Source organism: Tiliqua scincoides, chromosome 7, assembly GCF_035046505.1.
Source record: "Tiliqua scincoides isolate rTilSci1 chromosome 7, rTilSci1.hap2, whole genome shotgun sequence".
In the NCBI taxonomy this organism is placed as follows: domain Eukaryota; kingdom Metazoa; phylum Chordata; class Lepidosauria; order Squamata; family Scincidae; genus Tiliqua; species Tiliqua scincoides.
This window is the reverse complement of record NC_089827.1, coordinates 44050946-44195124: the sequence shown is the minus strand read 5'-3', so window position 1 is coordinate 44195124 and position 144179 is coordinate 44050946. Positions and strand designations below refer to the sequence as shown.

At 43.6% G+C, this 144179-nt stretch overlaps 2 protein-coding genes and 1 pseudogene across 2 annotated transcripts; all 3 read left to right on the top strand.

Annotated features, from left to right (window-relative positions):
- The first annotated feature begins 3356 nt into the window (after nucleotides 1-3356).
- Nucleotides 3357-39470, top strand: CAPRIN2 (caprin family member 2). Its single transcript, XM_066633156.1, has 19 exons — nucleotides 3357-3533; nucleotides 4693-4755; nucleotides 5510-5596; nucleotides 6083-6321; nucleotides 9543-9625; nucleotides 11067-11231; nucleotides 12503-12546; nucleotides 15074-15775; nucleotides 22239-22367; nucleotides 22882-22957; nucleotides 23564-23619; nucleotides 27368-27463; nucleotides 30113-30226; nucleotides 30943-31095; nucleotides 32812-32992; nucleotides 33459-33644; nucleotides 35337-35434; nucleotides 36128-36191; nucleotides 38605-39470. Exons 1-19 carry the CDS (start codon nucleotides 3357-3359, stop codon nucleotides 39171-39173), a joined length of 3282 nt encoding a protein of 1093 aa, XP_066489253.1. The 3' UTR covers nucleotides 39174-39470.
- Nucleotides 39471-53987: 14517 nt separating this feature from the next.
- On the top strand, nucleotides 53988-117065 carry IPO8 (importin 8). Its single transcript, XM_066633467.1, has 25 exons — nucleotides 53988-54140; nucleotides 60843-60924; nucleotides 61696-61852; nucleotides 63907-64065; nucleotides 64874-65030; nucleotides 68601-68690; nucleotides 72522-72616; nucleotides 74101-74185; nucleotides 75555-75689; nucleotides 76669-76768; nucleotides 83824-83900; nucleotides 85543-85659; nucleotides 86636-86725; nucleotides 87866-88031; nucleotides 89269-89429; nucleotides 90570-90695; nucleotides 90925-90991; nucleotides 92287-92412; nucleotides 93168-93265; nucleotides 94176-94271; nucleotides 98968-99188; nucleotides 106621-106826; nucleotides 107962-108180; nucleotides 109307-109423; nucleotides 110764-117065. The coding sequence occupies exons 1-25, from the start codon at nucleotides 54057-54059 to the stop codon at nucleotides 110856-110858; spliced, it is 3126 nt and encodes a 1041-aa protein (XP_066489564.1). The 5' UTR covers nucleotides 53988-54056; the 3' UTR covers nucleotides 110859-117065.
- A 25756-nt stretch (nucleotides 117066-142821) lies between these two features.
- On the top strand, nucleotides 142822-142935 carry LOC136657768 (5S ribosomal RNA; annotated as a pseudogene).
- The last annotated feature ends 1244 nt before the right edge of the window (nucleotides 142936-144179 follow it).

Here is a 144179-nt window from a genome sequence, read left to right as displayed (position 1 = left end):
TCCAGGACCTCCCAGCTACACTTGCCCACGTCGTTGGTGCCGACATGCACCACAGCCGCTACCTCTCCCCCAGCACTGTCTACTAGCCTGTCTAGACGAGAAGTGATGTCCGCAACCTTCGCACCAGGCAGGCAAGTCACCATGCGGTCATCACATCCGTCACAAACCCCCCTCTCTATGTTTCTAATAATCGAATCCCCCACTACAAGAAGCCCCTGACCCCCCTCCTGCCGAGGAGTATCCCGAGTGTGTTCGGATACGGGCCCATCCGCTGGAGAAGGGGTCCCCCCTAGGAGATTGTTTCCAGGTCTAAGTCCACCTCCCAAACCACTACACCACCCTGGCCCATCTAGTCCAGCTTTCTGTATCTCACAGTGGCCCACTAGATGCCTCAGGGAGCACTTAAGACAACAAGAGACCTGGATTCTGTTGCCACTGTCTCACACCTGGCCTTCTGAGGTAGCCTACCTCTAAAACCAGGAGGTTGCACATCCCCATCACGGGTTGTAACCCCTGATGGACTTTTCTTCCAGAAATCTGTCCAATCCCCTTTTAAAGGCATCTAGGCCAGATGCCATCACCACATCCTGTGGCAAGGAGTTCCACAGACTAATGACACGCTGGGTAAAAAGAGATTTCCTTTTGTCTGTCCTAACCTGACAATCCATCTGAGCGAATATCCCATGGTTCTGGTGTTGTGTAAGAGGGATGCACTTTTAAATTCCCTTTTTAAGGCATCCAGGTCAAATTCCATCACTACATCCTGTGGCAAGGAGTTCCACAGACTAATGACACACTGGTAAAGAGAGATTTCCCTTTGTCTGTCCTAACCTGACAATCCATCTGAGTGGATATCCCCTGGTTCTGGTGTTGTGTAAGAGGGATGCACTTTTAAATCCCCTTTTTAAGGCATCCAGGTCAAACTCCATCACCACATCCTGTGGCAAGGAGTTTCACAAACTAATCACATGCTGCGTAAAGAAATATTTTCTTTTGTCTGTCCTAACTCTCCCTACGCTCCATTTTGAGGATGTCCCCTCATTCTGCTGTTGTGTGAGAGGGAAAACAACACCCCCCTATCCACTCTATCTATCACCATATCCTGTGGCAAGGAGTTCCACAGACGCTCCATTTTAGTGGCTATCCCCTGGTTCTGGTGTTGTGTGGGAGGGAAAGAACATCACTCTGTCCGCTCCCTGCATGATTTTGTATGCCTCAATCATGTGCACAAAATTATGGCGACCAGATGCGGCAACCAGAGCACTGCGCAACGCTCCAGGTGTGGCCTTACCATGGATTTGTATAACAGCATTATGATATATTATTATAATATATAATATTCAGGGGCTTCCATGGATAATATTTTGCATAGTCATAATTATATATAGTCATTGCTGTTGCAGCACTGCTTGCTTTGGGTGGCCTTTGGGCACAAGCCTAACCAGGTCTACTCAGAAGTAAGTCCTATTTTGTTCAATGGGGTTTACTCTCAGGAAAGTGTGGCTAGGATTGCAGCCTTTGCAAGGTGCAACTTTCACTTGCTTTTAGGGGGGAGTGGAAAAAAAAAGACAAGAGGCTGCATTTATTCCATGAAATCTACATCGGCCTCGTGATTGGCTGAGTGCGACAGCCAATCACCGCGCGTTCTGCCGCATCAGCACAGAGGTCTCTCCAGCTGCAGCATCCCTCACAATCCCCTCCTTGCCCCGCCCTCACCAGTTAACGGTCCTGGCGAGTCACGTGGGCGGGACAGAACGCCTGAGGGGGAAAAAAGAGGACCATGAGGTGGCCGGGGCGGGATTGGGCGGCTGAGGCCGGCTGGGGATTGGATAGCCCTTGCCCAGAGGCTCCTCCTCCTTCCCCCAGCTGAGGGGCGGGGAGGCTATATAAAGCCGGGAGCTGGGCCGGCGTCTGGGCTCTTGAGCTTGCCAGGCTGCTGAGGTGAGGTGGAGGCGCAGCCGCTGTGAGGGGCTGATGCTGGGGAGGGTTCCAGAAGAGCTGGGGGTAGCTGTGCTTGTCTATGTGGTCTGGGGGGGGGTCTCTTTCTTGGACTGCCCACCCAGGGCTGTTGGGAGGGATGCTGGTGGGAGGGGAGGATGACCCAGCAGCAGTGCTGCCCTCCAGTCCAGGTGGCCAAGAGCTGCCTCTCTCCCCTGCCTGTGGGCTACAGCCCTACCACCTGCTTCCCCCATTGCTTCCCCCCTTCATTGCCACTTCTCTTCCCTTGCCTTGCCTGAGGCAGCAACAGCTCTCCTCTGTATAGGGGAAGGAGCCCAAAGCACATAAGGGGGTCCTTCTCACCCTCACTCCTCATTTTCTAGCTTTGGAAACAAAATACCTTTGCTCCTCTTCTCTTCCTCCCTCCACCCTGGGAGGGGGAGGGTGTATATATGGCTTTAATTTGCATTGCAAATTAAATCACTGCAAGAATTTAATTTAATCATTGCAAGAACTAAACTTTCCTGGTCCCCTCCCTTCCATGCCACAATGAAATATACTGAATTTTGCTCCTTTGGGAAGCTGCACTTGGCTTCCTTCTGCCTCTTGTGTCAAGGGCTGCTGAGGTGGCCCTATTTACTCACTTATACCCTACTTTATCTCCCCCATGGCATTCAGAATGACTTTCTGTTTCTGTCGGATATCTGTGTGAAGCAGGAAACGTGTTTGTGAGTTAAAAAATTCAGTGCTTTTTGGAAAGGGTAGTACTCGCTGCTGATGTCAGCCTATGTGTGGCTCCTCTTGGATGCTTAGCTTTGTGTGTGTGTGTGGCATGTATGTAGCAAGTTAGGGGGTTGTTTAATGATGCTTCACAGGTTAGAAGGAGAAAGGAAGAGGCTTAACCAGGTGAAATATTGTGGGTTTCTGTTCAAGTGTGCTGTTTTTCTTCTTCAAGACTCTACTTTGATCAGGTTGCTGCCTTTTATACAGTCTGTAACTGTATAAAACCTAAATGGTAAATATTGCTCTTTGCTGTCATGGTGCATAGACTGTGTGTGTATGTATTTAAAATGTGTGTGAAACTGTTTGAGCATGCCAAAGTTAAATAGCAAATTGTAGCTGCCTGCTATTATGCACACAGCTGTAACCTAACTTTTAAGCTCTGGGGGTTTCTAGAAGCCTCTCCTGCATAGTTAGGTACATCATTCACAGAAAGGATCATTGATCATTGTCTGGGTTTCAGTGTTGCAGTGTCCTGACACAAGACTTGCATTTCAACATACTTTGAAAGTGAATGTTGAAATTGCAGCTAAGGGATGAGCTCAACATCAGATTTTTTTGCAGCCCTAGCTGTTTCAATGGTGCAGCTTCGCCGTCCTTCGCCTTCATGCCACTCTGAGGAAGGGGAGGGAAAGGGCATGAAACCAGCCAAGCAGCAGGTGACCCAGAGCCCCCAAGGGGATAACCAGCCTCCTGTGAGCCCTCTACAGGCAGCTTTGAGTTCTGCTGCTACTGCTTCCCAAGCATATGAAACTTACATTGATAATGGGCTTATCTGCCTAAAACACAAGATCAGGAACATTGAGAAAAAGAAGGTACGTATACTTGGAGTATGAGAGATGCATCTTAGGTAGCAGACTCACAACTGCATTTATTTGTGTTTATTTCTTTTTATTGGATTATAAGCTTTGTTGTGCCAGAAACTTTGCATAGGGAATTCTGTAAAGTCCTGTGCATACTGCTGCTGTATAAAAATTTTTTTAGGATGCTTGTGTACCTTTTAAACCAATACTGATTTGCATTTACAGAGAAATAATATTCTCCAGTGATGGGTTATGGTGCTGTATACTGTTTATGTGCATCAGGAGAAGGAAGGCCAGCAAGGCAAGAATTGCCACCACTCTCTGCTGTTCTTTTTAAACTAAGCTGTGCCCCTCCCCTGTTGAAACACCAGCCTATGGGAGGGGGAAGAGAAAGGAAGGCAGGAATCACCATCACTGCCACCACCTCATGCTTTTCAAAGTTGAACTGTTAAACTGGTTGTGGGCAGCCTTGAGGTCCTCTGAGGAGGGGAAAAGACAGCAAATAATTGCCCTGATAAATAAATTAGGACGTTTCTTTATCATGTGCTCTAGGCTTGACATTGTGGTGTTGGTGTTTAATGTAAAGCACAGGTCAGGCTTAACCTGTTCTGCTGAATTTCTGTGCAGTCATTCAATGCATTATTGATCTCTTTGTAAAGAAATGTGCATGCCTAAAAGTAACTGCATACTTGATAGCCAGTTTTCTGAGTTCTGCAGTAGGTAGCTTTGCAGTATGGGTGCAGCAGATTCCAGAACTTGAATGGGGCTTTGAGATATCATGATCTCCTAACATGGTTTGCCTGGTAGTTGTAAAACTTTCTTATCTAAATTGTGCAATAGCTTTTGGTTTGAATTTATTCATTACTGGTCCAGAAATTGCTCACTAGATTGAAGAAAGTGCTAGGTCATACTAGCTCTGTATTGCCCTTCATTTTTTAGGGTTTGATGCTGGGCTGCATTACTGTTCTGCAGTCATAAAAATTCTTAATACCCTTTTGTTTAATATATGGTGGTTGCAATGATTATATAATTATACAGCATATGAACAGAAATAAAACTTGACCTAGCTCTGCAATGTACTATTTCTCTGTAGTATGTAGAATGCAGGTGGAACAGCTTTTAACAGAGGATTGCTCTTGTCTGATCCTGTTCTGGTTTACTATGTTCCCAGCTCAAACTAGAAGACTACAAAGATCGCCTGAAAAGGGGTGAGTCCCTCAATCAGGATCAGTTGGTAAGTTTTCTCTTTACTGGATTCTATGACTTGTGCTGCAATTCTATATAAAATTATCTAGGAGCAAGTCTCATTGAACTTGGTAGGGCTTACTTTAGGATAGACATGCTTAGGGTTGCACTGTAATCCTGTATTTCCATTTTCTGAGGAGCTCAGTTATGCTTCTGAAGTTCTTAGGGGTTGGGTAAATACACCTGCTTGGCTCCAGAAATGAAGTCTGAAAACACGTGTGCTAACTCAGGACAGCTGTGGAAATGTTTCTGTATCATGCAATTTGTTTGTTGTGCCTTCTTCACACAGCATTTGTGTTGATCTGATCAATGTGAGGCTTTTTCATATGTGTCTCTCTTAAATCTGTTTATCTAGACATTTTGGCACCTCCTGTTGCAGTCTGAGAACTATCATGGTACAGGTCCATCCAGGTAGAGGGGGTGGACGTGTGTGACCTTATTTCTAAAATTGGGCTTAAACCACTTTAATCACAGTGGCTGTTGCTTGAGTTACTTTGATTTTAATATCTCATAATGAGATATTGAAGGCTGTCTATCAAATAGATGCTTGCCTAATCACCTTTAAAATACAGGAATACCTGCTTGTAGATAATAGTCTAGGTGTTGTACTAGGTTGAATTGTAGTGCCCAGATTAAAATGTATTGTCTTTATCAAAATGATTCAGTATAAAGGATATTTCTTTTACCTAGTGGAGTGTTGAATTGGCTAACCTAGAGCTACTATGCTGTGTGGTTATTTACAGGAAGCAGTTGAAAAATATGATGAAGTGATACATAATTTGGAGTTTGCCAAAGAACTTCAGAAGACATTTTCTGGTCTTAGTCAAGATGTAAGTAGACTTTATAGGAACAGGTCATTGTTGAATAGCTTTAAAAGTTTCTCTGTGCATGTTGGAAGGAACGCTACATGGTTATTCTTTTTGCTGTTGCCCAGATAGCAACTGATAATGTCTCCCCTTGACCAACGTGTTCTTGAGGCTGATTTTAGAGACTATTTTTCATATGAAAGATTACTAGCGTGCACAGGAGGCAAAAAATGCTGATGGGAGTTCTCAGCCAACACCTTCATGTTCCCCCAACCTGCCCTAAAGTAGTGTACCTGCTAGATTGTTAAAATGGAAAATTGTCTAAGTTGAAAGATGTAGTTACAAAGTCTTGCAAAAAATACCTTTAATCTTGGATAAAATAGTTTAGGTAATATAAATGTGACTATAGTTGCAAAGCTTCCTAATGGACCTCTTTTCTTGCCACAGATATTTAGTCAAATCTGTGTCCTGAACTTGTGTAGTAAAGCCAGCTTGTTCTTGCTTTAACAGTTGCTGAAAGCACAGAGGAAAGCTCAGAGAAGGGAGATGATGCTGAAGCTTGAAGCAGAAAAGAAAAAGCTCCGCACAGTGCTGCAGGTTCAGTATGTGCTGCAGAATTTCATTCAAGAGCATGTGCAGAAAGACTTCAGGGGTGGCTTGAATGGTGCCATATACTTGCCTTCTAAGGAACTAGACTACCTCATTAAGTTTGCAAAACTAACTTGTTCAGGACGACATGAGAACCTTAGGTAAGTATAATATTCTTGGCTTCAGATTATGTTCTGGCCCATTGACATGTAGTGTATTCATAATAGGATTTATAATAGGAGTTTGTATTACTGGCTCCAGTTTTTGGGGTGCTCTTCCACAAGACTCAGTGTGGGGTCACTATAGCTTTAGGCAAGTGGCCACTGCTGTGCCTTCTCTTTGTCTTCATTCTCTTGCCTTCTCTGGGGCAGAGGTAGAAGGTAGGCTACACTAGTGAGAAGGTGCAAGTAGGAGCCAAGGATTCTTAGCAATGCCTGACAAGTTAAGTGGCCGTTTTACCTGCAGTGGTCTGATCATGCTAACTCTGGTACATCTTAGGGAGGCAGAGTTGGGTTTGCAACTTGGGGTTTAGTAATATGGGCACTATTCCATGGGGTTGTAAGACCAATAGCTGACCACATGACAACTGGACTAAATTTTGTGGGGGAATTCCTGTTCATAGGGCATCTTGTTTATACTTGACTGCAAGAATAAACAGTTAGCATGATAGTGGGCATATTTTGCAAACTAAAGACCATTGTGGCTTTAACTCTCAGTATTTCTGCACATACTATGCATCATATTCAAACTATGTAATATGGGCTACCAATGATACTAATTTTTGTCACTTGTAAATGAGAGTTTAATTAAACAAGTCTGTCCAGTATTTTCTCTAGAGCTGGGGGGGGGTCTCCAAACTGTGGCTCCCAATCTGGCCCCAGGGATTCCTTGATCTCAGATGGGCCTCCAGCCCAGCAGAGACCTCCACTGACATTTGCTGACCTGATGCAACTACTGTCTGCGTGAGGGCTGAGTGTCAGACCTCTCACAAGACCTGCAGAGGGTCTCGCAATACCTATAAAGCCTTGTGCAAAGTAAGGTAGGCCTTTCTCCTGCAGCTGCTGTGACAGCAAGCAGAAGGAGAAAGTTCGTCCCTCATTGCCACTGCTCACTGCTGCTTTGGGCTCCCTGCAGCTGCCACCAGTGCATCCATTGGCAAAGCGGAAGAGCAGCACGAGGGAACCCTCCAATGCTGCAGCAGCTCTGCACTCTCCATGGCTGCTGCCCATGTGGCAAGCAGGCTGCTGCCAGTGCAGCCATCAACTGAGCAGGAGCTGGAGAGCAGCGCAAGGGAGCTGCTGCCAGCACATAAACTGTGTTCTGAGGTATTTGTTCTTTTGTGTGTGTTCTTCTCACCCCGCCAAGTTGGATTTCCCTGTTTGGAGACATCAGATCCATGAGTGTCCCATGTGCATCGTTGCTATATTTCTCCCTGGGCAGAACATGTGTGCTTTGGAGTGTTTTTGCCCCCATTCCCTTCTGAGTTGATCTTCCCAGTTTGGTGAAATCAAACCCTGGAATGTGCATGTGCATCGTTGCCTCTGCATAACATCTCTCCATGCGTGTTGTATTTCTCCCTGGGCTAGATGTGTTCTGTCTCTGATATATTCATCTATGTAAATTTATTCAAATTTTAAATGTAAATTTTTCCTTGGCCCCCAGCAGTGTCAGATATGATGGGGTCCTTCTGCCAAAAAGTTTGGAGACCCCGATTTAGAGAATGTAATAGAATTCATTTTGGATTGATGCATCATGTGAATAGAAAACTTTCCTGATCTCCCTTCCAACTGAAACTTTTGAAAGCATTCCCCTTAAAATGCTGTAGTTCTAGGTTTAATAGAATTACTGGTTCTCTTACAGAAAGTAAATCTTTATGCCCAACTTCAAATAAATGCATTTGGTTACATAAACCTTATTTGTTATCTGAAAAATATCTAATAGCTTTGTCATTATAAAAACATCACATAAAAGGCAAGTTTTTTAGGCAGAGTAGTTATAGCTATAAATGAGATGGAACTAATAGATCTGGAAATGAGACTAGCACAAGGCTTCTAAAACTGTGGGTTGCAACCCACTTGGATGGGTTGCAAAGCTGCAACTGTCAAGAAGATAGCAGATGAGCAAAATGCATTGAACCCTATGGAAAGTGAAACTGAGCAATACTGGGCAATTGAGTAGAGGAACATGCCTTGTTCCATTGTGAAGGGCAGACTGAGAGGAATCCATTGCCACCAGAATGGTCCGGATCCAATGAATGCAGTGCCCCAAGAACACCTGAGAAGGAAGTCCCTCACTCCATGCTGATGAATGTATTGAGCCCTATGGAAAGTGAAACTAAGCCACACATTCATGTTTACTCATGAGTAAGCAAACATGCCTTGGCCCATATGGAAAGTCAGGTGAAGGGGAGTGCAAGGCTACCAGAATGGTCCCAATCCTATGCATGTGGAGCTAAACAAGTGCTTCAGAAGGCAGCCCCCCAGCATAGTTCAGTAAAAAGGCTTGAGCTGGTAAGACTTCTCTTTTGTAGTCTGTAAAGCTAGGTGGGTCCTGATAATGTGTAATTTAAAAAAGTGGGTACCAGTGCTGAGAGGTTTGTAACCACTGCTTGATTGGGAAGGGTTGTTTTTTACAGATTCTTCACATCCTCACCCCCACAGTGGAGTCTCGTTTCCTCTCATCATGCTGGGTTTTTAATGCTATTTGAAGGGAAGTTTTGAATCTCAATCCAGCCCAAACAAAAAGCATGTTGGATTTCAAATTGATTTTGTCCCAAATCCCACTGAACTGGCTTAAATATAAGAACATAAATTTAACTGGGCAGTGAGTAGGGCTGAAAATCTTATGATGTTCTTTTGGGGGTGAGGCGGTTGATGTTTTTGCTGCCAGGCTATGGAGAATTCACTTGGTGGAACAGGGCTTCCCCATCTCATCTCCCCTTATTTAGTTATTTACTTTAATTTATTTAATTCATTCTAAGTTATTTATAGCCTGCCTATCTAGGGAAAATGGCACAATTTCAGTACTTGCTGCCTTCTCAGGAAAGCACCTCCTGCTTGATGATGTCACTTTTGGCCATGGCATCACTTCCAGGTTAATGATATAGTTTCTGGTGGGTCCTGGACAGATTGTCATTCTAAAAAGTGGATCCCAGTGCTAAAAGTTTGAGAACCACCGGATTAGCATATGTGTGGCATACAAGTAGATTCAAGCTGTTGCAGTTGCACTACTAAGATGACTTTTGGACAACACAGCTGAACAAGAATGTTTATAATAAAGGTCTTGATTCCTGTAATATGAAATAAGCCATGTTTTAAGTGAAGCTAACTGCTTTCTTGATCTAGCCATAAACTTGTTTCAAAAGACAATTTTCTTCTTTAAGTGTTGAAGACCACATGGAGCAATCATCACTCTACTTCTGGGATCTGCTAGAAGGCAGTGAAAAAGCAGTGGTTGGAACTACCTGTGAGTACAGTTTTTTCATAATTGCCTTCATAGGTTTACAGATTTGCCAGACTGGCATCTAGCTTAGTGCCACTTGTAAGGTAAAATACTGCAAGAATACTCTTTGATCCTTTTAGGGGGTCCATAGTGTGACTTGTAGTGTGCTGCTAGTGTGGCAAATGCTGACTAATCTCCATGGCTCAGCAACCACTACCCTACCACTCTAGGCCACTAGCCTAGAGCCAAGCTACAGTTTATGTTAAATAGGTTCTTTGGCCCTGCATGTTTGTCCTTAAGCTAAATAGAAGCTATCTGTGTTGAGAATCACCATTGGGAGCATAGTATGAAAGGTGAAGGCTATTTAATGTTTCCCACACACCATGCTTCCCTTAAAAATGGCACTCTTGAGCCTGCATTCATGCTTGAAGAGAAGCCTGCACTGGTGCTAATGAGAGCTTTGGCTGTCTAACCCAGCAGTTGTCAACCTTTTTCATCTCATGGCACACTGAAAAGGTGCTAAAATTGTCAAGGCACACCACTGGTTTTTTGACAATTGACAAGGCACACTGCACTGCTGGCAGGCTTTGCGCCCCCATGGCCCTACTAATGACCCTCCCCCAAATTCCTATGGTACACCAATGTACCATAGCACAGTGGTTGAAAATGATTGGTCTAAGTCATCTGCATTTGATACGTTTGTCTTGTGGTGTGTTCTTAATTATTGCATTACATCAGCATGGTTCTTTCAGGCTAAAGTTAGTCCTTGTAGGTATACTGCTGAAACATCTGTCAGTATGTTCTTGAAAACGGATACTTGTGTTGTGGATCTTTAACCTGTCAAACTCTTAGCTAGCCATTATGCACTTCATACTAGTCTCAACTTGCATGGTGTTCATTTCTTGAAGTGAAATGTAAGTGTACACATTTCTGATATGTGCAGAGGGCTTCAAAGAGAAGTAGGGCTTTCTTTCATTTGTTCTCTGATAGGAAAATGGTGAAAGGTACTCCTGATTCTTCCATCTCACAGATCTGTGCAAGAGGGAATAAAAAATTCAGGAGAGATGTGTGCTCCTTTGCTTCCCCCAAACTGCAACATAGCCTAGTTGGTTCCCAAATGTTTTAGAGGCTGCTGCCTGATTTATAAATGCCAAGGGGTGTGGCTATAACAGTGATTGGGCAGTAATGCTCCGAGTGGCATCTTATTTAACCCTTGATGCACACAGACTAATCCACCCTGTCAGTTTTGTGACAAAACAAAACTGTCACGACCTGTTGTATCCTGGAACCACTGGCATAGTGTATTTGGGAGCAGCTGGAGTTGCCCTTGCAAGAGCACTTGGCCAGTGTAATTGTGGACTCTTATGTCCTGCTCATTGAAATTAAATGACTTTGACCACAGAGCCCAAGTCTTAAACTCATTGTGCATTTGACTACACTTGACATTCAACTCTTCTACCTTTAGATAAGCATCTCAAGGATTTGTTATCTAAACTGTTGGATTCTGGTTATTTTGAAAACATTCCTACACCTTGCAATATACCAGAAAAAGAAGAACTGAAAGAAGAAATTCCTAGAAGACTTGAAAAAGCAAGACAACTGTTGCAACCAGAATCTGACAAAGAACCAGGTAATAGCTACAGATAAATTCTGTTATCAGTTAACTGTGCGCACTTATTCATATTGTCTTGATAAAGTTTCATATGCCACTCAATTTATAAATTGCATTTCTTTTGGGAGCCCTAACCAATTTGCTTTCTTACTATTACAACCTTTTAGTTAAAGGTTTCTAACTTATTTTAGGTTTGTTACTACAAGTGTGTGTCTGTAGTATCAGACATTTAGAGCGGCAGACTCCCAAAGAAATGACTATTGTATTATCTGAAATTTGAACAAGTTTAGTTCTTGTCAAATGTCTACAAATGCTTAAAGCAGCAGTTTTTCATCTCCAGAGTACTTTACTTATTGTTCCTAAATCAGGTTCAGATCTCAGCAGATCTACTAGGAGCCCTCGCACCAGAGTTGGCATTTAAAACTCTGAAAACCCAGTATGAGGATAGAGTGTCAAGAGCTGTTCGCAGCCGCAACCATGACCTGTTCTCCCCTCAGGTTTTTGCTTTTCCCAATCCCAGATAAACGGCCAGCATACTTACATTTCCTATTTAACTGACAGGAATGGAGAGCCTTCTCCCTGGGGGTGTTGCAATGTAATGCCATCTAATTGTACATCAGGGAGATACAATGGCCTGAGTGTGCAAGCAAGGGTGTGTAGCTGCAACTCCCTGGACATTGAATCTTTCACATATGGTTTTAACTTGCAAATGGTTTGATCTGCGTTTGCAGTTTCTCAGGCCAGTTTTGTCTTCCATATGTAGGTTGGGGGACTTTGTGCTTCATCAGTTGCTATTAGGAAAGGATGAGGCATGAACAATTTTTTGGCATGTTGCAAAATTTATTTACGCAATTTTGATGAGATGTGGTGTAAGTTAGTATGGGTGGAGAATTGTTTGGGTTTACGGGCTATTTTAGGTGTGATTTAAATGTATTGTCTTATGTTTTATTTTATGCCAATAAAGCTTCCTGAATCTGAGTCCTTTACACTCCTAAATGGAGCCCCCAGAGTGCTGTTGCATGAGCAAAATGGCACAGCATTGCAGCTAATTCCGAATTGCCAGAACAAGAGGGTAATGAGGAAGGAGAGCCATATGCAGGGGAGGCCATTTATGGTGTGTTTGTGGAGCCCCTGAAGGGGTCTTGGGAAGCCCCAGGGCTCTTAGGAACACACTTTGAGAAATGCTGGCTTAAGGCAATCAGATTCATCAATATTAAGCAGAATGAGCATGTGTTGTCTGAAACTTCTCAGCTTCAATTAAATATTTAAAGTTTTATTCATCTTTCTAGAACCTCAAATGGAGCTCATTCAGTCTGAGATACAGCCACAAGAGGTAAGTTACCTTCTATAATTGGTGTAACAAAAGTGTTTTTAAAAGTGGTGCAGAACAGCTTGTTAGATCACTGAAAATAAAAGTTGCAGTAACACACGTTTTCAGGGAACTATGAAAGTCTCACAGCTTCAGCAAAGGCAATTGTCAAATGTGAATTTGAAAGTGCCCAGTATCAGAAGGGATACACTGAGGTAAGAGTTACTTCCTCAAAACCTAAAGAAGGATATTATTGGAAAGGGCTGTGTAGCATAATGTGACTTTCTGTGCCTTCATTGTAGTGGTTTATCATCACCACAACAGGCAGGTTTAAATCTGTTGCAGAAAATTTTAATCCAAGCTAGCTAAGAAGGTAGAGTGATGGTATCCATGAAAGCAAAGCAATGAAGGAAGGAACTGTAGCAGTTTGTGAATCTAAGAACACTTTGGGAGTTGGCTAACAACGATGTAATGAAATAAATACATGAAATTATATATTGTGATATACCATTGGATAGATACAAGTTGAAAGATTGAAGTCCTAGGCACATTGCCTATTGCAGATTGTTTCTCTGAACTGCAGTGTTCCCCTATTGTAAAATGGGGTTATAGATTTAAAAACAAGTAGAAAATTCCCTGTTGGCCTTGTGCTGATTGCTTCTCTCATCTTGAGTGTTCCTTACCTTTAAAATGTGAGTGCTAATGCTTTTCACCTGGTTTGGGCATCCTTGCTGGCCAGTTCTGTGCTAGAATGCCCAGTCTGTAGTAATTTGTAATAGTTCTGCCTCTACAGCCACCATCTTTTCTCCCCTCCTTCTCCTGGAAGTACAGGGAAAGCAACTTAAGAGGGGCTTATTGTGAATAAGAAATTGTTGGGGAGAATCACAGGGAGAAAGTGGGGTTCTTCCCTCTTCTGGTAATTTGTGGCTTCTTGATGCTGTTTAGTTTTAAATCATAGTCATGTTAAAAATGTGCCACCTAGTTTAGCCCTCAGGGGTTCTCCTTTGGCTTAGAATGGATGTGTGTGTGCGCATCGGGCAACTTTGTCACTTGGGAGTGGTGACTGAAAAGGTGGAAGCACCTCTACAGCCACACCTAGTTTCCTCAAACACTACAAATGCTGGTGTTCTGATTTAAGGGTAGGATTATAATACAAGTGTCTCAATGCTTTGTTTCTCTATAGTGCTGTTGTGCAGGGATGGCACATGGGGAGAATTTATGCTTTAGCCTTACAAGTTCTCCTAGCTTGTTTAATTGAGGTTTCTTCTTCCTTTGCCCCACCCCTGGTATGCATGAAACCAGAAATGGGTCTAGCTGAGAAATTCCCATGGAGGACTGGTGGGGGAAGGGGAACTCTGCAGAGAAGTGGCAGTTGGAAGTGCCACTTGGTCTCCACCTGCCAATTACAAATATAGAAAAGCTGGTTTGGTAATATTTGGTTCAGCTCAATCCATGAAAGTTGGATTAAATTGTAGATCTGCTGCTATTCTCCATGACTCGCTGTGGCCAAAGAATAGGCTAAGCTTGATTGCCATCTTTCTGTTCAGATCACTTATATATGCAACAATGTTCAGTGTGGTGTTGGAGACAGAATACAGGTCCAGCCTATTTATACACAGATTTTTATATAAGGGTTTGACTCAACATGAATGGCCCCTGCAAATGAGAAGGAATGTGCTGATCCCTGGAGAAGGGGAAAAAATGCATCCCTTTAAAATCAGTTTAAAAAACTGAACAGTCCTTTAACAATAGCCTCCTTAATGAGAGAGAGGGGGGGAGAGGTAGCTGGCTGACAGTCCATCAATCCTTTTCTCTCTCCAGTGGACCCCTCCCTTCCCCCTGAGCATGGGAAAGAAAGGTGATTGCTTTGCATTGGTGGAGGGAGGGGCTGAGTGAAGCACCTTTCTTTCTAAGTGCTTGGAGGAAGACTGACTGATGGATTGTCCTCTTAATGACTCTTACCTTACAACGAAAAGGTCAGCAAGTCTGTTTTTAAATCACAGGAGCAAAGAAACTGTTTTTTAAATTGATTTCCTACAATGAGTTTTTTGCCATCCATGTGGGAACAGAACCCACACGAATGAGGCTCAACCTGTATATGAAGTTTTTATAAAGTAAAATTTGTATATGTAGCACTGCTATTCAAATACATTGCACAAGAACAGATGAGCCTCTAATTACCACATCACTAAATGCTTCTGGATTTGTCTGAGTGCTGGAGCTAATATTTCCATTGATTGCAGTAAACATATCAGGGGTTAGCGCTATCATACCTGGGTTTGGTTTGTATAATGATTGGCTTGGCTGTGCCTGGGATACAGCAAGCTGATTTTATGGTTGCATTTTGATTTTGCAGGTACGTGACTTTGTAAATTAGTTGCATTTAATATTAGCAGCTCGCTGTGAATCTCTTCGCTGAATGTTAGGATAAACATTTTAGGTATAAGGTAGAACATAGAATTCTTTGTAATTGTGTCAGAAAGTTCCCCAATTGGCCTAAAATGTATTAAGAATATTACTGCTGAGCATTAAATTTCTTTGGTCTGTATAGTTTCTTAACAGGCGTTATTTGCCTGAAGCTGAGGGTTCTCTCAAGAAGCCTGAAGAATCCAAACCTTGGGAAATGGAGCATACTAAAAAGAATGAACCTCCAAAGTCCTGGGAAATGCTTGTTGATGTGGAAGAGCAGGAACAAAAGAGACAGAAACAAGCATCTATAAAACCTTCAGAACCCCCAAGGCAGCAGGGGAAGAAACAGGAACTTGCAAGGCCTTGGGAAGCATCACTTAAGGAGGAAGATAATCGCAAGCAAGAGGTTCTGAAGCCTTGGGTAACACGGGTTAGAGAACAGCAGGACTCTCCAAAACCCTGGGTAACCAAAGTTAAGGAAGAACAGGAGCAAAAACAGGTTCCAAAACCTTGGATAACCAAAGCTAAGGAGGAGTTGGAACAAAAGCAGGAATTACCAAAAACATGGGTTGCTCAGACAAGAGTGGAAACAGCACAGAAGCAAGAACCTGTGAAGCCTTGGAATGCATGTGTTAAAGAGGATTCAGAGCAGAAGAAACAAGAACCCGCAAAGCCATGTGCAGCACATATGGGGGATGAGATTGAACAAAAAACTCCTTCCCCAAAGTCTTGGGCAACATCTGAGGAGCCCCAGCAAACTCTTCAGCAGCCTTTACAGAATCCTCCAAAGATCTGGGGAACTGCAAATCTTGTGCCAAAGAAGCATGATACAGAGCCCAAAGAAGTGAGTTTTATAAGCAGTAGTATTGCCCTGTAAAGGCTTATCATGGAGTATGGTATGTAACTGCAGTCCAAGGCAGTAGAGGAATTATAGGCTGAAACTTGAACTTAATTAGTGCAAGCTTTCCTTGGGTAGTAACAGCTACCTATATGCAACAATCACAGCAAGAAAGTAGTGCAAAATATGGTGAGCATGATCCAAAAATTCTTTTGCCAACTAAAAGGCACTGTCGTATGGCATCCAGTTCTGTCCCTATTATCAGTGCCTAGTGATACAGAAAGCAAAACGAACTGGTCAGCTTCTATTGTGCTAACAGATAATGGGCACTTCAGAAGGTACAGGCAAAAACCAACATGTTCAAACACTGCTGAAAAATATTGAGTAGTTCAGGCCAATTTCACTTTGGCTTGCACATAGTTTTGCAATATTAGTGTTGCCATAAGCAGAAGAAATCAAGGGGATCTGTCAATACTGCAGGGCCTAACAGATTTTTCGTATAAGAGAAGATGCATGGTGCTTCAGAGATGGTACTTGAAATATTGGGTCTGTTGGTTGGCTTGTGTAAGTATCCATATCATGAATATCAAAGCCATATGATGAATAGAGTGTATTTGAGTTCCTCCCATTAAAAGGCTAAAAACTAAGCACAATGCAAACATGTCTGCCAATAAAGTAGTGGCAGCAATGAATAAACTAAACCTTAGTCCTGAAGAATGCAAAATACCATAGCTTAAGCGCTGTTCAGTACACTAGTTTTATACTCTGGGGGTGTAGGAGGAATGTTTGAGATCTAGCACTGTTGGCTACAAATCTGGAATCCTGCAATGTGTTTTTTAAATTGCAAATGAACCACCAAATTTGAAGCAATTCTTACAGAAACTTGTCAATACAAGTTGCAAACATTTAAGGCCAAAATGATTGATACTTGTGTTTGCTGGCCTGAGTTTTTTTTCTAATGGTCTGTGAGATCAGCATCAGAACTAGAGTGGGAAAGTCTTAAGGCCCCATATTTCTTGCTATCATTCAGTCCCATTTTAGGTATCTACAATGTTTTTAGAGGAGGAAAAGTTCAGGCCTGCACATGCATTTAAAGTATCAGCTGCTTTGACCTTATCTTTTTTTCTGAGGGTAAGTGAGATTGTTTGGGCCTTCTTACTGCTCTGTGCATTGGAACTAGGCAAGGTCTAGTGATGTGAAATGACCAAACTTTGATCTTCCCATCTGGCATGCCTGTGTGTAATCCACTTTGTAACTTTAAATGCTCTTTCATCTAGAGACGAGAGCGCAGGCAGAAGCTTGAATCTGATGTGAAACAAGTGGGTAAAGTAAAATACCACTAGGTGATGGCAGTGGAATTAACATAAGCACTTACAAGTGATCTGGCAGTTCTATAACTTTCTCTTCTGATGTATTTGCAAGGGAAGTTTTTTCCACTGGTGTGTGGTTCTTTGAAATAGCTCTAGCAATTTCACATTCAAGTAGTCTGAGCACTATACAGAAGCTCAATCACTTGTCTCCTGCTATCTGTTGGTGGTGGAATATCTTAAAGCTTGGCTTCTAAAACATGCTTTTGAATTGTGTTCTAATGAATAGAATTCTTATTTTGCATAGAATGGCAAAATGAATGGAGTAAGTGGACAAAGCAGTGAAGCAGTCAGGAAAAAAGAGAATCTTCAGTCAGTTGGAGAGTCTTGTAAACCACCTAGGAACCTCCAAAACAGCATGCAGGTGTGCTAGTTTTATCCTACTAAAATGATTACTGGGATGTTGGTACACTTAAGCTAAGAATCTTGTCAACTAGAATACTTTCTATAGAAAAGATACTAGTTTGCTCTGAGAATAAGCAGTGCTGCAGAAAGAATGACTTGGATCCTAACTGCCATGAGCAAACTACCACTTGTGGAATGGAGCTTTCCTCGTCCTTCATGCTAGAAAACGGGTTTTTCCAACCATTGGGAACATTGTAGGTTATGGCATAGAGTGCCATCCATCTAATGCAGTTCTCAAACTCTCGGAGAGTTGGAAAGCCACTAAGACTTTGCTATAGGCAGCGGGGCGGGGTGATGGTGGAGACACGATGCTCAGCATGGTGCCTCTGATCTGGGAGGCACTGATCTGATCACCTCTGCCTGCAGCAGCCTCCTGGGGGTTGGGGGAGCCCAGCGCCAGCCTCAGCAGGGCTCCCCAAGCAGCGCAGAGCCCTCGAGAAGACTATCATGACCATTTCTGGTTTTGCAATTGTAAAACAGGAAGTGGTTGCGACCGTCTTCTGGGGGGGCCCTGCGCTGCGTGGGGAGCCCTGCTGAGGCTGGTGCCAGGCACCCCAACTCTCAGGAGGCTGCTGCAGGCAGGGGTGAGTGGCAGCAGGCCCCTGCTCCCAGATCAGAGGCATGATGCTGAGCATAGTGTCTCTGCCTTTCCTCTTCTCCTCCCTTAAAGGGAGAACTACCCAGGGCTCTCAGGCTGGGATGTCTCAATGCCCCAGTCTGAAAACCACTGACCTAATGTGCTGAGCAATGTCATTTGTGAATGCATTTGTCACTGATACTGGCTGACTTGTCACTGATCCTGGCTGGCCAGGACCCTAGAATGCCACCCCCACCATCTTGTCCAGGGTCCTTCTGAAGCCTTAAAGTGTCACTTTCTAGTTTTGTCCCTCTGAAGGTCTTCAGACAGGGGCAAGAAAGGCACTGCTGCACCCTCAGGTGTGGGTGCCCCAGGGCATTTGATCTCCTTAACCCCCAGGTATGCCAGTTCTTTGTTGCATCTCCTCTATAGAAAGAAGAATGAGTAAGTGACATCACTGTTTCCAGTGTTACTTGCTGACTGACTCCTTCAGATTGACTATTTGGAGTTGGGAGCAATAATGGGATAGTTACTAGAATTCTACTGTTCAGTTTAAAAACCATACCTGTAGCAAACTGACCATATCAAACACAACATGCTTAAAGACCAGGATATTCATGCATATGGTACGGCTTAGTCATGCTGCTAGCACAAAAGTGGCCAAAGCTTTTGCACTGGGTTATGCAAATGGTATACTATTATAATTGCTATCCTAACCTTGATTCCTACTATGTTGGCAATGGGTGAGGAGCAGTTGGAGGGCCAGATTGGAAGGTTCTTGTGGGCTGGATTTGTCTCCTTGGCCTGTCTTTGTCACCACTTTACTTGCATATGGCTTGTAGTTGTAGTGTACATTTTAGGGTTGGCTCTGATAGTGCGTTACATTGATTTTGTTCTACAGCAAGACAACTATAATAGCCCACTTTTAATGCAACACCTGACCTAAGCTGTAAAGAATTGGGAGCAATGGGCTACCCTTGTCTACAAGAACACAAATGTCTGTCATAGATTATATTATCATACATTGATTTTGTTCATTATTAGGAAGCACTTCAGCAGGCGGTTTACATACATCAAATGAATATATTTTGAACTATTTGTCTGTACCTCTTTTCCTAAACCTCCAGTGAAATAGAAATCTAGTTTCTTTTATCATAGGAACATTTCTGTTGCTATCACAATCAATTGCTTCCCAGCTTCCCTCAGTAGCAATAGAGAACAAGTCATTTTTAAACTCATGGCAGCATTTTGAAGAGTTTGCGCAAGCTCCTCAACTTCTAGTCTAGCATGTCAGGCTTGTGTGGCTTCTCACACTGGTTTATTCCACATTCTGTTACAACCACAATGCTTGAAACATTGCTTCAGTTGATTTTTAAATATTTGACTTAATTGCCTGTGAAAATTAAGTCATGGTAGTCTGGTTTGTAAGAAGAAAATGTGTTGCAGCGTCTACTAATCTACAAGAGTGTAGTGGTTGGTTTAAAAATCTGCTGACCAGATCCTCCTTGCCAGTTCCATTGCTTCATTTTATATTAAGTTGCGTATAACTTTATTAAGCAGTGTGATAGTTCTTATCAAAGGCTGCCCATGTGTCTGTCTACACTCTGAAACTGAACTCCCTTCAAGCCCTTTTTTGCAAAGCCTTGCATAAGAATGTAAGAACAGACCCACTGGATCAGGCCATAGACCCATCTAGTCCAGCTTCCTGTATCTCACAGTGGCCCCACCAAATGCCCCAGGGAGCACACCTGATAACAAGAGACCTGCATCCTGGTGCCCTCCCTTGCATCTGACATAGCCCATTTCTAAAATCAGGAGGTTGCACATACTCATCATGGTTTGTAACCCATAATGGATTTTTCCTCCAGAAACTTGTCCAATCCCCTTTTAAAGGCATCTAGGCCAGATGCTGTCACCACATTCTGTGGCAAGGAGTTCCACAGACCAACCACATCCTGAGTAAAGAAATATTTTCTTTTGTCTGTCCTAACTCTCCCAACACTCAATTTTAGTGGATTTCCCCTGGTTCTGGTGTTATGTGAGAGTGTAAAGAGCATCTCTCTATCCACTTTATCCTTCCCATGCATAATTTTGTATGTCTCAATCATGTCCCCCCTCAGGCGTCTCTTTTCTAGGCTGAAGAGGCCCAAATGCCGTAGCCTTTCCTCATAAGGAAGGTGCCCCAGACCAGCAATCATCTTAGTCGCTCTCTTTTGCACCTTTTCCATTTCTACTATATCCTTTTTGATATGTGGCCACCAGAACTGGACACAATACTCCAGGTGTGGCCTTACCATCAATTTGTACAATGGCATTATAATATTAGCCATTCGTTCTCAATACCTTTTCTAATGATCCCAAGCATAGAATTGGCTTTCTTTACTGCCGCCACACATTGGGTCCGACCTGTCACTTTCCGCCACACTTTCACCGACCTGTCCGCCATCACCCCAACATCTCTCTCCTGATCTGTCACAGACAGCTCAGAACCCATTAGCCTATATGTGAAGTTTTGATTTTTTTGCCCCAATGTGCATGACTTTACATTTACTTACATTGAAATGCATTTGCCATTTTGCTGCCCATTCTGCCAGTCTGGAGAGATCCTTCTGGAGCTCCTCGCAATCATTTCTGGTCTTCACCACTTGGAAAAGTTTGGTGTCTGCAAACTTAGCCACCTCACTGCTCACCTGTCCCAGGTCATTTATGAAGAGGTTGAAAAGCACCGGTCCCAGGACAGATCCTTGGGGCACACCGTTTTTCACTTCTCTCCATTGTGAAAATCCCCCATTGACACTCGCTCTGTTTCCTGGTCTTCAACCAGGTCTCAAAACAGGAGAGAACCTGCCCTCTAATTCCCTGACTGTGGAGTTTTTTCAGTAGCCTTTAGTGAGGGACCGTGTCGAACGCCTTCCTAAAGTCCAGATATATAATGTCCACGGATTCTCCCGCATCTACATGCCTGTTGACCTTTCGAAGAATTCTAAAAGGTTTGTGAGGCAAGACTTACCCTTACAGAAGCCATGTTGATTCTCCCTCAGCAAGGCTTGTTCACCTGTTTTGAGATTCTGTCTTTGAGGAGGCATTCCACCATCTTACCTGGTATAGATGTTAGGCTGACTGGCAAGACTGGTGTATAGAGATTGACAGTACCAGTTTTAATTTGATTTCAGTGTCATGAATGTTAGTGGTTAGGTCTAATTCCTGGTTTGCCCACAAACACTTAGGTAGCTAGGATGTGTGGTCAGGACAGGTTCTATAGAAGATTAACACTGATGTGTGAACTATCAAAAGGTGATAGTTCAACTGGCATTAGGTCAGGAGGGGGAGTGGATGATGAAGCTTATTAAACAAATAGGAATATTCAAAGCAGTGGGGAAGTATTTGGTTTTCCTCAATGCTCGAAAGACTTAAAGTTGCCATACCTGAGCACAATTTGAGGGAGGCTCCAGTATAATGCTGCTGAATAGAAATTTGTGGATTTGACACATCTTGATTGAAATTCCATTGAGAGCCACATCTATCTTGCTCTGGAAACTAATTGTCCTTTTCTAGGTGCATGAATATGCGATATCTTGTCTTGCTATTTCACTACTGGTTAATGCTGGGTGGGACAGACTCTAGACCTCTTTACAAGATTTCATTTCATGCTTGCTGTGTAGTGATGTGATGGACCTTTTGGACTTGCTTATTATGTTTCCTCCCCATGTTGTACAGATTATGAGCTTTACCATGTCATCACTCTGTTCATGCTGCAATAAAGCAACACTGATTTCCTTATGAAATTTGTTTCTAGAATTTGGATGCATTCTGCTTTCTATATGTATCCTACCTGATAAAGGAGCTAATGTCTGAACTGCTTGCTTGCTTACATCAGCAACAAAATTAATCAAATGTACTTGGTGATTTTCCTGTCAACTTTTCTCAGTCTTAATAAAGTTTAATTTTATTTGACTTGGTAACAGGTAAAATGGTTGGTTTTGTAAAATATGCTCTACTGCTGAGTTTCAACACCACACAAAGGGATGTTTAATCTTCTGGACAAGATCTTAAACAGATAGTACCTTTTGGGAGGCCTGGGTACTCTGAGCAGTTTGATCAATCTTGTCTCCCTTGTCAGGTGCCTAAATCTATACAGCCAGCTGCAGAGTTTTGCTCCATGTCTAGTCTTCCTAAGGATCCAGTACTAAGGAGGGAAAAACTGCAGGATCTGATCACTCAAATACAAGGGACCTATGATTTCATGCAAGTACGTTTTCACATGAAGTATTCTGGAGTACAGTACTGAGAGCAAATGTGGCCAATATAAGGGGGAATCCAGTGCTGAAAATGTAAAGGCATATACTGATTGTGAAGATACACTGCTGTTGACCTCCCTGTCACAGGAAGGTACTAGATCTTTCTGCTATTACCTATGGGCCACTTGCTCACTCTTCCTGTTTAAGGAACGTCTAAAACCAGAAGATGGTCAACCCAGTGAATCTAAGTCTTCTGGTAGAGAAGGTAACAAGATGTTCAAGTGTTTGGGAGGAAATTAACTTGCAATAGAAAAGGAAGAGTTGGGTTATTCCGGTGCTGTCTTATGTCTCCCATCCTGCCTTGAGTGGCCGAGACCTTGTCTTTTGTAGCATGTAACTCCACTCTGAGTGTTTTTCCACAGCTTGCAAACAATATAGCTTGCTAAGCCATTTTGTCAATGTACTTATTTTCTTGAAGTCATAGCTTCTTGCCTTTTCACGAAGTTCTGTAACTTTTTTTTTAAGGAATCTCTCCTGGATTTTGATGAACCTCCACAGAGTGCCACTAGTTCATCACAAGCAGCTTCAGTTGATTCTACAGGTAATCTTGTGGGTGGCTGAAGAAATGAGTGGTAAAGGACCACCACATTGGAGTGTATTTGAAAATCCTGTGAACCTGTGGATCATTTTTGTGGACAAAATGGTTAGATGTGTTGGAGAAATCTAATGTTGCCTAAACAGAAATCTAGTTTTACCTAATGAAAAATTAGACTAGCAAGTTTTAAACTGACTAAACAGTTTTTATGGAATAGCTAGTGAAAGCTGTATCAACTTAATATTGAGCTGAATTCATGATTTGCTTAAAGCCTCTACCTCTGTCAAGCAGTGAATTGGAAGGCAGAGCAAATTAACAAGATATATGCAATTATCTTGAATTGCAATTGGAAATCTACATTGTTATAGCTGAAAAATGGACGATAAAATTTTTTCTTAATAAAATTAGAGGTTTACTAGCCTGCATGTAAAGATCTAGAAGCTTAGCCCTGGTACATCTAGCTTCCAAAAGGAGCACTCTTTGTTTCCTAAATGCTGGCATTTTTTGACAATGTGCTGTTCGAACACAAGATTCCATATGAAATGGTCCAGCTGTGAAACTACTCTTATCTGAAATATGAAAGGTATATGACAAAATATTCCTATTTTGTAGCATCTAATGAACAAAAACTTCCAAGTCAAAATGACTTCTCTGAGCTACCAGTTCAGGTAAGACTAAAACAGTTTTGAGAGTTTTCATTTCTCAAGATGAAATGCCTATTGCACTAAGTTAATGGCAAGCTAGAATAAGGCGGATAGTGGTCAGGATTGGAAGATTTGCACAGGTTGATTCCATGTATGTATTGTGTCTCTTGTTTGCAGTGTGTGGATGGGGCTGGTGTTCAAGAAATCATTTTTGAAATCTAGGACATCTTAAAAGCAATTTAAGGTGCCATAGGGGCAGGAAGTTTGTTGTTCAGATAAGTCAAAACTCATAGGCAACATAAGAACATAAGAACAGCCCCACTGGATCAGGCCATAGGCCCATCTAGTCCAGCTTCCTGTATCTCACAGCGGCCCACCAAATGCCCCAGGGAGCACCCCAGATAACAAGAGACCTCATCCTGGTGCCCTCCCTTGCATCTGGCATTCTGACATAACCCATTTCTAAAATCAGGAGGTTGCGCATACACATCATGGCTTGTACCCCATAATGGATTTTTCCTCCAGAAACTTGTCCAATCCCCTTTTAAAGGCGTCTAGGCTAGACGCCAGCACCACATCCTGTGGCAAGGAGTTCCACAGACTGACCACATGCTGAGTAAAGAAATATTTTCTTTTATCTGTCCTAACCTGCCCAACACTCAATTTTAGTGGATGTCCCCTGGTTCTGGTATTATGTGAGAGTGTAAAGAGCATCTCCCTATCCACTCTGTCCATTCCCTGCATAATTTTGTATGTCTCAATCATGTCCCCCCTCAAGCGTCTCTTTTCTAGGCTGAAGAGGCCCAAACGCCGTAGCCTTTCCTCATAAGGAAGGTGCCCCAGCCCTGTAATCATCTTAGTCGCTCTCTTTTGCACCTTTTCCATTTCCACTATGTCTTTTTTGAGATGCGGCGACCAGAACTGGACACAATACTCCAGGTGTGGCCTTACCATAGATTTGTACAACAGCATTATAATACTAGCCGTTTTGTTCTCAATACCTTTCCTAATGATCCCAAGCATAGAATTGGCCTTCTTCACTGCTGCCGCACATTGGGTCGACACTTTCATTGACCTGTCCACCACCACCCCAAGATCTCTCTCCTGATCTGTCACAGACAGCTCAGAACCCATCAGCCTATATCTAAAGTTTTGATTTTTTGCCCCAATGTGCATGACTTTACACTTACTGACATTGAAGCACATCTGCCATTTTGCTGCCCATTCTGCCAGTTTGGAGAGATCCTTCTGGAGCTCCTCACAATCACTTCTGGTCTTTACCACTTGGAAAAGTTTGGTGTCATCTGCAAACTTAGCCACTTCACTGCTCAACCCTGTCTCCAGGTCATTTATGAAGAGGTTGAAAAGCACCGGTCCCAGGACAGATCCTTGGGGCACACCACTTTTCACCTCTCTCCATTGCCTCTCTCCAAGCCTAAGACTTGCATGCATAAAGTGATGTCATCCTTGAATTCTGGTTTATTATGCAAGACATGAATGTGTTAAAGTTCAGCTCCCAGGTTTGTCTACATATATAAAGTTGTAAGCATTTCACTCCTCTGTTACCAATATGCAGGCTACTGCCTGATAGAAGCTATCATGTACAGTTAACAAGTGTTGGCTTCTGGGCTGATGATTGGTCAGGGTACAACTAACCAAACTGACTTTGTATATCTGTAACTTTTCCAATGCTAGAGCCTGGTTCAAACATATTGGCCAAACCACAATTTGGATATCAAAATAGGCTACAGTGTTATGTGCTCTTAATCACTTGGATTTTTTTCCTTATTGTCTTATGTTAGGAAGCAATGATGGCCACATGTCTACATTATGGTTCTTAAACTAAGAAGGGAGGGTAGATTTTGATGACTAGGAAGGAGGACTTGTTTGTCAAACATGGCTGATGGTGTAAAAGTAGCTATCACTTGAGGAATTTGCTGTAAACGGGTGGAAAATATTCATCCTTGCTTGGCCTTCTGTGCTTAAGATCTCCATGGCTTCTTTTAGTCCTCTTATTTGCCTAATAGTTCGAGAATTCCACAGGAGCAAGTTCCTTTTCTTCCTATCAAGGTCCCACAGGACTCTTTAGTCCCTTGCTACATACTGTCCTTATGACCTCATCAAATCCAATGAGTTTCTGTATAATCTATACATTGACAGTACTTGGCTGCAGCTTTCAACCTCAGTGTTCGCCCACCATCCTATTCTGTCTCCAGCTATTCATCTACTGTTGGAATGCTTCATCTGAAGCTCTGTTCAGGACCAAACATCTTTCCTCCCAGACCTATCTGCTTTGTTCTTGCTCATCCACTGACAATGTTAACATCCACCTATGTCCTGTATTCAGGACAGAATACAGAATTGTATGCATCTAAATTGTGGATATTGAAATTGCGTTGTCTTAAGGTGCTACAAGACTTAGTGTTTCCTGCAGCAGGCTAAGGGCCCAATCTTATCCAACTTTCCAGTGCTGATGCAGCCCTGAGGTAATGGAATAAACCATCTTCCATGACTGCTGCCTCAGTGCAGGATGCAGTGCATACCCCATTGGAACAGCTGTATTGCCACTGGAAAGCTGGATAGGATTGCACCCTAACAGAGTTATTCCTCTGGAAGTTGCCTCTTCCTGCTGGTCTTCTATGGTCTGGTCTTGGATCCCTCATCTCCATCCAGTGCTTGCCAAAATACCTCTTGTTGCTCTAATAGCTTCATATATACTACTTCAATTCCTAGTTCTGGCCTTCAAAGCCTTTCACAGCCTTGCTCTTCCTTAGCTTTTTTAATGCTTTCTTAAAATCGCTCCCATAGGGAGAGTCAATAACACAATGCTCTAGTCCAGAGTTTCTCCACCAGTGGTACAGGTATCACCAGTGGTACTTGTGGTGGTGTCTGGTGGCATTCCTGGGACCCCTGGACACCTGCTGCCCAGCAGCAAGACCAGGAACGTGATGTAACAAACAGAGGTAGGAGGCTCCAAAGCATCCTCCCTGCGCCTACCCTGAGTCTCTTACTGGTGTTTGTCATGTCACACCTGGCTTCCCAACCAAGTAGTAATGGTCATTGCCAGTTCTGGTGGTACTTTGAGTAGGTGGACTGTGTAAAGTGGTACAGCGGAGGACAAATGTTGAGAAACGCTGCCCAAGTCCTAATTCTTTTTTGTAATTAGACTTAAGCACATGCAGCAGAGCAATCTTATTCTTTGGTTTCTCATGTCTAGCTGGATTGCAAGCAGGGTCATAAGAACAGCCCCGCTGGATCAGGCCATAAGCCCGTCTGTTCTGTTTCCTGTATCTCACAGTGGCCCACCAAATGCCCCAGGGAGCACACCTGATAACAAGAGACCTGCAGACTGGTGCCCGCCCTTGCATCTGACATAGCCTGTTTCTAAAATCAGGAGGTTGCACATACACATCATGGCTTGTAACCTGTAATGGATTTTTCCTCCAGAAATTCATCCAATCCCCTTTTAAAGGCATCTAGGCCAGATGCCATCACCACATTCTGTGGCAAGGAATTCCACAGACCAGCCAGGTCCTGTTTTCTCATTCCATGTAAGGCATTGTGTACGTCAGTGGTTCCTAAATGTCTTGGGCCACTGCCCCACTGAGTCATCCCCAGTGCCCCCACCCTATAAAAAGCATTCAGTATAGCACTGCATTGTCTGAGATGCCACCATGATATTGAGCATTTCCTATAAGCTTTTCCAATAGGAGTTTGTACCTATCTGAACTCTGCATTATTACTAACAGGCATATTGCATTCTGTATATCAGGCTGCCACTTCTCCCTTGACCTTGCTTGGCTCAGATACTTCCTTGGCTTCAGACAATTCACCACCTGAATCAGAAACTGAACTTGGAACACCCCAGGTAAAATGAAGCTGGGCTAATTATTGGTAATGACTCTTAGTTTGATCACATTTGACCCTGATACGAAAAGTGCATATATTACACTCTCGCTTATCATAACTCCCTGAGAAGGGAAGGTGTTTGTCTCAGGAAAGCATCTTCTGGTGGAACACATCAGAAAGGGCTAGTGTCAGGGAGTGGTGCAAATGGAAGTTTCTCTGTCAGTGAAGCAAGAGACTAGAAGCACACTTCAGTCTTTGTGATGGGGGAGGGAACATGTGCTCCTTTCAGAGGAGGGAGGTGTAACTCTCACCCCCCATTTCTTTCTGGCATATAGGGAGATGGATATCTATTTGCTTTGTGACAGAAAAGGATTCTGGGTGGGGGAAGAGGTTGAACAGGAAGTGAAAAGATTAAGCACTAAGCCTGCTTTGCTTGTCCACCACAAACTGCACCATCTGTCTTGCAACTGTATGGCAACCCAGGTTGATGGGACCAATGGGCAGCCCAATCCTATGCTTCCTGGTGCCCAGAGGAACAGTGGTGCCAAAATGGCAACCAATGTAGCTGTGGGTTCTGGGAAGCTGCTGGCTTTTGTCCCCTTCCCCTGAGGAAAGCCCCAGGCACCATAAATGGGGCTCTTCACGTCTGTGCTGGCTATTTTGCATGAGATGATAGGATCCCCCACTCCCCTCCTGCGCTGTTTCTTCCCCATGCCTCCCCTCCTGCGGCAAAAGCCTGTACCACTGCTTGGAGCTCTTACCTTCTTCCAGGTGGCGTCCATTGACGCTGAACCCAGTGCCAGCATTCCTTCCTCCAAGGGTTTTGTATATATGTTTTACAGCACATTTATGATGCCTGGTGTTGGAGCTCAGTGCTGGTGCTATGGCCCATTAGGACTGGGCCCTAAGTTGGATACCTGTGCTTTCTTCCTTAGTTAATGGCTAGTGTAACTTTATGGAAATGTAACTACTTGTTTTAATTGGCCTGAACTGTGTATTCCCATATATGTAGTAATTATGTACTGGGTATGTTGCAGTTCTCTACTGATAAAAATACTGTGTCATACAGAGGCTTAAACTATAAATTTGAATAGCTCTTGGCAAGAACTAATTGATTCTTCAGACAAGAACTGTACATGATGAGCAACAGCAGACTGATCTCTGACTAGGAGTTGGATTTCTACCCTTAAAGTTGGCCAGTTCTTGAATATAATGAAATCTGCATAAATTGGATTCAAAGCCATGAACATTGTAATTAAGAACATTTGTATTTGAACACCCTTATCAGGAAGAGCCTACCATTTGAACATCATGATCCCATAGAAAAGAGGGCTCTTCACACTCCAGTCTTGAAGGAGTCTGATCTATCCCCTTCCAGAGTCAGGCACTTCCCTTGATTTATATGAAAATTGATGGTTTATAGTATGGGTGTGTGAAGCTGGCACCTGTAGGTTTAGTTGGGAAGCTAACACTATAGCTGATGGTAATCAATTTTAATTAGAAAGGCTAATAGTTAATGCATAGTCTCTTGAGGCTTCTTGTCCAAAGTAGAGTGGTTAAAGGTATCAAACAAACTTCTGAATTGTTTAGGATTCTTTGGTTCTCAGTGGGGGTATGTGTGTCATGCCAGCATTGAAGGCATTTGCCCTTTTGAGAGGAAAGTGCCCCATCATATTCCAGTGCTCTGCCATCATGGAGTCTTTTGGGAACTCCTTTTGGTTTTGGACAATAAATACCATTTTATCCTTTCACCCCAGCAGATTACTCAGGACCTGCCAAGCCTATTCCATTCTCCCCAAGTAAAAGTGATTGAACTACTTGTTTCCCTGGCTGCAACTTATAATATTGTAGCAAGTGAGGTCTGCTCCATGTATGACTTGCATAATCAAAGTCTAAAGTAGAATGGCAAGCAGGACAGTCGTATATCAGGGAGGCTCCCCCATTTTAGGTCTGGCCTAGCTGGAAAGTCCTTTAGGTCTGGATTGTTCCTCTGTTTTGAAAGTAAGCAAGTGTACTGCTGATATAGATTCCAGGCTTCAGAGCAGTCCAAAGATGCAGTAGACATCTTGTCTCACTCCATCGAAAGGAGGGGATCTGCTGCCTGCTTCACTTCAAAGGTAGCAACAATTCTGGTGCCACCTCGCTGCAGTGAAATTCTTACTTGACTCCTATCAAGTATAAAAGTCCCTTCAAATTTAGGATAATGAAGTATACAGTCTTGGAAGTGGCTAGTGTAGCTACTGCTGTAGTTCTTATTTCTGGATACTTTTGTGGTTGTTACTTATAAACTTATAGGAATAAACTTATAGGGTCTTCTGCCCTGACTTTAGTCCTCTAGATGAGAAGAGAAGAAATGCACTCATGCTTATAATGTATGCAGAATCATGTCTTTTTCCTTTGAAGCAATAATACTTGAAAGGGTGGGAAAAGTGGTTTTCCCTTCTGGCCCATATGGTGCACTAGGATTTTGGGATAGTCTGCCTTGGATTTCTAGTAAAGGTATCAATTTAGAGATTTCAGGCATGCAGCAAAGATGGTATGCTACGAAATGAGCATTGTCACTAGGGCATATCCTAATTAGTTTCATGTGAAATCATGTGTTTAGATTAACTGTGTGTTTGAGTTGTATAACTGCTGATTGGCACATAACTACTTGCTGTGTCTTCAGGCATCCATTCTGCTTGCTCAAGAACCTGATAACCTTGGTTCATCACAGTCTTTGTATCAGACAAGTCAACACATTTCTGAGCCATTAGTGCCCAAAAAGATTGAAATTACCCAGGTGAGTTTAATGCTATAACTATAGTGTTCTTGGGTCTTATGGTAAACATTAAAGTAGGAGTTATTAGCTCTGATAAACATCTGTTTCTGTGCTATTTATGCCAAATTGTTATATAATATAAACTAGGAGAACCACCCCGGTAATCTTATTTTTCACTCTTACACAGCTCTTCCTTCAAGGGGCTCAGGGTGGTGTACATGTTTCCTTCCCTCCTTTTGTCTTCACAACAACCTTGTGAGGTAGGTTAGGCTGCAAGATAGTGATTGGCCCAAGGTCATCCAATATCAGTAGTAGCCAGAGTTGTTCACTGGGGAGGAAATCAAAAGTAAAAATTTCTTAAAGCAGGCATATTAAATCACTGTCTAATTTTAATGCCAAAGAGTTGTAAGATTTGTTGTTCATAAAACCACTTTGGAACCTTTTGCTAGAAAGCAAAGCATGAATTTTGGAAATTGCAGAAGGCTGTGATGCTAGCTTTTGCACATAGATCTAAATGGGTGATGTGTGTCTAGTTAAATATGTTTTGACTTTGACTTAGTCAGCAGAGACTGAATCTTGCTGTGCATTCAGTGTTTCTGTCAAACAGTAAGCAGAAACTATTCTGTTCTTTGCTGTGTCCCACTGACCCTCAAACTGCTGATGTTTGACAGTACAGCATTTAACAACTCAAAGCGTTCTACTATGAAATGTCTGTAACATGGTTTTTTTTCTCCAAGGCGCCTATTCCTCTTTCAAGTGACTCACAGATACCACTGACACCATCCAGCACTACCATGTCACCAATACCCCAAGGGAGAGGTTTCCAGTCTCCACCAGCAAGTAGTAGTTCTGTTAGTATGAAAGCAGCTCCCTTTCAAGCTATGCAGACAGTAAGTGCACATGCTTGCCAAGCAAACATAATTGAATGGGACGTCAATAAAGAGCAGGATCTCAAGTATAATTGTCCTGACAAATGGCATCACTGTCTCTGCATGACTTGCCAATGACTTAATGGAGAGAAAGTGTGTCCTAGAAAATAGTCTTATCAGACAGATCATATAAATGTGTATCCACGAATACTTGCTAGAAGCCATTTATGAAAGAACCCTTAGTTTTTTGCATGGTTTAGACCAATGTTTCTCAAACTTCTTAGCACTAGGACCTACTTTTTAAAATGACACTATCAGGACTTAGGTTTATGAGTAAAAAAATTTCACTTTACTACCTGTTCAAACCTGTTTTTATCCTTACTGTGGTGCGGTGGGCACCTTCTAGAGCAGGGGTGTCCAAAGTTTTTGGCAGGAGGGCCACATCATCTCTCTGACACTATTGGGGGCCAGGGGGAAAAAAGAATAAATTTACATAAGTTTACTTAAATGAATATATTAAAGATGAACTTTATGAATGAATGAGGGTCTTGCAATAGCTCAAGGCCTATAAAAGGCCTTGCACAAAGCAAGGCTGGCATTTCCTTTGCTGCCGCTACTGCATCACAGATGTGAAACAGCAAGCAATGAAGGGAGCCCTCATCCCACAGCTCACGTGAGAGGTCAAACAGTTGCCCTTACGCTGAGAGCAGTTGTGTCAGGCCAGTGGGGGCTCCAACAAATCTCCCGAGAGCCAGAGGCTTATTGGAGACTGGGGGCTCCCTGAGGACCGCACTGAGAGACCTTGAGGGCTGCAAGTGGCCCCAGGGCCGGGGTTTGGGCACCCCTGTTCTAGAGTGTTGAGCTCTACGTTCATTGGAACAGGACCATGCTGATGGTCTTGCATTCCCCTTTATCTGGCCTTCAATAAGAGCCAAGGCACACACTTTCCTTAGTGCTCAATACATTTTGCTTGTCAGCAAAGGGTGTGGGAATTGCTCCTTGAGAGCTTTTTGAGGCCTGTTTTCATCATATCATATGACCATTCTGGTGGTGGTGCATTCCCCTTGACCCTTCAGAGTGAACCAAGGGATGTTTGCCCACTCATGAATAAATGCGCACATGCTGCTCCATTTCATTTTTCATCGGACTAAATACATTTTCCTTGTCAGCTATCAGCCTTTCAGTTTTGTAACCCACCAAAAATCAGGTCACAACTCACTGGGGGTCCTGACCCACAGTTTGGGAACCATTGGTTTAGCCTCCATGTGAAGGCTGAGACTAGGCCAAGAGCCTGGATCCCACTTGGTCTGGCCTGAGCTGAAGGGACAGAGTTCCCAACTCCTGGATGGGAGGACAAACATACAACCTAATGCGACTAGCTTCTTTTTGGTCCCTTCTCTACTTCCCTGGGGCGCCCCCAGCAGTGTTCACTCTGCTTACCAGAAAGGTTCTCCCTGTCTTGTCCAGTCTCAAGCATGCAGCAGAAGAGTCTCTCTCAGGTCTTCTGCTCCTTCTGGCCCTGCCTCCCCAGCCCTCCAGTTGGCTGGCCCCCATTTTGAATCTGAAGGTCCTCAGACATTGGAGGGAAATAAGAGGTTAAATCCTCAACAGAAACCACAGTTCTTAAAACTGTTAACTCATTCATCACAATGGCATTGGGTAGTAAAGGTTTTGTTCTGCTTGTTGCCATAGAAGCTGCGCAGCAAGCAGGCATACTTTGGTTATTTTCTACTCTAGGTGTTCAAAGTGAATGCACCTTTGCCACCCCGTAGAGAGGATGTAAGAGACCACTCTCCTCATCGTACAGGATATAATCAGAACTTTTCTACAGCAAGTACACAGACTCCACCACAAAGTAAACTACAGCCTACTCAAAATGCTGAACAAACCACTTTTTCTCAAGACTCCTTGCCAAATGGTAAGAACTATATAAGGCATGGTTGCTGGGGAGTCATTTGAGTATCCTAAACTTCGTTATGTACTCAAACCAAAATTTTAAAGGCATAGCCAGAGACCTGAAAAGATTGCAGGCATACCAGGATCCAGTTGTTTATTTTAAGAGCAAATGGAGAAACTGCCTAAACTGATCTGATGTTCAATGATTCTGTTAAAGGACATTTGAATGCTCATGCAGGTCTTCTAAATGTAACTTTATTTGGTTGGACAGGGTACAGAGAGCTTGTCTTCTGTCAACTGGTATAGTGGCTCATACTGAGCTACAAGATGAGACTTTTGCAACTTGAAACTCACTAGTTGCCTTAGGGAAGCCATTCACACCTAGCTTTGGCTCACCAGCTGCAGTATGGGGATTGCATATAATGGGAACTCATCCTATTTTGTTGAGGATCATAGTGACTTAAAAAATATGTACTTCTCATCTTAAGCAGCTAATTACCAGGCTGAGGGAGCTGTTCCTGTAAGCAATGGTAGCCTCACCTTTTATGCAGCTCAGACAACCACTTTCCCTAGACCACCTCAACCTTTTGTTGCAAGCCGTGGATCAGTCAGGGGCCCTCTCAGAGGTGCGAGATCAGTGACCAACTCGTATCGCTCTCCTGGTGGTTATAAAGGTATGTACAATTTCTTTGGGAATGGTTGTGAGTGTATGAATTTCTTCTCTGGAGTAGAATAAAACTGCCTATTGGAGCTTTACAAAAGATAAATTTCAGACTCCAAAATCTTGAGTGAAACCTGTAGAACATTAGTATCATGGCTTAAACTCCAGTTTTACAATGAGGCAACTTGCACTAGATATAATCAGCCAATAGAAAATGGAGCATCAACCAAAAGATCAAAGTGGTGCAGGCTGTTTGGGATGTAGCAACAACTGGGATGGGGGTGCAAACACATAATTCATAGTTAGTGACTATTCAGCTTGGAGAATTTAAAGTAGATTAAACTAGGTTCTAGATGTGACAAACCGAAATGCAGTATCAAATCTTTAAAAACAAATCATTCCATTTTTTAGAGAGCACAGTTAAGATCAGTAAAGAGCTTGCATACATTTTTGATGTATGCACTTAAATAGGAAGCTGGACTGCCAGATGTTGGACAGATATTCCTAAATAACTCATTGTAGTTTGTGTGTTCTGGCAGTATACGTACTTAAATATTGATCTTATGACATTTTGGGACATGTTTAAGATTGGAAGAAGACATTAAAGTTTTGCCTTGAACTTGAGTTGGTGTGCCAGCTGCAGTTAGAGCAATTTTTGTGGTTTTTCTCTGAAGAAGCAGCACAACTTCATATCTTACCTGTTGCCTGTTTTGTAACTTGGCTCATCTTGAGGCTGTGCTACTTTGAAGTGGCTCCCACAATCCAGGAGAGTGTTCTGAAAGTAACAGCAGAGAGAAAGAGAGGTTTCCTGTGTTGGGTTAGAATTCATTCAGGAAATTGTTACAGCTTCTTTGCACTGTAGTTGCTAATCTGATTTCATTAGTGTGCCTTACTAGTTAATCATGTCCAGTTTGGTTAGAGGGCTACTGCTACCTTTTTGTATGAAGTATCAGTGTAGGAATGACCAGCTTGTGGCCATGGACTGGATCTGGCCCCTGGTTGCTCAATTAAAAATTAAAAGTTCTGAAGGCTGGCACTTTTTCTCTTGTCCTGTCTAATCTCTGGTTCTTGGGTTTGACTGGAATATGCATCTGCATACAGTCTAACAGTGAATTCCTTGCTATTAGGCACACCAGTGCTATTAGGGAAGCTTACCATTTTGTGAAGGAAGTTTCTCTCCAAGTCTAGCAAGCATGGTAGCCCCTGAGAATGAAGGCTGATGTCTGGATTGGGTGTGAGTGCTATCTTTGTACTTAAGAATACAGTTGAACATGAAGGTGTTCAGAATAAGTTACCTTGTGCTTTAATGATCCTAAACACCTCTGCCTTAATGACTGTGCATTAGTCTCATCTAGTCACATTTGACATTGAGAGGCAGGTGTTCAGACTGTTGAGGATTATCTGTACCTAGAATTTTGACAGAGTTGAGTCCAACAGCTCTTTTATCACACTGGACAAGATTGCTTTTGCTGGACAAGTCTCTGCTCAAACTTCTGTTTATGTCCATGAGTTCACTTCACACCTGAACATTCATCTTGATGGGACAGCATATATTTGTACTACAATGAGAGGTCCTACAATTAGCAACTTTCTAGCATGTCTATCTGGCCTGTAAAGTAACTATGTTAAGCCTGTGTCTTCATTTTAAAGTAAGTTTTCATTAGGTAGAATAAAATGACTTGGCTTTCATATTTTATTTCAGTAGGTTTTGAAGCTTATAAAGGATCATCCATTTCAAATGGCAGTTACAGCCAGTTGCCACTCCCTGGAAGAGATTATCCTTCTGTGCAATATTCTCAAAGGGTAATAACTTTGCAAATTTGTTGTAGCCTGATAGTGTGTCTAACCTTGTGGCTTCTTTGTTCCCTGCTTATAAGTTTGGGTATAAGCACAGATTTGCACTTAACAAGACTAACTGGAGATTTGGTTGTGGTTCACAAATTTGGCTTGTCAAATTGAGAAACTACTGTTGTAATACTTAGCTTTGGTCTACTTTTATTTGAAACTTTGAGAAAGAACGAGAGCAATATGCTTGGACAATTTGTATCTTCCTATCTCTCCTTCCCTTTTTCATCTTAACACTAGTTTGAATGCAAACTCCCAACTTCTCAGTTACCTTGTCTTCTAGATGGGGTAGTCTTTTCTGTTATATTTGGAGGGAAAATTCTTGAAGCTGTTGAAATTGTGGTGCCCATTTTGGTCTTCCCATGACACTTTGCTCCAAGAATTTGGACTTCCCCTGCTTGAATTGCTTCCCCAGTGAATGTGGCTGTTAGTGGAGAAAGAAAAGATGTGCAGGCTGAACCAGCATTGTATTGTACACTGCTTTGTGTGCCACTGGTTCCTCACAGAATGCCATCATACATGATGGGGAGAGCAGATTGAGGCATCTCAAACTTTTTTCCTCTAAAGAGTTTATTTCAAGGTTTTTGCTGCAAGAACTTTAGTTGGCTGCAATTATTGTCTGAACTTATTGACCAATTTTTGTCTTCCTAGGATGTGAATTACCAACAGAACTATAAGCGGGGAGGTATTAATAGTGGTCGAACAAACTCAAGAGGTAAGTAATAATGGCTTAGAATACAAATTTGTGATATTTTGTGTAATGCACTAGTGGAAATTGCTAGAATGTGTGATGTGTAGTTATCCTCATAAAAAATGTGAAGGCATTGTTGCCACTTGTGTTTTGATGAGATCATTCCAAGACCCATTTTGGAGAAGAGGCCAACAGTACTATAAATGAGTTCCAGAGAACTGGGATAGTATTTGAGGGACTACTTGGGGTGTATTCCCCTCTCAGGCCTTATTCCCGGACCTTGTTAGGCAGTGTTACCACAGTGGCCTTCTGTACAAGTGCCTTGCTGCTGAACACCTTGCTGAGCTGCTTGGCAACACCTTAGACATAACAGAATGGAAACTTTCACCTCAACTGCAGCTTATTTTTGTTGAGGGTTGGTAAGTGATATAACAATGAAGATGCCGAGTTATTAGATCATTGATTTTGAACATGGCATAACTGGCTATCCTCATACTAAGTCCATGTTCCACTGTGAAGTTCCTTATTGGATAGAGCAGGACATGCCCTGTCTTTGTTGGGACCTGTATCTCTCCTTAGGATGGTTTTTCCTTTTATGTACACCAGTGGTAGTACTGAGGCTGATTGCTTTACTATTCAGGATGGGGGGGTGAAGGAGTAGAATATGCTCAAAGATTTCCATAGCTGAAATTCTGACTTGCCCTGGTGAAAGACTGAAGCCTCTGCAACATCCTCCTCTGATGGGGGCAGTCTCATTACTAGATATCCTTAGTTCAAAAACTTCCTGGTAACTTGGTCCTTCTCTCCCACTTATACGATGCTGGACTTTGTCCAGAGATCAAGGACTAACTTCAGTATATTCAGATAGGTTTCAATTGAGGAAACTTTTTCATGGTAGCTTTCACTGTTGCCCCAATGAATAGGGATAATAGAAAGGCCACATATTGGTCATACTATTTAAACTGTATGGCAACAAAATGCAGGCTTGATTAATCCTTAAAGCTTTTATGTTTTAGGTTACAGGCAAGAAACCAGACAGGAGGAGAAATGCTCATCAGGTAGAACTCGAGGTAGAATTCATACTAGAGAATACATCAGAAGAAGGGAATTGAGGAAAATGGAGAGAAATGGGAGAGAAGCAGTTTTGTAGCTGACAAGATGCACCAGTACAGTTAGTGTTTGACAGTACAGTTGGTATTAGTACTTTGGTTTTCCATTCTAAATAAACAGGCATATTTTTAAGATGTGTCCTTTCTTGGTGATAAGAACATGTGTCCTGAAAGTGTGCAACTCTGCTATAAGAGGGTATTGGAAGTGACATGCTTTAGCTGCTTTGATTGCTGAGCTGAGCAAGCAGCCACAATATAAGCAATGTGAATGCATTTCTGAGGCTTTTGGGGGATTGTTCAGCAGTATCTAGCAGAGATGGTCATTCAGACTCCAGTTGCTTGAAAGCTGCCCTTCACAGACTGAAGTACTTCTAGAAACCTTATAAATCTTATATGAATAGTATGTAGATGCTAGTAAATCAGATGAATCACATGGTTCTAATTTACTACTAGTAATTACATAGTAATTGTAATCATGTATCATGTATCATGATGTATCATGATGTACCTCATGTATCATGATGTCATTACAATTGCCCTGTAAGGTGAGTTAGTAGTATCCCCATATTTCATTTGGGGCTGAGGAGTGTCTTTAAGTTAGATTGCCTAGTGAGAATTCATGGCAGAGGTGAGATTCAAAGTAGGGATGCCTTGATTTGCAGTCTCTTAAGAGCTGAAATGTACTACTATACATGGCATGTGAACTACTACTGTCAATGAATCTGCACCCCTGCCACCAGAGCAAGACAAACTATTCAACACTAGCCCACTAGATGTGCCATGAGTGTATGAATACAATAAATGTACAGCTATCTTCTGAAGATCTGAGGGGACTGCCCTATTCTAGTTGAGAGCAGAAACCAGACTTGCACAAGGCTGTCCGGTACCTGCCAGCAAGTCATCCTCCTGTCATATCCAACTTCATTATTTGAACAATGGGCAAAACTTAAGGAATAACGTGCGGGGGCATTGGTGTGAATAAACATAACAGCTGTGGAGTGGAGGACAGACAACCTGTTGCAAGTTGAAGGGAGGGCTTTATCTGTGGGACTGTACATGTGATGGTTGAGCAGAACGGAGCTCATCCATAACTGAAGCACTCACTGGTTTGAAGCAACATCTGCCTACACTGAAGAAATATGAATTTGCAAAAACTAGGGGCAAGTCAAATTGGAAAGACAAGATAAAGGATCTGGCTAATCATAGTTGGCTGCCCTGATAACTTATTTTAGAACTACTTGAAACATGTTTGAAAAAGTAAAGCTGAAGAGTTGTAATACTGATCTAAGGGTATCTAAACATTAACCATTGCTCATGATCTCCAACAGCAGGATGGAGCGATTCATCTCAGGTGAGCAGCCCAGAACGTGACAGTGAGACCTTTAACAGTGGGGACTCGGGGCAGGGTGACTCCCGCAGCATCACGCCTGTTGATATGCCAGTGACGAGCCAAGCAGCCACCATACTACCTGTACATGTCTATCCCCTCCCACAGCAGATGAGAGTTGCTTTTTCTGCTGCTAGAACTTCTAACTTGGCTCCTGGAACTCTAGATCAACCCATTGTGTTTGACCTCCTGTTAAACAACCTTGGCGAAACTTTTGATTTTCAGCTTGGTAGGTTCAATTGTCCAGTGAATGGTACCTATGTGTTTATCTTCCATATGCTGAAGTTGGCTGTAAATGTTCCACTGTATGTGAACCTCATGAAAAATGAAGAGGTTCTAGTCTCTGCATATGCCAATGATGGAGCTCCAGATCATGAAACTGCTAGTAACCATGCAGTCCTTCAGCTTTTTCAAGGAGACCAGATTTGGCTGCGCCTGCATAGAGGAGCAATTTATGGAAGCAGCTGGAAGTACTCTACCTTTTCAGGATACCTTCTGTACCAGGACTGACTTTTGTTTACAATAAAAGCTGCTCAGAGCAGCTTGAAAAGAGGTGAAAGCTGAGAGGTTAGATTTGCACTTGATACCGACTACTTAGATACACAACTTTTGAATGGGATATGGTAATCAGTCTTGCAATGTAAGATGGAATTGGGTCAGCACTAATATGGCACTTTATCAGTCATGATGTAGCCTTGATAGTAAAGCTGTGAATGTATGTTTGCACTTAATCCTTGGAACTGTTATCAGCTTACTATACTTCTCAAAATTTGCCTTGAGTCTGGGCTATACATAATGCCTTGTGCCTAAATAAAAAAGTTAATATGCCTTAGTTGTCTATTTCTAGGGGCATCTGCTGTGGGTATTCATCATTTCGTGGTCACTTGCTCTTACCAAAATCCAGACTTCACCAACCAAAGTCAAGACTTGGAATGATCACTTTCCCAATACTTATTCTTGTCACAAAATTTGAGGATTGTACTTAAGACTAGATAATATGAATGGATTTAAAGTCCAAGTGTTTCTTTTGTAAATTTGCATATGGATACTTTGAAAACATATTTGACGTATCTGAAATATTCTTTACTTGCAACTGTAAGTTTAGATGTGAGATGACAAATCCGTTAGGCTTTTGCGTTAACTCACTGACATACTGTTAGTACGAGGTCTCCAGCATTAACCACTGGACTTAAACATTCCTAACTTGATTAAAAGGGCCTGAGCTGCTCAGACTAACCACCACACCCCGTACATGTTCTGCTTGTCAACCTAGGCAGGCAGACAGAGTTGTTGCCATTAGTGGTCTTGGTTTTAGGGGGCATGCCTAGAGAAAGAGCAGAATCCAATTTGCAGGCTCTTTTTTAGTCTGCTTGGTTCTACAAAGCTAAGAGGAGCATGTTAGCTATTCTGGAACTATCTCCAAGCACTATCTTATTTAAAAATAGAATCACACAGCATCTCTTGTGTCATTGCAGGGCCCTTTATGGTACTCCCTGTTCTTCTGGTGAGGGGGAGATGGGGTAGAAAATATAATTAGTTAGTTCTGGCAATTCTTGACAGCAGTTGCCATGCCTTGAGTCACCATGTGCTTAAGGACATGATCAGAGCTGTAGTTGAGACAAAACTGAAGTACTGTATTTTGAAGGCTTTTTGGCTTGTTACTATATATTGCAGTTTTAGAAGCACTAGAAGTGCTTCTGGGGCCTGTCCAGACCAGGTGCCTTCTACAACTAGCTACCATGCTGTGTACAAGTAACAATTGAAAAATGAAACACTGGTGCCAACTTTTCAGTTGTGAATGGAATCTCACCTTAGTCAAATCAGAATTTGAGTTAGCTGGGATCTTTCAAGTTGGAGGGAAGAATCTTTACCAAGTGTGATTTTAAGACTTAGAATTTTATAAATATGCAAATGAAATGAGACTGATAAAAGAAATCTTAGGCAATTGAATGATGGCTTCAGTTAAAGGGCATTGGTATTGAAACCAAGCAATTACAGAAGTATGTTCTTGTACAATTGGGTATTTACACAGACAGCAAACATACTATGGAGGCTGTTTTATTACCACTTAGATGGAGTCAGCTTTTGTTTGGGTCTTCAGGCTCCTGGATGCAAGCTGATTTGTAGGTGGATGTTCTGTGTGGGTGATGGATGGATCAGATCCTACCCTAGAGAGACAACAGAATTCCTGGTATGGATAGATTATGAGGGCTTTGCCACTCAAGTTTGTGGAATAATGTACTCATTTACTTACTGCCTGGGGGAGTGCAAGTTTCCATGTCCCATTTTTCTCTGCCCTCTAATTTGTCATCACCCCCTTTCTATTGGCCTACTCTGTGTGTGATATGGGGGTGTCAACAACTTGAGTGCTGCTGAAGCCAGTCAAGAGCAGTGTTTGGAACAGAAGGAGAAACATTTGCAATCATAGTTACAGGACATTCTTCTGCTCTAGCAGAAGAGCAATAGTTTGCTTCTGCTACTCTTGACCTGGTGTTTCTACCCATACTGTGGATGATTGTTCTTCAGGTTCCTAATTTATTGTACATAACATATTAGTAAGAATACGTACTCTCAACATGTAGAAGTTACATAGTAAAAACATAATGGCTCCATGTTATTCTTAATATATAAATTATCCATCAATCCCATCCTTCTGGTAAAGCTTCCTCTATGAATCAGCAAAAGTTTCCTGCACATTTAACTAAACTTCATCCTTTGTGGTATCTGTATTGAATAGCTTCCTTCCTGTTCAATGAATCATTACTACTGAAACTGGACAGTTAATTAGTTGGTTTCTGAGCTGAGACTTGTCTCTTCTCCCTCAAAGAATACATAGCTATCTTCTTAAATGGGCCGCAGAACCATTTTCCCCTTCTAATGACATTGGCTTTAAAAACTTGCAATGCTGTACAATGATACATACAAGATGATGCAATGATAAATACAAGAATGTTAATACACCAAAAGCTATACCAGCCTCTTCCCGCCCCCTCCACGTTCAGCCTGTTTGCCATTCTCTGCTGCACTTGGACAATCTGGAAAGAGCCATGTAGATGAGAGGCTCCACAAGCTTTTTGTATGCCTTCAAGCAGTCTGTTTCAACAGTTACCTCTGCAGAAGACCTCTCACATGCAACCAGAGGTGACTTCCTGTTCCGTTGAGGAGGCTGTGTGCTGCCCTCATAAGTTGTTGCAATGCCACACTGCCCCCCCCATTCAATTGTCTGGATTTCCATATCCCTGGAAATCATAGAATGGATACCAAGGGCCCACTATTGCTTTTAAACAGTTCTCAAAGCTTTACATATCTATTATGACCTCTCAGGTCTAATGTTCATATGTTATCCATGTGCTGATAACATGCATATTGTACTATTTTGTGCTCAACTTTGTTAAAATCAAGAGGAGGTCCTATGGCAAGGGGCTGAAATTATTGCTACTTAACTGCAGTCTGAGCAATGTGCTGCAGTGGTTTTCACTAGTAAAAGGGTGGCCCAGCTGTGAGGGTTGCCTGATCACCTTACTGCAGGTAAGTAAGGGATGCAAGAGGCACCGAACCAGTGTGGGATTCCCTACCCACACCAAGTCTCCTGCTCCACAGCCCATCTGCCAGCTCTACCTTCGAACTCAGAGTCAAAGCCTCTGCCACTAACTGCTGGAGAGAATGTGAAGAGCAGAGAAACTCAGCTCCCAGTATTCTCACTGCCAGCTGTTTTACATAAGGTGACAGCAGAGGAGAATGAAGGTGGTGAAATGTGCGCTGCTGGGGGGGAGGTATGTACTGGGGAGGGCAGATAAACACTGGTGGATGGTAGCAGGAGTGGCAAAAAGTGGGCAGTGTTTCTGCTTGAACTATATAGAGCAGTGGTTCTCAAACTTCGAACACTGGCACCCACTTTAGAATGGGAATCTGTTAGGACCTGCCAGAAGTGAGGTCATGACATCAAGCATGAAAACTTTTAACAATCCTAGGCTGCAATCCTACCCACACTTACCTAGGAGCAAGTTCCATTTACTATCATTATTCAAAGCATATACAGAGCAGCCTGTTAAAAGTACAGATCTGCAACATTTCCCCAGGTGCAGTTACATGCCATGGTAGTATCAAATCTAAAATACTGAAATGAGTGGGGATCCATCTGAAATGGGCTCGCGACCCACCTAGTGGGTTCTATCCCACAGTTTGAGAAACTGACTTATAGGGGATGATGTCGAACATTAATTAGATGGGCTAATTAAAGACTTCATGTATTTTGGGTGATCATTTTGCTTCTAGCATATTGTACAAAACATTAAAGAGTCTTTCTAAAAGGAATTGTGTACATAAATTGTTATCCCATCCTTAAATTTCTCAACAAAGCAGCTACAGTGACATTGGCTATTTAATACATTTTAAACCCACCTTTCCCCTACTACCATGGGCATCTAAAGTGGCTTACATAAAGACCATTGACATAAAAACAGTACAGCAATAAAATGGCAAAACACACCAGAGGGAGCAGCACAAAGTCACAAAAACATCAGGAATACATAAACATAATATAGGAGCATAAAAACATCACAGAAAAAAATAAAGCAGCAGTAAATGCTGATGCAACAGCCCTCACACTAAAAGCTGTCAAAACATTAAAACAAAACAATACAGACATCCTCACACAACACAGCATTACACAAATGCCAACCAAAATAACAATGTGTTCAGCCCCTGCTTGAACATTTCAGTGGAGGGGGCTATTTGCAACTCACAAGGAAGTTCCATAACTGATGTGCCACACAGAAAAGGCCCTACTCACTGCTGCTGTCCCCTCACTTCTGTTGGGGTACAAGGGGCCTGCTCTGCTCATCTCAGGTAGCCAGCTGGAATTGATGGAAGAAGGCTGTTCCATGGCTACCCTGGTCCTAAGCCACAGGTTTCAAGGTTACAAGCACCTTGAATTAGGCCCAAAAGTGAAATAGCAGGTTGTATAGTTGCTGGAACAGTGGTCTGACATAATCTAACTGCTGAGCACTGGTAACCACATGGGCTGCTGAGTTCTGCACTGATTGCAGTTTCTGGACTATCTTGAGGGGCAGCCCCACATACAATCTTGAGTTGGCATCCTTCAGTCTCGGAAGACTATGGTGTCACGCTCTGAATGGTGGTTCTGGAACAGAGTGTCCTCTCCAGTGCGCGAAGCCTGGGTAAAGTAGTTATGGAGGATAGGCTGTTACCCATGCAGCAAATCCCCCCTCTCCACATCGCTGAAATGGTCCAATGGAAAGGCAGAGGCCAATATGGTTGGTTCCAGCGGCGTCGCAGGAGTTGCCAGAACATGACTGTGTTCAGCCATGAACTGCCTCAGGGACTCCGGCTCCGGATTTTGCCTCGAGGTTGACTCCTGAAGCCTTTTCCATAACTGGATGTAGCCACAAGGCAGTGGAGGTTTGGGATCAGAGTTTTCCTTCTCTCAGATGAGCTGCCTTTCCAGGCTGACGAGTCTCATCTACCCGGTGGCTGTTTAGTCACCTCTTACGACAAGTACAGCCAAACTGAGGGTCTATTCTTATCCCCAGCCCCCAGGGGAAATACAATGCCACATACATACATACATGCCACATACATACAATGCCACATACATGCCACATACAATGCATTGCAGTATTATAGCTGAGATATCACCAAGGTATGGACTGGTGAGGTCAGGTCTGACTGACTCAGATACAGCCACAGATGATGCACTAGCTAAAACTGGGCAAAAGCCCCCAGCCACAGCTGTCAGCTAGTGATCCAGGAGGACTTCCAAGCTGTGTACCTAATTCTGTAGAGGGTGTGTTACCCCTTTAGAACTGCTGGATCATCTCTAGCACCTACTTAAAGGATTTCCAGCCAAGAAGACCTCTGTTTAGTCTCAGTTTAATTTCAGCTTGTTAGCTCACCTCTGGTTCCCAACTACCTCCAAGCAGCATTTGAAGACTTCAAAAGCCCTCCTGGTGAAAAGGTGAGATAGAGCTGGTTGTTATTATCAGAATACTGATGGCATTCCATTCCAAATCACTAGCTCACCTCTTCCAGGGGTTTCATGAAAATGTTAATCAGCATGGAGGATAATTTAGACCCCTGTGGTACCCCATACACCAGTGATTGTCAACTTTTTCATCTCACAGCACACTGACAAGGCACTAAAATGGTCAAGGCACACCACCAGGTTTTTGACAATTGACAAGGTACATCTTGCTGCCAGTGGGGGCTCATATCTCTCATTGGCCCTATTTATAAATGACTTTCCCCCAAATTCCTGTGGCACACCTGTGGACCACTCACGGCACACCAGGAATTGAAGAATGAAGTTGCAGATCTCTTGACTAAGGTATGCAACTTGTCCCTCAAAACAGCCATGGTACCAGAAGATTGGAGGATAGCAAATGTCACGCCTATTTTTAAAAAGGGAAAGAGGGGGGACCCGGGAAACTATAGGCCGGTCAGCCTAACATCTATACCGGGTAAGAAGGTGGAATGCCTCATCAAAGATAGAATCTCAAAACACATAGACGAACAGGCCTTGCTGAGGGAGAGTCAGCATGGCTTCTGTAAGGGTAAGTCTTGCCTCACGAACCTTATAGAATTCTTTGAAAAGGTCAACAGGCATGTGGATGCGGGAGAACCCGTGGACATTATATATCTGGACTTTCAGAAGGCGTTTGACACGGTCCCTCACCAAAGGCTACTGAAAAAACTCCACAGTCAGGGAATTAGAGGACAGGTCCTCTCGTGGATTGAGAACTGGTTGGAGGCCAGGAAGCAGAGAGTGGGTGTCAATGGGCAATTTTCACAATGGAGAGAGGTGAAAAGCGGTGTGCCCCAAGGATCTGTCCTGGGACCGGTGCTTTTCAACCTCTTCATAAATGACCTGGAGACAGGGTTGAGCAGTGAAGTGGCTAAGTTTGCAGATGACACCAAACTTTTCCGAGTGGTAAAGACCAGAAGTGATTGTGAGGAGCTCCAGAAGGATCTCTCCAGACTGGCAGAATGGGCAGCAAAATGGCAGATGCGCTTCAATGTCAGTAAGTGTAAAGTCATGCACATTGGGGCAAAAAATCAAAACTTTAGATATAGGCTGATGGGTTCTGAGCTGTCTGTGACAGATCAGGAGAGAGATCTTGGGGTGGTGGTGGACAGGTCGATGAAAGTGTCGACCCAATGTGCGACAGCAGTGAAGAAGGCCAATGCTATGCTTGGGATCATTAGGAAGGGTATTGAGAACAAAACGGTTAGTATTATAATGCCGTTGTACAAATCGATGGTAAGGCCACACCTGGAGTATTGTGTCCAGTTCTGGTCGCCGCATCTCAAAAAAGACATAGTAGAAATGGAAAAGGTGGAAAAGAGAGCGACTAAGATGATTACGGGGCTGGGGCACCTTCCTTATGAGGAAAGGCTACGGCGTTTGGGCCTCTTCAGCCTAGAAAAGAGACGCTTGAGGGGGGACATGATTGAGACATACAAAATTATGCAGGGGATGGACAGAGTGGATAGGGAGATGCTCTTTACACTCTCACATAATACCAGAACCAGGGGACATCCACTAAAATTGAGTGTTGGGCGGGTTAGGACAGACAAAAGAAAATATTTCTTTACTCAGCGCGTGGTCGGTCTGTGGAACTCCTTGCCACAGGATGTGGTGCTGGCGTCTAGCCTAGACGCCTTTAAAAGGGGATTGGACGAGTTTCTGGAGGAAAAATCCATTATGGGGTACAAGCCATGACGTGTATGCGCAACCTCCTGATTTGAGGAATGGGTTAAGTCAGAATGCCAGATGTAGGGGAGAGCACCAGGATGAGGTCTCTTGTTATCTGGTGTGCTCCCTGGGGCATTTGGTGGGCCGCTGTGAGATACAGGAAGCTGGACTAGATGGGCCTATGGCCTGATCCAGTGGGGCTGTTCTTATGTTCTTATGTTAGTGGTTGAAAATGGCTGCCATACACCAATGGTAGGGTGTGAGGTACCTTCAGCACTGTTTTCTGGGACCTATGAGCCAGGAGGAAGCAGAACTTCTGCAAAACTGCTTCCCAGCCTAGCCAACCAGTTCAGAAAGACTCCATGATGAATGGTGTTGAAAGCTACTGAGAGGTTTGGCAGAGACAAGGACACTCCCCCTGTCCAATTCCCACTGCAGGGTCATCTACCAGGGCGACTAAGGCTGCCTCCATCCTGAAGGCAGGCTTAAAAGGGGTTCAAATAACCCATGTCATCCAGGACCCTTTGGAGCTGTGACACTACTACCGACTCACTCACCTTGCCCAGAAAAGGTAGGTTTGAAATGGCACCTGTGTTTGAAAGACAAATGATTACTTAAGTAACTATCAGAGATGACCTAACCATGAGGCAGATTGAAACAGCCTCTTTGACCAACAGGTAAGGGGAGGCAGGAAGCTGGCAGGGATTCCTGCAACTTGCACCCACACACCCCCTTCCCCGTCCTTCCATTTGCTCAGCTGCTGCCCCATTCCTTTCTAACTTTTCCTCCTCCTTTGCAATCATGTGTTTCCCCACTGTTTTTTGTTAAGTGGAGCAGGCCTGGCTTAAGGGGAAAAGGCACCAGAGGAGAAAATAAAGTCCCCTGTTGCCATCCTCTTCCTCCTGCTCTTATGGGGGGGGGGGAAGTGGGTGCATGTGTGCCCCTGCCCCCTCTGTTGAAGCAAAGGAGAGGTGATACTGATGGTTGTTGCTGCCTCAGCCTACCTGTCACCTTCTCTGCAATGAGCAAGGAAGAGGAGAGAGAATGGGAGCAGTGGTGGCCTCTTAGCTGACCCAAAACTGCCTTCTCCTCTGAAATGGAGATTTCTCAATAGCAGTGGCTTGCTACTGAACTGCTTAGAGAGAGAGAAAAAAATAATTTCTTTCACGGCCAAGTTTAATTCAGGGAAAACAGCAGACAACAAAGAAAGAAAGAAAGAAAGAAAAGAGGAAATCACACTTCTGTAAGCCATCCAGTGCACCTCCTCTCCATCATCAATTTCCTTGAAATCTGTGTCTAGCTAAGACCTCTAGTTAAAGGTCTAGGGTTCTTTCCTGACATCAAGAGACATAGGGCACAATCCTAACCAGGTTACTCAGAAGTAAGTCCTACTTTGTGCAGTGGGGCTTACTCTCAAGAAAGTGTGGTTAGGATTGCAGCCATAGTGTGAGAAAGTTGCAGGTGTGAAACCCATAGGAATTTCCAGGTTTTGTGCTGCTAGGTGTCTTAAAATTATGATGATGATTATTAATGGAAGCACATGTGAAGTGTTGGCATGAGGAGAAAATGGTAGCCACCCATCTCCCTGGCAAACATCTTCCTCCAAGGCAACATCAAGGTCAGCTCCTTCTTACTCATCTTGATTTTCAGATCGACAACCCCCCATAGACACATTATTGAAGACTCTCCCCCAGATATAATGGGGGGCTGGGCACACACACACACACACACCAGGAGCCTGCATGTCTTTCATCTCATGAGACCAGGCTGTGACTAAAAATACTGCCTGAATAGACCCTAAGTGAGGATTTTGGGCAAGATGGAAATGATGGAGCTGGAGAAGCAAATGCTATGTACAGGTATATAATAAGAAGGGTAGAAAATTTGGCTGCGACATGGCAAGTTTTCAAGGGAACGCTATTGATCTGGAATGTAGAATGCCTTCATGAAAAGACAGGTGAGGCATCTAAAGGTTTGAGCAATGATAAAGATGACTGAGAAAGGCTCCCTTTCCTCTGTCATAAAATCAGAATTTGAACGAAGGGACTTACAAGATCATGGAGTCCAACCACCTCCCATTTTGCAAGCAACCAACACCAGTAGACTCCTCTCATGTGTAAGCACTGTACTTTGCACCTGCGCATGGTCGATTTGGGTGTTCATTCAGAAGCACACTCAGTGTGAGCTATCTCTGAATTTTTAGATGGGCCCCAGGGTCTATAAGATCTGCGAGCTTCAGAAGTTAATTTTCTGGTCACTTTTCCTAGAAAACTATAGTCCTGAAAGGAGACTGCAACATGGAATTTAGGAGTGTTTTGTGACTTCCTATTTCATTTTATATTCCTGTGGAATCAACAGAAAAGAAGAGGCTCTACATATTAGCAATACCTGGTTTCCAGTCCCAAAAAGAACAGATATTAAAGAGCTTTATAAGGAAGAAGTTTCTAGCAGAGATGGGATACTGTGATTAGGCTGAGTTTACTTTAAGAATGCAGCAGTAAAATGGAATTCTAAGCACCTGGAAGGTACTGGTTTTTTAATTGCTGTTTCTGGCTTGCTCTCTAGCAATGTGTCCGGTCTAAGTGCATTTTCCCTGATTAAGTTCTGAAAAAACAGACTGAAACAGAATTTTTTTAAACAATGATTCTAATTTGTTGACACAACCATGGTCTTCTCACCCAAATAAATATATATGTTAAATTGTTGGATTATTGCTGGCCATGAAAACCTACAAACATCCATAGCAGTGAGGGTTGAGCCTCCATTTGCCTGAAGATAACATGTGAAGGTCACCGGTTCGAGGCCACCGGCACCGTGCAACCTTGAAGCAGCTGACAAGCTGAGCCGACCTATTCCATCTGCTCTGAGTGTGGGAGGATGGAGGCCAGAATGTGCGGCCAGATCAAGAAAGAAAAACATCTGAATGTTGTGGTTTCTTGAAAGATAGAAACCTTCTTTCAAATTGTAAAAATCCCTACGGGGATTTAAATTGCCTGCCTATGTAAACCGCCTTGAATAAAGTCTAAGGAGAAATCTGAGGACCAAGAAAGGCGGTATAGAAATACCTGTATTATTATTATTATTATTACCTTTTACATCTCACGGCACACTGACAAGGCATTAAAATGGCCAAGGCACACCACCAGATTTTTGACAATTGACAAGGCACACCATGCTGCCAGTGGGGGCTCACATCTCCCATTGGCCCTATTAATGAATGACCTTCCCCAAAATTCCTGTGGCACACCTGTGAACCACTCACAGCACACCAGTGTGCCACGGCACAGTGGTTGAAAATGGCTAATCTATAGTCCTGAGGAATTTTGGCTGATCCAGCTATTATAGTAGTCAATATTCTGGCCCCTTTTTTTGAAAGGCAGTTAATAACCGAGAATGAACATTGGAACATGGAATTGAGGTGTGTCTGTGTGTGTTAACGCCCTATAATGAGTGTATGTTTGTGTGTTAACTCCCTATAATGATAGGAATTATTCAATTCGTCTAGTTAAGCTTGTGGTTTTGGCTGGAATTGGGTGTTCCAGTCCCTTTTTTAGTAAAGCATTTATAGCCTGCAGTGGGTCTTGGGTGCTGGATTGTTTCAACTTTTTGTGGCTTGCTATATCACTCCCGATTAGGCCAATGATTTTGGATGCTTGGCCCAGCTCAAAAATAAGCATTCCACCTCCTTTTTCCAGCAAAATCTGGAAGCAACTTTTTGTTACTTGGTACACTCCCAAGTCACTCCCAGTTAGTTCAGTGGACCCCATGATTTTGGTTGCTAAGGCTGTTTTGGAAATTGATGCAGCCCCTTTTGCCAGGAAACTATTTATAGTCTATAACGGGTGCTGAAATGTGGAATTTGGGCAAGGTTTATGGCTTCCAATATAATCCTCAGTTAGTCCAATGGGACTTATAATTTTGGTAGATCTTGCTAGCTCAGAATTGGTGCTTCAGTCATGTACCCAGCCAAATTTATTAGAGACAACAAAAATGCTTAGATATGAAAGTTTATTGAAGAAAGATGGGCAATTAAAGACAAAAGAAGAACTGTTAAGACAGGGCATGGAGATGGATTGGTGGACTCACTTGCAACTTGATTCAAAATTTGGGAAAGATAAACAAGAAGGATTCTATTCAGAACAGACACCATTTGATATAATACTCTTAGAAACAAAAGAAAAATATATCAAAAGAATGTACTATATGTTCCTATTGGATTTTGAGATGCATGAAGAAACAATAAAAGAATGTATGATAAAATGGGCGCAAAATATAGGCCATAATATTACATTAGAACAATGGGAACAGATTTGGAAATATAATATAAAATTTACTAGAGCAACAAATTTTAAAGAAAATGTATATAAAATGTTTTATATATGTAAATTACACCAGTAAAACTGGTAAATATGAATCAGAACATATCAAAAAATTGTTGGAAGTGTAAATGTGAAGAAGGGATGTTTTATCATATGTGGTGGACATGTAAAAAAATGCAAGTATATTGGAAAATGGTAAGGAATCTAATACAAGAGATTGTTGGATTTACGATACCAATGAAACCAGAGTTTTTTTTTGCTTAATATTACCTTAGATATTATAAAGAAAATGATGTGTATTTAGTTATTATGATATTAACTGCTGCAAGGATTTTATATGCTAGATACTGGAAAGATATTAAAATTCCAACGAAAGATGAATTAATAGAGAAAATAATGAATGTGGCGGAAATGGATAGACTCACAGAGATTTTGGATCAACAGTGCAAACCGACACAGTGCAATGGGGACCAATCTATGCTTGGTTGAAAATGAAGTTGTAGATGTATAAGATAGGGCAGGGGTGCTCACATTTTTTTGGCTTGAGAGCTACTTTGAAACCCAGCAAGGCCCGGAGATCTACCAGAGATTTTTTACAATGTTCGCGCCATCATAACATATAACATTTATGTGTACAATGTATGCTGGTGTACCTTGAGCCCCACTGAGTATAACAGGACTTACTCCTGAGTAGACATGCCTAGGATTAGGCTGTGAGGCTGCAATCCTAGCCACACTTACCTGGGAGTAAGCCCCATTGAGTACAATGGGCCTTACTCCCGGCGTTTCCTCCTAGAGGCACCTGAAGGGGGGGGGGGTCGGCACTCTGCGATCTACTCATTTTGCCTCGCGATCTACCGGTAGATCGCGATCCACCTATTGAGCACCCCTGAGATAGGGCATTTAGATGAATATATTGTATACATGATATATTATACAGGATATGATAGAAAAATGATATTAAGAGGCTAAACTAGAAGAGGAACAAGATTAGAAGATATGTATTGATTGATTAGATATATTGACATATGATTGCCCGCACCCTCCAATGGTGTGTTTTTGTGTTGTATATTGAGTTTGTGTTTATTATGTGTTGCTTTATATTTGTTGTTTGTTTTTATTTTGGAAAATAATTAAAAAATAAAATAATTGGTGCTTCAGCCTCTGTTCCTGGAAAACCGTTTATAGCCATTTTCAACCACTGTGCCATGGCACACTGGTGTGCTGCAAATGGTCCTCAGGTATGTCATGGGAATTTGGGTGAGGGTTATTTATTAGTAGGGCTATTGGGGACGTGAGCCCCCATAGGAAGCATAGTGTGCCTTGTCAATTGTCAAAAGACTGATGGTGTGCCTTGACCATTTCACTGCCTTCCCAGTGTGCCATGAGATGAAAAAGTTTGAAAATCACTGGTTTGTAACAAGGAACAGGTACAGGATGGTGGAATTAGAGGACCTTTTTGTGGCTTGTTATATCGCATCAGTTTGTCCAATGGACCCAGTGATTTCGGTTGCTCTGCCTAGCTCAGAACTGGGTGTTGTGGTCTCCTTTTTCAGAAAACCTTCCTTATGAGGAAAGGCTATGGCGTTTGGGCCTCTTCAGCCTAGAAAAGAGGCGCCTCAAGGGGGACATGATTGAGACATACAAAATTATGCAGGGGGTGGACAGAGTGGACACAGAGATGCTCTTTACACTCTCACATGACACCAGAACCAGGGGACATCCACTAAAATTGAGTGTTGGGAGAGTTAGAACAGACAAAAGAAAATATTTATTTACTCAGCGTGTGGTTGGTCTGTGGAACTCTTTGCCACAGGATGTGGTGATGGCATATGGCCTGGATGCCTTTAAAAGGGGATTGGACAAGTTTCTGGAGGAAAAATCCATTATGGGTATCAGCATGTACAACCTCCTGATTTTAGAAATTGGCCATGTCAGAATGCCAGATGCAAGGGAGGGCACCAGAATGAGGTTTCTTGTAAAATATCTGGTGTGCTCCCTGGGGCATTTGGTGGGCCACTGTGAGATACAGGAAGCTGGACTAGAAGGGCCTATGGCCTGATCAGTGGGGCTGTTCTTATGTTCTTAAAACAACTTACAACCCAAAACAGATAATGGAACCTGGAATTTGAGGTGGAGTTGCAGTCTGCTATATCAGTCCCAATTATTCCAGTGAGCCCTGTGGTTTTGGTTGCTCTGCCTATTTCAGAAATTATAACTAACTGAAAAATGATTATAAATAACTGAAAAATAACTATCTTTTCCTTGAAAACAGTTAATTGCTGAATTGTCACTCCCACCTAATGTGTTGCATGTGAGTCTTGCTATGTTTGGTGCCTGAAGACCAGTCATCCAAAGCTGATGTTAGTTAAAAACAGGGTTTGGCTGAGAAGTTAAGAATTCAATTCTGCAGGGGTGTAATTTCCTACATTTTGTTCTCGTGTGCCTCTAATACAAGATGCTATGTTTTGCCTGATACTCAGAAAATGTTCCAGCTTGTTCCATCCTGTTCTGGATGGCTTTTGGCTGGGAAGGGATCAATAAAAGTATGCTGCTGGAAGGTTTCAGATCCAAAATATTGTTGTCAAGTGTCTCCAAGGCATCCTGCTGCTTTTTGCACCTGTTCTATTAATTAATGTCCTGTTCTGGCCCATTCTTACTTTTATCCTGTCCCATCCCTGCTTCCAATCTCTCCTCAGCTGGAATTTCACAATACAGCTTGAACAATTCTCTGCTATGTAGAATTGGACTTACTACAGTGGGACTTACTTCTGAGTAGACATGCATAGCATTGTGCTCTAAGGTACAATCCTACCCACATTTTCCTGGGAGTAAGTCTCACTGACTATAGTGGGGCTTACTTCTGAGTAGACATGCCTAGGATTGTGCTCTAAGGCTACAATCCTGCCCACACTTTCCTGGGAGTAAGCCCCACTGATTACAGTGGGGCTTACTTCTGAGTAGACATGCCACACAATACTGTCCAGGCCTCCCCCCCTGAGCTCTACAAAGGCTCCCTCATAGGTGCAGGTCACTGAACAAGGGAACTCTTGGGCAAGCGGAACCAACGGGCGCTTGTTTCTGAGGAGCCCGGAATTCGGGGGAGGCGTACCTGCCGCAGACTTGTTGCCGTAACGAAACATGGCTGCCTCCACGGGTGGCTCCCTTTCTCTGTTCCGTACGGCAATATGGCGCCCGAGGCGGAGGGGTTGGAACGCACAGACACACACAGGGGCGTAAAGCGGCTCCTTGTGGGTGACGTCGCAGCTGTCGCAAACCGGTGAATGGCTGCTGTGTGGCCGAGGGGGGGAGGCGGCGGCGGGTCCCCTTCGTCCCAGTGAGGTGCCGCAGCGAGAGGACATGGATCCCAACCGCATCATCCAAGCCCTCAAGGGCACCATCGACCCCAAGCTGCGCCTCGCCGCAGAGAACGAGCTCAACCAGGTGAGCGCCAGGCCGGGCCCAGCCCCCCCTGGATCTGGGCCGGCGGAGGGGCTAAGCCCAAGCCCAGGCACGCCTACTCGGAAGCAAGTCCCGTTATAGGCAGTGGGTCTTACTCCCAGGAAAGGGTGAATTGCATTGCAGCCTCAGAGCCCTAGCCTATGCAGGTCTACTCAGAAGTAAGTCCCATCGTAGTCAATGGGGCTTACTCCCAGGAAAGTGTGGATGGGATGGCAGCCTCAGAGCCCAAGCCTATACTGAGAAGCAAGTCCCTTTAGTGTCAATGGGGCTTACTCCCAGGTAAGTGTGGATAGGCGTGCAGCCTGAGAGCCCAATCCTATGCATGTCTACTCAGAAGTAAGTCCCATTATAGTCAATGGGGCTCACTCCCAGGAAAGTGTGGATAGGATTGCAGCCTTTATTCTCTTCTCAAGCACTTTCCTCTCCCCCCCCCCTTTCCTTTGACTGCCCCGTCCCCTGATGCCCTCCACACCCCTGGCAAGTAGGTGCTTCATCCTCTGGATTTTGAGGAGATAGATCCTGTTGTTGCTGCCCCCCTCCCCATGGACACACCACCAAGCCTTGTGGCACCTTCTATTCTGATGAGTTGATTGTGCTGCTCACTTTGCCTGACACTCATCCACCTTTTTACAAAAAGGATGTTACAATAACAGTCCAAATCTGTGCATGTTTATGGGAAGTCAGTCCCCTGTGGTCATTGGGACTTTAGGGTTGCAACCCAAATCTTTATTAGACTTGGTCTTGATCAGTGTTTCTCAACAGTTGGTATGGGTACCACCAGTGGTACTTGAGGTGGTGCCTGGTGGTGCTTGCACCAGCTGCTTGGCAGTGAGACCCAGAATGCTACACAACAAACAGTGGCAGGAGGCTCAGCCTGGCTGGCAGAGCCCCATAGCATACTTTTCCACACTCAGAAAAGCCTTCCCATCCATCCTGAGCCTCCTGCTGGTGTTTGCCATGTTGCATCTGACCTCCCAACCCAGAAGTAACTGCCAATGATGTCATCATCAGTTGCTTGCATTGGTACTTCAAATAGGTGGACCATGTGAAGTGGTACAGCAGAGGACAAATGTTGAGAAACACTGGTCTAGATGACACAAAGTCTTAGGCAGCTTGCTTTTGGATTCTCTTTGGTCTTAGGATTTAAACACTTGGTGTTCTAGACTTGAGTCTTTTCAGTTTGCCCCTGGAATTTTCAACCTTTTTCATTTCATGGCACACTGAGAAGACGCTAAAATTGTCAAGGCGCAAACACCATCAATTCTTTGACAATTGATAAGGCACATCATGCTGCCATTGGGGGCGGGGCTCACATCTCCCAATGGCACTGCTAAGATCTGACCTTCCTGTGAACCCCTGTGGCACACCTGCAGACCATTTGCAGCACACCAGTGTGCCATGGCACAGTGGTTGAAAATGCCTGGATTGGCCCTAACAAAGGTAGGAATAGTGTGGCTTTTGGCATTTTATTTTTAGTGGACAGGTGTGGCTATCTGAAATTTTTTTTTGCAGACTCGATTTGTTAGTTGTGTCCATAGGTCTCTATTGTCTTACTGAAACAGACTAGCATGGCTACTCTCATAACTGCTTTGACCTTTTCTTAATTGTTTGGCTAATGAGCAGGCTCTTCTACTTTGGAGGCTGTCACCATGTTTTGGTATTCTGGGCTCCTTGCTTTATAAACTACCAGAGGGGTAGTTGCGTTAGTCTGTTGAAGTTGACCAGTCCACAAAAGCTTTGGCTGAAATAAATTGTTTTGATTTTAAGCCGTTTTTGCCCAATGTTGCATATATGAATATGTAATGGGGATCAAATGTGTTCACCTGTGGGCAGAAATGGGCAGAAATGGGTTAGGTAGTTGCAAGGTTCTTTGTAGTTTTTGCTGCTTTATAAATGATCTCAGTGTTGGTGACACTCTACTTTGCCTGGACCTGTTGAGGCTTTTTTCTAAACATAGCAATATTTTGTATATGTAATGGGGATCAAATGTGCTCACCTGTGGGCTGGGCAGAAATGGGTTAGTTAGTTGCAAGGCTCTTTGTAGATTTGCTGCTTTATAAATGGGCTCAGTATTGGTGAAACTCTACTTTGTCTGGACCTGTTGATGCTTTTTTCTAAACATAACAATCTTTTTAAAAAATTGAGTGACATTCATGCAAGTTGATCTTTCCCCTGTAATAGTGGTCAGCTAGTGAGTAAGTAATGCCAGGAACTATTGTAGCTCTCCATTAATGTAATGTCCTTAGGGACGCCTAACATTTTAAACTTTTATGCTGCTGTTATTTTTTCTCTGCTCTTTTATTGTTGTTGTATAAATTGTTCTAGGATTTTTATTTTAATACTTCATTATGATATTTTGATGTATTTATGCTTTGTTGTAAACCACTTTGGATTTTTAGAAAAGCAGTATAAAAATATTTTAAATAAATAAATATCAATATGGAAAGTGGTGAAGTTCCTGATAGTTGACTTTTTCTACCACTGCCTTTGGTAGGTTGTGTTGAAGTGGGCTTGTGCAATATTTCAAAAATATTTAATTAGCTAAATTTAATTACAAAGGACCACTATAGTGGTACCAAACAATAAACTTATAGTGCAATCCTAAGAATTGTAACGTGGGGCCTGGACAAGGGGACTGAACAGGCACCAGAGACCATATAAGTGGTATGAATATAATTTATTTTATCAACAAATTAAATAGAACAGCCAGTTCCAACAGTCTTAACTACCTTCCCTAAATCTTCCTAAAATCTCTTCCTGAGGTAACTAATCTTCCTTTCTATCAGCTCTCCTCAACGGTTTCCCTCAACTGTCACAGTGATTGACAGATCACTGCTACAGGGAGAGAGACCCAGGAGAGAGGCCCAGTTTTAATGTTATAGTGGCATCAAACTAGCAACAAACCCAACACAACAACTTACAGTAAGCACTCACAACAACATGTATACTCAGAAGTAAGTCCCTTTAAACCTAAGTTTAAGTTTACTCCCAGGTAAGTGTGTATAGGATTGCAATCTTAGTTTTAAAAGCCTTGGTTTCAGGAATCTTCATATGTACACTATATTGAATTACAGTATGTTGAATCACATTTGACTAATAAGCAAAACAGCAACTGAGCCAAACCAGAAATGACAGTAGGATGATAAAATCCAGATGTACAAAAATCACAATTCAGTTGTGAGTCATGATTCAGAAAGAGTTATGTTATAAAGCAAAGGTGTCAAACTTAAGGTCCATGGGCCGTGTCAAACATAATGTCCGCGGTTCCCAAAAGCAATTTATTTGGCCCTTGCTATAATTGGGCTCTCCTAGCATGATAATTGGGGTCACTCACACCTTGAAAATGATAAAGATTTGCACATTTTCTCTTCTGTCATTTGCAGCTAATGAGTTTTTGAGTGAGAACCAAGTACTTATTTCTGGCTATCATATGCTTAATGATGTCACTTCCAGACCTCAGCGAGCACAATGAATGCTAACTTGTGCCCTCTGTATGAAACGAGTTAGACACCCCTGTCATAAAGCAGATAAAAGATGTGAGAACTCAACAGGAAGCCAGCCTTCAGCTCATTTTGGCAAATTTTTTTATTTGTGAGTTCTTCGTGGAAATAAACATAAATGAATGGCATAAATGCTGTTTGGCAGTGTGTGTGTGTACAGCAATCTCCCCAGAAGCCTTGTTATGTTTGCATCAGCTATTGTATAATGAAAACAGTTCAAATGCTCATTCAGAAATGAAGGCAAAAATCCTCCAATACTCTGTTGAGGAAAACTTTGTTTTCTAGCTGGTTTTTTGATCCATTACAAGTCCTTGTATCTGATCTGCAATGTTTATATAGTTGTTGGAAGACCAATAAAAAGTTTGCTCCACTGTGTTGCACAAAGTGCCCCATGCATTCAGTCATCACTGAAGAAGGGTGATGATAAAGCTGACTAGCATTGGGTGTGTTTCAGACAGGGATCTTTCCCTGCCTTCCCTTGTGAAAGGGTAGTGGTTGAGCTGGGGACTTTCTGAATGGAAAATATATTCTCCATCACAAAACTGCAAACTCAGTGCTGCAGGGAAACAGTGCCTGACTCAGGTCTCCTGGTATGAACCCTGTGGTAGTTAGCAACACACTCCCTCATGCATGGGAAAATTTTGATATACAGCCTCCAAGAGGCATGCATTCATGAGCTGTCCCTCTGCTTCCTCAAGATACCAGTTGCCTGTGGTGAGAGAGAGAGAGAGAGAGAGAGCGAGAGCGAGTGCTGAGTTCTTGGAGAGAGACCATAGTTAGCAGTAATATACATGATTTGCATTCATCCAGGTCCCAGATTCAGTCCCTGCCCTCCCTATTCAGACTGTCTCATGTTCAATCTCTATGTAACTCTGGAGAGTGCCTGCCAGCCAGAGTATACAATAAAGGCACCTGAGGATGGACATGATTGAGACATACAAAATTATGCAGGGGATTGATGAAGTGGATCGACGGATGTTCTTTTCCTTCTCACACAACACCAGACCCAGGGGACATCCACTAAACATGAGTATTGTGAGAGTTAGAACAAAGAAAATATTTATTTACTCAGCGTATAATTAAGCTGTGGAACTCCTTGCCACAGGATGTGGTGATGGCATCTGGCCTAGATGCCTTTAAAAAGGGATTGGACAAATTTCTGGAAGAAAAGTTCATCACAGGTTACAAGGCACGATAGGTATGTGCAACCTCCTGGTTTTAGTAGTAGGCTACCTCAGAATGCCAAATGCAAGGGAGTGGCAACAGGATGCAGGTCTCTTATTGTCTTGTTCTCTCTGAGGCCTCTGGTGGGCCACTGTGAGATACAGAAAGCTGAACTAGATAGGCCTTTGACCTGACAGTGGGGCTGGTCTTTTGTTCTTATGATCTGATTTTGTACAGTAGCTTCTTTTGTTGTTATAGTAGCTTCTTATGTTGTTCCTTTCTTCTTACCTCTCTTAGTCTGCGCCTCCATCCACACAAAAATTCATGCAGGTGAAGGAAAGCAAGTCTCCTGCCTCTTCTTTTAGAAGAAGCTGAGAGCATGTTTGTCTGTCTCAGAAGATAATCATGACCCTAATTCACCATGTTTCCTCACTTTAATTTCTGACATAGTAGATTTGTCTTTCTAAAAATATAATACCCAAGTGAAAAGAGCACTGGCATTGATCCTGAGGGGACTGGAAAGGTTGTTTCTTAAAGCAGATCAGATCAGTTACAGTATTGGTTTTGCCCTTGACATACTGAAACATTTAACTGCATGTTCCTGAATGCAGCCTTCAAAGTCTTCTAACAGATTTTAGTAAATCGAAACCACAGTGATGTTATAAGCAACTCCCTTGGGGCGTGCAGGATGCATTTCTGTAAGCGTTAAGTATGCAGGGAAACACATTCCTCTGAGTGTGCTACATCTCCACTATCTTGGTTTTAGCACTTGTATGATGAAACATTGTAAAATGGCAGTCCAAAAAGCACTTGAGAGTCAACACTGGGCTAGGTAGCCAAATGGTCTGATTTGCTACAAGTCATATTCATATGCACTTGCTCCCGGTGTGGAAGGGATTGTCACTCCCGGATTGGCCTTTTCAGCCACACTAGACGCTGTGCCAGAACCACCTTTCAGAGCGCGATACCATAGTCTTTCGAGACTGAAGGTTGCCAATACATATTCATATGACCACACTTTCTTTGATGTTGACCTTCTGGTTAAATCCTGATAATATCCTCTTTCATTTCAGTTTTGTAGCTCATACCATTGCAGAGGCTGATGAAAATGTATGCGCTGTACACCCAAAGGAGAGTGCAGACTATGTGGGGTGCTGTCCATTTGTGGCTGGTGCTGATTCTTTGGTACCTGATCTCGGGTTTCCTTTGTGTAAATCTTTGCCACTGCACAGTGGCAGCTGTTTGATGCAATGCAACCTGGAAAAAATTATTTGGATTAAGGTTTTTAAGAAATGTTAATCTAGTTTTTTCTGGAAAGATAAAGGCCTATGGTAGAACCAGGTTGCGGGAGGGGATGGATCCAATGGCAATGGTGCGCAAGACTCTATTCCCTCTGGCAGCAACCTCCCCACCCCCTTTCTCTCCTCGAACTTGCACAAGCAATTTTGCTGGCACAGATCCAAGGAGACCCATTACAGGACAGGAGGCTTATGAAAGAGTAAGGGGATTTAAATCCCCTTTCCCTTTTGAAGCCTCCTGCTCTGCCCTCCCTCCTCCGATACAGCACACATCTTTTTGGCATGGCTGCACCAATCTGGGTATAGGGATAGGATTGGGCTGTAAGTACCTTGAGTGGGTCCCATATTTCATCAGTTGGAGAAGTCTTTCTAAAGCCATTGTCTTACTATACTGTTGCTAATAGAAGTAGCATGCTTATTTCTCAACTTTAACTAACCAAATCAAAACCCTGATTAAAGCCACTACTGGATCCAGGGGCATTTGGAATCCACTACTGCATTCAACCAAGCCATTGTTTCAAATGAAGAGTATTAAGTGTGTGTTTAGCTCTACTCTTAGAGTAAGTGGCATCTAAAAGTGCTTAGAGTTTCCTGAGCTTATCTGATTTGGGAAAAGGGGAAAGAAGAGAATTCTTTGTTCCTTTTTCTTGACAACGCTGTTATGTGTAACTTTTTACAGTAATATGGTGCTTTGCTGATTAACCCTTTTGTTTGAATTTCAGTCCTACAAGATAATCAACTTTGCTCCTAGTCTGTTACAAATAATTGTTTCTGATCAAGTGGAATTTCCAGTCCGACAGGCAGGTAAGCTAAAAGTAGGACTTTCACTTACTCGGATTGGGCTACTAGTCATACATATTTGAATTATGCTACTATTTCCTAAAGATCAGTTAATGAACAAAACAAACCCTAGAGCAGGACAATTTGGAGACAGCTATCCCCTGTTGTTTGTTCCCAACAATGGTAACTGATAGTGTGCATCTGTCCACGATGGAGGCCTGATATGGCCAACAGGGATCAATAGACTGATTAACAGTGAATTGTCTAAACTGTCTTAAGCCATTTCTGCCCAATGTTGCATATATGCAACAGGGATCAAATGTGTACACCTGTGGGCTGGGCAGAAATTGATTAAAAGTCACAGTGGGCCCTGATTTGTGTCTGCTCATTTTACTATCTATCTGCAAGTGCTGAATATTAATGTTAAGGTGGGAAAAACAATTTGGAGCTGCTCAGTTAATTTAGATTTTTAATCTCTGCTTGCTGAGGTATTTTATTTGTTTGTGTGTGTTGCTATAAGCTATTCTGAATACTCTGAGAAGAAAAGCAGGATATGAATATATTTAATAAATATAAGGAAACAACTCCTGGGCAGTTGTGAAGTAGGTCTGAGTCACTGAGATGTGTGTTTGTCAATTTCACAATTGTGATGCTAAATTTCAAATGAATGCTTATTATTTGGGCTTCCATTACTGATCATGCTGAATCCTGCATTTGAAACATGGTTTCTTTTTTAACTAGCCCCTCCTGTACTCCTATGTCAGAATTAATGGTTTTTTTCCCCTCCCCATTCAGCTGCCATTTACTTGAAGAACATGGTGATGCAGTACTGGCCAGATCGGGAGCCTCCGCCTGGGGAAGTGATATTTCCGTTCAACATTCATGAAAATGATCGACAGCAGATTCGGGATAACATCGTGGAAGGAATTATTCGTTCTCCGGACTTAGTGAGGTATAGCAGACTCAGGAATGTGCACCAAAAATTCCTGAATTCTGCACCATCAAAGACAAATGTTTCTACTTGGAATGAATTGTGCAGATTAACTGCTTTGCATATATTTACGCTCTGTTGAAAACTGTTTTGTTTTAGAGGCTGCTTGGCTCCGCTGGTAGACAAGGATAGAAGGTAATGGAGGGCATGAAGGAAGTAGAGTTGGAGCTTGAATGGTCATTAAGGACGAAAAATAGGAGGCATGGTGGGAGGAATCCTGCTTATCTGGTGGAACTAGATACGTTTGTGACTCAGGGAAGGCACCTTGAGCAGAGAAATATTAATTACCAGAGGAAATTCCCTACTGAAATGACGAACATGCTTGAAAGATGAAGCTGCTTATGTCTATATGGCAGAGAAGAAAAAATGTATAAAAGGAGGAGCCATGTCAAACTGTAGAATACTTGCTTTGCATGCAGAAGGCTCTAGGTTCAGTCCTTGATGAGGCTGGGAGAGGTTTGAAATGCAGGAGAGGTGTAGCCAGACAGTGTGGGCAGCATTGAGCTAGATTGACCAAGGCTTGGTCTAATGCAGCTTTGTATGTTCATGTTTATGATGATTACAATCTTGGGGATGGTATCTGTCCAGTCTTTTAAATCAGGATTTTCCTGGATGCTAGAGTTTTGTTTTGTATTACTGGAAACATGTAGAATATATGGCTTGAGTTGTGTTCTGCTATTGACTGCACCTTATTTTTGGATTCTTAATTATGTACTCTTGATCCATTGCATTTTTGGGGTGCTTAACTGTGCCTGAACTCTGTGTGGTTTTTTAAAATTGCAGAATAAATAAATGTTTAAAAGCACAATTTCTATTTCTGTTTGAGGTGTTTGTCTCCAACATTTTCTTAGCAATTATTAGGACCAGAATAATTCATTGACAAGAATGAATGCAAGGTTATTGGCTTATAAGCCTACTTGGCAAAATGACAGAGGAGTTCTAGAATGAAGTCCATCTTTGTCAGTTGGCTGCACTTCATAACTAGAGATTCAAGGGAGGAACCAAAATGGCAGTAGGAATGAAGAAGTATGAATGAGTAGGGTTAAAAGGATAGGTGAAGGAAAGTTACTTTTGAAATCTACAGGCCTTCTTTAAATGGAGAGTTTTGAAGAACTATTTTTAAACAAGATGACTGACATTCTGAGAGTGTTTGCTTGGAAGAACTGCAGTGAGGAGTGTTAATGAAAAAAATTCATTACAGCTAAGCAAACACAATGCCTTTTGTTCTTTGTAATACCAAGGCAGATTTGTCTCACATAGGAAGTCAAGAAAATTGGAAAGCTATTTAAATTCCCTTCAGGGGACAGTTCAGCAGATTGGCTTCCTCGGCAAAGCCATGTGCAATAGGGGACTGAGATTGTATCCCATGCTGCTTGCCAGTTATCACATGTGAGAGTAATGTTTGCACCGGGCCAGTGCGTATGAGCTTGAACTGTGCAATTGGTGTCACACATAGAATCTGAATAGGAGCAGTGTGGTTTGGATTTTATGTATGTAGGCACTATATGCTGACATGTAGGTGTCTTGTGGAAGAAGTGTGCCTAGTGGGTGGTGTGGGAAGGCCCCGTCTTGCTCCCCCAACATGTGTAATATTTACTCAACCAGATTGACCTTGGATTAGCCATGAGAGAGAGAGAGAGAGAGAGAGAGATATATGTTCTGAAAGGTTGGTTTACTTGCTTTTCTTTTCACGTATACTCTTGATGTCCATCTTGATTTTATTTCTCGTGGCAATAGATTGTGTATATTTGATGAGGAAGAGGTGGAAGAAAACCATCATAATATCTAACATTAACTACAGTGTTCATTAACTTGCATTTGACTCCAGAACTGTTTCCTTGTCCATCCTTTCCCCTTTAAAAAGTTTTGGAAGTTAGTGGTTTGTTGTCAGATGGTTGACTTAGTTCATTCCAAGTTTCTGTTATTCTTAAAGCATTTGCTTCAAATTTCTTTACCTCTTGTCACTCGTTGACTTGTCTTTTTTTCTCGCCCTCTCTCCTTTCTCAACTGCTCAGGGCCCAACTGACAATGTGCCTTCGCGTTATCATCAAGCATGACTTCCCTGGTAATTGGACAGCAGTAGTAGACAAGATTGGCTATTACTTGCAGTCTCCTAACAGTGGGAGCTGGCTTGGAAGTCTGCTGTGCCTCTACCAACTAGTGAAGACCTATGAGTAAGTGGATCCTTATCAAAGAAGCTCCAGTCCTAGGAAGCCAACACAGTGGCAGTGTTTGGAGAACATCTCCAAACAGACACAGGCCTGCTTTGCCTTTCTTGACTCCTTGCAAAACTTCACAGTTCTCAAAGGGCTATTGGGTGGGACTGTAGAAAGAGGGAACAGTCTACCCATTTGCTGTGGGGAAAGCAGCTCTACAATTGGGAGCAGTTCTTGCAAAGAGCATTAGACCAGATCAGGGGAGAGTGAGGGCCAGAACAAATGTTCAGTTATTGTCATAAAATAGCCATGTTTTGTAATAGCCGTTATTACAGAACGTAATCATGTTCAGTAATAGCCATAGAACAAATCTGTGGCTATTTTTCACATGAAGATCAATTTAGTGAACAGAATGAAATTGATCACTCATGGGAAATCTCAGTCAGATCCCATCCTTCTGTGTGTGAATCATTCTATGGAGGTATTGAGTTCTTCTTCTGAGCAGCCATGCATAAGATGTAACATTTTGACACTGGGCATCTATGTCAGTTGCAGCCTCTACTCCAGCAAACTTGTGATTTGCTATGTTGAAAAATAGAATGAGATTGGCTCTACAATAAGGAGAATAATGCAGCTTACTTTTTTCTCCCTCTGTTCTGGGTCTGTTGGTTTATAGGGGTTTTGTGCTATGGGCTGTCATTCAGAGACAGAAGAAAGGGAAAGATGACAAATGGCAGCACCTGATTCTTTCCTCAGAACACAGAATAGTTGGGAGAGGAGTACAGTTTTGCTTCCTAACTGTGTCTGGGTCTAACCACTTTTCCAGGTACAAAAAAGCTGAAGAGCGAGATCCCCTTATCGCTGCAATGCAGATATTCTTGCCTCGGATTCAGCAACAGATGATTCAGCTCCTTCCAGACAACTCCCATTACTCTGTGCTTCTTCAGAAGCAGATCTTAAAAATTTTCTATGCACTGGTTCAGGTATGTGTCTGTGCATGTACACCAATCTGAATCCTTAGATTATGTGCAGTGGAGTGTATCTTGGCAGTGGCAATCCAGTGTGTCAGGCAGAGGCCTTTCCCATCCCTACTATCTGAGATCACTGAGCTGGAGATGTTGGGGACTGAATCTGGTACCTTTTGATGCAAAGCATGTGCTTTGCCATGTGGCGGTGGGCACAATCCTTACCAGGTCTACTTAGATGTAAGTCCTAAATTGTTCAGTGGGGCTTACTCTCAGGAAAGTGTGGTTAGGATTGCAGCCTGTGTCCTCTCCCTAGTTCTGAAGAACCATCCTAGTCTTCTATCCTAACCATGCATGTTTGAAATGTTTCATTGATTTCAAGGTGGCCTATTTATACATGTGAACTTAAGGAGCCAGCATTAGACACACATACTTCACAGCATTTGAGTAAAAAAAGTAACCGACATGAGTCTGTATCTCTTTTGTTTATAAGCACTTCTGGAAAGGGTGTCTTTATGCTTTTTCCTGTTTACAGAGAAGTTGTCCAGGTACCTATCCACTCTAGTATTGGGGTCTCTTCCAGTGACATGCAGTGAGAGGCTGGGGAGGCAGTTGCTGGTGATGTGATCATGTCACACTGCAAGGCATTCAGGAGGATATCCCAGCGCCTGCACCATGGAGGCTGAGCTATTGCTCTAGGAGCCTCCCCAGTGATCACACAACCACTTAGAAACTGGGTGGAGTGTGTGCAGAGTCAAAGGGGAGGCTGAACTGTTGCTGCCACAAGCTCTAGTCTCTCCATGTATATGAGGCTATTTTCATTGAGGCACATCCCTGATCTCTTCTTGTTTCTCCACCTGTCCAACCACCAGAAGGAAGGGACGCTGCCTTGGGTATTAGTGAGGAGAAGGATCTTCGCAGAAATCTCCTTTTCTCTTCAACATGTAGCACAACAATGTGTGTGTTCTGAGCGCAAGTCGTCCCCCCTTTCATTCCTCTTCTCTGTGCCCACCATTGTCTAGGGCAGGGGTCGGCAACCTTAAACACTTAAAGAGCCATTTGGACTCATTTTCCGGAGGAAAAAAAACCTCAGGAGCCACAAAACCCTTTTGACATCTAAAATGAAGATAATACTGCATATATAGTTTTTTTTTCACCTTTATGCTCTTATAGGTCCCTTTTTTATAATGTAGCCCCCTCTTGTAGCTTTTAGTTAGTTTTGTCATACATTCTTGTCCTGTGTTTTCAGATGCCTGGTCCTCTATGGTGTTTTGCCTGATTCCAAGGCCATTCTCTGCCTGGAGAATTGGGCCCACTTTAAGCAAATTAGCTCCCCTTCTTTCCCCCAACAAATGACCCTGGTTCTGCCCTGCAGTTCTACTGGACCCCACCTCCAGGGTAGCTCGCCTGTTGAACCTGCAGAGGTCCTCTCTCCTGCCAGCAGCCTCCCACCACTACAGTAGACCCTGGGTCCTCAGCAGGTCTTGGGCACAGTAGCCACACACCAAACTCCAGTGTCTCCAGCAGTCCATTAGTCACAAAGTCAGTCAGAGCATCCAGGGCAGAGTCCAAAGTCAGTAAGCCAAGTCACAGTCCAAGATCAGATTCCAAAGTAAGTCAGTCAAATCAGTCAGAGTATCCAAGTCAATAAGCCAAACCCAGCCAGCCAGTCTCCTCTCCTACCTCCAACCTGCACTCCTTCTACAACCCACACCCCCTTCCTCAGGTGCTCCTTATATCCCTGAGGGCCCTATTGCCTTCAAGTGGCTGCAACTGTGCAGCACACTGCTGGATGCCCAGGCCTTACCCTTAAAGGGGCCCTGCTGACACCACATCTACCTCCTCACCAGATCTTCCTCGATTCCAATACATATGGCGGTTATGACATCTGCTTATCTTACATGGATACTAAAGAACTCCCCCCACCTTCCAGAGGCACCCTGCTGGAAGGAAAAAAGGACACAGACTCCAGAGGTGGGGAAGAGAAGAAGCCAGAGCTGGGGGGGGGGTCAGGTGGGGGGGGCAACCACAGGCCAGCTTCTGCCCTGCCTGCCTGCCTGCCTGCCTGCCTGACCTCCCTCACTCAGGCTGCAACCCTCTCCACACTACCCTGGGAGTAAGCCCCATTGGCTACAATGGAACTTCTGAGCAGACAAGTTGGTTGGAGCTCTCAGGCTGCAGTCCTCTCCACACTTTCCTGGGAGGAAGCCTCACTGACTACTTGTGAGTAGACCTGCACAGGAGGAGGCTGAGGATACAGCCCTCTACACCTTCCTGGGAGTAGCCCAGGGACTACATTGGGGCTTACTCTGGAACAGACCTGCGCGGGCTCCCACTCACCTGTCATTGCGCTTGGCCTTGAGCAGGCTTCAAGGCTGCCATCCCAGGCACCCTTTCCTGGGAGTAAGCTTCATCCTCTGTAATGGGGCTTAAAACTGAGTAGACACACGTAGGAGCAGGTGCCAAGGCTGCCATCCCAGGCACCCTTTCCTGGGAGTAAGCTTCATCCACTGTAATGGGGCTTACAACTGAGTAGACACACAGGATGTCTCCTCGCTGTGGAGGAAAAGCCTCTCCTTGCACTGAGTGAGGACCTGCTCAGGGAAAGGCGGGCTGCAAGGGATTGTAATGGCTGAGGAGGAAAGCGGCTCAGGATTGGCTGGTGGTCAGCCAGTGAAGGACCCTGAGCCATTCCAACAGAAAAAGCTAGGAGCCTGCTGGATGCTGATTGGCTGAGCCTGCTGGAGAGTTGGGGGAAGGGAAAAACAGGGAGCTTAAGCCTGCAGAGTGGGCAAAATTGAAAAGGGAAACCAATGCGGGGCAGGTGGGGGTGAAGGGAGAGGAGGGCAGTGAGCTCAGGGGGTGGAGGGAAGCAGCCTGCACTCCCAACACAGGTGCCTCCTGCCACACTCTTTGCCACTTTCACCTGGAGGAGCCACAGCAAACAGCTGAAAGAGCCACATGCGGCTCTAGAGCTGCAGGTTGCCGACCCCTGGTCTAGGGCAAGGATGACCAGCAACTGAGACCTTGGAGGCACACAACCCAGGAGCTAGTGCAGAGCACACACATTGACAGTGAACATCAGAAACCTGTCTGCATCATGACATTGTCATTTTGCATGAGGTGCCTGGCGGAGCGCACTTGTATGACCTAAGCAGTGCTGTTCCCCAATCTGAGAGACCTTTTTTAGAATGTGGCATGCTCCTTTTGACCTGGGAGGTGCCTGTGCAAAGTGACAGAATTTTCAAGAGGGTTCAGGGTCTGGTTTTTTTTTGGGTTTTTTTTTTTGTGTTTTGAAGGGAATGGTGGTGTGTGGCAGCCTCAGGTCTCAGCAGAGTGGCTTTTTCCTGAATGTTTGCTTTGGGATGCTTTGCTGCCATTCGTGCCCTGGTTGCATTCAGATTAGATTATTGTAATGTGCTGAATGTGGGGCTGTCTTTGAAAAGTATTTGGAAGCTTCATTTGGTTCAGAAAACATCAGCCAAACTATTATCCTGAGTATATTCTGGAAATACGTGGGTACCTTTTTGTGTGTTCTCTTTTATCAAACCAATCTCTTTTTTTTTCCTTTTTAATAATTTGTTCCAGTATGCACTGCCGCTTCAGCTGGTGAATAACCAAACCATGACTCAGTGGATGGAGATTTTCCGGACTGTCATTGACAGAAATGTGCCTGCTGTAAGGTTTATGTTACCGGTCTTTGGAGAGGATGGGAAGGGGATTTGTACTGAGTGGAGGATGTTAACTGTAAATTTCTCCATTTGCAATTGTTCTTGAAGCTTCTTGCTTCCCTAAAAGCATTTCCATGTTTTAAAAGAAGGAGCAATTGTCTGTACTTTTTTTCAACTCAACAAGTATCTAACTTGAATAGATAATACATTGTGTTTTTTTAATTAAGCATGGTAGATAAATAATAGGGAAACCTCAGTTTAAGTGCATCCCACAAACCTGTTGCACTTCTGCTGTTGTTGCCCTCTCAACCTATATGGTCCACCCCCCCCATCCATTTATGGCAGGGGTCTCCAAACTTTTCAGTAGGAGGGCCACATCATATGTGCTGCACATCTTTGCGGGCTGAAAAAAATCAGTTTTATATAGGGCAGAGCAATGGATGAGACATGGTCTCTGTCTGATCCGTTGTGAAACCCAGGGCGCAATCCTAACCCCTTATGCCAGTGCTTTCCAGCACTGACATAAGGGCAATGCAGCTCTGAGGGAAGGGAACAAACATTCCCTAACTTTGAGGAGGCCTTTTGTGAGTGACACCCAACTGCAGGATGCAGCACACGTCCCATTGGCACTGCTATGCCGGTGCTGGAAAGCACTAAGGGGTTAGGATTGCGCCCCCAGTTTGTTATGATTTCTTTACACATGTGCAAAAATGATGCTACTTCCTTGCTGCATGGCTAAAAATGAGGGTTAATCAGGCTGGGTTACTCTGGCCATATGGAAAGGTGTGCAGTGGGTAGAACTGAACATGTTAACTGTTCGATTGCGTGGTCGGGGAAAAAAATATTTTAAGTTGCTGAGGGCTGGATAAAATCTTGTGGCAGACTGTATGTGGCCTCTGGACTATGGAGATCCCTGAGTTATGGCATGGTCCACAGCTGTAGAGCAGGTTCCAAAGCTCCTGGAAACATGGGTGATGTTAGAAGACCTCATGATCCCAGGGATGGGTGCTGTTGCAAGCACTGCAGCGGTGCTGGTAGTCATCTGGGCCTTGTCCCACTATACAGCCCAGTTGTAGCTGAGTCTTTTCAGGTGCCTGCCCTAGGAGAACAAAACACTGAGGCAGCACATTTATTTGTGGATTTCTTTCTTTCTTTAAAATATTTATATCCTGGCTTTCCTCCCATTACCAGGGTACCCAAGGCGGCTTACAAAAGTACAGTTGACGCACAGTAAAAAAATAAAAATAAAATGCAGAAAAAATTGGCAACAAAAGTAAAAGCTATAACAGTAACAACACAAACCAACATAGAGTGGCAGCAAGCACATAATAAAGACAATAAAAGGCCTTATAAAAACAGCAGCACTAACACAAAAGAACAGAGTATATAAGAATTAAAGCTGACAGCTGGGGGGGGGGGAAGAGAACTCCAGGGTTAAGATTGGCAACGTGTATGGCAGGGGTCAGCAACCTTAAACATTCAAAGAGCCATTTGGACCTGTTTTCTGGAGAAAAGAAAACCTCGGGAGCCACAAAACCCTTTTGACATCTAAAATGAAGATAACACTGCATATATAGTTTTTTTTTTACCTTTATGCTATGTATAAAAAAACTATAGTGTGTTGCATTTTTGAAATGAATGAACTGCTACAGAGAAAACAATATGTAACATATTTTAATGTTACAAGATCACCATAATCTTAAATTTAGAATTACATATAAAAAACGAAAGAGCTAAAATAAAATACATTTAAATTAAATAATAATTTATTTTCCCAGGGCCTGCCCTAGCCAATTTGGTGCTATAGGCAAGACTTGGGCTGGTGCCCTCCCTAGCAGAAAATCCTGACCAACAGTAAATAGTCATCTTTGTGTCTTTTCCACAGTAATGTAAAAGGGGTACAATGAAATACAAAATCTAATGACTAGTATTTTTCAATACAATAAAGAGATTTATAGTTATTACTCCCCCTTGTATGTCCCAATTTATAATGCACTCCCCTCTTGTATATGCAACTTTTATAATGCGCTCCCCTCTTACAGGTCCCATTTTTATAATGTAGCCCCTTCTTGTAGCTCCCTTGTAGGTGCTGGGGCACCTTCCTTATGAGGAAAGGCTATGGTGTTTGGGCCTCTTCAGCCTAGAAAAGAGGCACCTGAGGGGGGACATGACTGAGACATACAAAATTATGCAGGGGATGGACAGAGTGGATAGGGAGATGCTCTTTACACTCTCACATAACGCCAAAACCAGGGGACATCCTCTACCTGTCTCCTCAGAAGTCAGTCCCAGAAGAGTGAACGGGGCTTCCTCCCAGGGAAGTGTGGACAGGCTCCTCTGCCTGTCTACTCAGAAGTCAGCCCCAGTAGAGGGACCGGGACTTCCTCCCAGGGAAGTGTGGACAGGCTCCTCTGCCTGTCTACTCAGAAGTCAGCCCCAGTAGAGGGACCGGGGCTTCCTCCCAGGGAAGTGTGGACAGGCTCCTCTGCCTGTCTACTCAGAAGTCAGCCCCAGTAGAGGGACCGGGGCTTCCTCCCAGGGAAGTGTGGACAGGAATGCAGCTCACCTCACTCCTTCCTGTCCATTGCCTCAGCAGCGCTGCGTCTCCCGCGCTTCTCCGAGCAGCCTCGCCTCTTCCGTTCAGCCCCCTACCCGCTGCAGGGCGAAGGAAGGAAGAGCGCAGGGAAGAAGTGCCCGGCTGTCCCCGCACCTGCTCGCAGTGGGGCGGGGTGAGCAGGTCCAGGAGAGCGCAGCTGCCCCTGCCTGCCTGCCGAGGAAGGAGCTGCTGTGCGCGGGGGGGGGGGGGGCGGCGGCGGCGCTTTGCAGGGAAGGAGCTGCAGCTTTGCAGGGAGGAGCGGCGCCCCACATTCACCAGCAGCCACCCGCAGCACATCGCTGGAGTGAGGCGCCCTCGGGGCTGGGCTGGCTGGGCGTAGGCCAAGGGGAAGGGCGCCCCACTTCCAGCCCCCACTGGGGAGCCGCATCAGAGGACTGAAAGAGCCACATGCGGCTCTGAAAACACAGGTTGCCGACCCCAGGTGTATGGGAAAGCCAAACAGAAAGCAAAATTCTTAAACCCCTGTCAGAAAGTTAAGAGGAGGACATAAATCTTGTATGGGAAGGCATTCCAAAATCATGGTACTGCCACAAAGAAGGCCCTATCCCTTGTGACCACCAACCCAGCCTCATTTGAAGTTGACACAGGTAGAAGGACCCCCTCAGATGATCTTGGAGAATGAGCCACTGATATGGAAGAAGGCAGTCTCTTAGACATCAATTTTAAAGGCTATATTGCTGCTGAGGCTGAGAGCAAGTGGCTGACCAAATATTGAAGGATGTCTGCAATGATTTAAAGGTTAAATTAGGTAAACTTAAATATTTTTAGAAGCGAGCACACCCTTGTAGTTGTGTTGACAGTGCAGTCCTAGATGGGTCTATTCAGAAGTAAATCATTAAATTCAATGAGACTTGCTTCCAAGTTACTGTGTATGGGATTGGTCACTTACACATCAAGTGTTAAATCATGTGTTGTGGTTCAGACAGTGTTTAACTACTTAGGATGAGCTGCTCAGTCTGAATGAGACATAATTTCTTTAGCTTGTTCCTGAGAAGCCATTTGATTGGTTTAGTAATTTGTGCTCCACCTGAATTATAGAGGCTCATGTAAGAGTTCTGTTTTTTTAAACAAAGCAAAACATTGCCCATTTGTCAGTGGAGCACTGCTTTAAGGCTTATTATAGTTGTGTGTGCCAAGATGTAGCTTTCTTATTAATGTGCTCTGACACTAAATGTTCATTTGTGTACACAGGGACTGATTGTTCTTCTTCTTTTTAAATAGGAAACTCTACAAATTGATGAGGATGACAGACCAGAATTAGTGTGGTGGAAATGTAAGAAGTGGGCCTTACGTATAGTTGCGCGCCTTTTTGAAAGGTAATATTCAAATTGGGTAACCCTGCTAATTGAGTAAGAGGCACTTTTTCAAGTGGGTGCTCCTTTTTTTTAGCGAGGGGAGAGTAACTGGCCCACCTCACCCCAGCACTGTCTGTTCTGGTGGCTGTCTGCTGGTATTCATTTGCATCTTTTTAGATTGTGAGCCCTTTTGGGACAGGGAGCCATTTAGTTATTTGCTTTTTCTCTGTAAACCGCTTTGTGAACTTTTAGCTGAAAAGCGGTATATAAATACTGTTAATAATAATAATAATAATAATAATATGCTGACTAGCAAAACACTGAATTTTTAAATTCTGCTTTTGTCACTTGTGCCTTGTATATTTTAGTGATGTTTCCATATACTTAACAAAGAAAGTGATCTCCTTTCTTTTGTCAATTGCTTTCCTCATCTCTCCTTAACTAATTTATGATTCAGTTGCCTGAGAGATAAGTTGATAAGAGAGTACCCAAGGAAAGGGAGTGGAGAGAGAAAACAGAAAAACTGAAAAGGATGGCAGAGCACATATTGCACTTCTAGTCTATTTTGAGAAAGTCTGACCCAGTTTACCAAAGGCCTCTCTTGCATATCTTTATTTTGCACTTGTGTTGGCTGTTTAGACTGCCACCAGGGCAGGAAGAACATATGTTCTTCCAGCCTTATATGGCAGCCTAGCAGAGACAATAAACCTGTCTTTGCTATCTGCCTGTTAGGCAGGAGCTCTGGCAAGCCACACTGTGGACTTGTTGGTTCACAAGTTTTATAGGGCCACTGTAGGAGAACAGCATGCTTCTGTCACTAAGCCACTATCGTTTTGGCTACAAAAGCAACTAACTGTATCCAGTTTGCTTGATGTAAAGTCTGTCTGACTTTAGGCTGGTTGTGCCATGGAGTCTTGTGGTGAGTGCAGGCAGCCCTGTCCCCTTAAGGGCCTGCTCTCAGGTTTTGCTTTCGATGCCTTTTATTTTGTGTCCATTGCTGTGCTAGACAGCTGATGTTCTAAGAAGCAACCTGCTTAGTCCCAGCTTGTGCGTTCGTGAACTCCAATAAGTTCATGGCAAGATGCTAACCAGGACTCACATTTTTTGAATGTTTATTACATCTTATTGACAGCCACCTTGGAAGCCTGTGGTATCAGGCAGAAAGGTAAAGTTTAAACAAACAAAGTAGTGTATATGCCTCTTTAGTGGCATTTTTATCTCTTTAGCTCAGTGGTGAGCTGTAGCTCCCTGGGGAGCCACAGAAACCAGCCAGGGGAGCCATGGGATCCTTGCAAAAAACCTGCTGTCTTATACAATGTATAGGATTGTAGCCCTAATGGGGAGCCATGGCCAATGCCCCAGTGGGTCAAGGGAGCCCTCAGTCGAAAAAGTTTGGGAACCATTGCTTGAGTTTATTGAAGACATTCACTCGGACAAGTGTATATGTATTATGCATATTATGATTAAAAAGCTAACTTACTTCCTTTGGTTTGTTTCTTTAAAAGGTTTGGTAGCCCTGGAAATGTAACAAAAGAATATTTTGAATTCTCTGAGTTCTTCTTGAAAACGTATGCTGTGGGAATTCAACAGGTAAAGATTTCTCATTTGTTTTTGTTTTTGTGGTGTCATTTGGCAGCTCTGAAGCAAGCATTTTGACTTTCCTTCTTGTAGCTTCTCTGTAAGATATTCCTTCCCATCACATGGCACAGAATACCTGTCTGTCAGTGGGAGGACAAAGAATCAGTAGCTTCAACTCAGGAACCTGAGTGAGTGGAGTAGGAAATGAGTGATCACTCCCTGAGAAACTGTTTATGAAGCTGTCTCAAGGAAATCAGAAATGGTTTGTGCTCTCTTGACAGAAACCCCACGCAAGCATAATATTGGAATCTCTGGTCAGCAATGAATTTTATAGAAGGAGAATATAAAAGAGGGAGGCTAAAGCTTCCCTCCTCTTTAAGGTGAACTGCCTATTGTAATAGCCACTGCCTCTTCAACACACTATTGTTGGCTGTGAGTTGGCTGCAGAAGTGAAGGAGATGGATCAGCTCATTTGGCGCTGGAGCTTCCAGTTGCTGACCTCTTTTTGTTTGGCTATACATGGAGAACTCGTGCAAGGAAAGCGCCCTACAGGTAGACTGCAGCTGCGATACAAGGACATCTGCAAGATGGATCTGAAGGCCTTAGGAGTGGACCTCAACAAGTGGGAAACCCTGGCCTCTGAGCGGCCCGCTTAGAGGCAGGCTGTGCAGCATGGCCTTTCCCAGTTTGAAGAGACACTTGGCCAACAGACTGAGGCTAAGAGGCAAAGAAGGAAGTCCCATAGCCAGGAAGACAGACCAGGGACAGACTGCACTTGCTCCTGGTGTGGAAGGGATTGTCACTCCCGAATTGGCCTTTTCAGCCACACTAGACGATGTTCCAGAACCACCTTTCAGAGCGCGATACCATAGTCTTTCGAGACTGAAGGTTGCCAACATAACATACTGCAATATCTGTTTGGTGCTGCATGCCAGGGAAGGTTGTAATAATGGTACCAGGTGGTTGTTTCCTTTCTGAAAGTGACATAGTATTGATCCAATTGCATGCTATTCTAACAAGCCTTGAAATGTTGCACCATACATTTTCAGTGGGTTGATGGCACGTCATGTGCTTGCTGTCTCCCAATTTCTGCCAAATAATTCCTTTTTATTGTATCGTCTTGTTAGCTAATAATGAAAGGTAATCTAGAATGTGATAAATCTACTACTGTTACTTTTTAAAGTGATCATGTGAACTGGTCTTAAACAAGCCTTGAAATGCCCAATTTCCTGCCCTCACATTGAATTTTGACCCCAACAGAATGTTCTGTGGTGGATCCTCTGCCTCAAGATGGTTCTGCGACAGTACAGTATCCTCATTATATAAGGACACTTTCTCAGGTCCAATCTGACATGCATTTTGTATTGTGTTTTACCTTTAGGTTCTCCTGAAAATTTTAGACCAGTACAGGCAGAAAGAATACGTCACTCCACGTGTCCTTCAGCAGACATTAAATTATCTGAACCAAGGGGTTCACCATTGTTTAACCTGGAAGCAGATGAAACCGCATATGCAGGTCAGTGCAAGAATAGTAATGAGTGCTATTATATAAATACTGAGAAAATGGGCCTGTCCGTCTCATTTGCTTCTCCATTTGGAAAATGGGAAGAACTAGTTAACTGCTTTGCATGGTGCACTATGTGCATAATAATCAAAACCAGCCGTAAACACTGGCAGTTGATACTTTTAAATACTGTTTTTACATTTCTCTTTTATTAGTTGCTTGTCAACTGTTCTGGAATTTGGTGAACTGAAGGGTGGCATGTAAATATTTTGAATATTCAGCTGTTCTATCCCGGCTTTCTTCTGCTTGTGCTTGTCCATTCACGACAGTCAAGCTGAAAATGGAGAAATACCCATAGTCTTCTGCCTGGTATATTGAATGTTCCCTAGCCCTAGTTGGCAATTTATTTTAACGCAGGCCATTGGCTAAATTGAACAAGGATTTAAAGGCTTCATGTTCTGGCTCCTCCAACTATCACTCCTGAATGAATGAAGAGTTATACAAAATGCTCCTCTAATCCCCCTCTTTGCCAGAATTAATAGCAACGGGGTGAGGAGTTTACCCTGATGCCCTTTGGCTACTAATCTCTCTCTTGTATGCAGTCCAGACACAGACATAAGGTAATAACTGAGGTGCAAAAGAGGCAAACCTGAGCAGAACCTCTGCTGTTCACAGTGGGTGCCAGATTGGACTGGGGGAGTGTTTAAGAGCTATTTGCCTATGCTTCATTTCAGGAGAAAACTGCTGAGGAGCTTAATAGCAGAGGGAAGGGAGGGGATCCGAATACATGCTGGGGGTCAGAAAGTAAACCTCCCCCATGGCCATCAGATTAAACCCCTGCATCTCTAATAACATAACCATACAATGAATAGTATATTATATTGTTGTAGGATTTCTTACAATACTTACATAGGGGTGACTTGTGCCTGAATGATGAATAAAGCAGAGATTTTTCTCTGTTGGTCAATCTCCTTCTTGCTCTTTTTCCAAGACGTTATGTGAAGACGTAATCTTCTCCCTGATGTGTTATAAAGATGAGGATGAAGAACTTTGGCAAGAGGACCCTTATGAGTACATCCGCATGAAATTTGGTAAATATGCTCATCACTGGTGTTCTGTTCCCAGAGCATCCAGTAGTTCTATATGCTGCTGTAATTCTACATTCAGCTGTGACTCAGTGATGAATTTGAGATTGGTTGGTTGTAGTGATGAAAATATCTGAGTTTTTCCCCTATTTTGTACTTTCTAAATTTCTAGACGCTTCTGAGATGTCTTAGCATTCTAAAAACTTGCTGAGTTATCTGATGAAGCAGCCACGGTCATGGAATGTTTCCCTGGAACCCTTTTAGGATGGCATTCCTATGACATCATCAACCCTAGATTTTTTAAGTTCATGTGCAAAGATGTTTCAGGGCATTGCCTTTGTCTGATGTTGAAAACAACTGCTGCTTTGTGAAAGGTGTGTGAATATACGGACCAGAGTTAGGGAACCACATTGAGTAACTAGAGTGGGAAGTACTCAACTGCTTTGGGGATTTGATAAAAAACAACACATACATAAGACCTTTATTGGCATAGATAATGGAAATACACACCAACAAACAACCAGAACAAACTAACAATCATAATCATTCATTACCCCCTCCCCCATTCACCATAGTGTAACAGAAGACCCAGAATTCCGTCCCGCCAGTACCCCAGAAACAAAGTTAGCAACCTTGTTGAAAGAATCAGTTTCCAATAGGGAAAGAAGAGATTGTAACTTAATCAAATCCTCCCAACCCTGCATTTTATTCAGCAGTGGAGCCAGTTAGTTCTTATGAAGGATCTCATGAAGTGGGCAGTAAAAAAATACATGTTGTAGTGTTGCCATACAATTCCTGTCACAGGTACATATTCTTTTTGAGTAGGGAATGCCACTAAACCTGCCTGCTAGCAGAGCTGATGGAAACGCATTACATCTAGCAAGGGAGAATGCTCTGCAAGCCTGCCGGCGCTGTAGGTGATACAAGAAAGAAGCCGGTTTCCCAGAACTGACTGGGATGTGCAGATAGAGCGGGGAGCACATGGTATTAGTTGTGCAGAATAACTCTTGACGCTCAATATCAAGCAATCTTTCCTTGATAATCCTGTAAGCTTTGTTTAAACCAGTCATACCCAGGCTTGCTGTGTCTAGTCCTATCGATCTGAGCTTGGTGAATATATCTGCAACCTCCACAGGCAGTACTGGATCAGCCAGAGGCTGGTACATTAGCCCATATAGGGCCGCACTGAAGAAGATTGCAAGCCAAAATTTTACTGATCTCAGCCAAGCCAGCGTTTTGAGTCGGATAAAACCCACTTCAGGACACATAACAGAGTATGGAACACATTTTGGTAAACCCAAGATCCTCCGAAGGAAGGAGGCCTGTATGCTCTCAGTTGATTGATTCAAGGCCTTATGCCAGATTGGACAGCCATAAAGAACATTTGAAAGTACCTTTGCCTTGAATACTTCTAAAGCAGCAGGGACATATCTGTTACCTTGGCTAAAGAAAAACCGGGAGATTGTAAGGGATGAAATTTTTGATGCATTTAGGACTGCATTACGATGAGAAACCCACAAATGCTTGTAGTGGAAATTAATGCCTAAATATCTGAATGACTTTATGTGTTCCATCTTGTTGCCTGTAAATGACCATTTAAATGGTTTCCAGTTGTTGGCAAATACCATGATTTTAGATTTAGAGTAGTTGATCTGTAACTTGTTGGTTGTAAAATACTCTATAGATTTATTAATTAGACGTTTTAAGCTAATTCTTGTTCGAGAGATAAGAGCCGCATCATCTGCATACAGTAATAGCGGCATTTGGCAGGACCCAAGTATCGGGCAATGACCATCCACTGTCTTCAAGGCCGGGGCTAAATCATTCAGGAACAGGTTAAATAGTAAGGGAGCCAAAATGCATCCCTGCTTAACCCCTTTGCTTATAGCAGTGGGGTGTGTTAGGCTACCACTCCTGGTATATCTAACTTTACATGACGTGTTAGAGCAGGGGTGTCGAACTCATTTCATCCCGGGGGCCACAATGGATTCATGACACCTGCTGAGGGCCGGTATTGCACATCATATTTGTATAACAGACACTGACCGTAGAGTGGGTAATCACTATTCCCAACCATTGTATGTTATTGGCTATATCCACCTACCCCTATAGTGCTGTTACACACAACTGAACAATTTTGAAACAATAAAATAAAAAAGCATCACTTTTGTACCATGATGTGATTGCTGTTTATGCCTTCAAAACAGCATTCAAACTGAGCTGAGAACAATACTTCGGCTTGTTCATATGAATAAAGAAAGCAGCAGTTAACAAGAGTTAGTTGTCCCAAACATGAACATAAAATTCTTGCAGCAAAGGCTGCCAACTGGAGGTATTTTGAACTTGCAAAGCAGTAAAATGCTCCCACATCAACCACACTGAGTTTATCCCTAAGTACAGAACTACACTGCATATCAACTGTGAATCAACTACAATGGGACTTCTTATGGCACCTCATTCACCTGGGCAGAAAATGGGTTCAGCACCATAAAAGTTTACATTGCTACTTGCTTCCTGATGCCTGACATCTTTTAGCTAGGACCACGGCATCAAAGTTGGGAGCAAGTGACTGAGCGGTGGCAACCTTCAGAACAGAATTTAAATGTCTGTCACTTAGCTGAGAATGATATTTGGACTTATTTATATTCATTAAAGAAAACAGCTGTTCACAAGTGTACGTTGTCCCAAACGTAGACATAATCCTTGCAGCAAAAGTTGTCAACTTGGGGTATTTTGAACTTGTGTATTGATAAAACGTTCTCACATCAGCCAAACTGAATTTACCCCTCATTATAGAATCACGCTGCATATCAGTTATCTTCATTTGGAGGTCTTCTGGCACCTCATTCACCTTGGCAGAAAATGCTTTTGCTTCATGTCGATAAACGCCTGTATCTCAGTACGCAATTGATAAAAGCTTTTCAGTACTTTCCCTCTACTTAGCCAACGAACATTGGTGTGATATCCATGTGATATCCATGAGAGCTTTCAGTGTCTTCCAGAAGGCTGTTAAATTGCCTGTCGTTAAGACCTTTTGCTCGTATAAAATTGACTCTTTACTACCACATCCATAACATTATCCATCCTAAGTGTTTTGCTGCATAAGGACTCTTGATGCAACATGCAATGAAAATTACAAAAGTCTTGTTGCATGTTCAGACACTGCGGCTTTTCCTTTAACTTTGATGCTACCCTGGCTTTGCTCCCAATCTGTGGTGCTCCATCAGTAGCCAGGCTCACAGACTGCTTCCAATCCACAGACAGTCTTTCCAGAGCACCAATCAAATTGTTAAATATATCATCACCTGTTGTGGTGCCTTTCATTGCAACCAATTCCACAAACTCCTCTGTTATATTCATGTCTTTATCCACACCATGAATAAAAATTGCAAGCTGAGCTACATCAGTAATGTCAGTACTTTCATCAATAGCCAAGGAAAATGCCATGAAAGACTTCAGTTTCTCTGAGAGTTGACTATTAAGATCTTCTGCTAACTCAGTCACTCTCTCAGCCACTATTTCTAGAAAGGCTTATATTTGAAAATGCTTGCTTTTTCTCTGGACAAATCAAATCAGCACTCAGTAGCATGCACTTCTTTATAAGCTCACCTTTAGAGAAAGGTTTGGAGGCCAATGGTAGCTGGTGAGCTATCTTATAGCTTGCCTTAACAGTCACTTTGCTGAGTCGCTGAATATTAAAAAACATTGATTGCTGTTTCTTCAGTACTTTCTCTAGTTCAGAGACTTTGTCCTCCCTTGCCTTGCCAGTCAATTGCTTGAAGTCCTGACTATGTTTGGTATCAAAATGATTGTATTCTTTCAAAACAGCAAGCTGCTGTGTACAAATTAAGCATGTTGGTTTCCCATTTACTTCAGTGAAAAAATGCATACTTTTCCATTTTTCTTGAAAGACCCGGCATTCTTCATCCACGTTTCTCATTTTTGATGCCATTTTTCAACTGCCTTAATTCTATTTACGAATAGCAGTAGAAGCCGAGGAACTTTGTCAGACATCACAGAGCTGAACTGCAAGAAGCCAAAGACAAAATGCTTAGGATTTGATTTCACCAGAGATATCAAGCAAATTTAACCCATGGATCTGATGGCCACACTCTTCCCCCCCCCCCCCCAGAACATAAAGCACAGATTGAAACATTAATTATCACATCTGGATAAGGGGGTGGGAATAGTATCCAGCACAACACACATATAAAGATTAATTGTTCAGAGACAGTGATGCACACAAAATTTGACACACAAAAAAGTGTGTGGGGGGTTATAATAAAGTTATTAAAGCTTCTACCTTGCTGTGTATTTTGGAACAAGCATAGAGACACATGAACATGGTAAAGAAATTTTTCTTGCAGAAATTGAGGCAAACACATGCACATGGCTAAGGGCACGATCCTAACCAGGTTTACTCAGAAGTAAGTCCTATTTTCTTCAATGGGGCTTACTCTCAGGAAAGGTGGTTAGGATTGCAGCCTAAGAAACTTATTATGCAGAAATTGGGGCAGGCACACATGCACATGGCTATGATTTTTTTTTTTTTAACAGAAAAAAAGAGTAGGGGAAAAACAGCAGGTAGCTGCTGGCAGATTAACCTTAATGATGATGTGGAGTGCTTGAAGGCAACCCAAACCTCTGAAGCACAAGGTGTGCTAGTGGTAGTGTGGGCGGATGAAGCCCCAAGCAGAAGCACTTGCTGGTGGCTGGTGCAGGGGGGCGAACCCCGACAAGGAGTGCTTGCTGTTGCCTGGTGTGGGCAGATGAAGCTCCGAGCAGGAGTGTTCGCCGGTGGCTGGTGCAGGGGTGGGGGCGAACCCAACGAGGAGCGCTCGCTGGTGGCTGCAAAGCCCTGAGAGGGGTGATGCAGGAGCGCTGTTGCAGGGGAAGGGGTGAAGCCCCAAGGAGGAACACTGCGAAGGTCTGGGAGGAGTGAGGCAGGAGTGTTCCTCACACCTCAGCTGCAGCGTGGGAAAGCCGACCATGTGCTTGCTTGCTCAAGACCTTTTATAGGCCTTGAGCTCATGCGAGACCAAAGCCTATAAAAGCCCATGTGCAAACAGAAGGCTGGTATTCCTTCACTGCTCCTGCTGCTGGAAGCAGCAGAAGAAGCGGAGGAGGAGGGGGTGACGTTAAGGCCTTCCGAGGCCTGAAAACATCATTCTAATGGCTGGGGATGCTACGCGCAGCATCTGTGGCCCTCAGAATTCTCCTCCAGACACGACCGGAGCCAGTCACGGTTGGCATAAATGGGGGTGGGGTGGCCCCAGAACTCCCCCAGGATCACATGGGCCACCTGTAAAGGATGCGCGGGCCGTATCCGGCCCGCAGGCCGTACCTTTGATACCCCTGTGTTAGAGTGTAAGACCTTAATTAACATCAATAGTCTTCAACCCTAGGTTTTTTAAGTTCATGTGCAAAGTTGTTTCAGGGCATTGCCTTTGTCTGATGTTGAAAACAACTACTGCTTTGTGAAAGGTGTACTCATTGTGAGTATAGGGACCAGAGTTACACATTGAGTAACTAGAGTAGGGAAATACTCAACTACTTTGGGGATTTGTTTCATCCTCAGTTTGTCCTTTAACTGCCCTGTCAACTTTTAACAACCTCTTTTTTTTCTTGCCCATTTTAACATTTGACCTGTACCTTGTTTTCTTACCTCTGATTATTTTGATTCTCTGCCTATCAGTTTTCCCAGTAAATTCTCATCTCCCCCAGTAAATTGGTGAGCAGATAGTGGGGTTGCTAATAGCTAGGCACTGTGCTCATTTTGCCCTCTGTACCTTTCCTTCATAACGCTTTTAAACCAAAAAATGTAATTTTGTTGCTTTGTAACCATCTACCAAAGAAAGGTAAAACAGAAGTGAAAGAATGCCTTAGGTGGATAGGAGAGTTTATCTCTGTTTTCTTAAACTATGACTTCCTAAGACTCTCAAACTATGCACATTAACTCTAAAGGAAAGCTGGAATAAAACAAAACTGAGAGAGGACAAAAAGAGTGAGATGACAAGAGCAATTGTCTCCCATTATTATTAGTTGGTTAGGGGATGATGACTGTCAGGGCTAGTCTGTAGGAAGTTTATCAGCAGGGAACCAGGAGTCAAGGGACCAAGCCAGTAGTTGGAACTGAGGGGGCACCGAAACACAACAGAATCAGGAAGACCACTGTTGCTCAGGCAAAGTTCCAACCTAAAGAATGGGTCATTTATAACCCTTGCTGTCTAGGAGGGCCTCATGGCCAGTGCAGGTAGGTATGCCCAGAGCCTGAGACCTCTGTCATGAGACAGTATTCCAGCCTGCAGTTCTGGCTGTTGACCACACAAGCAAGCTGCACACAGAGTCAAAGGTTGTCACACCAGAGGCTTCTGAAAATAAAGGTTATTACTTCAACCAGAGACTATGATAACTTTGGTCTTGAACAGCTAGCAGAAGATCATGGGTTTAGTCGAAAATGTAGGAAGCTCCCCAAACAGTGGGTACAATCCATCAGGAACTTCTCCTATTCAACTTGGGAGTGAGAAACGAATGGAGATATTTACTGCACCTCTGTAGCTTTTGAGCATTGGGACAGAGCTTGAGCTGGAGAAGGCTTGCTGGAGGCAGTTGCCTGAGTCAGTCTCATGGATGGGCCGGCCCTATCTAGAAACAAAAACTGCACAGCTAAGGGCCCAATCCTGTCCAACTTTCCAGTACCAGTGCAGCCATAGTGCAACCCTGAGGCAGGAGAACAGATGATCCTATATCTTGAGGAGGCCTCTATACCTGCTCCTCCACTGCAGGATGTAGCATACATCCCATTGCCACAGCTGGCTCAGAGCTGGAAAGTTGGATAGGATTGGGCCCCAAGCCTGCATTCCTGTGCACACTTTCCTGGGGCTAAATGTAACATAATACCAGACCCTTGATCTCCAGCCTGTGGTTGAAGGAAGCTGGTGGGCTGCAGGCCAGAATGCACTTGCTGGGTGGTCATCCTTGCTGTGTAAATTTCAAGTTGCTTTATCAAAACATTCTTGTTAAAGATATGAAATAACTTGATTTTGTGGAAACCTTGTTAGATGTGTTTGAGGACTATGCATCCCCTACAACAGCGGCTCAGATTCTTCTATATACTGCAGCAAAAAAGCGAAAAGAGGTACTTACTTTTTATTCTTCTAAAACCCAATTAAAATGCCTGAAGGATCACCACCATGTTTCACTTTCTTTGTTCCTCTAAAACTTTTGTGGAACTTGTATTTGTGTTCTTCTTTGTTTTCAAAATGTATTCTAGTATATTTTTCCGCCCAAGAGTTCTGTCCTCCCCCTCACCCCAATTTAACCTTGCAGCAGGTGCATGAAGTAACTTAGACTGAGAGAAACAGACCGAAGGTCACCAGTGAGCATCCTGAGTGAGCAGTTGAACTTGGATCTCCTTGTTTATACACTATCCTCTACAGCAGAGGTTCCCAATGTTTCCAGGGCTGTGACACCATTGGAACCCAGAAGTGACTGGTGGTGACCCAAAACGTGTCACATAGTTCTGGGTTTGGTGGTTGTCACAAGCCTTCAAAGAGCAAAGGGTCAGGGCAGGTGGCCTTTTTGCAGCGCAAGGTTTTCACTTGCTGCAGCTCTGCCTACTGTGCTGAGACTCCTGCTGCTTTCTGGAGGCTTGTGCCATGCTCTTTCTGCCAGGGCAGTAGGCAGCCTGGGACGCCCCAGCAAGTGCCTTGCAATACCCCAGGGCATCATGACGCACACTTTGGGAACCACTGCTGTACACCATAGTGTTTCAGATTAAATATAACTCATTTTAGTTCTTCTGTGCTGGGGAGCTCCACTCTGAGCTGCTTGCTGGATTCTTCAGCAAAATCAATGATGTAAATCTAAAGTGTAAAAGTTCATAAATGCAATGCCAAATACAATATTAACGTAACTATGAGCCAAGGAAACAAGGATGTTTTAAAATCAAACACACAGTCTAATTTCATTAATAGAGGACTCTTCAGTAACCCCCTCTTCTTCCCACCCCACCAGGGTGGACTCCCTCATGGTCAAATGCACAACTTGCTGTTCTGACCTGTCTTTTTTTTTTTTTTTTACATAGAAAGGACCTTCTAGGCGTTTATTTCCTTGAACGCAGATGTGAAATTTCAGACAAAATGGGCTGATAATGGAGTTCTCAATTGTTTGTGTTTTTTTTGGGTAATCTAGATTTTGGATAACTAAGAGTGAGCTAAGGTGTTTATTGTGTGGAGCAGTGGTTCCCAAATTGGTGGGTCATGTCCCTGCCTGTTTAAGGGGCGCGGGGGAGGCAGCAACGTGATCCCCAGGATTGTGGTGCTGCCAGGGGGAGGATTTTTTTTTACAATTACCTGAGGGAGGGCTGGTCTCTGGAGGTTGCAGAAGCCCTGCAGATAACCTATGCAGGGCTCCCCAAGCCTCTGTAATAGTAAAAAACCAGGAAGTGATTTTCAATCTATTTCTTTTTTACTGTTGCAGAGGCATCTGCAGTGCTCTTCGCACCCCCTAGTGGCCAGCACTCCCTTAGTGAACTGAGAGAAAAAAAACCCACCCAACAGCAGCACAATCCTGGGGATCGTATTGCTGCCTTAATCGCTCCCCCGCATAAACTCCCTAGTAGAAGTTTGGGAAGCACTGGTGTAGAGTGTTTTCCTAAAATCAGTGTAGTTCTGTTCTAGTTCTGATAGCACTAGAACTATCAGAACAAGGTAGTTCTGGTTTTAACACTTACAACTTCTTGTAGTTCTTAATCTTCTGGTTCTGTACCATTTGTTTAGGTGTTACCCAAAATGATGGCATTTTGCTATCAGATCCTCACTGAGCCCAGCACTGATCCTAGGAAGAAAGATGGGGCATTGCATGTGATAGGATCCCTAGCAGATATTTTATTGAAGGTAAGTGGATGGGGACAATAAGAAATATCTATTCTTGCTGCCAAAGATATAGGCTTGCATGTAGACCCCAACATGATGCATGAAAAATGTTGCACAAGAAGCAGAGTGCATGTGTGTATGTTTGATAAAAGGTCTGTGTGCTATAGGACTTGGCAAGGAACTCCAGAATTCTCATTAAAAATGTGTCTGGGTCTTGTGTCCCATTCTTGTTCTATTTTTGCAGGGTTTGCTTGGTTTGGAGCCAGGTTGTCCCTGTCATGCATACACTTGAGCCACCTCAAGTAGTGGAATAATATGGGGGGGGCTCTCTTTTTTGGATAGTGGATCTATTTAACATTTGAATACATCTGTTTTATTGGACATATGTTGTCCAGAGTGTCTATGAAACTGTGCAGGTGAAAGTCTGTTTTTTGGTTGTGTTCTAGAGCAGGGGTGTCCAAAGTTTTTGGCAGGAGGGCCACATCAGCTCTCTGACACTATGTCGGGGGCGAGGGAAAAAAAGAATTAATTTACATTTAAAATTTGAATAAATTTACATAAGTTTACATAAATGAATATATTAAAGATGAACTTATATGAATGAAGGTCTTGCAATAGCTCAAGGCCTATAAAAGGCCTTGCACAAAGCAAGGCTGGCCTTTCCTTTGCTGCCTCTACTGCATCACAGATGTGAAACAGCAAGCAGTGGAGGGAACCCTCATCCCACAGCTCACATGAGAGGTCAAACAGTTGCCCTCACGCTGAGAGCAATTGCATGGGGCTACTGCGGGCTCCAACAAATCTCCGGAGGGCCAGAGGCACATTGGAGACTGGGAGCTCCCTGAGGGCCACATTGAGTGGCCTCGAGGGCCGCAAGTGGCCCCAGGGCCGGGGTTTGGGCACCCCTGTTCTAGAGCAATTTACAGTGTTTTGAGAAACATTTGACGGTTGTATATCAAAATGGAGACTAACTTTATTTTTATGATAACTTTATCAGAAAAGCGTATTCAAGGATCAGATGGAATTGTTGCTACAGAATCATGTCTTTCCATTGTTCATGTCGAATCTGGGCTATCTGCGAGCAAGAGTGAGTAGATGGAGTGCATGCATCATTCTGTGAGAGGCCTATTCTCCTTAACATATACAGAAAGGTGGAGGCCCTGTCTTCTAGCTTATTGAATGTTGGTTAAGATATGGCTCTTTTCAACAGACTTTTTTTGGGGGTGGGGGGGGAGGATGAACTAGTGACTGTGAATTGTTGTTTTGTGCCTTGTCACTTTCTACAGTGATTTTAGCTGTTAAATTTGCTTTTTTATGGTTGAAGTTCAAAGTGACACACTGGGGCCTTTCAGCCCTCTATTCTTGCTACAGTGCCTTTGCCCGTTTGCATAGCCTTTCCTTGAAGGTCCAAGAACTATTTGGAAAAGTGTTTCCCAAACTGTGATTGGGACTCACCATTGGGTTGTGAGCCAATTTTTAGTGAGTTGTGAAAAGTTTTTGAAACATTGAAAAAAAGAACTTTGCCATTACCCTTGCCTGATTTGGAGAAGAAAATTGTTAGTTAACCCATTGTATGAAGAAATCTTCATACCTCCAAATTAAAATGTCATATATTCTGATTTTCTGTAGTCGAATGTGAACTCAGTGCCAACCTTAGCTGGCTGGAAGTCCCTAACTGCACATCTTGCTCTCCAGTTCAGCCTTCTGGGTACCCTGGAGTGACTGGAAAGATTTGGGGGAACAGTTCTTGAACGACATTTTTAGGAAGAGTCTAGCAAATGTCCACACACATGCTATAACATCTCTAGCAGCTTTGGGAGCACAGGATCCCAGTTCCTATTAATAATTAATTACTTATTAATAGTAAATCATTTCTTTCTAGATTTTTTTTTGTTTTGTTCAGTGGGTAGTGATAGATTGTCAAATTAAAAAGTGGGTCCCGCTGCTAAAAAGTTTGAGAAGCATTGATCTGGAGCAACATGAGGTACTTTGAAAGGGAGACGAAGAGTGTGTCTAGGCAGAAACACCATAGATGGGCACAAGGGTCTATTTGGGTCTTGTTCTGTGAGTTTAATGTTTTTATTGGGGATTTTAATCCGCTTTATGTGTGGGTAGAATTTTATTCTGTTACATGCCTCATACATGCCTTTGAACACTGCTAGCTTTTTATAACTAGATTTGATAAAGAAATACAATCGTGGCTGATCACTTTCTTTTTGTGCTGCAGTCCTGTTGGACTCTTCATTCATTCAGCACTTTAAAATTCCACAATGAACTCAACCTGAGGAATGCTGTTGAGCTGACAAAGAAGAGCTTGATTGATGACAAAGAAATGCCTGTCAAAGTGGAGGCTGCCATAGCACTTCAGTCCTTGATAAGCCATCAGGAGCAAGGTTTAATATTGCATTTCTCTTGGCTTCCCTGGTTCTGTTTCACTCTGCATTGGCTCCCATTCACCCAACGTGTTCAGTTTAAACTTTTGCTTCTGGTCTTTAAATGTTGATAGCATTTAGTGCTTTCCTCTCTTCCTTCCCCTCCTTGTGTTTGGTTGCAAACTTTCATTATTCTGGTCCCCTCTTAGTAAATACAAGATTTGCAGTTCAGTAGCTCATCTTTCTCTACTTGTGGCATTCCCTTCCTATTGACATATATATGTCACCTTGTCTCAGAACCATATGTGGCATCTCTGCCCCCTGCTACCTCTTTCCAAAGAGGGAGGTCCACTTCTAAGAGGTTGGGGAACTTGCTTAGTTAGAAATGAGGCCTAGAGTCCAATGATTATGCTGTGGGAGGGAGGGATTATTTATTCAGTCCAGTGAGAGGAGAGTATACAGATGGGATTCTTCATGACTTCTTACCCTGTGGGTTAGTTGCTAACATCTGAGAGTTACAAGAGTCAGCTTACCTCCTGTCATTCCATTCATGCAGGTGATGGTGCTACCTGCTGAGGTTGAGTCCCAGCATCTTGGGGTAGAAATGACAAGGGAGTAAATCACCCTCCCACAGGAGGAGGTCTCCTAGCTCTAGGCCTCCTCTTGGCATGCCTCAGGCAGGGGCAAACCAAGCCAGGTGGGACATTGTCCTTTCTTCCCTTACCGTGGGCTCCTGTTCCTCTCCCTGTATTCTCTTCTCCAGCTTCTCCTTTCTTCCACACTTGCCTGTTTCAGCTTCTCCTTCCTGTACCTTCCTTTACCCTCTTTTGTTCTCCTATTTTCTCATATTGTCTTTGTTGGACAGGTCCCCCTTCCCTGACCTTCATTTTGCTTGCCCCCTAGATCCTCATTTTCCTGCCTGTCCTCCTCTTTTGTCCATTCTGACTGTCTCTTCACTCTCCCAAGGACTTGAGCTTCCCCCTGCCTTAAATGTAGGTGCCTTCCTCGCCCTTGCCTAAGACCACTATCAACTAGGCTGCAACCAGTGTCTTTTGTAATACCGATGTCTGGCCATGACATCATCATGAGATCAGGCAGCCGTGTCCTTTCGCAGCTCTGTGTGGCTCAAAAAACAACTGTGCCATGTACTGTATTTAAAAAATTGACTTCCCAAGTTAGAATCTTTTGGCCTCTATTTTTACCCTTCTTTTGTGTCTTTCAAGACATCTTTTATGTGTTTTTGTTTGTATCTTTTAAGCAAAGGAATACATTAAGCCCTACATCAGACCTGTTATGCAGGAGCTGCTGCTTGTTGTTCGGGAAACTGAGAATGACGATCTCACCAATGTCATTCAGAAACTGATTTGTGAATACAGTCAGGAAGTAGCAACGATTGCAGTTGAAATGACGCAGCACCTGGTAAGTCATAGTGGGGCACTTCTGCAGGTGGTGCCTTCTGATTTTATTTAGACTGAGCCAACTGTCAATTTTGAAATTCTAAATTAACCAGTTTAAATTACTAAGGACTGCCCTACCTGTTTATAGAGAGCATGTGGAATAGTTCCCCTGGACCTGATTTTCCCCTTTAGGAGGGGATGGCAACCATTGATGTAAGTGGGAGAAAGTAAGTGGGTGCCCTTGGGGACTGACTGTTGATCTGTGAGCTGAACCAGTCCCCTGCCCCTGATGGCTCCAGTGTCTGAGTTGAGTTTGCAGAGTTAGCCCCTCTTCAGAACTGCAAGTAATGTTTCTTGGTCCCATTTGGTGTTGTAGAATCCTAGAAGCTGGTTGTTTATAAAGAGAGGTTTCTATGTTTATTAATTTTAAAAAGCTCCTCTAGGACTCAGAGCAGTTTACAACAAAAGATAAAAAAATGTAAATCCAAATTAAAAGCAACTGTCAGTAATCAAAATGACAATAATCCTTCAGCAGCTAGATAATTCATGTTTGTTTTTCTCATTTTGAACATAATTGAGTATTATTCTAGTGTTGTGAAGAGACTAATTAGTACAAGGTCTCTTATAGTTGCCAGTGTGTTTTGTGACCCTGCCTATTTTCAATGGTCTAAAGCTTTCAGTGGTTTTAGTCATCTACAAGATTTGTCATTTAAAAAAATACTTTTAAGAAATTATAATCAGCCATTTAAACATCTGCTTTTCCCCCCTCTTTGAAGTGTCACACATGCTCACTCTGGGTTTCCCCCTCACCTATACTGGAATTGGCTTAGTCCCACAGACGATATGACGATATGACTGTGAATCCATTGCTTGTCCCCCCTCCCAAGTCTTCATTCACAAATCATAATATATGTAAACTGTATTCTCTACCCTTCAAGGTTTATTTTTCTTGCCTTTCCACTCCGTTTGTTTGTTCCTGCTATTAACCTTTATATTGCAAGCTCCTTGGGGTGAAGACTAGTCTGTGCTATAAGACGCCACATACATGGTGGTATAAACAATATTCATGGACTCAAAGGCTACCAGGTGTGTGTTAGGGGGTTTCTGAAGCATCCAGTCAGGTTGCAAGTTGCTTCTAAAATATTTGTCTTGTTTTTTGCAGGCAGAGATATTTGGCAAAGTACTTCAAAGTGAAGAATATGAAGAAATGGAGGATAAAACTGTTATGGCCATGGGGATCCTGCACACAATTGATACTATTCTTACGGTTGTGCAGGATCACAAGGAGGTAAGCCTTCTCAGTCATCAGAAAAATAGTCCAGCAGCAGAAGTTGTCTGACAGGGTCTTTTGTATATAGGCTGCTTGCTGCTTTCAGCTACTAATCATTTTAGATTAAATACTGTTAAGTTTACAAAAAGCTTTTTGGTTTTGTGAAACCACTTGTTTAAACAGAGCTGTCAAGTTGCTTCGGTGCGTGAACTTCCTATCAACAGCCTTTTTCCCCCCTTTCTTCCAGATCACTCAACAGCTGGAGAGCATTTGCTTACAGATAATTGGCCTTGTCTTGCAGAAGCACGTATTAGGTATCTTTTTTTTTTCTTTGCTTGAAAAAGGTCTTCTTGAAGGCATGATCAGATTGTTTGTGGCAGAGCACTAAAAGTCATTCCTATGTCTGATACAAAAAAGTAATGTAGCTCCTTGTCCATTGTCCCGCTTCAAAGTGCTGCCACCTTGGAGTTTTGGATTGTTTCCTGACAAACAGTGCAGACTGGCAGTCTGATTTAAAAAGTTGCCTATGTCAGGCCTGTGTATACACTGGGAGGAACATTGGACCAGGAAATGAGGGGTAGGTAGGGCTTACACCTGTAAAACGTGTGTTCAAATAGCACCTGAATCTCAGAATCACTTGATAACTTTAGGTAAATTACCATCTGTGTTTTCATTTTTGTTTTAAGAAGACCAAGCTAAAACCTTTGGGAAATTCGCTGAGCATGAGTTTGATGTAGAATATTGGGGAAAGAAGGCAGCACTGATTGTGATCCAGTATGGCCCAACATCCAGTTATGCTAAAGTTGTTCGTGTTTATGCTAAAGTTGTTCGTGTCCTCTATTGCTAGAGGAGCCTACTGTCCATCTCCTCTGGAACAGGGCAGGCTTTGGAGAGATTTAAAACAGCCCGAAGGTCCCAGGGATGAGGTCACGCTGGCAGGACGAATTGCTTCTTTCTTCTCTCCCACCCCATCAAAGGCTTTCCTTCTTGCTCAGACTTCTCTGGCAGCCAGCTCTTTCCTGGCTAGTTTCCTATCAGTGTTATAAATGAATCTCTGCCTTGCTTTAAAACTCCTGCGATTTGGTTCAAATGGGCATGGCTGAAATCTGCAGTTGTTCATTTTGGTGAACAGAAGTCAGGTCTGTGGCAATTACATACTCTTTAGGAGAGACTTGGAGACATGGAGGACAAATCAATCAATGGCTATTAGTCACGATGGCTGCTGCATCCATATTGAATGACAGTATGCCTCTGAATACCAATTTCAGGGGAGCAGTGGCAGGAGAGAAGTAGGCTTTTCTCTCCTACTCACAGGCTTTCCAGAGGCAGATGGTAGACCACTCTGGGTAACAGCATGCTGGACTAGATGGGCTTTTGGCCAGATCCAGCAGGGCTTTTCTTATACAGTTTTGTCACTTAATTAACTTTTTGATACTTTCACAAATGTACATTTTTGTTTAAGTCCAGGATAACTCCTGCACTACTGATAAGTGCCTTCCCATCATGTCCTTAGACAATCTGGCATGCTGATAGATGGCGACCATAAGTAGAGAAGATTGTAGAGTCCATTTCCACAACTGTTAGGAAAGGTTTCTTCTTTCCTTTTCAGAGTTCTATGAAGAAATCCTTTCTCTTGCATACAGTTTGACATCCCATCAGATTTCACCTCAGATGTGGCAGCTTCTAGGTGTCCTCTATGAAGTTTTTCAGCAGGACTGCTTTGAGTACTTTGCAGGTAACGAGATACGTAGTGCATTCCGAAAGGGAACTGAGAGACATGGTAATAACCTGGGAGACCAAAGTGCCAGATTCTCCCATCAGGTTACTGGCATGAGTAAGGGTGTGGGGTTTTTTTTTTTTTGGTGATTTTTTTCCAAAATTTGGCCTGTTTAAAATAGCAAATTGTGGTGTTCTGTGTTTTTATTGCCAGGGCGCATTTTAATAAATTGTAAGTATAGATTATAATCACTTTTAAAATGTACTAGGTAGGTGATATAGTGTCAGCAGATGCAGCCACAGTATTATTGGAAAAGTAATATGTTTTCTGGAAAATATCTTGAACACCAAAATTCAATGTGTTGATGCATTTTTAACAACAACAACGAAAACTCCTAGGCATGTGTAATGCTGGCCAGCAGCATTTCAGTAAGCTATGACGGAGTGTGTCAGTTTGCTGTGTAGCTGAGCAAAAGCAAACTTGGCTTGTTTCTCTGTGCTATGGATTCAGGGTTGGATATGCACTGGATAGGTATGAGCTGGGTGCACTTCCTTGAGATCCTTGGAGGACGACCTGAATAAAAGTGCGGTATATAGTTTTTCATGGGCTGATACAGATTCACATGGGCTGTGTAATGCCTTTATGGGAGGCCTGATTCTGGGCTCAGGCGGGAATGCTCCAGCATTACAAATGTGTGATTTTTAAAAGAAAACCACAACCCTTCAATGCTAAAAAAAGTTGCTATCATAATTTTTTTGCCTGTCTTTTTCTAGATATGATGCCTCTCTTGCACAACTATGTCACTGTTGATACGGATGATTTATTGTCAAATCCCAAAAATTTAGAGATAATATACACGATGTGTAAAAAGGTGAGTAGGAGAGAAAATAGGAGTAGGCTTTACTCCTTTCTCTCATTTTGGTGTCCAGCATATTTACTTTGCAAATAGAACCAAGAAAGATCCTGCGGGAACATACAACAGAGTAAATTTGTTGATATTTAAGGTGCAACAAAACATTGTCTTTGCTGCTGGAGACTAGCAATGGTCCTTTTCTGCAATGTTGACTCTTGGTTCCCTCTTCCTCTTGAGCGTCTTCTTGAAAACAGACACCCTCAGGGGTGTTCTCCTCATTTCCTTGGAGTAATAAGGAGTCCCTTGCTGGCCTGTGCATCTGCTCTGCTTGTGGCCCACTGAGGTCTGGACAGTCTCGGGGATATGCATGGGAGTTGTTGGGTGGATGGCTCTGTTTCACCAACGGGCGTTGGACTAAATGCCTTTGGGTCTATTGCAGCTGTATGAGTTGATAAGAGTGAGACCTGAAAACAGAATCATCCGTGTTGGGACTCTTGAGTTTTTGTTCACTGAACCAGTTTAGTATAATATTTTGAGAATTCAAATTCACATCAGGTGATAGACCATAATCTCTGTCAGAATGATTCCAGGGTTGTGGGGCAGGAAATAAAGAAGTTCCATGAGTGGTTTTAAATTTCATGGAAAGAAATACAAATGTGTGAATATATTAAGGCATCCATTATAGAAACACTTGAAAGTCCCCACTGTTCAGATTTACTTTGTAGCCTTCATTTTGGACTAAGCTCATGTAATTAGTGTTCCTGTTGTGCTCTCTTTTCCCCTTATTATCCAATTATTCTGAGTAATTGGGTAGTACTCAATTGGGAGTGTGATCCCTGGCTGTTTCAATCTCTACAAGCAATATTGTCTATCTCAGCAAACTGCCCACAAAGCTACTGGTCTCAATTGATGTTGGTTTCGTCACTAGGTATTAACTGGTGATGCAGGTGAAGATGCTGAATGTCATGCGGCCAAGCTCTTAGAAGTCATTGTTCTACAGTGCAAAGGGAAGGGTATTGACCAGGTAATGTAACACATACAATGTTCCCTTTGCATGTATCTGACAACATTAAAATGGGACACCATTGTTTCAGAGAATGATATCTCTGGAAATAGGATTTGGAGGGAGCAGTCTCCTGCTAGGAGGACAAGTAACTTTTATTTTGCGGTGAATTGGCAGATAGGTAGGATTAGTTTCATCCTCTGCTTCCATCTGGCAGCTGTGTCTTTTAAGATCTAGAGCAGGGGCCTCCAAACACAGACTGGATTCAGCATCCCAGGATTACTCATCTGGGTGAGGTGGTGGTGAAGGCTTTATGTTTCATGCCATAGCCTCCAGTTTTTGCAGCTGATCTGTGCAGGAGCTCGTGCTGGGCAACCTCCTCCCCTGGGAAATTGGGGCATAGAACTTTTTGGTGCGATGGGCCGTGGAAGCAGCTCCCCAGCGCATGTTTCTGCAAAGATCAGCTATAAAGACTGGAGGCTGCAGTGCGGAACAAAAAACCTTTGCCACTGCCTCGCCTGGACAGGTAATCCTGGGATGCAATGGGCTGTGGTTTGGAGGCTGCTGATCTAGAGCAGGGGTGTCCAAACATTTTGGCAGGAGGGCCACATAATCACTCTGACACTGTGTTGGGGGCTGGGGAAAAAAGAATTACTTTACATTTAAAATTTGAATAAATTTACATAAATGAATTTGTTAGAGATGGAACTTATACAAATGAATGAAGGTCTTGCAGTAGCTCAAGGCCTATAAAAGGCCTTACACAAAGCAAGCCCAGCCTTTCCTTTGCTGCCACTGCTGCATCACAGATGTAAAACAGCAAGAAGTGGAAGGAGCCCTCATCCCACAGCTCAGGTGAGAGAACAGTCGTCCTCATGCTGAGAGCAGTTTCATCAGGCTAGCAGAGGCTCCAGCAAGTCTCTGGAGGGCCAGAGGCTCTTTGGAGACTGGGGGCTCCCCGTGGGCCACATTGAGAACTCCCGAGGGCTGCAAGTGGCCCCCAGGCCGGGGTTTGGGCACCCCTGATCTAGAGCATACTTTCCCTGAGTAAAAGTGACAGCATTTGGTTTGATCATCCTACCCCTAACCCTGGGGTCTGCAACCTGTGTTTTTAGAGCCGCATGTGGCTCTTTTAGCGGTCTGCTGCGGCTCCCAAGTGGGGGCTGGAAGCGGGGCGCCTTCCCCGCAGCCGACACCCAGCCAGCCCAGCCCCAAGGGCACCTCTCTCTGGTGCGTTGTGCTGCGGGTGCTGGCTGCTGGTGAGTGCAGGGTTGGGGCGCCGCCCTCGCCCACAGCTGCTCCTTCGGCAGGCAGGGGCAACAGCGCTCTCCCGCACCTGCTGTCCGCGCCCCACTGCGAGCAGGCGCCGCGGGACAGGGCCGCTGGTGGCGGGCGTGGGGGGCACTTTGCAGGGACCCCTGTGGCTGGGCAGGGAGAGCTGGCAGCGCTGGCACGGCCGCGCATGGGCTCAGCGGGGAAGGGCATCAAAGGAAGGGGCAGCAGCGCTCTCCTGCACCTGCTCTCCATGCCCCACTGCGAGCAGGTGCCTGCAGGCGCCCCACTGTGAGCAGGCGTGGGAGGCAGCCGGGCACCTCTTCCCTGCACCCTTCCTTCCTTCTCCCTGCAGCGGGCAGGGGGCTGAACCGCGGGACAGGGCTGCTGGTGGCAGGCGCGGGGAGCCCTTTGCAGGGACCCCTGTGGCCGGGCAGGGAGAGCTGGTGGCGCATGGGCTCAGCAGGGAAGGGCGGGTGAAAGTGGGTGAAAGTGGCAAAGGGGATGACAGATCGCCTCTCTGTCACCCCCTTTGCTAAACTAATTACTATGTAAAAATACAAAGGCATTTCCAAGGCAGATAAGCTGCGCTCCGAAGCCTCCTCCGACCCCTCCCCGCAACTTGGAGTGCTCAGCCCGAGGTGCACGTCTACCTCCCCTGCGCCCAGGCTGGGCTCTTCTCACCCTGGCGCCGTTCCCTCCCCCCCCCCGGCACAGAGCAGGCAGGGGGATGCTTCGGCTCCATCCCTCTGAGTCTGGCAGGCTTCGTGACACCCTTTGCCTTAATGTTGCCCCCCCCCACTGCAGAAGAGATGGGGTGACCGACCCTGGAGCTCCCTGGAGTGCGCCTGCAGGGAGTGCACACTTTCCTGGGAGTAAGCCCCATTGAACTGAATGGGACTTACTTCTGAGTAGGCATGCTTAGGATTGGGAGCAGACTCCGGAATCAGCGCCTCTGGCCTTCGTGCGATTTCTCTCCTGGTCAGTGCGCCTGAGCATGGAAGTCAGTCCCTCTGAAACCGACAAGGCAGACTTCCCAAAAGAAGTCTGAGGGTGGAAGATGTGATCCTAATACTACACACACTGACTAAGGAGGATGCCCCATGGAAATCAGAGAGACGCTTACTTCTGAGTAAGCCTGCATAAGTCTTCCCATTGCTTCAATTCAGCGCAAAGCAGCATCTGTCCGTTTTTTTCCCTCCCCTGACTCCACTTTGGAGTCAAATGAAATCCCATTGATTTTAACACACTATAGTTTTTTTTATACATTGCATAAAGGTAAAAAAAACTATATATGTAGTGTTATCTTCATTTTAGATGTCAAGAGGCTTTTGTGGCTCCTGAGGTTTTCTTTTCTCCGGAAGACGGGTCCAAATGGCTCTTTGAATGTTTAAGGTTGCCGACCCCTGCCTAACCCCTGCCCCTGGTGCTGTTAGGGTTACTTGTGGATTGCTTCTCTTGGTTCTGTGACAATGTTGGTGATGCAAATTCTTATTTGTGAGTTTCCTTCCTGTGCTGAATGCACAGAGTCGCATCACCCTAACCTGTTCCCTGCCATCCAACACAGAAGCAAGAAGAGAGGAAAACCCAAAAGAGTACTAGAAATGTTTGGCCCCATGTGTTGCTATTAGAACCGCCCAGCATTGGTCGCAGCCAAGCCAATATTCTGAGATAATGTAGAAATGCATTTGTTGACCTGTTTCACAATTGGTGCCCTCCCTCCTTTCCTTTGTTCTCTGCTATTGAGTGAAGTTAGGCCAGTATTGGCCGGAGGGTAGTGGAGTACCTGGCGGAGACATATTCCAAGAGCTCCAGCACCTTCTATAGCCCTTCTATGCAATGCAGAGGCATGGAGGAAAGTGTTTCCCTTTTGCATCTTTCAGGGATGCTGTAGGAATGCTTCATTGTCCCTGTTTGTAGTTCACTTGCTACTACCCCTGAGTGAGTTTGGAGGGTGTGGGTCCCCACTCCCAGCTTTTCCTCCTAACTTCTTTCTTGTTTGAAGGTGGCAGCAACAGCAGCTCTTGAAAGACTTGTTAGATATTGTCAACAGTGTCTCCCAACAGTGGGAGAGTTGAGCGGGGAAGCAGCAGGATCAGGGTGGAATGGGGATGGAGCATATAGGATGAAGAGGAGCAGGAGAGTGAGGTGGTAGAGAAAAAAGGGTTGAGATGTGGGGGGGGGGAAAGCTGGATCCTCCATTCTCCATCTGTCATATTAAAAGGCTCTGAGCTGATGGTAAGAAGTTTATTTACACAAAGCACCACCAGGTGGCACTTGGGGTATTTTGTTTAAATTAATACTATAAAATCCTCTCTCTGCCAGTCTGATCGTCTTCCCTTAGTAATTGTATTGATATACCAATATTCTGGGACTCCCCCTGCTAAAACTTACAAATAATGGACATTTGCCAACATAAGATCTTGACTGGGGGCTCATAAAGCTACTTTGTCGTCTATAGTATTTTGTGTGTGTATGTGTATTAACAAAAATCAGACTCTGGAAAGTTGAGGTCTGGAACTTGGATAAATTATGTAAAGTAAACATATTTGCATGATTTTGTGTATGTCACTTGCCTCTACTAGTCACAAGAAAGAACAAGGAGCTATATAAGGAAACTCCTTCTAACTATTAGAACTGTTACTCAGAAGCTGTTCTGGCTTCTGAGATTTCAGTTGGCATAGCCCATAACTTCACAGTCAGAAGATCTAGACACGCATTGGTTTTTGAAAAATCAGTCAATCAGTGCCAGCGATGTTCTTCAGCCAATATTAAGTGCTACAGAATGTCTGAACACACACAGGGTCACTTATTACACTTATACACTTATTAGAAAGCAAGCTCCATTTAACATAGCGGGATTTACTTCCAAATAAATACAGATAGGATTGTGCTAACAGCCCTGCTGATAACAGCCCTGATGCATGACAGCTCTGTGGACAAGAATGGCTTACAACTACTGGTTGTAGCTAGTAGTATTATCTTACCATTGCTGCATATCATTCATTTAGCTCTAATGAAATGCAAAGATGAGGCATGGTTCTTCTGCTGCCTCTTTGCATTCCATTAGTGTTAAATGAATGATACGCAGCAATGGCAAGATAATACTACTAGTAGCTACAACTAGTAGTTGTAAGCCATTCTAAATTCTGTTAGATACACAATATGTGTTGAGCCTTCTGCAGTGCCTGCCAGCAGTTCTCTTTTTGTTACTAGCTCAGACCAATGAAACTTCCATGGACTTCGTTGTGCTTAAGGAATATAAATTTCTTTGAATCAATAATGAAAATCTGTTGAAAGAGTGACAGATGAGATGCCCCTTCAAGCTTATGTAAGGAATTGAGCGTTCAGAGGAGATCGACTTTCTGCAGATTGGAAGCTGGTTCTTTTCAAGCTGGCAGTTCTTTTTTTCCCCTGAAATTCTTTTGTCCCACTTCTACCTCAGTGTATCCCGCTCTTCGTAGAGGCTGTCCTAGAGCGCTTAACACGAGGGGTGAAAACCAGTGAACTTCGCACCATGTGTCTCCAGGTTGCCATAGCAGCCCTTTACTACAACCCGGAACTTCTTTTGCACACTGTAGAGAACATCCGTTTTCCTCACAACCCAGAGCCCATCACTGCACAGTTTATAAACCAGTGGATGAACGATACTGACTGTTTTCTCGGGTAAGTGTCTAGTGATGGTCTTGCAAAAACTGTATGTTTCCTTAAAAAGCAGCGTTTGGCATGTCTCTGCGTAGCAGCGAGTGAGCAGGGTAAAACTCAAAACTTTGTGTGTGTTGGGGGGAGTTTCTTGCCATTTTTCCCCCAGTCCCAAATGGAAAAACATGTACTATAAGAAGGTAGTTCAATCCCAAGACAGCTAAGAAAATTTGGGTTATTTGAGAAGAGAGCCTTACAGTGCAATCTTTTGAATGTTGACTCAGAAGTAAGTCCCACTGAACTCCATATATGGGATATACAACCTGTATATAGGACTGCAGCCTTAGATATCTCAAAACCTATCTTCATAACTGTTTGAAAGTCCTTACCCTGCCTACCACTTCCAGTGCAAGCACCATCATGTTACCACCGTGGGGCATGTAGCGCTGGCCAACAAATGATGATACATAACCTGAGGTTCAGTAAGGAGCTTTCATGTGTTATGGTCCCTATGTGCAACATCAGCATAAGAGCTTTGCAGCCACCTGCATATCTCCATAGATATTTAAAATAGGTAATTTTTAGGCATTTTAAGGGATTTAAAACCATACTTTTGAATTAGTATTGGACAAAATGTGCCATTTATTTCAGAAGCTGTTTTCTGTCAAGTATTGCTGTAAAGAGCAGTGGTCCTCCTAAGCCCTTATCTAGGAAGAAGCATTTAATGAAAACCAGGAACTGTTAATTACTACGGCTGCCTTGACATCTTGTAGTATTTCCTCTTGTCTTGGCGTTGGTGTTACATAACTGCAAAGCATTACAGTATCTTGTAAATGTAGTTTTAACATGACATTTACTGCTCTGGTAAGTGTGTAGTAAAATGGCTTTATTACGTGTTGTGGTGCAAAGAAATATCCAGCTTCCCAGTATGCATCGGTTGTAGAATAAGTCTTTAGGATGAATTTCAGGTCTTAAACAATGAAGGATTCTGGGGTAAGAGTTCAGGTGTGTGTCATCCCCCCCCCCCCCGTTTCTGGGTCTGTACCATGTCTGACTAATCTAAAGATGAAGGGCAGGCGCAGACAACTTGTTTTGAACCGAAGGCTCTGGTTCTCTGGTGGAATCTCCATGGCAGGGTCAGTCCTTGACATCTGGGAAGCTCCTCCCTCTCAGGCAGACAGATCAGGTTATAAAGTCTTCCTGGGGGAGGGGCTCTTTCAATTCCCCAGACTGAATGTGGGATTTTTGGAACCTCTCTGAACCATGTTCCCCAAAGCGGCTTACAAAAGTAAAACACGCTGACGTTTGTTTGCCAGTAACAAATTCTGACCTCTGTTTTCAGACTTCCTATTCACTGAAGTCACTGAAGCTCCTGTTCTTGTATCTAATGCCTTCTGCGCCACTGCCACCCTTCTTCTGCTGACTAGAGAAAAGTCTCCAGAATGGTGTTGGCTTTCTAGATTGGCACGTGAGGTTACTCTGGAGTGACTCATCCAACTCAACATTATCCTTAAAAGATGACAGTGAAGTTGAACAATCCATGCTTTGATTGATCACTTGTTTTTTGGTGCAGATAAAAGCTATGCTGGTTTTGCTCACATGATCAGTTCATTGTGCTGCATATTTCTGAAGAATGAGCTTTGAGGATGGGCTTTGAGGATGTTCAGACAAAGACTTTGTTTTGGATTTGGTCAAAGCACGGGTCTTATTGACCGTAGATACTCAAGTATAAGTCGACCTCACAGATAAGTCAAGGGCAGGTTTTGAGCCATATATCATGGAATTTTCTATGAATTTTCATTCTATGAATGAGCTTTGAGCTTTGAGATGAGCTTTGAGGATGTTGTTCAGACAAAGACTTTGTTTTGGATTTGGTCAAAGCACGGGCTTTATTGACCGTAGATACTCAAGTATAAGTCGACCTCACAGATAAGTCAAGGGAAGGTTTTGAGCCATATATCATGGAATTTTCTATGACCCACGGATAAGTCAGGGTTTGAACTTAGGGGGGTGTCTGACTCCGTGGCATGTGAAGGTCATTTGGCACCCAGGGCCCGTAAATTTTTGGCACGTCCCATACAATGAAATAAAAATTAAATAATATGTTCTACAATTAATTCAAATATATTATTAAGGGTGCAGTCCTAACCACTTATGTCAGTGCTTTCCAGCACTAGCGGTGCCAGTGGGACATGTGCTGCATCCTGCAGCTGAGTGTCACTCACAGAGGCCTCTTCAAAGTCAGGGAATGTTTGTTCCCTTACATCAGAGCTGCATTGCCCTTATGTCAGTGCTGGAAAGCACTGACATAAGGGGTTAGGATTGCATCCTAAGAAGCATTAATACCCTGTCAATCTCTTGCTATGAAATTCAGCATTCTCTGACCTCACAATTTATCTCCACTTTTGACAATTGAAAGAGGGTGAGGTGAAGGAAGACCACTGGGAAATAAGGCAAGAATTAGCAGCCATCAAAGCACCTATTTACCTAAAGGAATTATTCTCTCTCCTGATTCTTTCAAAATTTAATGTATTACTAGTAAGAATCAAGAAAATACTCAGAGATAATTTCTCAAGCATAAGATTATTCACACACATGGTTAATGTGGTGGTTAATGTAGCTTCAGAAGCCTCCAGGAACACATACAAGAATTTAATTTAAAATATCCATATTATAATAAACAACAGACAACTAGCAAGGCTGCAAGAACACAACTAGTAAAAAGCCAAAGTGTGAAGTACAATAGAGCAAGCCAATAAGAGTATTCACACACAACCCCAAGTGGGGGGTGGGGACCTCAGAGATGGCAATTAATCTCTTACTTCTCCCCCAGGAAGATTTCAGTGGCTCCTGCATGGGCGCAGTACATTGCAATGGGATCTCACGCAGCTAAACTTTGCTGCATAAATGCCTGCTTTCCTGGGGATACTGCAGAAGCAAGCATGCTCTCCTCATAAGCAGCAGTTGCAAGTGCTTCAGAGCTCTTGCCAGCATACAGTGTAGATCTCTGGCTAAAATACCTGCTGCAGCAGAATAATTCTACTTTAAATTCTACTCTCTGCTTTTCCTCTGTTTTTCATCTTGGCAAGGTCTCCAGGACTCTTCCAGTGAAAAGGACATACACACAGGGAAATTGCTTTTCTCTCTCTCTTTCACAGATGTTCCACATACACAATGCAGGGACTTTTCCCCTCCAGTACAACTTCATTGGCGAGGACAGGGGGAAATGAGGTTAGCAAGGAGGTTTGCAAAAAGCTCTGCAAGGGAGAGATTGAAGTGTGACTGTATACAGTAAGGGGGGGAGGTGGAGAGGAAAACAAGAGGGAATAGATTGGGAGCCCAATCCTAGGCATGCCTACTCAGAAGCAAGTCCCTTAATAGTCAATTGGGCTTACTCCCATGAAAGTGAGGATAGGATTGTAGCCTTAACTGTTTTAATTGTGCGCTCTCTCTCTCTCTCTCTCTCACACGCACACACACACACTCTTTTCCTTTTATAAAAGTTAACTCTTCCTCTCCCCCCCCCCAGTACAACTTCATCAGTAGTGAATGATTATGGGGAGAGGGCTTGAGAAACAAAGGTACAGCCTTCTGCAGGTTGCCTCTCTCTCTCTCCCTCCCTCTCTCCTATTTTTTTTAAAAAGATCACTCTCTCCCCTTCCCCCACCCTGTCCAGCTTCATCTGTGGGGAGATGGGAAGGGGGTTAGCAAGTTGGGCTTTCAAAGGGAGTGCTTGAAGTTTATATACAGTAGGAAGGGGGGGAAGGGGGAACAAGAAGGAAAGAGGAGATGCTCAGCTGTTTCAACGACTGCTTCTCCCTCGCTTAGATGCCCCCCCTCCCACATAGCTCATTGTCTCCTTCGCTCCTGCTCTGTCTTGGGTGCCCGATGCCTCCATGGGTGCTGGTGCTGAGCAGGGGGGGGGGCTGCTGATGGCTGTGGTGGCAGATGCCCCTGCTCTGTCCTGTCCTGCCTTGTGCCGCCCAGCCCAGCGCATCGAGCTCCTGCAGCTGGGCAACAGCCTGAAGGAGCACGTGGAGCTGCGAATGCTCAGCAGCAGCCCCAGCCTGCAGAAGGCCTCCTCTCTGCAGAGATCACTTTCTGGTCCCAGGCTTGCTCCCTCCCTCCCACAATAGTGATTGGCTGGCTGGCTCACTCGCCTCCCCCACCCTCGCTGCTTGCATGCCCCGGAGATAAGGCAAGGCAATGATTCAGGCTGCATTTCTGGGAAGAAATTTTTCGCCTTATAGGCGAGTATCTACGGTAAGTTATTTATATGCTACTGACATGATTTTACTCACTTCACATGCTGCCTTAGTGGTGTGGTGATTGAAGGTCCTGTGTGGCACAAGTGCTTCCTCTTGTTTGGGCAGCCTTGCAAGGTACCAGGCTGTCCATTCCTATGCCCCACCAGCACTGCAAGGTATAGCAATGCCGTAGTGGCTGCCACTGTATCCTGTGGGGCTGGGGCAGCCACCACAGTCTCCTCAGGGTGAAGGAACATTTGTTCCCTTACCTCATGTCAAGCTCCACTGGCAGCAATGGGTCTGTTTGGATCTGTGCCTGCTATTTAGTGGGCACATAACCCAGGATGCCTGTGTTGGGCTTTCAGGAGCAGGAGGGGGCATAGGGTTCTCCCATAGGGAGCATAGACTTGGGCATTCTCCCATCGGGGGCATAGGCAGGAACAGTGGTAGAGACTGGTAGTCCCTGTCCCCCTCCCAGGCCCAGTCCTCCTCTTGGTCCACCCTCCCCCTGCCCCGAAAAGCCTCACTGCTGGCCAGCAAGAGCACTTTCCATTGGCCCCTCCAGTCTGGCATCTGTCCTGCGCTGAGGCTCAGCTCCAACTGGCACTGGCCTCTTTGCCGGTGCAGAGTGTCTCCTGCTGGTTGGAAAGTGCCATATGGCACTTTTACAACTTCTAGCGCCAGATGTGTGAGTGTACCGCTGGCACTGGGCTCAGTAGGATTGGGCCCTCAATGGTGTCTGTGAAGGAGTGTGGCAGCAACTGTGATGTTGAGATAGCACATAGAAAGCAACTGTGGCTCAGAATGGGAGTCCTAATGTACTCCTGCTTTTATTTAATACAAAGGGTGGAAGTGAGGTGATCTCAGATTCTCTCTAGAAAAAAAACACTCTCTCAAATATTAAAATACAGTGAGAACCTCTCAGTCTAATCTGTGCCTTGCAAACTATTGCTGCACTTTCGGTCCACTCTTAAGCCTGAAGCTGTTTCAGTTGGTCTGTAATCTCACTTAGAACATATTTTGAGTTACCCTCTTGTGTTCCAGTGGGTATTCCCCCACCCCTTGCAAAACCCTCTGGTGAGTTACTTGAAGAACCTTCTGAACAATGATTTAAAAAAAAAAAGAATAGACTTGCAGCATCTTTCAATTTAAATTCAATTGCAACATTAATTTGATGTGTCATCGCGGCACATGCCTTGAATGTCAATAACCATATGCAGGCAGCATCCCTCGTCTTTCATTCAGACATTCTCCCTCTTCCCCCTCCCAAATTTTTCACTCTTTATTGCTCCCATTTGCTGGGGTCCTTCTGCCAATTTTTATTTCATTTGACAGTGCTCTTCTTCCAGCCAAGTCTGATTAATTTTTCCATCCATTTTTATAGTTGGTCCCACGTCATTATAACTCACCAGAGGGCAGGGCATCCACCTCATTAGTTAACTGCATGTGTTTGTTTAGCAGCAGACTGCTTGAAAATTATGATTGCTTTGTACAAAAACAAAACCACCCCATTTGAAAAGCAACTGGCTATGTAACTTTACAGGGTTGTAACTCAAAATTGCTGCACCCAAGGCAGCCTGTAAAATCTGTACTGCACCCCTTCCATTTTTGAGCAGAAATAAACTTTGCAGTTCTAGGATGCAGCATGTCAACTCTTTCCCAAGTATGAACTGAACTTCAAGGTCACAGTGTGGTTGTGTAGAGAAAACAGGGTGGCTCCCATTTATGGCACTGAACTTGGAAGAGAAGGGTAGTGATCACTGCAGGAATTAAATATGTTTTGAAATTCCTATTTCAAATGATAAATGTTTTATTTTGTCTACACTGAGAACCATTGCAGTGTGTCCCATTTTTATTAGTTGGTCAACAGTGCAAACGACTCAGTGCTATGCCTCTTCCCTGTCCTTCCCTCCCCACGAAAAGCTGTAATCCAGACAGCTGCACCTATTGTCATCTTTGGGCTGATTCTATGTGATGGGCAATATGAAGGTTTCCTTAAGAGTGCAGATCTCTAGTACTTAGAATAGCTCAGATCTGTTAGAATTATGTCTTGTAGGCTTTGACCCTGATGACAGAGTACAGTATAGAAAACACCTCAGTGAGCCAAAAGATGGTGATGCCATAAAACACGTGGCCCATTCAACAGGCCAGGCTTGCTCCAAAGGCAGATGGGTGGTGACCTGGCAGGTGTCACTAAGCAAACAGTGACTGTGTTCCATGCTTGCAGCCCCCATTCTTTTTGACCTAGAAACATGGCCAGATAAGACTTGGGAAGTGATGGGGGGGGGAGGAGAGAGAGAGAGAGAGAGAGAGAACGCAGAGCTGTTTTCAATGCCCTTTCCAAACACAACACACCAATCACTAGTGCTTCCCCTGACTGTAAAATAGATCCTGTCTTGATTTGAACAGCCTTTTACTTTCCTTGCTAGATTACCTCGCCCTTTCCAGTGCTACATGCTGAATGTATGTTTAGATCGCTTGTTTGCAAATGAATTTATACCTCCTAAAATGTGTGTGTCATAATATCTTTAATGGGGAATAATCAATTGAAAAATTAAGACAACATGATGAAGACCTGCTATTGGAATTCAGCCTGGAGCATGCAGCGATTTCTGTGGCATGGAATTTAAACTGTCATGCTATGTGTGAGAATCATAAGTGAGTTCTGCCATAGCTCCAGCTGGACATTCTTTTGGCTGCTGTTTGTGATGCATTTTTCCCCTCTTTCCCTTTCCTGACTGATTTTCTTTTAGGACTTTCTGCATCCATTATGGTGCATTGATGTAATTTTTAAATTTTTCACAACTTTTGTGAATTGCCTTTCTATTAAAAATTCACAAGGCCGTGTCCCAAAAAAAGAACAGAAAGCAATTTAAAATTATCTTTTTTTTAAATGCAGGGTAAACATCATATAATGCTAAAGATGGAAACATAAAAAAAGCGTTGGAGCATAGAAATGGCTTAAGCTGGCATTGAGTAGTGATGTTGTCTGGTGGGCTTTTCCTGGGGGAAGTTCTTCCACAGTTGTGATGCCATCACGAAGCGAGTCCTGAACAGAGTGCCTGGAGCTCTTGCCTCCTCGATAGTTAGTCTGATAATTAGAAAGATAATTCCTAGTTGGTCTTAACAAATGGGGAGGTACATGTGGGATTTTCCGTTTAAGCCTCTATAGGTGAACCAGTTCTTATTCCAGCTGGATATGTGTTTAGTCTTCATGACAGGAAGATGTGCATCATTGGACTGAGCATCCTGATGGGACTGCCGAACCGACCCCCTGCGGTAGATGCAGTGGCCTCTCAGATTGTTCCTTCTATTCTCCTCCTGTTTCTGGGCCTAAAACAAGTGTGTGCCACCCGCCAGCATACCGAACACGAAGACCATGCTAGAGCTGAGAAGAATGACACAGAAGAGAATGGTAAAGCAAAGAAATCCATTTGCACATTTTAATGGAAATAGATTTTTTTTTGGGGGGGGGGGGTCATTGCTAATTGCTGTACAGTTGTCAGCCGCAGTATTTTCTCAGCTATTGTTAAAGTTGTTTATTCCTGGCAAAGTTCCTGTCGTCATGTCCTGCAGTGTGTGCATAGAAGGAAGGCTTTTGAAAGATGTGCTCAGGGGCAGATTCTACACACCTTGAAGGATATCAGTTATTGAGGACTGGGCTGTCCCCAAAGCGGTTGTCTTCGCCACAGCAGTTTCCCTGAGCTTATATGAATGTGTTCTTTCTCTGAGCTTATATGAACGTGTGTGTGTGTGTGTGTGTCCCTCTTTGTAAAGTCTTTTTAGTGGCTGTTTGCTGGTGTTTCTTCGGCATCTTTTGTTGGATTGTCAGCCCTTTTGGGTCAGGGAGCCGGAAATTTATTTTGCTACATAAACTGCTTTGTGAACTCTTTTATTGAAAAGCAGTATATAAATAGTCTTAGGACCCAATCGTATCCAGCTTTCCTGCACTGATGCAGCTGTGTCAGTGGGGTGTCTGCTGTATCCTGCATGGAGGAGGCAGTCACAGAGACCTCCTTCAAGGTAAGGAAACATTTATTCTCTTACCTCAAGGCTGTGTTGTGTCTGCATCAGTGCTGGAAAGTTAGTTAGAATTGGACCCTTAATCCAACACCCCTCATCCAAAAAGGCTTCCTGGTGCTAATTCCTGGTGTTCAGATTATTGAGGTGGAATCACTTCTGAATTGCTGGAGTGCTGTGCCCTGCTAATCTTCCACAGTCGCAAAATCCCCCCCCCCAGTCATTTTCACTAGGTTTGTGTCCTGTGTGGGTGCTCATTCACTACTCTCCGAGGATGTCATCAACCGAGGAGCAGAACTGTGAGGAAACAGATGGTTTTATGTTTTGTGTTGTAAGCTGCTCTGATCCTTTCTATTTGCCTAGAAGTCGCAGACTAAAAATGATTTTATAAATAAATTGAAGCAGTTGATCAGGAAGCGGAAAGATTTTGGCCAAGAAATGTGCATTTGCCCCTTTATATTTTGAATACATTGCAGTATGATCAAGTGAGTGGAGATAAAAGGAATAATGGTAATAAACCTGATTTACAGAAGAGATTCCTAGTGACGAAGAGGAGGCGAATGAAGTAAGTCAAGCAATGCAAGAGAACCATGCCGGTGGCAGTGGTGATGCAGGAGTCGATGACGACGACGACGACGATGACTGGGATGATGATGCCTTGGAAGAAACGGCTTTAGAAGGCTTCAGCACCCCTATTGACCTGGAAGGTGGTGTGGATGAATATCAGTTCTTTACACAAGCTCTATTAGGTAGGCATATATTTGGGACCTACAACAAAAAAGATCTCAAGTATATTTAGTGTCTCTGAAGATATAGAACTGTCTTATACATATGAGGCTTCCCAGCGGCATAGCAGCCGGGGGCGGCGGCATGGTAAGTACTGCAGGTGCCACAACATGCCATGTAATTGGCCCCTCCCACTCACCATCAGAGCCATTCCAGGCAGTGACGGCAACGTGCAGGTGTTGAAGATATACCCACCTAGCCTGCGATGGTCCTAAAAAAAATTCAAGTTTGTAATTCGATCCCTGTAAGGCTTACAGTGTAAGCAGACAAAGAGCAGAAGCTTCCTTTGAGCATCATTGTCTGTGTGGGCTTATGTTTCTCCACACCGTGCCCATCTCTTTTTTTCCCCCCATAGCTCTATGGCCTAATGAGGAGGTTCATGCATGTGTATTGAATGTACATGCATTCTTGCTGTTGATGGACCTGATGCTCCGTCCCTATGCAGAAGAAAGTTGCCGACCCCTATGTTAGATGAACTAAGACAGCTTCTTAGATCCAAAGTAGAGTAACCTGTCATTGACCTGAATGTGTATACAATTCTGCTCCGTTCCTTTTTTTTTCTGGAAAAAGACGGTCCTTGTGTCCAGTAAGAATCTGTACAGATTGTAGTGTTTGCTTGGAGAAAGGACACAGATGCTCAGATCCTACTCAGCTATGAAGTTCATTGAGTAACTTTGGGCCAGTCTGTGTATCTGTCAACCTTGCCACATTATTTTGAGTATAAAATTAGAGGACCACCACCACCACAATATATACTGCCTTGTATCAAGGGCAGGATCCAACAATGATAGAGAAATAGGGTAGAACTTTTCAAATAGCTTGTTAAAGGAGATAAGTTACCAGATATAGGGCACAATCCTAACCAGGTCTACTCAGAAGTCTGTCCTATTTTGTTCATTGGGGCTTACTCTCAGGAAAGAGTGGTTAGGATTACAGCCATAGTCAAACAAGCAATGTTTGTAGTGATCTGTTCATCAGCTTAACACTGACCAGTGTCAGTGGGGTCAGATTGGAGCAGAACAATCATTTTAATTATCAGAGGGAAGTAATGGTGGGTTATTTATCTACCTTACCTTTCTATGCTGACAGCGGTACAGAGCCGAGACGCAGCCTGGTATCACTTGCTGACAGCACCACTCAGCAACGATCAGAAGACACAACTGCAGGAAATCTGTGCACTCGCGGAACATCGGAGGAGCTCTGCAGGTCCATTGGTTCTCTGGAACAATTTTGCTGGTTGGGAGGATGTTTATAGAAAGTGTGCCTAGAGTTGATCTTGGTTGTGTATAGACTAGAGATTCTCAAACAGACATATCAAATCAGAGTCCATATTTCAAACGAGACAAAAACAAAATCTTTGAAAGGTGTTATCAAAAATAAACAGAAAAGACAGGCTAAAGCAACAAAAAATAAAACTTCACCCACGGCTGCTGCTTTTAAATTAAGATCTCTCTCTCTCTCTCTCATATTTATAAAGATAGAAATGACACTCAGGGCAGGGGGAAGCAGACAATCCTAACCAGGTCTACTCAGAAGTAAGTCCTATTTTGTTCAGTGGGGCTTACCCTCAGGAAACTGTGGTTAGGGTTGCAGCCTAAATCCTGCAAGTGTTTCTCCTGTGTCTAAAAGCTCAAGGAGAGAGTGAAAGAGCACTCCCCTGTTACTGGTCCATTTGAGAATTTTTTATTCCCCGGGAGAAAGTGGGAAGGTGGAGGGATGCCAAGGAAGGACGACTCTGTAGGAAACTAGAGGCAATAGGAGTAGAATATTAGGACATGCTAGAGGCAGCAAAGTGTGTGGAATGGAGAAACCAGTCATGTTGGAATTGTGCAGACCCAGGTGCCATTTTGTTAGGGGAGGACAAAGAGACTTCAGAGTGGCTGGAGGGTGTAGGGACCAAGATTCTTCTCAAGTTTTGAATGGACCACTCTCATATATATTCAAGATTAACCCATTTCTGCACAGTCCCCAGGTGTACACATTTGATCCCTGTTGCGTAAATGCAAAGTTGGGCAGAAATGGCTTAAATTGCAAAAAAAATGTCTGCATATATCTCTGATGATTTAACTATATCGCAAGCTTATCAGCCTAGATCAAACAGTCTTGCTTTTGATATGGTAATAGATTTGTGCCTGTTCGGCTGCATATCTTGTACCTCCACGTAAGAGTCTAACAAGACAGTACACTAAGTGTATGTGCTTGTTTTTTTCTTTTCAAATAGCTGTGGAGGAAGGAAGGATGCAGATGGGTTTCTTAGTCCATGTGAAGAGGGATGTCTTATTGTTTTCCTAGCAATCCCCCCTTCTAAACTGCTAGCAACTTTGGGGGGGGTCAGATTTTCAAAAGGGCAACAGCTGGAAGGAAGGGTCAAGCACCCCTTCCCATGTGCCACAGTCTTGAGCCCTGCTCCTTTCCTCACTGCAGCAATTTCTAAAGGAAAAGCAAGCAAAGGAGAGACACTTTCTAGTTCAACTTATTTCTTGTTTAGTACTATACAAAGGCATGATTGCTGCTTCTTTTTTAACCTGCTTTTAATTTAATTCTAGAATCAGAGCAGAGAGAACAGCAAACGGGCTTCACATTTGATAATAAAGGACTGGTCTCCGCATTTCACTTTGGCAATGCTCCAGGCAGCAACTGAAGCAAGAAGAAGATAAACTTAAGGGACTCTGCAGAATCCTTCATTATTGTATTTTATTATAAAACATTTGTGACTTGTGTATGGGCTACTGTGGAAGATTCCCCTTTGGGAAAAGCAGTGTTTGACCTTCTTCCCCCTCATTAGGACACTCTTTCTAACCAGCTACTGTAATGTATAAATTCTTGTGGTATTTTTATAAGTTGTTGAACTGAAAAGAAAGGATCTTTTCCCTACTCCTCTTGCTAAGGAGTTGGGGAAGCAGCTGTGTGAAATTTGGATTGTTGCACTTCTCAGGTTTTTGCCATGTGAAATTGAAGGGGTCCTATGGATAACAGTGCCTTCTGTTGTATATGGATTACCTGAACAAAAGAATTTTGGAGTGCATTGATTTTTTTTTTAAAGGAAGGACAGTTGTCAGCACTTCAATTTTTGCCTTTTCCATGTTCTTCTGTTGTTCTCGTCTCATGAAACTATAGTTCTGTTTTATCACTCACCTTGAATTGTAGATTCCACAGTCCTGTCAGCTTCCCTTTGTTTGTCTGCACTGGGGGTGGCATCTCTTAAGAGTTTTCAGGAATATCCGTACGTTCACAACTGTTATCAGAAAGCAGATTTTCCTGCAATCAACAAATCCTTAAATTCCCCTTATAATTGGCCATTAAGTCTTTGGGGTCCTTGAGTGCAATGGTTTTCGTACTTTTGACCTTGAGGAACTCTTTCTGTGTTGTCTTGGCCTACCACTGAAACCATAGCAAAGGATTCTGGGGTGTATTCTGGGGTTCATGCCATGCTCTACTATTTAGAGCAGTGGTTGGGTGGTTTGGATCTTGCTGTTGTCATGCATGAACTGTGTGACATGCCTGATGGGCCCCTGTGGTTGCATTTGCAGGAAAAGTCAATTGTGGTAGGCAATCTATTTTTCAGGGGACTTTGCCTGCCAGTGTTGACCTTCTTACTAAATAATCCTTGATCAGTTTCCTGAGGAACAAAAAGTGTCCCCAGAATGCTTTGAAAACCACTGCCTTAATGGAAGTGAAGGCAGTTTAAACCTTCATACAACTAATGTGTAGAAGTTGCAGTGATCCTTCCTGCCTGAGCCTGGCAGATTCAGCTCTAAGGCTATATCAGTACTGAGGTGGATTTCATAATGTGTCAGTAATCGGATTGTAGAGTTTGTAAGTAGTTGTCAACTTTGTATTGTCATCACTTGGCGAAAATGGGATTGTACATTAGGTTCCTGTGAACTCCTTTCACCTGTAATGAGTGTCACTATCATTCTTCCAGTGATGTCAATGATGAGAACCTAGGCTTTATCTTCTATTGGTGATAAATTCAGCTTCCATCACTTTCCCTGTATCCAACAAGAGAGTGATCATCAGATACTTTCTAGATCTAAAGGATTAGTCTCCTATAAATTCAGAGCCGAATTGGGTTTTTTGTCTATTCCTCTTCCATATGATAGTGAACAGGGTACAAGTAGAACAGTTTGTAGAAATGAACGTTGGGAAGGGTGTCCTAGTGGTCGAGAACTGTGATGAAGACTGACATGGGTCACTTGACCCTAGACCAACGCTAATGTTGGAGTCTTCTGGGTTTCCCTAGATTGTCATCATTAAGGAGGTGTGATCTTTGAGTTCCATCAATCCTGCATGCTTGAGGCCTGTATCGTGTGAGTTTTTATATTTGTGTATGGCCACTTGTACAAGACACATGAATATCGTGTTGATAATGAAGGGCATGTGCCTTTCCCTTTCAAAATACGCAGAAGTGACAAGTAGGCAAGGCCCATATGGGGGCATTTCAGAGGGAAGAGCTTCATCTGAAACAAGAACCTATTCTCAGCTGACTTCGCATGGATGTTTGTTTGTAGTTCAATCTCAGTACCCGAGTACAAAATGCCTTGTGTACGGGAGAAATTTGATCTACTTTCCTGAGTTGCTTCTCTTTGTTTAAACCTCAAGCAGAGGCTTAAGAACTAAGCAATGATACTGAACTTTTAAATCTTCAGGAAGAAACTAGACCTGTGCTGTGTAAGTGTGATGAGCAACCTGCAGGTGCTGACAGTGCTTGCTTGCTTGGTAGGGGTGTGTTGGGCGTTTTTCAAAAGAACCCCTGCTCTATTGGCATGTCAAAATTGGTCCCTTTCAAATGCTTGTCACCTGTGACAATGTATAGAAAGCTGGTTTCATTTAAGGACTTCAGTTAGGGCACCACTTTCTTGCACAGTTGAGTTTCTCTGGCTGAAAGATGACTTCTCTAACTATCGATAGAGATGCTCCTAATACTGAATGCTTTTGCATTGAGGAAGCCCTTGTCACTAAAAAAAACTGACCTTCCTTGGAAAGCCCTATATTCCAGATCCAATGAAAACCTTGGATCGACAATAGACATTGCAGTCAAGACCTGCTGTTCTGGTTTTTATTTTGTACTGAAGCACCGTAATGAAGCTCTTTCTGTGGTTGAAAATGGTGGTTTCCTTTAGCTTCCAAGCAATACAAGGCAAGCATGGGCTGAGCATGCACTTGTCGGGAATTTCTAGCCAGTTGCAGTGACCAGATGAGCATTCCTGTATGCTGCCTCTGTTCACGGGGTCTTTCAGATTGACACTTTACAGTCAGAGGCACACCTCTAAAACCATAATGTGTCAGTTGGTCCAGATTCTGAGGAGTTAACATTAGCATTCTATCTAGCCTTCCGCCCTCATATGATGAACTTGTGCCTCCATTAAACTTGTTTTGATCCTTTTGCTAATCCTGCCCTTTGTACTCCACAGACATTTCCTCTAAAGACTTTAGCATATTACAGTCCATTTCCTTTGTCTGTCTGGAATCTCTTGTCACAGAGCTGGTCTGCAGGAGTCTTGTTAAATGGTGTTAAAACAAAAAATAGGCAATTGCCCTTGGCCCTCCCATAGACTTTTGTGCCAGTATGTCAGCAAAAGCAGTGTATCTTCTCTCCTTTTCTATGTATGTGTGAAAGAAATCTGCTCCAGAAAATATGTCAAACCTCTATTAGCGTTTAGTCTGCCCCCATTTAGAGCTGATTTGAATTTTTTCAACTTTGAGTATTCTTATAACCTTGATTGTCTTGGATCAAAGATCTGCATTGCCTTTCAGTATTGTGGCCAACTCAATTCTAAATCAATGGGAGAGGAAAATATATAATTTTCTTGTTCTGAAGACCAAGGATTTCAGCAACTGTTAAGTGCTTCTTGTGTTTGTGTCCAAATTGCCGCAAAGATGTACATTGAGCCTATATGTGCAGCAGAATCTGGTGATGCTTTTTAAAAAAATCTTCTTGGAGGTATGGGGGAAGGGTTGTGTATTCATATTTGAATTCTCCTGCCCTGTCTCCCCTCCATTTAGAAAATGTGCATGTTTGGAGAAAAAATAATTCTAGGCTAGCCTTGGCATTCATGTGCTGTTTTTATGCTATTTTTAATTTATATATAAATTTTAAAAAGCATATGAATGCTAAGACCAGCCTAGATTTTTTTTTATACGTAATTAAAAAATTAATTAATCAAAAATTAAAATATATGAGAGGGAATTTCAGGGCAAGAACATTCAGTGTAATCTCTTCGTGGCAGTATGTTATGCCTAGGAAGTGCTGTGACTCAGGATTCTGCTGCATTTATATATTAACACACATGCCTATGCTCACAAAGTACACAGGCACTGTCAAGGATCCTGAAGCAGCTCATTAATAATACATGGTCTCCCCCCCCCAAACACTAGATATGTCCTCTAGCATCTTTGCCTGCGTTGTGTGTTACGACAGGTAGGACTTCCTGAGAGAGGACTTCCTACATTTTCAAATTTAATATGGAAAGTGGTCCTTGGCAATTCAGATTTGAAGATGGTTCTCACATACTGTGTTGCTTGGTGGCTGCACCATCAAGTGGTGACCTGCTTGTCTGAATGGGCCAACACAGATAACACCACCACAGGTAGAACTTGCATATTGCCTTTTACTGCCTCAAGCACAGTGCTGTTCGATGGAGTTGGTTCACCCCATCAGCTGCTGGTTGTCAAGTGTACTGCCATTGAGTGTGGACAAACCAAGTGATGTGCATGCATGTTTGAACCAGGCCTTGAGGAGATTGAGGACTTCTCCCTCTAGCTCAACAACTGGTGCCAACTTCCACTAAACTATGGAAGTCCATAGTGACTGTGGACATTTTAGGTTCTTACACAAAGTGGAGCTTGTATTGCTAAAACTGCTGGTACTGTAAACATCTAGATAAGCCTTACTACTCCCTGTTGTTAAATTTCAAATGCCTTTGTTGTTCTGAACAAAAAATAGTTGCCAAATGACATAGTCTCTATTCCCACCCCTTCCGAAGGTTGGAAGACATGTTGCCACTAAATAAACTCATTAAACCAACTAGCTCCTATGGGGAGATAAAACTATGCAGAAAATGATGTGCTATGTTTTAAGTATGACTATTGTATGTTTTTGCAGAGCTCAAGCCAACACGTGCAGCAAAACATTTCTCAATCAGGGGGCTGAAATGGTGCACAAATGTTCACTCACTGAACTGTAACACCCTAAAATTCTGTTTATTGTGTAAGAATCTTGTATTGGAGCCATTACAGTGTGGTTTTTCTCATAGCTGCTGGGTAATTTCTGAAACCCCTAAATAACAACATGGGGGGAGCCCACAGCAGCCTCTCCAGAAATAGATCATGTTGATGTGGGGAAAAATTGAAGTGTTGTCTCCTCCCATGTGGCCTCTGCACTTCTGATGTTAGCTCAACACACCGAAGGGAGCTACTGCAGGAGCTCCCACACCATATGGGTAATTTAAGAAAATCCCTGTGATATGTGAACAAGAGATTTACAGTAGCCGAGCTTTTTTCTTGTGTTGGCAAGGTCATTCTTGATTTAGGCATGTCATCTTTTGATGTATCCTGTATCTTAAAAAGAAAATCATCACATATGTGTACATGCACGCACACACACATATAAGTGGGCAAAGATTTTTCTGCTGCCCCAGATAGTAGGGCTAGATCTAATGAACTTACACAGCAGTAGGGGTGATTCTAGTTGAATTTCATAAGAGTGAGAACAGTTTGACAATGGAACCGAATTATCAAGGGAAGTTGTAGGTTCCTCCTCACTTGAGGTATTCAAGCAGAGAGGCTTGACAAGCATCTTTGGAGATGCTCTAAAGAGGATTTTCCTACTTCAAGCAAGGGGGTTGGACTGGATAGCATTGAAAGCTCCCTCCAACCCTACGATTCTATGAAGTTAGTCTAAGGGGCCAATCCTATCCAACTTTCCAACACTGATACACTTCAGTGTAGGATTTAATCACCTTTGTGCCAATCTGAGCAAGTTTTGTCATTAGACTTCGCAACCTTGGCATGATGCTTGGCATGATGAAGTGAAAGCTGTTTGTCTCAATGAATCAACTATTCCACTAGCCCTAGGACTGTCCAGTGACCTGCCACAGTCGTAGATCCTCCTGCTGTTCCCCACATAGACCATAAGTCAGTTCTTGTATAGAAGGCCCATTTAAATTACACATTCAGTGTTAGCTGCAGGAATCATCCCAGGGCTCATTCTGAGTGTGTTGGACTATGTGAGTTTTGTTCTCTTTTACCTCTTGATGTTGTACTCCAGATCATCTCGCTGTACTTGCATCCAGAGCAATAAATACAATTCTGGAGTTCTTCATAACAACAAAGGGTGCTGGAATTGAGGTTCCCTTATACCAGGGGTGCTCAATAAGTCGATCCTGATCTACCAGTGGATCGTCAGGCAAAATGAGTCTATCACCAGGCAAAACGCATTCTTGGGAGTGAGCCCCGCCCTGGGAGTGAGCTCCCTGGGAGTGAGTAGTCTACTGGGGCTGACTCATGAGTAGTCCTGGAGAGGAGCCGCTGGCAGGCTTCTCTCCCGTCCACGCATCCCTGGGAGTGAGCCCCGTTGACTCTCCTGGGGATGACTTACCTTTCCCCTGTTTTTGCACTGGTATGTATGGAGATCTGCCCCCGCCAACTTCCTTCTGTTGGTTCTGTGTGCAAGGGGTTTTGCACTGGTCTTGCTGTGATGTCTATACAGAGATCTTCCCTCCCCCACACCTTTCCCCTGCTTTTGCACTGGTCTGTATGGAGATCTGCCCCCCCCTTCCATCTGTTGGTTCTGTGTGCAAGGGGTTTTGCACTGGTCTTGCTGTGATGCCTATATAGAGATCTTCCCTCCCCCACACCTTTCCCTTGTTTTTGCACTGGTCTGTATAGAGATCTGCTCCCCCCCCCCCACTTGTATTGGAATCGAGGAAGATCTGGTGGGGAGGTAGATGTGGTGTCAGCAGTGGCCCCTTTAAGGGTAAGGCCTGGGCATCCAGCAGAGTGTGCTGCACAGCTGCAGCCACTTGAAGGCAATAGGGCCCTCAGGGATATAAGAGCACCTGAGGCAGGAAGGGCTCCACTTATTTATGTGAGTCAGCCTTTTCCTACATGAAGACCTTTAAGTCCAAGTTCATCGGTTCCACCATGACTGATGAACATTTGGAAGTGTGCTTGAAGCTGGCTGTCAGCAGCTACTGTCTGGGCTATGCATCCTTGGCTGATTCACTTCAGTGCAAGTCATCAAAGTAAACTCAAGTAATTACAAAAAATGTTTATAGTTAATTGTGTTGTGTTGTGCAATATTGGCTCATGCGGTTATGCAAGGTACACCAACATGCATTGTACACATAAATGTTATATGTTATGATGGCGCAAACATTGTAAAAAAACTCTGGTAGATCTCCGGGCCTTGCTGGGTTTCAAAGTAGCTCTCGAGCCAAAAAAGTGTGAGCACCCCTGCCTTATACAGTCGAGTCATTGTCCTTTTCCCTTTGAAAAACCCCTAATGGTACCTTGACACAAAGAATTTTCCAAGAAGCCAGCAGATCACAACGCACAGAATTCCAAATGTCATGTGACCAGCTGTTTATCAGCCCTTGTCAGGACTTGCAAAGTGGAACCAACATTTAGATCTCTGTAAATGGTATTGACTAATCTTAAAACTTAAATGTATTTTAAAGTGGGAAATGGGTACAAGGAAGAAGACTAGAGCTGAACAGTACTAGGACAAGGGCTTATTCATATCTCCTAGGATTTCCTTCCATGGTATAGCTGTGCCCTGTGTTGGGCTTTCAGGCGCAGGAGGGGGGCTTAGGATTCTCCCATAAGGAGCATAGGCATGGGCACATAACACATAGTGTTAAGAAAGTGATATTCCAGTAATTCAGCTGAATATACTTCTGCCTATGCATATCTATCTTCTGCCTGGGGCAGAAGATGAAATCTGACACCAAGTATAAGGCAAGAACCCAGTCCTGGCAAGTGGGCATCTCTAATCAACAACAACCACTAGGATAGCCATAGAGGGGGAAAAAGATTCTGCATCCCTTTTTAAGAGTGTGAATGGAAAGAACAGATTAATTTGTACTAATTGTCCTTGGTAAAGTGTAAGGATATATGGCAACACTTCTGTAGAAAAAAAACAAATTATTTGTTGGTACTGCATAACCAGCTGTTCAGTGAAAGGTGAGCCACTTGCTACACAATTTCATCTCTCATCCCTGAACGTATACAGCTCAGCTCCCTAGAAGCTATATCTGCCATTGCAGCTCCATAGATCAAGCGACTGGCAGCCCAGCCAACTATAATTTCTAGGAGCAGAGATTCCTGTTTTCCCAAACATTAAATTATAGCGGAAGAGACTCCTGCATTTTATGGCTTGTCTCTTTTTGATGCAATATGTAATTCCTAGTAAAAGGCAGCTCCCTTTTCTTTTCTCGTAACTTAGAACCTGGTCAATTTCATTATTTTTGCTGCTATTAAACACTTAAAAATGACTCCATTATCACAAGGACCTTGTGGCTGTGGTTATTGTACAAATATTCAAGGCTACATTAACTCTTGTGGTGAATAGCAAGGCTTTGTCACTATAAATTCTGCAGTTTTGCCTTTCTGGCTGAAAAATGTGATTCAGTGGGATATAAATATTACCTGAAAACTTTGCACCACCCCCACGCCAAAAAGACAGTTGTTTCCCCTGTCTGCATTAGTCATGAGAGTGATCTTGCCCAGTTAGGGAGCGCATAGTGAATGAGATGTCAACAAGATTACCCAATCTGTCAGAGTTGGCTATGGAATGATGCCTCTTGGGGCGAGTGAACACAATTGTGCATTAAAGTGAGTCAGGCCAATGGAGAGATGCTCTTCAGTACAGCTGGAAACATCTAAATTTTTGTCAAGTGCCAGAGCAGATTGTGGTAGAGTGGAATGGATATATTGGACACTGCAATGTATTTTGTAGTAAAAGGCTAATTAAAAAAATCTAAATGCTGGTTTTGTAATGTGTTGAATGCAACACTTATGCACATGATGTGGTCTTGTCTAGAAATATGATTTTTCTGGGAAGAAGTCATTAAGTGCATTAATGTCGTAACAATAATTGATATCTGTGGATTCATATGCCCCTTTGAATGATCTACCTGAAGTATGGAGGAGGAACAGCAAAAATGAATTAGAGGGTGACGAACAGGAAGCAGGAGTTCATGCATCCTGTCAGTCTCTCTGTAGCGTGCAGGCTAGTTGCCTGTACGTTGGGTTCTTCAGTTCAGCAAGAAACGCTCATGCTGCAAGCGCTACTATGGAAACAAAAAGGTATCGTAATGGGCGTGTGGTATATAAATATTTGTTTATATATTTATAAATATAAATATAGAAACCCTATTTATATAGGGTTCCCCCGTATCTGCAGTTTCCATATTTACAGGGGCCCCCCAGAATGGAGCCTCTGTAGATATGGGAGCCCAACTATATGTAATTTATTCTTTTTTTTAGTTGATTGTACTTTTTTCTTTTTCACTAATGGGTGGGAGGGAGAAAATAGGCCAAGATTGGTTGCCAGATCAGGGCATGCTGCAAGACCAGGGGAAGGAGGCATAGTTGAGGATGGGTCAGGGAATAAGCAAGGCAGACAAAGTCAGACTGTTGGTTGGGTATGTGATGAACAGGAATCTGTGTTATTGCTCAGACTACTGGGTGGTCTTGAAGTCAAGGGTTTTATAAGCTCTGCTATATCCCCATTGGTCATAATGCCAACAGACAATGCTGCTTGGGTTCCCTGGCATGGTTGCTAGTTTATTGAAGTTTTAGGTTTGTGAAATGTGGGGAGTCTGAGTGCCTGAGGTTACTTAATCCATACGAGTACTAGAAAGGTTAGCCCATAAACTACTGCCAGCCCCCTCTGGTAAGGTTGCCAATCAGTAGAACTGTGCTCTCTCAGTTAACAAGTTCTAAGGTCTGGAAAACCAGCCAACTCTGGATTCTGGCAGGCTCTGCTTGTGACAAATCAGATTTTTGTAGGCTCCACCCATAACCCACTGGATCTGGTTTGACTGTGAACTACCTGATTCTGCCATAGTCTAAATGCCCTACTTCTGCCCCTTAGTCCCAGTCCAGGAAGTGAATATTTTGAAAAACAAAATACTGACAACCCAATTCTCCGTTGTACAGATTAATTTTTCCAAGTGGACATACCAAATCTGAGCAGCATAGGATGATACATCAAGCAACACAGGGCTCATTCATGTGTGCGTCTCTGATCTAAAAGTATGGTATCCCACTTGTGTTTTGGGGTTCTCAGGGAGCAGCTGCTGATCTTCCCAATAATGCAGACCTGCACTGGGTGTGTTGGCCATGTGTTCTAGCAGTACATACCTAATGCACAACTGGCCTGGCCAGTACTCTACTTGAACCCCACCATACTCCCCTGATTTCTCTGCGGTGCACAATGCTGCTGTCACAAATGTGTGTTGGGGAATTCTTCAGCAGATCGGCCCATATTAAAATGGGCAGAAAGTTTGAATACCTGAGAGGCAGAAAGTTTGAATACCACAGCTCTGAAATCTAAAGGGCATCACTCACTGTATTTGGTTTTCATTCTGGTTTCTTTATTAAAAGCAGAAGGCATAGACTTCATTATTAGAGGATTCCACAAAATTATGATAGCCATCCAGTTCAAAACAGTGGAAAAGAAATGCCTGCATGAATATGAGCTACAATACAAAATCCCTTACTGCCTAACAGCCCAATCCTATGCATGTCTACTCAAAAGTTAGTATCATTAGTGTCAATGGGGCTTATTCCCAGGAAAGTGTGGATAGGATTGGACTATATGTGGCTGTACTGGTTTAATTATAGTTCTTTGTTTCATAGCCTTTTTCAGCATGCATTTGGTGGAAAATATGCTAAAACACAAATATGCTGAAATATAAAGGGGGGAATATGCAATTTGGGGAATTTTCTGTTCAGACTTGCAATCCTGGATAAAACAAAATAGATTAAAAATGCAGCGAGAGAATCACTGATGCTTTTCTGATCTAGCAGTAACTCTTATTTCGCACTGCCTTTAATGCTGTGGGTGTTATTTGTACTAGATGCTGCAAGAGACAAACGGAGAGAAGAGTAGCAGTCTGTTCATGTCTTGAATCATCTCATTTGACCCCTAGTGTGCAGCAGAGGTTCTTAAGCTTGTGCCTTCTGAAAAAAATACATAACTTTAAGAACATAAGAACATAAGAACAGCCCCACTGGATCAGGCCATAGGCCCATCTAGTCCAGCTTCCTGTATCTCACAGCGGCCCACCAAATGCCCCAGGGAGCACACCAGATAACAAGAGACCTCATCCTGGTGCTCTCCCCTACATCTGGCATTCTGACTTAACCCATTCCTAAAATCAGGAGGTTGCGCATACACATCATGGCTTGTACCCCATAATGGATTTTTCCTCCAGAAACTCGTCCAATCCCCTTTTAAAGGCGTCTAGGCTAGACGCCAGCACCACATCCTGTGGCAAGGAGTTCCACAGACTGACCACGCGCTGAGTAAATAAATATTTTCTTTTGTCTGTCCTAACCCGCCCAACACTCAATTTTAGTGGATGTCCCCTGGTTCTGGTATTATGTGAGAGTGTAAAGAGCATCTCCCTATCCACTCTGTCCATCCCCTGCATAATTTTGTATGTCTCAATCATGTCCCCCCTCAAGCGTCTCTTTTCTAGGCTGAAGAGGCCCAAACGCCGTAGCCTTTCCTCATAAGGAAGGTGCCCCAGCCCCGTAATCATCTTAGTCGCTCTCTTTTGCACCTTTTCCATTTCCACTATGTCTTTTTTGAGATGCGGCGACCAGAACTGGACACAATACTCCAGGTGTGGCCTTACCATCGATTTGTACAACGGCATTATAATACTAACCGTTTTGTTCTCAATACCCTTCCTAATGATCCCAAGCATAGAATTGGCCTTCTTCACTGCCACCGCACATTGGGTCAACTTTGCATGACCTTGCCCCGTATTACAGTTAGTTGTGACCCATGTTTCGACCCACCCTGGGGTAAGGCAGTTGGTCTGCCTGGCTCAGTATTGCCTATATGTATAATGGCAGTGGCTTTCCAGGGTTTCAGACATGGGTCTTCCCCAGCCCTACCTGGCAATTTCAGGAATTGAACCCGGTTCTTTGCAGTTTTGCAGATCCCCTCCCAAACTGCTCATGACTCCCCAGGGTGTCAAACCCACACTTTGAGAACCCCTGATGTTCTGAGTTAAAACGTCACCCACAGGGATAATGCCTTTATGGTTTCAACCAACTTCCCATGAGACAGACAGTGCAATCCTATCTTGCTCTGGAACAGGCAGGCCAGCAGGCCTGCGCTGTATTCAGCTCAAGTGTGCGGCTGGCTGTGGCTCGGCCCAAGGCAAGGGGAAAAGTTTCCCCCTTACCCTGGTGAGAGCTGCAGCAGCCCCCATGGGGCTACTTGGATCTGCACCACCAAAATAAGTGGGGTAAATCCAAGCAGCCCAGGATTGCCCTGGGCTGCCTGGGAACGGGGCTAGGATCCAGCATAAATGCCCGATCCTGGCCCTGCCAGCCCCAAGAATGCCCAACATCTGCCCCCCTGCACTGAAATGCCTCACTCACACCTCCTCCCCGCTCTCGCCCCCCCCAAACCCCTGCACCGGCCAAGCTTGGCTGATGCAAACTTACTGGGCCCTGAGACTCACGTCAGTGCGGGGAGGGCAGAAGGCAGTTCTATCTACCCCAAGAATGATGCAAAAGTGCTTTACGGCACTTTCACAACACTCTTCAGCCGGTGCAAGAGACTTGCACTAGCCGAGGGAGCTCTCAGGCTGCACCCTAAGCCAAAAGGGGTTTGTGCCACCAACTTGCCACCAGTGCAAATTATGCCCAAAACCACCCAACTAGAAATACTGGCAGTTCAGCTGCAGATGCCCTGGCCCCAAACCACACAAATGCACACAGGACAAGGAACTGTGGGTGGCATAATTGTTTTTTTTCCCTCCTCTTCAGACACAGCATGCTGCTTTTAGCAATCAGACTATGTAAATTCTTATAAAGCAGTCAGGCTTTGGGGGTTATGAAGAACACATGGGGAAGAAGGAAATAATCCAGGCTTTTGTTGAAGTTCTTTGTTCAAGGGGTTTAAGTTGTTTAAAGAGTTTAAGTTCTTTTGTAAGAAAAATCAATTTATCCACAGCTGTTCTGATAGGATCCACTTCAGAGCTTCTTGGTCAGGTTGTCAGACCTCAGGCCCTGAGAACCAAACTATGCTTTCCAGCAAGACTGGCCCAAGATGTCCTGCTGCCTGTTTCAGCCTGCCAAATGCAGCTCCCTTCTCCAATGATGTGCCAGCCTCTCCTCCTCCCATTTGCCAATGTTCTATCTCGGCACTCCCCTCCCCTCCACACTTCATCTTTCTCTCCCCCCCCCCTACTTTTCCAATCCAGGGAGTGGAAGGAGAAGGAGAAGCAGTGGAGGCAAGTACAGTAGGTAGACAGAGATGGAAGTCTCCCACCCACCTGCTGCCTGAAGTGACTGCTACAGGTGGCTTCATGGATTTGCAGGCCCTGCTTTCCATGGACTTCTGTGGTTGGTACACTGCAGTCAAAAAAACCACTTGGAGGGATCTGTTAGGCACAGGGGAGGTAGGTGAAACCCTTTGCCCGCCACACCGATTCCCTGGCTGGAATCAATCCCCCTTGGGCACCCACAAGTTTCCTCTAGCAAGGCAAATAGCAGCTTAGGGCTGTGTTTGTGATTCTAATCAGCCAGTGGTTCCCAACCTTTATGAGGCCATGGACCACTGAGACAAAAATGGGAATTGTTGTGGACCACAGTGTGGCTGTGCATGATCTGGTCTCTGCTCTCTGGTGGTCCCTCTCACAAGAGCTCCCCCATGGACTATCAGAGAATGGACCACCCACAGCCACAGCTGACACTTCAGTGTCTGAGGGTGGTCCGTCCTCCTCCCTCTTCGGTGATCCGTGGGAGATTGCTTGTTGGAAGTTATCAAAGGTGATTTTTTTTTCCTGAGACCTCACGGATCACCTGTGGTCCCCAGACCACAGGTTGGGAACCAGGGCTTCCAGCAAATCAATGTGAGGTGACAGTGTTAAACCCCCTTCCTCTTGTGCCATAACCCCAGATCATATTGGGGGGGGGGAAGCCTGCAGCATTCTAGTCAGTGTAGTTTGCCTCTAAGCCACAGGATGCCTGGTGACCCTTTTGGTGTGGGTGGACACAATGTCTTCTCTGCCACTCCTGACTGCCAAGCTTCCCCAGAACTCAATTTGGAAACTGTCAACATACACAATTAAATACATTTATTTGTACACAGCTGTTTCACAAGCATAAACATATGGATTGTGCATATGAAGCTGCCTTGCTCCGAGTCAGGCCATTGAACCGTCCTGCTCAGTGCTCTTTGGCTGCAGACGAGGAGGAGTCTTTCCAAGTCCTACTTAGAGATGCTGACAAGGACAGAGACTGGCCCTTCCCCATGCAACGCATGTGCCTGTCACACAGCTATGGCTCCTCTTCCCGCTACGGCACTACAGTGGGGATCCCCCATCCACTTGTATGGCCTATGAGGACTCTGTGTACGTTTTGTGAGGCATTGGAGAGCATTCATTTAAAGGTTCGTGGTAAAATGAGAAAAATGAGCTGCTGCCGCTGCACAAGGTCAGAGACGGCTTTTGTTCTGCAGGTGATATTTTCTAGGCAACTGAAACCGCACTGAGAGAGATTTGTCATTAGCACCCTCTTGTTGGCTATTATCACGAAACTGCAGCAAAAAGGGAGAAATCCCACTGGTTCCGGGAGTCTGGCAATGTTACTTAGACTAAAGTTACTTTTATGATATTCAGATGTTGGCTCTGCTCTTGATTAGCAACATGGAAAATAGACTTTACTAGCATGTGTCTGAACTGTTCATTCGGGTTCCAGATTCGATCCTATTGCTGGCTGGGGTTTTGCTAATGTTTTGGGTAAATCAATTCCTTCTTCGTTTAGGGCTGCAACATTTAATCAATGTTCAATCAATAAAAAAAAAACAATGTTCTTGAATAAAATGATCCCCAATTTATTGGGCAGTAAATGTTTTTTAATTCACTTTTTATAAATTTATAAAAATTGCTGATGAAAGCACAATCTTAATGCTGCAATTCTAAATCCACTTCCTAGGTGGTAAATTCCACTGGATTTAGCAAGACTGATTGATGCTTGTCTAGGCATGCCTAGATTGCATGACACAAGAGCATTCCCCTTTTGTCATATGGGGAAATGCCTCTCCTCAACTTATGCCTCTTCTCAGACTGTGACGCACAACATGCATCATCAAAAAAGATTTGCCATCTTCCAAGATTTATCCACATTGTATTGACATCTGTTGGCAATGTGGAGAGAGAGAGAGAGGAGACTTTTTGCATTGTTGGCGAACCTGCTGAAAAAGGAAGATCTTTCAGAACAAAATACTAAATATGATTGACAAAACAATAAATTTAACAGTAGAACCAACTCTCTTTTTGCTAATTTCTACAAAGGGAAGGTTTTCTCAAAGGGGGAAAAAAATAGTTGTTCCAGATCAGGCTCCTCCAAACCCCGGCCCAAGGGCCAGATCCAGAGTTTCAGGAAAGCCTTCTGCTCCATTAGCAGAGCTTACTGTTCCACCTCCTTGCAGCTCATCTTCTGAGTAGATCTGGGCACTGGGATGCTCTGAGCAGTCCTATCTGCCTGGACATCCTATTGCACAGCCTTCTGGGATGCCAGGCAACCAATGTGACTGCCCAGAGTGTGCCGGTACCCAGATCTACTCGGAAGATGTGAAGAGGCAGAACAGCAAGCTGTGGTCTGAATGAGGACCTCATTGTTACACAGCAGTCACACAGTTTTGGTGACACCTGTTCCAGATGGTAGTGGCTGCAAAATTTTTAATGCAATATACTAGAAAACTTCAGGTGTACCTAGTGTTAGAGAATAGCAAGTTAAGTTGTGGGATTTAGCTCAGATTAATACATTGACATAATTATACTGGATTTTGGGATGGGTGAACCCTGGCCTGTGGGCCATTTGCAGCCCTCAGGGACCCCCAATCCAGCCCACAGAGAGCCCCCAGTCTACAATGAGCCTCTGGCCTGTCAGAGACTGTTGGAGCCCATGCTGGTCCACGACTGCTGGCTTCAACCACCAGATGCAAGCTGTGGTCCAAGTTAGAGCAAGGTCTTTTGTAGTCTCCATGTGTTTTCTTATTTTAACACACACACCTAGGCTTATTTTAACACACACACACCCGCCTCTGAACAGCTTAGGTCTCCATGTGATTCTGGCTTGGTCTGTATGTTTTCACAGTGCAAGATGTGTGTGTCAATCAGTTCATAGTTCTCATGTGGCTGTACACGCCTGTATTAGAGTTCTTATGTGATTATAAATAAGTTCAATAAAATTCATTCGTTCATATGAGTTCTCTAATATATTCATTTATGTAAATTTATGTAGATTTATTCAAATTTGAATTTTAAATTACTACTTTTTTTCCTGGGCCCCGCTAAAGTATCAGAGAGATGATGTGGCTCTCCTGCCAAAATAGTTGCCCAACCCTGCTGTATATGAACTAGTTATATAATTGCTTCACATAATAAATATAGAGAGGAGTGGGAGGAGCTGAAGAACTAATGTATTGGAAAAACAGAATTTAATTATCAAAAATCTGTTTCTTCTATTATAAGCACTTAATTTACTTTAAAGTGGTATTACCAATCATGTCAATGAATATAATTATCATATTTTTGGCTATTATAATTATCTTATAATGGACCTATAAACACTTACTGGGGAGTAAGTCCTATTAAACTTACTCAGAAGTTAGACATGCATAGGCTTGTGCTGTCAGGCTAATAGCAATTTTTAAAAATTTATTTGTTGATACATTTGGTTCTTGTTTTTAATGTTTACTGAATTTATTAGTTATTATGATGCTTTCTAATTAGATCCACATTAATGGAATAGAAATTGTCCTTCTGACCAGTCTTTGTATTAATTTTTATAAAATTTAGTTCTGGTTTTTTGAAGTATGTTGCTTATATTTTTTTGGTATTTTTACAGTATAAAAATGTACAGTATCTTATACAGTATTTTATGTACTGCAGTTTTAAATTTCAATAAATTTCAATAAATTTCAATAAATAAAGTGTATTTCAATAAATTTAAAAAAATTAAAATTAAGAACAATTTAAAAAAAATTAAAATTTAAAAAAAATGTGAATGAAGCCTTGCTCTAGGAAAAGGAGCAGGATCAAAAAGAATGGTGTTTCTTCTTCAAAATCTCTTCCCACCTTTCAGAGAATACTTTCCACATTGACTTTTATGCCACAAAACTCCTGCACATTGCAGTTTTCTGTGACATATTCTAAAGTGCATAGCGCAGGGAACTGGCCAGGCCCATTTGGCCTCTCCCGTGCACTTAGAGACTAATAAATAGACAATTGCAGGAATGTGCGATGCTAATAGGACTTAATGACAACGATGACTTACTTAAGGAATCTTGGGACAAATGCCATTCCAGAGAGGCTTTTCTATTATAAATGACATGCTCCACACATTGTCTGTCTAATTAGTGAAAAGAAATCTGAGGACATGCAGTAAGTGTCTCTTGGCAGGCCGCTAGGCGAGTGTGCTGTGTGGGTGCCTGTGTGTGTATATAAACTGAGTATTGGCAAGCAAAGGAGAAATCTGGTTTGGCTTTCCTTGGATGCTCCACCTGCTTTTTGATTTACAAATGAGTTGGAAATTAAGTGTCTCCTCTGCCCAGCCTCCCACCCACCCCTGCCATAACAGATGCTTTGGTTCGGTGTCTCTATGCACCCAAGTCCTTCATCAATATTCATTAGCAGCCTGAAGTTAGAATTCACAACAGAAACAGGGGCAGCTGGATGGCTGAGAGTCAAGGCCAATGTTTGCAGCTGTGCCAACTCTTTTGGCACACCAATTTGCCCTTGGGAATGCAGCAGGAAATCTTCTGTTTTACTGGCATAACTCAAGGCACCACTGAGCTAGGTGCAGGCGGTGAGATGCTGGTGTATGGCGAGATTAGAGCAAGGGTTGAATTGATGAGCTGAAACTCAACCTGCGTGGACTACATACATGATCACATGTTCCTCCAGGTAGAGCAAAAGCTGTTGATGTTGCTCTGTGTGAGTGTGTGTGATATATCTCCATGAAGTGTTGCTTTGATGTAGTAACTCAGGCACTTGAATTAAAAATTTACATTGATTTTATGCCTATCACAGCTTCCACCAAAGAACTGGGAACTGTAGTTTGTAGTTTGAAGAGAGTGCTGCACATTCCCTGGGAGATCCCACGACCCCTTCCCTGTGCTGAATTACAGTTTGCAGAGTTGCTTGGGATGAGAAAATGTCTGTTAAATTTAAGCCCATATAATGTGTAATGTAGTTTTAGAGTTTGAACCAGGAAACCCCCAGTTCAAATCTCATCTAAATCATGAACTCCCTAGATCAGTGGTTCTCAAACACTGTAGCACTGTGACCCACTTTTTAGAATGAAAATCTGTCTGGGCCCACCCGGCGCGATGTCACCAACCTGGAAGTGATGTCATGGCCAGAAGTGACATCATCATTTTAGGCTTCAAACCTAAGCCACAATCAGCCTAAGGTTCCACTATGCAGTGCGCCTGTGGTGTTATTTTGCATAGGTTGGACTGCAAACATTTCAGCTCAGAAGTCAAAGCAGAACATAGACTTGGATCCTTCTCCAACCACCCAACCCTCCCCCTTTCCAGTGTCCCATCCTCCTACCTATTCAGGGCAAAGCACCATGCCTCTCCCCCACCAGAAGCCTGCACTGCCTAGCAGTTCTGAACACTGTATTTTCAACTCCGTATTTTCAATGGCGGCTGAGCTAGATGCTAGGTGACCCACCTAAAATTGGCTTGTGACCCATCACCTAGTGGGTACTGGCCAACAATTGGAGAAATGCTGCTCTAGATTGCAAGAGGCTATTTATTGTCTCAGACTCAACTGACCCTATATCATGAGGATATACATTATATAACATGGGTTGCTAAGCCTGGCCTGTCTTACTGGGAAGGTGTATGTATTACTGAGATAACATATATGTATTTTAAACACGTTGCAGATGTTCTGGAAAAAGTACTATACAGTATACATGGTAAATAAGAATAGTTGTGGTGACAGCACCAATCACCTAAAAGTGATGAGAAGGAGAGATGGGTCCAGACTGATTAAAGGGTGATCATAACTGACAGTAGTGATGGTCTGTTAGGGGTGTGTACATATACACTCAGCATGTGCAGCGGCAGGCATTTAGATTCCTGCTGAGTTCCTGGTTCCCTAAATTTGGACATGAAATGTACATCATATGCAAGCAGTAGATGCAAGAGGAAAAAAAATCCCTTTAATTCTCCTTTTAAGTTACAAGAATTAAATGTGTTAATATTACAAACAAAGCATAAAGCACAGCTAATCAGATCCAAATATTTCTATTCCACATGCAAAACACATACTTCAGATGATGTATAATGTACAGCTGAACTCCACACATCCCTTAGTGACCTTTGATTGGCTGTCAGCTTAACCAGAGCAAGCAGCACCTACTTTTTCCCCCTGAGTCATTTGGGACCATTCAAATGCTATGTTGAATGCATGTAGAGATGGAGGAGCAAAACTGGGCCTCCTTTTAGCCATTGGTTGTGCCCCCAGACATGTGCTTTCAGAGTAAGGTTTGGAAGAACCTCCCATGTATGTGCTGTATGCATATTGGCTCAGGACAATTAGGAGCTCATGAATAGACAACCTGATCTCATGGACAGAGCTGACATGTGTACAGTTTGTACATGTGCAAGCTTTTTTGGATATTACTCTGAATGCGTGGGCACAAGCCGACACCTCCCCTTATATACGTTCATAGTAACATCTGAACAGCCCCTTCGTCCTTCATGATTCAGGCCTTGCTTTCTAGTGTTTTAACAAATGGCCAATAAACTACACATTAAAGGCATCTTTCAATCATACAAGTAAAACTGTTTTAACAAAACTCAATAAGCTTTTGAGGGTGTCCACTGATAAATTCAATGTTTCATTTCAAAATTTCATTTGTTTTCTTGCAGTGCAAACCTACACCTGTTTACTCAGAAGTAGACCCCATTGAGTTCAATGGGACTTACTCCCAGGTAAGTCTGTATAGGTTTGTAGCCTTAAGCTGGTGTGCATACACTTGTCTGATACTTACTTATCTGGCAGTAAGTCCTATTAAACTCAAAGGGACTGACTTCTGAACAGACATGCATAAGCTAGCTGCCCAAGTTATTATTTTCCAAAATACGTACTCACTACTTTTGACCAAGGTCACTTTAAAGACCTGTACAAGAACCAAATTGGTTCATTATCGTAGTTTTATAAATCTGAAACAATTTATGTGATGCAAGACACTACTGCATTGTTATCTGTTTTCTCTTATACATAAAGCCAACAGAGAATAGAGACCTTCTGGGGAAAGAATGTATGGCCAAAGAATGTTAGACATCACACTGTAAATGTGTACTCCACCTTGACCTATGTGGTTTACATCAATTCACATCAGGATCTAATAAATTATGATAGATTTTAGACAATGCATTTATTTTTATTCTATAGAAAAATCACCCTTTCATCATGATATTTACCAGATTACTGAGCCGGGGGGGGGGGGGGCGAGAACACCTTTGCACTATATGGGAGACTGAAGAAGCATTTTGGCTTGAAAGTATGTAATTAAAAACAATTTTTAAAAAACCCTTAGGATGCAAACCTATACATATCTAAGAATAAGAGCCATTAAATGAGGTTTACTTCTGAGTATACAGTACACACATGGTATTGTATCGGCAATAATAATAATAATACAGGTATTTATATACTGCCTTTCATGGTCGTCAGATTTCTCATCAGACTTTATTTCAAGGTGGTTTACATAGGCAGGCTATACTAAATCCCTATAGGGATTTTTACAATTGAAGAAGGTTCTATCTTTCAAGAACCACATTTCAGACGGCTCTTTTATGATTTGGTATCACATTCTGGTCTCCAGTTTCCTCCCACACAGGCTGACAATCCTTGAAAGAGCAGGTGGAATAACTCCGCTAGGCATGTCAGCTGCTTCAAGGTCTCGCCATTCATGGCACTGGTGGCCTCGAACTGGCGACCTTCAGATGTTATCTTCAGGCAAACGGAGGCTCTACCCTCTGGACCAGACCTCCTGCCCTCAGCTACCTCAATTGATAGTTGAGATATGGGTAGGATGAGTTTTTAGAATGATTTTGAAGCAGAGGTGAGTTGAGGCTGGAACTACTGTTGTATGGCTTTGTGTGTTGTGCCAGGAGGATCTGGACTCTGTGCTTTGGTGGGGAGCATATTGTGCATGCAACACTATGGCTGTTCCACTACTGCACTCTGCCATTGTTACATGCCTCCCCATCAAGAGCAGCTTGAAAGGTGGAGCCATCATGCAGAAGTCCCAGTCTTTCCTCTCTGCTATGGCGGTGACATAACCCTTGTCACTTGAGCTGTAGTTGCCGCTCAGAGAGCCTACCAGGTATTGTGTCTGTGTGGACTTCTCATCATTTAACATGGCTTAGAGCAGCCATTTTCAACCACTGTGCCATGGCACACTGGTGTGCCGCGAGTGGTCCACAGGTGTGCCACAGGAATTTGAGGGAAGGTCATTTATTAGTAGGGCCAATGGGGGATGTGAGCTTCCACTGGCAGCATGTTGTGCCTTGTTAATTGTCAGAAACCTGATGGTGTGCCTTGACAATTTTAATGCCTTGTCAATGTGCTGTGAGATGAAAAAGGTTGAAAATCACTGGCTTAGAGTATAGGGGCCATCACTCCTCTCTCCCCAATGTGCTGCTTGCCTTGCCTTTGGTTCTTGAGGAATAATTGAAGCCTTGTGATCAGATCAAGTATGAAATAACCTTCTAACAGCAGTGTACATTTGAGACCACAGAATGCCCTTTCCACACCTTTGATTTATTTATAGAGAGCAGTCCAAGTGCATGGCAGTTTAAACAGAGTGCGGAAAAACAGGTCCCTATCCTGAAAACTCATAATCTTAAAAGAACATATAAAAAGAAACATTAGTTTAAATCTCTGAAAAAGTATGCATACAGGAAATAACAGGCAGACGATATTGTATGGCTAAATTCAGAAGAGTGATGTATCTGTAGCCTATGGAAAGGCCTCAGTAATTACCTTAAGTCTTTCACTCAACATATAATGGACTGTGTTACCTGCATGCATATCTGATAAAACTTCAGTGTTAATAAGCTGGGCTTGGGAGATTTTTTTAACTCCTCTCTTAGCTGGCAAGCAGACTGATTAACTGACACCACAGGCCTGAGTGTGCTTAACCTGGAACTTCCACAGTGCTCAGTGGTCCTTGCCCCCAGGTAAGTATGAATAGTACATGTCTGGCCCTGAATTCCACCCACATTTACTGAACCGCAACAAAACTGGGTGAGGCATAAGAGAAAGTAAATTGAACTATACCCCCTAAATGTAATTGTATAATAACAGAGAAAGACATGAGGAGAGACAGGTGTTGTTTTGGACTGCATTACTCTTTAATCAAGATATTTGCCTAGTAAGCATCTTTCAGATGATCTACTGGGATGTTGTCCAGATATCTGGAGTTTTTCAACAGTCTTGCTGTAAAAAGGGATTTTTTTTTTTTTTTGCAATCCTATGCATTCTTACTTGAGAATAAGTCCATTTTGAATTCATTGAGGACTACTTCTGAGTAAACATGCAGAGGAATAAGAACTCTTAAGGGCTAAACTACAGTAGGTGTTACACTAACGGCGCAGATGTGGCTGCCAAAGAAAACCTTTATTTCTCTGCAGTTGCTAGTTACAGTTCACCTCATGTTGTGATGTCAGAACAGAGACAGCATTTTGCCCGTAATATGAAATGGGAGTTAGGAAAATCATATAACATCTAGTTTGGCCCTCAAGTTCATAAGAATTTGTGAGGTAAATTTTTCCTGCTTTGACATGTAATCAACCACAGCCTAGTTCAAGATCCCTTGAGAGTGCAGCAAACATCTCCGCAGATCACATTTATGTTTAGACTACATCATAAAAACCAGGTGGATTTCATGTGGTGCTGGCAAATGTTCAGCACAGCTGAGAAGGCCTCTGGTGTATTCAGACTGGTTGTGGTGATTTGGGGGGGGGGGAAATAGGCAGCAGGAGGCAGAGTTCAGGCTTGCTGCTCCTCCAACAAGGGGAAAATGCGTTTTGCCTCCTTCAGATTATTTATGCATCATAAAGTGTCCTTTATGAAATAAACATTGCAAAATTGCAAAGGGACTCAAACCAAACATCATCCAGTCAAACGGACTGCAGGGGGCGATAGGGTTGCCAATGCTGACTGAAGCTATTCCTACAGATTTTCCCCCCTGCATGACATAATGCTGGAAATCCCCGGAGGTACTGTTCACATCTCCAGAACTGCTCTCAGTTGTCACTTATTATTAATTATTATTATGATTATTAACTTTATTTTTACCCCACCTTTCTCCCCGGAGGGACTCAAGGCGGCTTACAAACAAGCTTACAAACTCACGGTAGACCATTGCAACGCCCCCTCCCCGTCCCTGCACTCTTGGCTGCTACAACACCTGGAAACCTGGTGGACAAAGTTCGGAGAGACTAACTCCTCCTGCCACGTCCAACCAAGTCCCCGTAATGCATACCAGGTTGGCTTTCTCGTCCAGGATGATGCAGGTTTTGTTATTCACCGACCTGGCATTCAAAAGCAGCAGCTTCAGATCCAGGGACTCATTGCCAAGACCACCAGGCATCCGACAATTGGGGGAAGGACCAGAAGGAGAGATGATCTGCCTATGATGGATTCTCCTTCTCCTATAATGGCCTGTCCAACCCACACCACCATATCTCCCCTGGCCCGTCACTCTCTTGATAGTGGCACCCTTCCCTTCCGCTGAGCTCCCTCCTGAGAAAAAACACATGTGGCGAGGCCCACCTTCTGAGACTGGCCTGTACAGACAGAAACAACCAGCAGAGCTGCTTATAAAAAGATAAAAGCAGGCCAAGCCTAATACTGGATGTCTCACAGGCCACTCCTCTGCTGGAAAAAAGGGGATTTATGCTGATTCCTGGAGACTCCTGGCCAGTCTTGGAGGGTTGGCAACCCTCCTGGAGCAACAGATTTCCATCTCATCCCAAACTGTGGCCTGCTCTACACAAGCAGCAGAATGAGGTCTCAAAACCCTAAGGTGATGGAATGGATTCTACCATCAGATTCTAGGTGTGGATCACATTTCTGAATGTTTCCTACATTACCAAAAAAGAAGAAAACCAAACAAAACCCGAGAAATAGATGCTTGTATAGCAGAAAGTGGGATGATCAAAACGTTTTTGCTCATACATCCTATTTGTTTTTTTAATTAGAAAGGAGTTGTTGTTTTTTTAATGTGGGATGCATTAAAATATGACACACCAGACCAGCCTGAAGTGCTACAGACCACTTTTCACCTCAGGCTTTTACCACCCCATTTTGGTGAGGAAATGACACCTTAAAGACTAAGGGTGCAATCCTAACTTGTGCTGGAGCAGGCAGGTCAGTGGGCTTGTGCTGCATCCAGCACATGTTTGGGGCCAGAATCAGCACAACCCGAGGCAAGGGGAAAACTGCACCTGGCCCCAATGGGTCTACTCGGATCTGGCCACCTCAAGAGGTGGTGCAAATCCAAGTAGACTGGAGCAGCCAGAGGCTGTTACACACCACACGGGAACGGGGTCAGGATTTGGCATAGCCACCAGATCCAGGCTCCTGCTCTCCGCCCGCCCACCCCTGGGGACACCCGTCACCTGCCCTGACATGCCTCCTCCCCACTCTCCCCATACACCCCCAGACCCCTGCATTGGCTGAGCTTGGCCGAAGCAAATTTGCCCTGCTGGGCCTGGATCCAGAATGGGAAGACCATTTTTTCCAGGACACAAGGTAAAAAAAGAGGACATATCCTGGAAAAAGAGGATGTCTGTTCACTCTGTGCCCATCATTCAGTCCATGCTGGGAAGTGACTCCCTACTTAACTTCTGCTTATGTTGTGTTAAAAGGCATCTTTGGTCCATAACAAAGGGAGCAGCTCTGTCTAGGATTGCTGTGATGTCACAGGAGAACTGGGATTCAACTTCCCCAATGCCTTTGGAACCTCAAAGGCAGACGGAATGTGCTTCTAATGGGCTTGGGGCAGTGGCACTGGGAGAGAGGAGCATTCAATTTTTCCCCCCCAGGCTGTTTTCCTAACAGGAATTTGCCCCCTCCTCTCTTCCCCAAATGCTAATGGCCCCCCAGGGGAGAAAAAAACCCCAGAGGGGGTGCCTTGCTTTCTGTCAACCAGGCCATAAGTGGTGTTTTGAGAAGAAAAACAGCATGAGTGAAAAGATTAAACATCCCCTCCTCCAACTGCCCTGTGCTTGCTTGCCCTGCTCTCAAGCTGCTGTGAAATCCTGAAAAAAAGATCCACTATGATCCAATTATGGAACTCCAGCAACAACACATGTAGTTTGCTCCTGAGAGTGCAGCAAAGTTGGCAAATTGTATATGCTTTGTTTAAATTAGGCACATGGGTTTATAAATAAAATATTTTTTTCCCAATATATAATGGGCAGTATATGGAAAAGGAGTTATGGGTTTCTTTTACTGGCCCTGCTCCTGTGTTTCGAGGAACCGTCTGATATGAAGGCATTTAACATGTGGGAATGAGTGGTGTGGGAAAAGGCTCACTTGCTACATTTTTGTTAAGTTGTTCATAGATCAGAGCCAGTAAAAAAAAAAAAGGTGACTTTTATTTCAGATGCAGGGGAGTGGCAGCAAGATGCAAATATCTTGTCTTGTGTGCTCCCTCAGGGAGATGGTGGGCTCCAGGAAACTGGACTAGATGGACCCTGGGCCTGATCCAGCAAAGATCTTGTTATGTTCTTACTTTTATTTTATTAATGACTTGCGCATACTGCAGCAATAGTAATAATAATGATAAAAATGATAATAAAAACTCTTGTGCTTTCTACATAGTATATACAATTTTCAAAGAAATGGAAGGAAAAGGGTATAGTATACATTTTTGTAAAAGATCTCCATTCACAAATACTCTTGCCAGAAATTCAGCCCTTAAACTTATTTAACCACAATAATTTAGTCATAGCAGCATGTCTAATGATGTGTTTGCGTTCAGCAAGAATTATTTTATTAGTCACTCAGAACGCTCTATTAATAAATGGGGTCTTAGTTAAGTTTTTGTGGCTGACCTAATTCAAACCCTACTCTTTGTTGCTTGCAGCTTAAATTCTTATTTTGCCCCCTTGTCAGCTATTTTTCGGCTACTAAAAATATTGCTTATAAACCACAGCAGCTGAGGGGTTGAAAGGCAGCTGTATGAGAGTGAAACATTCACAGAGGCCACATTTAAACTGAAGGCAAAACCATTCCACTTATGGTTTTAATAGCACTTGTAAGAAATCTGGTGCTAAGAAAACAGGAGTTATTAACAGTGGGCCAGTTGACACATGGTCTGAATTACTTCTCTGTCTCTATTCACTTTCCAGCACTGCAGTGTGTCTGTTGCAAACCAGTTCTAAAGTCATATCATGTAATCTCAGTCCTCACACTTGTCAAACTGTTGTTTCCCATTCAGTAAGTCTATGAGATCCCTTTATTTGTTTGGCTAACCCCATGCAGTTGATCACTAGCTGGCTGGAAGAGCAAAGCCTCTCCCTGATGCACTCAAAAATGCCTTGAGGTGGCAATGGTGCAAGGTCCAGGGCCCCCCCCCCCAATTTATTTATTTATTTATTTATTTATTTATTTTGTATAGCATTGTACAGTCCCCGCTTCCCCAAGTGTTGAGACGTTCCAGGAATATAGTGGGACTATTCCAGGTGTGGCTTCCTTTGGAAGAAAGATTAATGAAAGCTTATGATGCAGATGCCATAACCGCATTAAATAATGTGCACACACATGGTATCGCCCCTTGTTTCCCGTGTTTCACTTGGAAATCTCCCTAATTGTGGGAGGGGGGCAGTTTGTTCAAACCATTACATTAACCATGCTGCTAACTGTCCCGTCCCCCTCATGACTGGGGAGGTTTTGAGGAGGCAAAGTGGGTAAGCAAGGGATAAAGCCTGGATGTGAACACATCATTTAACACAGGACCCAGTCTAACCATTTGACTATTGTCCAAACAGATCTTCTGTCTCACCCAGAAGTTACAAAAACTGCAACTTCTTTTATATTCACCCACTACATCAAACTCTCCCCCCTCCACCAAAGCCACAGAATATCTCTTCCTACACTAGTAACTCTTCCACATTTCAGAGTTGTCTCAAAGTTCTCATTTTAGAGATGGTGACTGGCCTTTAAGGGCCATTAACCCAGACGTTCCTACTATTAGGAATCTCTCTAACAAAGAATTGACTGACCAGTACCATCACACCATGAAGCAACTTGTCCAGATTTTGGAACAAGATGTACCTGGAAATGTGTGGTCACTATTGAGAGGAGCCACCTTATGAGTCTCTTTACCTAGTAATAGATAGTAAACAAAATACATAGCTGTAAACAAAATAATAAATCCCCTTTTCTTCTAAATCCATGCCCTAACATTGCTTCAGAGACCTGCCCATACAGTAATAAATTGTATGGGAGGTGGGTTGTAAAAACAGGGGCTTTGGGGTGGTGATACCAAAACCATGGAGTGCCAGAAAAAAAGATGGTAGTCAACTATGAGCGCAATCCTAACCAACTTTCCAGTACTGACTTAGCTGCAATGTAGCTCCAAGGTAAAGTAACAAACATGCCCTTACTTTGAGGAGGCCCCTTTGACTGCCTCCCCACTGCAGGACGCAGTGCACACCACATTGGCACAGCTATGTCAGTGCTGGAAAATTGGTTAGGATCGCGCCCTATGTGTGCTTAGAAGTTGGGCCGAGCCAGCTCTGGTTCTCTTGTTTTTCTCAAGTGTTTATTGCAAATGTTATGTACTCTGACCATTGTTATGAATTCAGGAGAAGTCTCTCCTTAAAATGCAAATTCTAAAGGATTAGTGGAAGTGAGTGGGACACTTTCACATATCTTTAAAGTCTTAGAAGGAGTTGCTGGCTTTGGGTTTAATGATGTTTGAATAGTGCTTCCCACTGTCTATATGACAACTGAGTACATAGCAGGAAAGTGACCTAGCTCTTCTGCTTGGTCTCTATGTACCTAGAAGAATCATGCCAGTGGCTTTCTGGGCCATGATGCTCAGTCTAGTACCTCATATCACCAGGTCAAAGGCCTTTGAGGAAGCAAACTTGAAACATTTTCTCTTTCACTGATCAGTACCTGCAATGGCTTTCTTTCTTTTTATTTTTGGTAATATGTAACACTCCAAGGAAAAGGTGCAGATTTACAGTCAGCTGTATGTTCTTAGTGGTAGTAAGCAGAACTGTGCAATTTTTGCAAGAATAATCATAATGAGAGGCCCTTAATGATACACTTTCAATGAGAGTACGTGGTGGGAATGAAATGTACTGTGAAAACCAGACCTGAAACAACCATTAATCTTTCTGTAAATAGCCAGATAGGTACATAGATCACACACATACAATTGAGTATCCAATTCTTCTTTATTAGCCATGGGTCGACACATATAATTTTGTGTTCTTGGTGCGTTTGTCTGAGCTGTCAGATCATGGCAAGAGATGCAGAATGAACGCAGGATTTTTTCTCTGCAGTCACACAGCTGATAACCTTAAACCTTACAACTCACAAGCAATTGCTTGCTTTGCATTCTGCTATTAGTCACTGATATAACATGATTGCTAAGACAGAAATCCTTTGGACAATTACGAGGGAATAAGGTCCCACTGAATTCTATAGAACTTTGAGCCTCAAGTGATTATGCTTACTTCAGACTTTTACAGAGCTAACTTAACCATGCTCACTAATGTTCAGTATTATGACTCTGGTTCCCAAAGTCCTCCTGCTTGACATTCTGATTTTGTGACAAGTTAAAGTACCCCCAAGGGCTAGTCTGTCCAGTGGCATCACTAGAAGGGTGCGGAGGTGTGGGCCACATTGGGTATCACACATGAGGGTGGGGAAGACACCACTACTGGCCAAAATTTTAGTATTTTTGAACAATACCATCATGTTATACATCAATCGATGTGTAATTTCATGCAGAATGCAATGAAACAAACCGTGTTGAAATATCTTTAGTCCATCAAATGTTTTAGCAAAAAAAACCCAGCTGGGGTGGGGCTATGGTGCATCACCACACCCACCACCTGTGGTGTTGCCCCGCACATTGCATGGCAGGAGGTTCATCATGGGGGTGATGCACTGGCCTCCTGCACCAGGTGACACAAACCCTGGTGATGCCACTCAGCCTGTTGGTTAGAATACCATCCTAAATGGCTGCCTGGATCTAAGACAACACAGTGTAGAGGGAAGCACTTTTTTTGAATCAGTGGATGGATGAGGCTTTCCCCCTTGGTTCTTGTGCCTCTGTGCTCAGAACCAGTATGAGGAGAAAGGACCCAGGAAATGGGGCTCAGTGAAAGTTAGGAAAAGAGAGGGTCAGCATGGATGCCTGTATGGTATAGTGCAGAGACAGGCAGAAAGTCAATCAGGATCTACTGGTAGATGACTGAGTGATTTGCCATAGATTAGGAAGTGTTTCTGACTTCCAGCTGTTTAACAATGGCGACAACGAAAAGACTCCAGTGTCCGATCCCTGAGCAAGTTCTGTATCTCTGAGTCTGAACCTCTGAGTTCTGCAGCTGTAAAGTGGGGTTTTATGGCATGATGGCTCACCATGAAAGAGCTCAGTAAAAACATCACTTACTGTGTGGCAGCTGTGAAAAAAGATGAGTTCTGTACTAGGGTTTATTAGGAAAGAGACTGGAAATAAAACTGCCAGTATTGTGCAAATCTATGGAGCAGCCACACTGGGGAACACTGTGTACAGTTTCAGTTGTGCCATCTCAAAAAGAAAAAAAGGCATTGTTGAACTGGGAAACGACAATGATAACGATCAGGGCATAGGAGGAACTTCCCTAAGAGGAAATGCAAAATATTTGGAGGTTTTTAGTTTTGTTTAGAAAAAAAGAGGAGGAAGGACAAGGTAGAATTTTATAAAATGACTCATGGTATGGAGAAAGCGAAGACAGATTCAGGGCGCAATCCTAACCCCTTATGTCAGTACTTTCCAGCACTGGCATAGCAGTGCCAATGGGACATGTGCTGCATCCTGCAGTTGGGTGTCACTCACAGAGGCCTCCTCAAAGTAAGGAAATGTTTGCTCCCTTACCTCAGAGCTGCATTGCCCTTATATCAGTGCTGGAAAGCACTGACATAAGGGGTTAGGATTGCGCCCTAAGTTTCTGCCTCTCTCATAATCCTATATCTTCAGTGGTGCAATCCTGTGCTTTGTAAATGCCAGTCTGAGCAGCATAGGATAGGTGCCCCCAGATGCCAGCACAAAGACAGCCTTGCTATTGTAACTGCAGATCTACCAATGGAAGAGCCACAGATGCTCGTTTGATGCTGCACCAACATACCTCAGATGCTGGAGAAGCTACTGCCAGAGTAAACCCCTCAACAGCGTAGAGACATGGATGGGATGTGAGTGGTACATAGGAGGGATGGAATCATATTCTAAACCCCCTCCAGACAATGGGCATGCCCCAAATGTTGGCAAAACGTTACACCTGTGTCAGAGCTGGGGTAGGGATTAAAAACCCATAGAAACAATGGGGAAGAAAAGAAACAACAGAAAATCTCAAAATACCACCTGCCCCAACCCTGCCTGCTTTCCTATGACGGAGCATAGCTTGCAGACTATACAGCCAATCACAGCACACTAACCCCAGTACTAAATCTGCTGCTAGGGAAACCAGAACTCAGATGACAGGGTGCTTGGCATGGAGCTATACCTCTCTGATCTCGTGCTGCACACACGTAGAGCACGTACATAGAAACCTTAGTGAGGGGGATCTATGGAGAAAGGGAACTTTGCACACACTTTGCATAAACAGACTTCTGCCCTCACAACATGTGTGACAAGGTATTTTGTTAACATTTGGCTCCTCAGAATGGTTGGCAACCTTCAGTCTCGAAAGACTATGGTATAAGCCTACAGCACCCAATATTCCCAGGTGGTCTCCCATCCAAGTACTAACCAGGCCTGACCCTGCTTAGCTTCCAAGATCAGACAAGATTGGGCATGTGCAGGATAAGAATGTTTATTGCAAATGCTCTGCCCTGAGGAGGGCTCTACACACACAAGCAGCCAAATGGAATCTCTGCTTCATTGCACCAACAAAGAGAGTAGGGAAAATGCACCCTGCAGAAGGGAGGGAATGGGGGGGGGGGGGAGAAGCCTACACCTCAGTGCACTGCATATCTGTCTCATATCTCTACCTGCCCACCCAATACTGATACTGATATATTTGCTCTAAACCAGAAGTGTCCAAACTTTTGGAATGCGGTGGGCCATGCTTGCTGGGGCTCTGCAGGCTGACCCTGTTTTGCTGCTGCTCCAGTGGCTGCAGGAGGTGCCCATTCATTTCCAAGCACAAAGGACTGCCTTCTTCCATACTAACCAGCTCATCATCTAAGGTGAATCCTTTTGCTGGTACCGTTCCTGGGTGGGAATTGGGGTGAATGGGGAGAGGCAATACTGACAGCCTGAGGGAACAGGGCCTTCTCTTTAGTGGTGCCTCAACTCTGGATCCCCTTCTCTTGAGATTAGCACCCTCCCTGTCAACCTTCCCGTGGGCACTGAAGACATTCCTTTCTTGCTAGGCATTTTAATGCTGTTTTTATACCATTTTAGCACTTTTCACACCGTGTACTGGTTTGCTGATTTATTGCCACCTGCTGCTGCTGCATTTGTTATGGTTATATGTGACACATTGTGGTTTCTATTGAGCTACTGTTTTATGGTCTTTATCATTCTTTCTTGTCTTGCTGTGGTTAGTCCATGTGTTTATGTTTTATATTGTTTTATTGTACTATTGTATTTGAATTTTGTTGTTAGCCGCCTTGCTGTAAGTGGACTTGCACTCTGGGATTCTTTTGCTGCCTTGGTCTACATGCCAAAATAGCTCCTGGAGGGGGAGGTGTTGTGGCATCCATGTGCTATGTGTAGTGTCTTTGAGGCATCCTCCCATGGTTGGCAGCACTGCTATGGCTGTGTATTTCATTCCTGAGGGCCACCTGGGGGGCATCATCCCAGTGGTGGCTACTCATTGGACCTGCGTCTGCCACTGCCGTCTACCTGGCTCACCCTGGTTGCACTTCTCTGGCTGCGTGTTGGGACTGAGTAGGTTTTAGCGATTGATTCCTTGCACATTGGGCCAATGTTGGTTGAGCCACCAAGCCAATTGGTAGGCTGTGCTGGAGCTTCCATTGACACAGGCAAAGTTAGCGGGAAGGCTGCGCCAGCATGGAGCTGTCTTGTCTCTTGTTTCCCCTCCTACATTGTGCGAGGCAGGCTTAGGATATGACAGACATCAAGCCAACATTTACCCTGCACATGCCCAATCTCATCTGATCTTGGAAGCTAAGCAGGGTCAGGCCTGGTTAGTACTTGGATGGGAGACCGCTTGGGAATACCAGGTGCTGTAGGCTTATACCATAGTCTTTCGAGACTGAAGGTTGCCAACCAATCAATCAAGCCAACATAGCAGCAATGGTGGTGCATCTTTGGCATAGGATTGCAGCACAATGTATCAAATAAAAGGATTCAGGAGAGAGGAGAAAAAAAGTACGTCTTCAAACAACAAATAACGTATGGAATTTACTGCTACAAGGTATGGTGACAGCCATTAGTTAAGGTACTTTAAAGGGGAATTAAACCCATTCATGAAGAAGGAGAGATCTATCACTAGCTATTAGACATGATGACTGTGTGCAATCTCCATGTTAAGGGGCAGCTTACCTGATAATACCAGTTGCTTCTGGGGAGCAACAGTAGGGGAGGATAGTGCCTTTATGGCCGGTTTGTGACCTTCCCAGAGAGATGTGGTTGGCTGCTGTGGTATGCAGGTTGATGAATGGTCCTGATCCATCAGGTTTTCCTTATGTTCTTGACTGCTCTACTTACTTACAGGCTTTTTTTCTATGTATAACCTATTTGATAGTTTCTCAGAGCAATTTGTTTCCAGTCTCCCCCCCCCCCCATGATATTTTATGGATGTCTACCTTTTTTATTTAAATGGCTTTCATCCAATGGGGGGGGGGGGAACCATCAAAATCTCACTTCCAATAGTGCTTAAATCCCTTTTAACAGAAGTACCTCAGATCTCCAACAGTTAGTTCTATTTGTGTGTGGTGGAGTTACTTTGTGTGTGGTGGAGGATGTTTCAAGAAGCCACTACAAACTTCTGGAACATGTTTACTTGCAAAGTATGAGGAAAATGAAAATTGGTATTTTTGCTCAGAGCAGAGAGCATTGGACAGAGCAAGCAACAAAATCTGAACTTTGTCCTTCTTTGGTCATCATAACAGACAACCCCTTGATTTTGACAGTGTTAAGCCAGAGTAAATAGGTCACGGACTGGCTTCCTAGTGTGATAATCACAGCCGAAAGCAAGAGTGTAATAACAAGGTTTACATTGTTCTCTTCAAACGGGATTCCTTGGAGAACATGCCCAAGATGAAAAACAGACCTAAAGCAGCAGCATCCAACCAGGAACAGCTGATGCAGCTCTAACAAAGGGAGAAACTAATCTCTTCCCTGGAACTGCTACTCCTTGGGGCTATATCCCTTGCCATGTTTCTGAGACAGGGAAGAGGTCTTTTATTTTAAATGTTCCTAAAACCACGGGCGGGAGGGAATAGGCAGGGGGAGATGGTAACCACCAGGCCTGGAT

What these genes read in the sequence shown, in the direction of transcription:
- IPO8 (XM_066633467.1), top strand. Translation starts at nt 54,057, where the DNA reads ATGGATCCCAACCGCATCATCCAAGCCCTCAAGGGCACCATCGACCCC. An exon ending in CAGCAAAAAAGCGAAAAGAG is followed by an intron (nt 83,901 to 85,542) that starts GTACTTACTTTT and finishes CCATTTGTTTAG; the next exon opens with GTGTTACCCAAAATGATGGC. An exon ending in GATAAGCCATCAGGAGCAAG is followed by an intron (nt 88,032 to 89,268) that starts GTTTAATATTGC and finishes GTATCTTTTAAG; the next exon opens with CAAAGGAATACATTAAGCCC.
- CAPRIN2 (XM_066633156.1), top strand. Translation starts at nt 3,357, where the DNA reads ATGAAACCAGCCAAGCAGCAGGTGACCCAGAGCCCCCAAGGGGATAAC. An exon ending in ATGATACAGAGCCCAAAGAA is followed by an intron (nt 15,776 to 22,238) that starts GTGAGTTTTATA and finishes CTCCCTTGTCAG; the next exon opens with GTGCCTAAATCTATACAGCC. An exon ending in CTCTCCTGGTGGTTATAAAG is followed by an intron (nt 33,645 to 35,336) that starts GTATGTACAATT and finishes TTATTTCAGTAG; the next exon opens with GTTTTGAAGCTTATAAAGGA.